The 128,272-nt window shown below is 38.3% G+C and overlaps 1 protein-coding gene across 4 annotated transcripts; it reads right to left on the reverse strand.

Annotated features, from left to right (window-relative positions):
- Positions 1 to 1,534: 1,534 nt before the first annotated feature.
- On the reverse strand, positions 1,535 to 86,940 carry LOC5571305 (forkhead box protein K1). 4 transcript variants are annotated; one of them, XM_021840839.1, is made up of 8 exons: positions 86,801 to 86,940; positions 74,441 to 74,988; positions 74,213 to 74,339; positions 21,496 to 22,485; positions 11,720 to 12,233; positions 11,019 to 11,233; positions 10,660 to 10,958; positions 1,535 to 3,059 (listed from the first exon to the last, which is right to left on the reverse strand). In XM_021840839.1, exons 4-8 carry the CDS (start codon positions 22,395 to 22,397, stop codon positions 2,908 to 2,910), a joined length of 2,082 nt encoding a protein of 693 aa, XP_021696531.1. In that variant the 5' UTR covers positions 22,398 to 22,485; positions 74,213 to 74,339; positions 74,441 to 74,988; positions 86,801 to 86,940; the 3' UTR covers positions 1,535 to 2,907. The 4 variants fall into 4 exon arrangements, with proteins under 4 accessions (XP_021696531.1, XP_021696546.1, XP_021696538.1 ...); XM_021840854.1 differs by lacking the exons at positions 74,213 to 74,339; positions 74,441 to 74,988; XM_021840846.1 differs by lacking the exons at positions 74,213 to 74,339; positions 74,441 to 74,988; positions 86,801 to 86,940 and adding an exon at positions 28,224 to 28,471.
- Positions 86,941 to 128,272: the final 41,332 nt, after the last annotated feature.

Below are 128,272 nucleotides of genomic sequence, written 5' to 3' on the forward strand. Positions count from 1 at the left end.
TGGAATTCCTGGAGGAATCCCTGATACAATCTCTAGAGAAATTGCAGGTGCAATCTCCAAAGAAACTACAGAAACTTTTGATACTATCCCTGGGGAAATTCTAGGTGGAATATCTGAAGGAACTTCTAATTAAATCCTTGAACGAACTCCTGATGTAATCCCAAGAAGAACTGGTGATGTAATCTCGGTGGTTCGAATCTCTGAAGAAACTTCTGATGTAATCTCTAGAGGAATCTCTATAGGAATTACTGATGAAATTTCTGAAGAAATTACTACAGTCGACTCTCCACATCTCGATGTTCTACATCTCGATATCTCTCCCTATGTCGATGATTTCATAAGTCCCGTCAGTCTGCATACATCTTCATTCTCCATATCTTGATATCTCGATGTGTTTCTGTTGATTTTTCGTTCTCAATTTTCTCTCCGTATGTCGATATGACCAATATCGAAGGTTACTAGACCAAAGTTTTGGGATTCAAAACAAATTAGGAGCGCAAAATGACGTCTGTTTGTGTATTACTTTCTTGGAAACGGAGTGTTTTTCAATCTAGTATTCATCAAAAATGTGTTCTTTGTCTCGATTCTCTCTATCTCGATGGTCCCTTCGATATCGAGATGTGGAGAGGCGACTGTAATATGGTTTTTAAAGGTATTCCTGATGGATTCCCTGGAGAAACTCCTTATGCAATCCTTGAAAGAAATCCTGATGCATTTCCTTGAGGAACTCCTGATATAATCTCTGAAGGAATTACAGGTGGAATCTCTGAAGAAACTTTTGATAAAATCCCTAGAGAAACTCTTGATGAAATCCCTGATGTAACTCCAGGTAGAATTCCTAGAGAAACTCCTTTGATATCCCTAAAAGAAATCCTGATGGAATTTTTCGAGGAACTCCTGATATAATCTCCGGAGGAATTCCTGATAGAATCTCTGGAAGAATTCCATGTGGAATCTCTGAAGGAACTATTGATGGAATCTCTGGAGGGACTCCTGATGAAATACCTATAGGAACTCTTTATGGAATCCCTGGAGGAATTCCTAAATATATACTTAAAGGAACACCTGAGGGAATCATTGGAGGAACTTCTGATGAATCCCCTAGAAATGTTCCTGATGGAATTCCTATAGCAAGTCCTGATGAAAACCCTGGAGGAATTCATGATAAGATTTCTGATAAAAACTCCTGATAGAATCCTTAGAGCAACTCCTTAAGGTGTCCCTAAAATACGTGAAAGTTTCCAGCGTTTTTTGCTGCAAAGTGCCAAAACAGAGAAGCGAACACAATGATACGTCCAAATGGATATCTATAATACGCCTAATCCAAGGGAAATCGTTCTTTCAGCATACAATCCATCCGTCAGTTTCTTTTCTTCATTTTTGTATTGTTAATAAATTTACATTTAAACAAATACAATTAAGTTACACAGCATTGTTGTCGTCTACCTTACAAACTTCCTCTCTTCCTTATCTTGCTTTCCGACGAACCCAACTTATATCCTCCACTCCATAATGGGCCTGAACTTTGTATATATCATACATCTTTCCATTACACAATAAATGTACCTACCGTCCGCCCGAGCAATCAGCGCAGAGGGTCCCGTTTTTCGCGTGCGAGCGCTTTGCATGCCAAACAGGGTCGCTGCCACATCCATAGGAAGCCAGGACAGCGCCAGACATCGTGTTATAGTTCGCTCGCTCGCGGACGATTTTGCGTTTTTGAGTAATAATAGTTGTGTAGTTTTAATCAATTTGATTGATTTCGTGTGTGGATTTTTCTCTTTTTTCTTTTCTTCCATCCTTACCAGCTACTTCTTCATTTGTTTTCTGCTACGTGATTTTTGCTATTTTTTTGTTTTCCTGCCTCGGCGTTGATCTTCTTTGCACTGCACTGGTGGATTCCAAATTCGGTTCCGCAATTCCAGCTTGGCATAGATTGGAACCATCCATGCGCGCAAGAATCGCAACTACGTCGCTGGCTCTCCACCGGTTTTTCGGTCTGTTTTTTTTTCCTACTCTTTCGGTATGTGTTTTGTTGGGGTGTTTTACGATTTTTTTTTCATATTTAATAAAAGAGACATTTTACTAAACACTAAATACTTGTTTATCTCATTTACTTGGTTTTGTTTGCATTTAAATTAGTTTACCTTTAAATTTGTATAGATTTTCTTGCTCACATTCATTAATAACTAGAATTTTAAATGTACTTCCTTATCGGATTTTCCATTTTTGCTTTTTTTCTCTCTTTATATTAACCATAGATTATATAAATTGTAATATTTTGGATTCACTTGTCTGCGCGCCACACGATTAGTGCGTGGTAAACCGGTAAGAAACCGGTTTGCCACCTTTCTTAGTAAAGAATGATTCTCCTCTATCTCTCGTGAAACAATGGATGAATGCAGTCAGGATTGGAGTTCCTGATCGCTTTTTTTCTTCGTTCTAGTGACTGAAAATGTGTGCAATAATGTTACTGTTCGTAAAAGATTTCCTCCAGTAGTAAAACATCACTCGAGGTGAATCTCGTTCTCTTCCGTGTGCTTACACTGATAAACGGGGGGAAAAAGTTTTGTGTTTCATTCAGATTTTTATCTTTAAGATGCAGGTGGTTTCACAAACCGACAACGAACGCAGATAAGACCATCAAGAACGTTAAAATTGTGGTTGTGTGTTTGTATGTGTATTGTGGATGTGTTAGTGTTGGTGACGTAGTGTTTTTCTGAGTAACAGTTAGTTGAAGTTGACGATTTCCTCCTCTATGTGCAATTGGTTTTGTTTCTCTTCAATTGTGTATGAATGCGTTTCCTCAGTTTTTTCAACGGTTGAGACGTTTCTCATACTCAGTGGATGAGTTTTAGCCATACCTTGGTGAGAATGAGAGGCTGCTGACGATGGCGTGCTGCTGCATTAGATCTTTTGGCGTTTGACTGCCGTTGGGGCGTCGTACTCATCGCTATCGTACTCGACCTGATCGTCTTCGTCGTACACTTCGACACTGTGCTCGGCACCTCCGCTGGCGTAAGCGTTATACTGATTCTGGTAGGATGAGTGCTGAGAACCTATAAAAAATAGGATAAGGATAAGATTATGATTAGTGGGACCGAATGCTCTTCTGGCGATTTTGAACCCAAGTCAGATTAATGCCTCAAGTATGGAATCGCTATTGTAACACTCCCAGCGAAGTTTAGAATCGCTACAACAGCAACTTTTGATCTCCGATCCATTCTTGGGGAAGTTACAATATTGAAAATCGCGTAATAGGGCAATTCGCGTAATAGGGCAATTCGCGTAATAGGGCTAAAAACGTCGCCTATTGTTGAACAGTCCGTGTGTATCTTATGGCGTATTCAACAAATAGCGAGCATTTTGACAGTTCAACAATTGCCGAGTTACCGTAAAATGGGGTGAAGTTGATCACTTTTGAGTGATTCTGTTCTAAAATCCCTAGAAGGATGCATGTATTATCATTCAAATATTTTTAAAACATACTGGTTGAATGTTTATCGAATTATACAAAAGAAATGCTTACGAAATGTTATCAAAATATCAAAAACATTTTTTAGAAATTAAAAAATGTAATCTTTGATTGCGGGGTGAAGTTGATCAATTACTACAAGTTTCCTAAAATAAAGATACATGCTATTTACTAAATTTGGGGTCACTGATCTCGAATAAGCCTCAAAAATCTTACAACTTGTTGATGAATCGGTCAATTTCTGAATTGAATGTTGAGAATTACAGAATACACCACATTAAACGCCTAAAGTTGCAATTTTCTTTGAAATTAGCAACTCGCTCTCAAAAAGAACATTATTTTCTCTGAAAATGAATTTTTATCCGCAAAGCAAATTTAAAACTGGGTTCGCAGCACGTATCTGAAATGTTTGAAACAGTTTATGTAAATGGTGTCTTTATATAGCCTTGGCAATAGTCGAATGTTTGGAGTAGAACCTTTCAACAATTCATCGAACATTTCCTTAAAAATCTATTTTTTTCATGGTATAACTATCTTGAACGCCAGAAAGAAGAAGAAGAAGAAGAAGAACTATCTTCAACGGCGCACCGAATATAGAAACGTCAAGAGCAGTTATCAGGTGATGCGGTATGACAGAGGTTGTGATAATTGAAAACGGATCATAGCTCTCTTGGCAGTTTACACATGTGGGTACGGGAATGACCAACTTCTCCTCACTGATCAACTACACCCCGAATTACGGTACCCTAAGTTCATTTGACATAGAAGAAAATTGAAACTAAAAATATCACATGCTTTGCCAAGTGTGCAAATAGTCTGTTGGATGAGCTTCTCAGTTGTGGTGGTTCAGAAATTGTAAAACTAAACTTCACGTTCCAAGAATGATCGCTTTATGGATGCCGTGTAGGTCATTCTTCAATTCGTGGTAGTCTAGGGACCTTAGGAGAGATCTCGGGACAGTTCCGTTCGCTGAGAGGACTAACGGAACTATACGGACGTCCTCTAGGTCCCACAACTGCTTCACCTCCACCAAGTCATGGAACTTTGCTATCTTGTTGGAGAATGTTGATTGATCATTGTGGTCCAGAAAGCTCTTCAAAATACAGTTGACACGAGACAAGAACTTTTCCTGCAGCTCCTTCTTGATCAACGTGAGGCGAGCTTCTAGCTGTTCTGCTAGGTCGCTGTTGGAGCTTAATGTCGACAAAAATGCTGCTCACTACGACATTTCTATGGTGTCTCTGCGACTACTCGTTTTGCCCAATTGGCGGATGAAAATCTCTGCTTTCTGTGCGACAATGCATTCTACTCTTGGGCTGGCCTCACATCAGAGACCTGTTGAACTTCTACTGGACGCTCATGTGCGTTTCATTGTTCTACGACAACTTGTTCTCCGCTGCTGCTGTTCGAGCTCTCCTGGTTGACCAGTTGGATGCCGAGGTTGGTCCAGCAATTCTGGTTGGAGGATGACTTCCAGTTCACTGGCGCTCGTACAACTCAATCCGGTGATATGTTACGTAGGGTAATTCGCCAATTGTTGAACGTTCAAAATGCTCGCTAATTGTTGAACACGCTATAAGGAATACACGGGCTGTTCAACAATAGGCGACGTTTTTAGCCGTTCAACATTAGGCGAATTGCCCTACTATTCAGAGTAGTCCCCCCGGTGTTGGATCTATCCTACTCCGACGAAGATTTCCCGAGCGGCGGAACATCTCCCGCTATCCTGCTACTCGTAGTCTACTCCTAAGCTGGCCAGGCAGATGCCGAGGTCGGTCCTGCGATTCCGGTAGTAGGATTCGTTTCGCCGAAGCACTTCAAACAGTAAACGACGCTCCAGAATTGGGTCCAGCAGAGCTGACACAGGGTGGCCACCAAAATCCAATTTTCAAATTCCCGCTTTTTTCCCGGTATATTTTTCAGTATTTTCCCGGTTTTTATTTGTGCTAGTAAGAAAATTTTTGTCAGTTTTTGCTCACTTCGGTAGCCTTTTTTTAAAGCTACTGAACCTATATTTTTCAACAATACGCTTCTTGCTTAGGTGTATCTTACTGTCAAGACAATTGCCCCAGATGCCAAAGTAAACCATACAGGGTCCCAAACAGTTAATGAGGTTGAAGATATTTCCACAATTTCTAATCCTTCGATTATTTCTTCATGAGAATGAAAGGTTCTCTAAACCAAATAAGTTTATGATGAAAAACAGGATAGATAAATAACTTTATTTGAGAGATTTATCGGCCGAGGCTAGCACATCTCTTGAAAATGAAACGAAGCCACGCAAGTAAAAGCATGTATCTGTACTTTATTTATTCTTAGTCGATTAGTTAGCTTATATCATATTACAAGCTCTTATAAATAAAGGATTGTTTTCAATAACATCTGGACTTTTTTCAATGCGATATTTTTGAGTGCTTGAATCTTCTGAAGTTTCTCAACTTCGATGTGAAATTTAAGTTAAATAAGTTATAGAGAAGTCCAAAAAATGTTATCCCTGACAGTAAAAGGAAAAATTAAAAGTAAATCGAAACATCGTTAACCATTGGTAAAATGAAACATTTTAAAGAATAGTCAAGTCAAATCATTAATATTTAATAAGACATATTAAATGTACTATTAGTGGTGCACCTAACGGAAAACAGCTGAAACTGTCTGATAAAATAATAAAATATGTGATTTTAACTAACCAGTCCTTCTATCATTTAAATGTATGAAATTACTATTTATTCAAAAATTCCCTGCAAAAACCCTTGCACCAATATTAGGAACACTGTTCCTTTAGTGGTGGTATGTTTTAAGCATGGTTCCTTCAACGGCGCAATCCATTGATTGCTTATGGGACCCTGCACTATGGGTACTGTTGCACCACTATAGGTGCAAAGAAGCAAAATTTTCGAAAAAAAATAATTGTTTTAAATAGCTTAGCAATAGACCATTTCCGTCAGATCTAACCCCCAGTTTTTGTATTTTTCTTCGAAAGACAATCATTTTTAATGAATATTAACGCTTTCAGATTTTGTTTATATGCACTCCTGATTTTCTTACAAATTTTTGAAAACATGGATACTCACCACATTTTGAAAAATAATTCGAGATGCGGCACAGTTTGTTCAACCCTATGGGTATCAGCGTGGTGGTTTTGCAACAGGTTTTCGATTTCACCCCTGCATTGGGATGCTTGTTTACATTTGGAAACGTCAAATCAGGTGCGCGCTCAAACTGACCGTGATCCCGGTCAGGGCGCCCAAAACAGGAGCGCCAACGAAACTAAAATTACTCAAACGTTTTTGAACCAGGTTGGAACTGGCGCAACCCATTCTGAATCACAGTTTCAACTCCAACCCGATTCAGGTCTTCCTTTAGTACAATACATTTTCCTCCACAGATTCAAAATTTAAAACCACCCACTAACAACAAATCTCTCATCCACCCAACAGTTACGGCCAAGATTATTATAATGACAGGTTTACCGATCTCAGCAGTCAGTGGGTGCGCGGTGTGGTTAGCTGCGGGGAAGGCGGAAGTGACAGTTGGCGAGTTGGCTAGCTGGCGGGTTTGTGTACTCAACCGTTTCTATGGGGTTGTTAGGGAATGTTTATTCCAACAAACATAAACACAGTGAAGTGAAAATTTTCTCCAGCATTTTGTCGCGAATCAAATTTTCGTCTTTAATGTAGTATTCCGGTGTTTTGTGTCGACGAAAAGCAGATTATTTGAAAAATTGGTTTACAATTGCATGTAATACATGCATGTGCAATGTGGAAATTTCGAATAGTGCAGCGGGTGAGAGCCACCCACCACCGATGGTCTACAGATGAAAGAGAGGATGCGCCGTCTGACGATGACGGTTGTATTCTTGTAACTTTATCTCGTAAGTTAAGTCATTCTACTATCAGTGCATTACACAGTGAAGTAAATTCAGATACTTTGCCGCGTATACCACACAGATGTGAGTGTAAAAGAAACATTCTATACCTACTTTGTCACGCCATGCATCTGATATCCAAACAACCAAAACAAACTCGCCAGCTGTCACTTGGCATTTCAAAATGGCGGAATGGGAAATCTGACACATTGGGGTACCTCCCTTCTAGATACCTTGGTTACGGCACTGCTAGTTCTATTAGAGGTTCTTTTTACTATTAATACCGACAAATGCCTAGATATATCTGTTGGCTGTTGATCCGGAAGATTTCCGCCTTGAGGCAGCAACAGCCGTGCAAGAAAATTTTGAGCGGCTGTTGCTGCCTCCAGGCAGGAATCTTCCGGCTTATCCAATCCTCGTCAGGCATCTGTCGGTCGACTACAATCCTTGCATTACAGAACCGTGTAGTGTTCGCCGGGTGCGGTCATAACCGGCCGAAGCGGTGAAGGTGGTTTCCGCGGTGATTACGGAGACTTCACGAACCGTGAAGGAAGGAGGGAGCGAAACCAGCGGAGCCCATTATGATGAATGAAAACATAAACAAAAATCATCTGGTCATGCTAGCTGATCTTAAATTCACTACAACGTGGTGGCAAAACCATAGGGGAAAAAGGGGTATGCATTTTTTCGAGGTGAAACAAATTGTAGGAGACCGAGGGGTGAACTAACGTGCCGCAAGTTTTTCATTGTTTTCTAATAGTTAAAGGCTCCAAAACATATCGGTTCCTTAGGAAAGTTTGTTCAGTAAATTGACAGAAAGCATATAAGTCAATAAAAAAAAATCACGGAAATGGTCTATTCAATTTCGTGGATATTGTTCGATTGGTTGATGTTTCGTTACAATACAATCAAAGCTGTTATTTTAAATAAACAATTTTTAATTATTTGTAAGTTTAGAGCTCAAAGATATTCGTTGAAAACAGATTTTCCCGGTGACCGCTTCAAATTCCCGGTTTTTCCCGCTTTTTTCCCGATGGATTCAAATTCCCGTCTTTTTCCCGCTTTTCCCGGTTCGATGGCCACCCTGTGACAGTAGCGTTGGCAAGAGCGTGTGACAACTATGCCGAGAAAATTGGAGCCAAGGAAAAAACGGCGCCATGCATAAGAGCCAAAAGACGTGTGCAGAGAGCCAAACGGAAGCCAGCATGGAAGAGCGTAAAATTACCTATCGGCTGGCCAGATCCGCGTTCAAATGGGAGATAGCGACGAGTAAATTGAACTGCTACAAGGAGTTGTACCGGGAAGCTGACGAAAATTTCGGGGCCCATCGAGTAGTGATGGCGAAGATCAAGGGCGCAGTACCAGCTGAAATGTGCCCCGGCAAACTGAAGTTAATAGTGGACGGTCTCTTTCCTACACATGATGCCGCTGACGTAGATGAAGAAAATGCCGGTATCCAAGTTTCTAACGCCGAGCCAATAACGATTGCGAAAGGATTGAAGCTCCCGGTCCAGATGGTATTTCTAACGTAGCGCAAAGGGCAGCAATCTTGACATTCTCAGATATGTTCAGCGGATGGAAGGTGCAGAAGCTGGTGATGCTGCCAACACCGGGAAAACCGCCAGGAGATCCTGATACTCATGGACCAATATGCTTGCTAGATACTCTTAGTAAACTGCTGGAAAAGCTCATGCTCGGCAGGTTGACGATCTACACGGAAGGCGAGAACGGTTGGTCGAAAAAGCAGTTCGGATTCCGTAAAAAGACTTCGACGGTTGATGCTATTCGGACGGTCATCGCGTGCGCGGAGAAAGCGGCCAAGCAGAAGAGGAGAGGCAATCTATACTGCGCAGTGGTAACGATAGATGTTAACCCTCTCTTTCCCATGGTAGCTCCAGAGCTCCACTAGTTTTCGACGAACTGGAGATAACCCGAATTAGATGAATACTTAGTAATAGTTACTAGAATATGTTTATATACTCATCAGATTAATCCAAAAGTAAACTAACTGTTTCAATATTAAAACTATTGATAAACAATCAATTTACTATTGAAAAACAACCAAACACTTTTTTACCGAATTCGAAAAATTAAGACTATTTGCAACATTGTTTGTTCAAGTACTTTTGATAAAAACGCTTTTTTCGTGAAGAAATAGTCGATCAAAGTCGTGGGAAAGAGAGGGTTAAGAACGCGTTTAACTGTGCCAGTTGGATCTACACAGAATGCGGGTCCCCGGATATCTGCGTTAAGATCTGCAAAGCTACTTTCAGAACCGGGTATTGGTTTACGACACAAATCAGGGACGGATTTCAACCAAAGTAACGGCGGGAGTTTCCCAGGGATCCATACTTGGTCCAACAACACTGTGGAATATGATGTACGATGGAGTGCTAACCTTGACCCTACCGAATGGAGTCGAGATCGTCGCATTCCGCCATCCGCCCATGGATAGTTGTGTTTTTATACCAAAAATTGTGCACAAAATCAGATCCTGGTGCAGCTCAATTTCTGGTATACCGGGTAGCATCACGTATATCATGAGCGGATACTACGATCGCGGCCATGTCTCCAATTCCATTACACTGTAGCTCTTCTTCTCCTGGTCAAATCGCATCGCTTTTGTATTCAGTGGGGTTCTCCCATAAATTGGACCAACATTGTGTAACATCGACAATTTTCGAGAGTTCCTCACCGAAGTCGATCTTGCCGTTTCGGATGCGGTTGTAGAACATCCTTATGAACTTTTGCAAGAAACTCTGGAAAAAAAACCTGGATGTTGGAGTAAGTCTTGGATGATTTCCCACATCATTATTGAAAAAAAAAACAATCAATCGAATGTCTAGATATCCTACAGACGCAAGTAAACATCGGACGGGATCCCAGAAGAATATTATGTAGCAATGATCAGAAAAATCAATGAACTTTTGAAAAATCCATGGAAATTTTTTTGGAGAAATGTTTGAAAGTAAGCCCTGAAGAAATTCTTGAAAACAATCTGAATAGATTTCTTGAATAATCCCTGGTGTAATTTGTGGAGTGATTCATGGGAGGAACCGAGGTTCAAGTCGTAGATAAATCCATTTGAACATTGCGGAGGAATCTCTTGAGAAATTCTTGAAGGGATCATTGGAGAAGACCTCCAGAAGAAATCTGTGGGAAAACCACTAGAAGAATTTTTGATGCTTTCTTTAGAATTGGTGGCATAGTCGCGTAATAGTAACTGAAGGTTTATTTGGAACCTCCAGAATGCACTGTGCAACCACAAGAAATAAAAAATGATTTAAGAGATCATTTTGGTTAAAGAAAAAAAACTTACCATCATGATTGGCCGAACTGTAGCTGACGTTGCCGCTGTTGTTCTGACCGGGCGAGCCGGGCGCCGACAGCATCAGCTCGTCGTTAACGGGCGAACCCTCCCGCGAGTTGTTGTCCATGTAGCTGGGCGAAACCGGCGCCGACCGGGGCATACCGAACGGCGTCCGGAAGCACTGAGATCCCCGCTGGCGTCGCTTGCGGTAGCTCTGGTCGATCAGCTTCAGCTCACTCGACGGGTCTATCCGCCAGAAGCTACCCTTGCCCGGTTCGTCCTGTGATCGTGGCACCTTGATGAAGTATCTACAAGGTTTAGAAAGGGATTAGGAACCTGTAGCTTGGAGGATGCCGCAACGAACTTACCGATTCAAGCTGAGATTGTGGCGGATCGAATTCTGCCAGCCCTTGTTGGCCCCTGTCCGGTAGTAGGGGTAGTTTTTCGATATGAACGAGTAGATGCCGGACAACGTGAGCTGCTTTTCCGGTGACGCCGAGATTGCTTGCACTATCAGCTGTGCGTAGCTGTACGGTGGCTTGTCACCTTCGGCCATGGATTGAGATGCGGGTGCTTGGAATTCCTGGATAGCAGGGGGAGAGAGAAGTTTTACACTGGTGGTTTTCATGATCTTCTTCCGGAATTTTATGAGAAGTTGATTCAGGTATTTAGAATTTATTTAGTACCTGATTTGAGTATCTTGTACCTTTTAATTCCGTCATAATTGCTTATCTATGACAGATGCGCGTATTTTGACTACCACTTGTAGCCTTATTCAGTAACAGTTACTCGTATTCACTGTGGATACGTGTAACTGACATTGAAGAAGGCTACAAGTGGTAGTAGAAATACGCGTATCTGTCAAAGATAAGTAATTAGGGCGGAATTATAAGGTACAAGGTACTCAAATCTACTTTTTGGAGCATTTTGGTTGAAAAAAGCAAACTTCAGAACCTTCCATAGGAAATAGTGATTTTTGAGAGGCTCGCATTAAAATAGTGACCAAGTCTCTAAAAAGAAACTACCATGGCATGTTAATGTTTAATTGGGTAAACCAGAAAATACTTACGACGTAATTGTTGTTGTTACTACTATGACTATTGTGACTATACTGTGGGAACTCGTGCGTGTTTTGCCGAGGGCTCGTAGGGCAGCTATTGGCCGCGCTGATGGTACCAGTGGGCGATGGGTACCCACTGCCGCTGATGTGCATGCTGTTGTCTCGTCCGCCTCCGCCGCCACCGCCACCACCACCCCCTCCGGCATAATGGCCACGGATCTCCACCGCTAGGTTGGGATTGCTCGAACCACTCTGTTCCGGGATGGAGATCTTGAGCGGTGAGTAAACGACATTCGACGAGGGGGATTTGTCGCCGGCGGCGGTCGTCGTGCCACCCACGCTGAGATTGCCTCCGACCGCGGCGATTGCTGCTGCCGCCGCTGCCGCACTGCCACCCGATCCGGTTCCCACCTTGATCGGAGTGTGCTGGTTCAGGTCGATCGAAATGCCCCCGTTGTTGGCTTGATCGATCAGATTCTCGAACTGAATCTTGATATTTGTACTTGGGAATCGAATGCTACAACTGAAATCGATAGAACACAATTTAGTAGGTGAATTTACTTTTCCAAATCTTTGATTATAGCAATTAACCCGTAGATACCCAAGACTATATTACTTTACCAATAGTTCTAATTTAGTAGATTTGAAGTATTTTTTACTGCAATATTCTTTGAAATCAAGGGGATTACTACCCATAAGCCCGTGGGACAGTTATACGTTTATGGAAGATAAGTTTTGTGTGTAATTCCTTCCCTATACAACCTTCACGCTTTCAATAACAGCTAAAAAATACATGTTTTTTCGAAACTATTCAAACTCATGTCTATTTCTTATGAGTTTAATTATCAGAAATGCTTTTTTTACTGATCACTGATCAACATGTGTTATATGAATCTCATGAGTTATGAATGTATATATTGTCGACGTCATCTCTTGTAGATACTGAAGACCTAAACTCCAGAGTATTTTCATTGACCTCGTGGCAGAAGAACTTGAAAATAAAAACTCTGAACCTATTGTCAAGAAAAAATACTAATATAGAACCAAGAAAACTAATAGGAAGCAGGAGACAAGAGCTTCCACAAAGAATCTAACCAGACGTTTCTCTAAAAATATTTTTAAAACTTTTTTTACCTCCTCTTATATTTTACCATGATTTTCCCTAAAAAGTTTTTGAAATTAATTCATGGAATTGCCCAAGGTTTTCATCAGATATCACTTTAAAGATTTCTGCATGACTTAGTGATTCTGTTACAGATTTCCTAAGGAATTGATCCAAGCATTTTGTTTTAGATATATTCTAAAATTCAACCAGGAAGTTCTCCAAAATTGATGCAGGTTGTTATCCAAGGTTTCCTTCAAAAGTTTAAAGATTTCTTCAGGAGCGCATTTAGCAATTCTATTACGAATTTCCTAAGGAATTGGAATTCACAATAATTTTGTTTTCGATACGTTCAGGAATTCAACCAGAAAGTACTCCTAAGATCCATTTAGATTTTTTTTCAAGAATGTCCAAAGTCCTCCAGGAAATTATTATCGATCTCCATAGGACTTCCACGAAGATTTTGATATGAAACATCTTTAACCCGTATGGGCCTGAGTGAAAGAAAAAAAAAAACGCTAAAAGTCTCACCGCGCAGCGAATACCTTACGGATTTCAATTGACTTGTTTGGGGGTACTCACGTATTTGCATATTCTGAATCTACGTTAAAGAGTGCTTCGTGAAGCCCAAGCAGGACGGTTCGATTTTTGCGTCGTCGGATAGATTTTGCTCACGGTTTCACGAGTGTTTCCGTCGCCAGAGAATTTTTTTCCTGTTTTGGAGCGTCTTGCTGGGTAGTGCTTCGTGAAGCCCAAGCAGGACGGTTCGATTTTGCATCGTCGGATAGGGTTTGCTCACGGTTTAGGAGCGTCTTGCTGGGTAGGTGTTTGGGAAGGCCCAAGCAAGACGGTTTGTTTTCGGGACGCCAAGAAGTTTTGCAGTCATTGTCAGTTTTGTGTTCAGTCTAGGATGGATTACCAACTGGTGAGTTCGTTTCATGCTTATGGTAACACATTTTTTTTCTTGAAAGCGTAATTTTTATGTAATATCAAAACAAACTTCGTATGGTTCGTCACTATAAGTGTCGGCATTATGCTTTTTTTTATACAATTTCAATATACATATATTTTTCTCTTTTTGACATTTTAATAATTTATTAAAAATTATCTTTTGAATTGTTCGACATTGTGAATGTTGACGTATTTTTTAAAACTTCTACCATATCGAGACAAAATGCACAGAAATACTCATATGCAATTTTCAAACAAAACATGTATGGTTCGTCACTACAAGTGTCGGTATTATTCCTGTTTCATATAATTTAATATATATACATGTAATTTTCAGTTTTCGAAATTAATAAAAACGTCCTTTGAATTGTTCGACATTATAGATGTTGACGTATTTTTTAAATCTTCTACCAAAAACTTCTCGAGACAAAAATACAAAACTAGCTTTAAATATTAGTCGTATATTTCCCCCTTGTCCATGGATCGCATCACCGACCAGAGGTAATTCCCAGATCTTTTCCTCCCTCACTAATAAACACCCTTCCCGTGGTGATTGTGGACATGCAGAGGTATTCTCGGTCTCTAGAAGCAACAATCATTACACCCTAACATTCCTTCTCCATCCCAACTGACTGTAAGGACTTGGCCGGCGCCGTTACTGATCAATAATATTAGATCCGCTAAAATTGCACTTCGAGAGTAAGCGGAAACTCCCATCCCTTATTCATTTGGATCGTAGTGCAATTCTTACCAGTTCCGATCAATCACGGAGTAGCAACCATTGCACATTGGTCCCAAAGTCATATCTAGGAAGACAAAAATGACTGTGCCTAAACCATCAAGTTTAGATATATGGTGTCTTTGGCAAAGTTTCTCCATATTTTTCAGACATTTTTTTCAGAGATGTGAAATTAGGGTGGCCCACATGGTTTACGAGATCAGCACATAAACTTTTTTGCTGACGCATTTAAGACTACACAATGTTCTACAATGTTTTAGAACAACCGATTTGGAGCAACTTTGCCGAAGAACCCAAATTTCTATCTCTTATGGTTCGCGAGTTATGATTTTTTTTTATTGAAAAAGTTAGGGTGGTTCTGAAAAATCAGTTTTTTCTTGATAACTTTTTATACGATAATTTCTCGCAAAAACTTTGTTCTGAGCACTTTTAGAACTTTTGATTGCGCAACTTTTTGCCGAAGGAACTACTGTTCTATCTCTTATGGTTACAGAGTTATCAGAAATTTTCTTCGACAAAATGGTTGTTTTCAAATGCCGATATCTCCGAAAGGCGCTAACGGATTTTCAAGCTTTTGTCGGCATTAGAATAATTTATTTTTCCTCTGTTTATGGTGAAAAACCTGTGAGGACGTTTTTTGTTTGAAACGATTGACAAAATTTTGAAAATAATATGGTTTTTGACCGAAAATTGTCCATAACTTGAAAAATATTCGAGATAGCTCTTTGATGCCTTCAGCAAAAATGTGCAAAATTGAAAGTTCTGAAAGTGCTTCATACAAAATATTCATAAAAAATCAACGCTTTAAGATATATTCACCATAAATCGAATTTTATATGGTGAAGAAAGCGAAAAATGAGATTTTTGCTAGAACAATTGAAATAACTGTATGTAAAGTCATTTAAAATTGAATTATCATGTATTGATATCGATCATAGTAAGCGGAATCTGAGGAGTTGAAAAAAGGAAAATTATTTGCTGAAGCAGTTTTCGAGTGTTGAAGATCCACCTCCTGGTTCGTTACCTTAGACAAGTATTTGGGATTTACATCTGGTTCAAATTCAAGATTCATGCATTCTTCAACACAACAGGCGAATGCTGCCCTGACTAATTCGTTTTGCCAGATAGAACAATTGCAGATACTTCTATATTTCTATGGGAGGATATCACGGGAAGTAAGGTTTTGGTAATTTGAAGGAATTCTTCAAAGTATAGAGTAAGGTGGGGCAAAAGTTCGACCTAAGTGGTATAATCAAAGTTTCCAGGAAAACAATAGCAGTTAAAACAAAACAAATACTGTACAATAAACCTTCAACATATTGGCTATAATTTTGCTGAATAAACTTGTGTCAAAATATTTACCCATTTTTAGTTATAACAGTTTCAAAATTGATTGTCTTATTCGAACTTTTGCCCCACCGGTGGGGCAAGAGTTCGAATCTAGTGTGGGGCAAAAGTTCGCTGGCTAAAACACAAAATATCGATCCTTTTATGACAGGCATACTTTACACCAGTCGTAAACTTAAGTTTGCCGAAAAATACACACTAAATTTTCTTCAAAGAATTGCCCAAAACCGGGTTAATTGTAATATACTCAAAAGTAGCAGTTTTTCGAAAAACTGAGTGGAAATGTAAAATTTTGGTGACAGTTTTCACACAATCAGACAAATTTATAAAAATTTGAAGATAATATGTGGGTTTTAGGCAATTTGCAAACTTTTCTGTGATTTTATACATGGGTCGAACTTTTGCCCCGCTGATTCGAACTTTTGCCCCACTATGGGCCAAAAATTGTTTTCAAGCATTTATGCAAAAACTAATACACCTCAAAGCAACCTTATGATAGGCCTAGAAACGCCCTTACATAAAATATTGAAAAAGATTTTATCTTCAATTGGTTCCATGCAACGAAAGTTTGACTAAAAATTACAATATTCACGTCAAAAAACAACAAATAGCCATATCTTTTCCAAATCTCAATCGATTTTTATGATATTTGGAGTAAATGTCTCTTACTTGAATAGCATTCGAACCACCATGAAATTTATAAGATTTGTTTTGCATTGAGCTCGAAATCTTAAAAAGAAACTCTTACCCCACTCGAACTTTTGCCCCACTTTACTCTACGTTTTGTTATCGTTTAGGGTTGATAATATAATAAACGGGACCGGTATTGAACGCATGATCTGCTTAGTAAGCCGAAGCGGTAGCAATTTATAACCAATCACGGCATAGGTTAGCGGGACAAACATTATGTCGCGAGAAATAACAAGACTTCGTTTATGGATTAATGTTCCTTGGATCACTGTTAACGTTCAACGCGCCGTCATCGTAATCATCGTCATCATTGAAACTTCAAAAGCAGTTTTTCTGTTCGAAAACAAAAATTATTCGATGAAAATGTGTTCACTGTGTTTCGATTGGAGAATAGAATACAGTGAACACATTTATTATACCTTTTCTTGATTTTGAACGAAAAAACTGCTTTTGAAAATTTTGAAATCAATGACGGATCCTGCCCCCTTAAAACTGCTTCAGCAACTAACTTTCCCTAACTCCTAAGATTTCGCTTACTGTGATCGATCTTATTTTATTACATACTAGTCCCGGCAAACTTCGTCTTGCCATCAAGTAGGCTGTTGAAAAACGCTATGGATCGTCCCATACAAAATGACAGTTCCGTTCACGCTCGTTGTTTTCGACTTTCCCGGTGAATATCCTGGGATTTTTATGCACACAAACACGTCGGAACACTTGACGAACAGAACGGAGAATAATCATTCAAATCGGTTGACCCGTTCGGAAGCCATTTCGTGACATACAAACACCACTCCATTTTTATTTATATAGATATTTTCAATTTTAAATGATTTTACATACAGTTATTCCGGTTGTTCCAGCAAATTTCTCTTTTTTCGCTTTCTTTATCATATAAAATTCGGTTTATGGTGAATATATCTTAAAGCGTTGATTTTTTATGAATATTTTGTATGAAGCACTTTCAGAACTTTAAATTTTGCATATTTTTGCTGAAGGCACCAAAGAGCTATCTCGAATATTTTTCAAGTTATGGACAATTTTCGGGTAAAAAACATATTATTTTCAAATTTTTGTCAATCGTTTTAAACAAAAAACGTCCTCACAGTTTTTTCACCATAAACAGAGCAAAAGGTTATCTTTCTAATGCTGACAAAAGATTGAAAATCCGTTTGCGTCTTTCGGAGATATCGGCATTTGAAAACAACAATTTTTTCGAAGAAAATTTCTGATAACTCTGTAACCATAAGAGATAGAACAGTAGTTTCTTTGGCAATCAAAAGTTCTAAAAGTGCTCGGAACAAAGTTTTTGCGAGAAATTATCGTATAAAAAGTTATCAAGAAAAAACTAACTTTTTCGATAAAAAAAATCATAACTCGCGAACCAAAGGAGATAGAAATTTGGGTTCTCCGGCAAAGTTGCTCCAAATCGGTTGTTCTAAAACATTGTAGAACATTGTGTAGTCCTAAATGCGTCAGAAAAAAAGTTAATGTGCTGATCTCGTAAACCATGTGGGCCACCCTAATTTCACATCTCTGAAAAAAATGTCTGAAAAATATGGAGAAACTTTGCCGAAGACACCAGATATCTAAAATTGACGGTTTAGGCGCAATCATTTTTGTCTTCCTAGATATGGCTTTGGGACCAATGTGCATTGACATGTACAGTCAGTCTATGCTATGCTATGCTTTACTATAACGAGTCCGAATGGTCCGATTTGGGAGTATCTCCAAATCCTTACTTTCTGCAAAGTTGCGGTCTTCATCAAAGTTGTTCAGCAGCCTTATGGCGTTCATTAGGTGCAATTTTTAATGCGTAATTTAGCCGCTATTTGACGCTAGCGTGCATTTAATTTGGTCATATTCTAGCAGGATTAACCAGTTAGAATGTTCGTATGTTTAGCAAAGTTGTTCAAAAGCTTGAGCAATTTGAGAAAGCACTGTTTAGATGGCAATTTTGCCGCTACGTGGCGCTAGTGTGCATGTAATTTGGCCATATTCTAACAGGCTCTAGCTCATGATTTCAGCTACTTAGAATGTTCGTATCTCCCAGGCTTTAAAAAATTCAATAATCTTTGACACACGAGCCATAATTTTATCTCTTGAATGCGCCCGCATTCACACAACACGCCAGACTCGTGGAAGGTAATGAAACACGATAAAAAACACACACACTATTCTCTGTTTGGTGCCGATCATTGTGTGACCACGTGTTACATTTGCTGAACTCTTCTGATCAAGGAACATAAGCGAATATGTTCCATTTTCTCTACAATGCTTGCGACCAAAGGGATGTTATATGAACCAATAGTTCATGATTAAGTTGTTTAGGGCCTTATTATCAAAAAACATGGAAGTTGTTACTAATTTTGAGCAAAACGTAAATCACCCGAATGGCTCGGTATCGTTGTCCTATATGAGAGTTACTGCTCTCTCGTCACGTACCATACGAGAGAATGAATACCAACTTTCATAGGGCTCTCAGAATGCGATGTACCACGAACTGTTATGATTCGAGAACAGTTACTCTCTCCGAATATGGTTCGGATCAAATTATAAATTCTAAACGTCGTTATTTGGCACAGTTGTGAAAACCATTGAATTTCATCAAATTCCAGGCAGGGATGTTGATAAACTGATCACGATCATACATTCTGTTGTCAGTTAGTGATAGGACGTATTTCTAATCTTCATTTTTCCGGCAAACTTATATCCAATAAAGCTCTTTTGGAATAGGGTCCTAAAGCCATGTCCCAATTTTAGTGCCAAACGCTTAAGTTTATGCCAAAAACACATGTTTACTCAATTTTCTAATGTTTTTCATTTGTTTAAGTGCAATAAAACATTTTTTTTATGTTTTTATAGATTTTGTCACACCTTTTGATTTATACTCTAATTTTGGGTGTATTTTGTTTTCCGTGTCCCTTCCGAAATGTCAGATAGGAACAACCCCAGTGTTAAAACTAAAACCCTTGTGGTATTTTTGTCGACTTAGCGAACGTCAAACATGATCTCAAGTGTCAAGGTTCATTTATGAATCCAATTTTTAAATTGAAGTTTTAATATTATATATCCGTTTTTTGAGCGGGGAAAATTGCTAAAGTAGTTGCAGTAACATGCTCTTCCGTGTTATTGAATTAAAGCAAGATTTCATTAAACATTTTAGGACCCTATTGCATCATTCGTAACTTCCGCGATATTAGAGTCCTTTTTCACAAAAACGTGCGCAACGCCTGCGATAGTCATTATTAGTTCAACCACTTAACGCAAGAATTCTTCCAGCGGTTCTGTCTCGGATGCCCTTCCAAGAAATCGACCAGGAGTTTTGTATACAAGTCTCTAAAGATTCGTCCATAAGAAAAAAGGAAAGCCTCAGTCCTCTGAGTATTCATCTACGGATTTTTAGGGATTTCCTCCAAAATTTTCGTACAGAACATCTTTAAGAATCTGATCAATACTATTATTTTTAAAAGAATTCCTAATAATTTTTGTTTGGTTTAATTTAGAATTCAACCAAAAAATCCTCAAGGGAACATTTTTATGGATTTTTTTATTGGTAACAAACTCATACAGTGCATCCTTTACGGTTCAATAGACTCTGAAGCTAAAGTTTTGCAATTCTTTAAGATTTCAATCATGAAAGATATCCAGGAATTATTCCTGGGTATTCATTGATATTCTTTCAGAACTTTCTCATAAAAGTCCTCTAGAAATTTATCCTTGATTGTGTCTACGAATTTCCAAGAAATATTCTCAGAAATTATTGGAAGAATGACTGAAAAAAACACTCGAATGTGTTTTACAAGGAAACCTATAAATATTCTGTGATGAAGCTCTTTGAAAATATCTGATTAACTCTGGCAGTAAATCCTTAAGGAACTTATGGGCTCCTGCGCAAGTCTCTGGGAAATACTTAAATCATCTGTGATGAAGCTCTTTAAAAATATCTGATGAACTCTGTCAGTAAACTGTTAAGGAACTTAAGGGCCTATGTACAAAATTTGGGGGATTCTCTAGAATCTAGAGATCAACGCTTTTCAACAGGGGGTCCGCGGACCCCCGACCATGTAAAAAGCACGCTAAAACGAACATCTCACAGCGAGCCGTTTTTTTGCCGTTACCAAAGTTGTGAATCAGCAATCGGTATCAAAGTATCAACGGATGTCTGCCGCATACTTCTTCTTCTTTTGGTGTTACGACCCAGCGGAGACAGAGACTGCTTCTCAGGTTGTGTTACACTATGTATATCGTGTGGCAGGTACGAATATACTCTGTACCCTGGGAGTCGAGAAAATTTTCTTTGCGAAAAGATTCTCGACCGATAGGATTCAAACCCACGACCCTCAGCTTGGTCTCATTGAATAGCTGTGCGTTTACCGCTATGGCTATATGGACCCCATGTGTAGAGGAGATAGAAATTACGGCAGAACGTGTAGATCGTTAATCCCATTACTTCAGAATAGTTTGGATGGCCTAGATTATCCAGAAGAGTGTACCAATAGCGGTCTAGTTTTCACTGAGGGTGTGTGAATCAATTTTTCAAACTTAATCCGCAATACTTGCTTTGTTTACTTGTCAGGTTTTAAAGACACAGAGTTACAAATATGTTGGAGGACTTAAGATAAATCTGTGAACAAAACTTGACGGTATTTTTGAGAATTGTTGTACTTTGCTTATCAATTACCAGAAGAAAGCATTTATGAAAACTAAATTTATAAGAAATAGATATGAGTTTGAACAGTTTCGAAAATAACGAAAAAAGCCACATGTATCTGTCTGTCAGAAAAAGGAGAAGGATACCGAGGGGGATACATCATGCACTTATTAGCACAAGTAATTTTTCTAGATTTTCAAGAAAATTGTTCCTACTCAAAAATTGTGAAAACCCACCAAGTCATAGCATTTTTTAGTAAAGCAATATCATCCCGAGTACTTAGAGACTAAAGTCATACTTACACCTTTGGCAACTTGTACGGCTCGGCGCATTTCCGGTGGAACACATTGTCGATGAAGACGCCGTTCTTGCTCAGGCAGAACAGATTGAACTCGTCGTTTATGTCGTGCTGGATGATGAAATGCTTCCGCGAGACGAAACTGTTCTTGCCCACGTGGAAGTCCACCTGCGACTTGGACGAGTTCCGGCCCACCTCGATGATGTCCTCGCTGATCAGCAGCATATTGTCCTTGCTGATGAGCCGGCCGATGAAGTTGTGGAAATTGGCCGTATTTGGTGAGCTGTTGTTTCCGGTTGCGGCCGTGACCGTGGGGCCTGCCGCCGGCGTCGTTCCCGCCGCTGTTGCACTACTCATTTTGGTTGCAGCAGCACCGTTGCTCAGTTTCGGGTTTGCCGTCGTAGCCATCGTTCCGGCTGCCGTGGATCCCGTTACGGATTGCTGCAGGGGCGGGGAGGGAGAAGAACCTGGGGATGACCGCTGCGAGGACAGTCGATTGTTACCATTCTTCGTTTGCTGCGGCTGGTAAACGGTGGAGATAATACTTTGCTCTTGTTGGTCGATCACTTCCGCATCGACTGCACCGGTTGCTGTTGGCTTAATAACTACTTTCACCTCAGTATCTGCCATCTCTGTGCTCGAAACATAATCCGCGGGGGTGGCCAAATTCTTCACAGCTGCTGGTGCTGTTGTACCATTGTTCTCACTGGTCGAAGCTGTCGTTCCTTTGGCCACAATGTACTGGACTTTGTTCTGAAAGACTTTGACCACTTTGTTGGCGCTGGTTGCTCCTACCACGGTTCCGCCACCGGTGGTGCTTCCGACTGTCGCTGACTGGTGTTCCTTGAGGGCGTCCTGCTTGACGAGGGGCTGCGGCATATGAAACTTCGTGGTGCCACTGGACATTACTCACTGGTGGTTCGATTGGTGGTTTGCTTTGGTTGTTTGCTTAATGGCTTCCAATGAAATTGTGAAGGATTCAAACTAACATATCCTGGAAAAGAGAAGAGAGAAAAAGTTGATATTTAGTGAATGATTGCACTGACGACTTAATAATATGGGATAAGTTTAAACCGCCTGTCTGTCTGTCTACAAGAATAGATCGTAGTTCTACGATTCGTAGAAATGATTATAATTCAAATAAAAAGAATTTTCATAATGAAGTACACAAAAAATATACCAGGGAACTGGTCAGGATAATTTTTTAAGAATTTTTTGTTGAAGAAGTGAGTTGTTAAGAATTGTGTTTCAAAAATCTAGGAACCCTATGAAGAGTTTTCTGTTTTTTTTTAAGCCCGATGCCAAACCCCTTTTTCAAACCGAAGCGCCAAGTTCCTTTTCACATCACTTTTTTTTTTTTTTTAAATAAGGACACCGACACTTTAATGCTTCCAGTGGACGATTTGCCCTTTGAAGGAAGCACCACACTAGACAACGGACTAGCATTCAACGCCCAGTGGAACAGTCGAAATACATTTCTGACGAAAAGTTTTCCGGACTGAAGTGGGAATCGAACCCACACCCCTTGACTTGATGCGGCTAAATGCTTGGTAACACTAACCGCACGGCCACGAAGCCCACTTGGAAAAGATTGATACGGAGCTGGACAAACTTAAATAACTGGGAATCATCACGCCATTGGACTTGTCCCAATGGACGGCTCCAATCGTCGTAGCGAAGAAGCCAATAGGAAAAGTACGAATCTGTGCTGACTACTCAACCGGACTGCATGCTGTTCTGGAGCCCAACCACTACCTGCTACCGGTTCCTGATGACATATTCACCAAACTCATTGGGTGCCGATATTTCAGCGTCATCGACATGAGTGATGCTTTCCTGCAGGTGGAAGTGGACGACGACTCAAAGCAGCTGCACACCATCAACACTCATTGAGGTCTATTCCGTTTCAACCGGCTCGAACCAGGTGTAAAGTCCGCTCCAGGAGCCTTCCAGCAGTTGATAAACAACATGGTTGCCGATCTCGAAGGAATGGACAAGTTTCTGGACGACATCTTCGTTTACAGCGAAACGGAAGAGGAGCACTACAAGATTCTCAACGCACGATTCCAACGCCTTCAAGCTTACGGATTCGTATTGAGAGAAGAAAAGTGCAACATGGTGCAGTCAGAGGTCAAGTCTGGCGCACATCGTAGATGAGAACGGTCTCCATCCAGATCCAAAGTGGAAGCCATTGTCAAGATGCCACCACCCAAAGATGTCACAACTCTACATTCATTCCTTGGTGCGGTCAATTTTTATGCGAAGTTTGTCCCGGAGATGCACTGAGACAGCCACTCGACACGCTGCTCAAGAAGGATGCCAAATTCGCTTGGAACAGCGTAGTGCCAGAAATCGTTCAAGCGTTTCAAAGAGGTACTCCAGTCCTACATTGGAGATCATCGTTGCTGCCGACGCCTCGCAGTCTGGATTCGGTACCTGCCTACTACACAGGTTCCGCGATCAAAGCCGTCACACACGCTTCCCGCTCACTCACCCTCGCGGAGGCAAATTATGAACAGATCGAGAAGAAAAGTCTTGCGCTGGTGTTTGCCATAACTAAATTTCATTGCATGCTGCTTAGGTGCCCTCCAGACGGATCATCAATCACTCCTGTGGATATTCGGACAGAAGAAGGGGATTTCGGTTCATACGGCCAACCGGCTTCAACGTTGGGTGCTGACACTTCTGTGCTACAACTTCGACATGGAGTACGTGTCCACCGCGCAGTTTGGATACACCGACGTCCACTGTCCCGCCTCATCGACAGTTACGTTGAACCAGAGGAGGATTTCAACATCGCCTTGATTCAGCTGGCAGATGACATCGAGATTCTATTCCAGGAAGCCCTCAGTTCGTTGCCAGTAACAATGAAGGCGGTGCGCGACGCTATCAGTGTCCAGTGTCCAATTCTCCAACAAGTCATCCAGTACAATCAGCGTGGATGGCCCTCCAAACTAGATGACATCGCTAACCCTAAAGTTCGCCCGTTCTTCGCCTATCGTGACGCACTATCGGTAGAAAAGGGCTGCGTCGTGCTATCCAACCGTTTGGTGTGCCCGGACAGATTTCGTCAGCGGATTCTCAAACAACTCCACCGAGAACATCCGGGAACGGCGTACGTAGCCACGTGTATTGGCTAAGGATCGACGATAACATTGCTGATTTCGTGAAGAAATGTGAAAGCTGTGCGATACATTCGAAGACACCGTCCAAGGTTTCTCTACAATCGTGGCCGCTCGCTCAATCTTCCTAAGAGCGTATTCACTTCGATTTCGCTGGTCCAATCAATGGTCTGGACTTCCTCATAGTGGTAGACGCCTTCAAAAAATTGTTCGATCCTCGACAACATCAGCAGTAACTGAGTTCATCGACGAGCTGTTTGCCTGCTTTAGTGTTCTCAACTTCATTGTTTTCGACAACGGAACGCAGTTAACATAGGAACAGTTTACGGCTTTGTGCAGGAAGAACGGAATTCAACATTTCCGAACATCGCCGTACCACTCGCAGTCCAATGGCCAGGCGGAGAGACTTGTGGACTCCTTCGAGAGGTCGTTGCGCAAAATTAACCAGGGGAAAGCATCCCAGAAGTACTCCAGACGTTCCTGCAGGTCTACCGAACCACTCCCAGTCGTGTTCTGTATGGCAGGACTCCATCACAGCTAATGCTTGGTCGCAACATGCAGACAGTGATCGATCTCCTGCATTAGGACCAATCCAGAGCAGAGAGGCCATCAACCAACGCCAAGACGAACAGTTCCGAAAAGGCGACATGGTCTACGCCAAGGTCTACCACAGCAACACCAAGTGGCAGTGGGCTTCAGGCGTAATCATCGAGGTCAACCACAACGTGTTACTGATCGATTGGCATGGACGGAAGAAGCTCCAACAAGCTCAAGCATCGTTCCAGTGAAGCAACAACCGGAGCAGCGCATTCAACACAACTGGGTATCCTTGTGGATATGTTTGGACTCGAATCTCCAAGACCAGCTGTACAGTACAGCGCGCCGCTCAACAATTGAAGCCGAACAAAAACCACTTCCTGTTCCCATCTAAACACGAAACAAAGTACAAGTGGTGCCAGAAGTTCCGAGAAGTCGAAGCAAGTCCCAACCAACTCGAAGATGTGCCCAATCGTGGCCGCATCCAGACTAATCAACCAGGCACGAAGAAGAAGACCAGCAGATCCCGTTCCAGAACCACCATCAACCCGGTCACAGAGAGTGCTACGGATGCCGTGCAACTTTGAGCCGTATATGGAAATAAGAAGGGAGGAATGTTATCTACTAGCAAAGCAGTCGATGGCTACCACAAGCTGTGACCCTAGAAACTAGTTAGCATTAACCAGCAACCAGATTATTCATAAGTAATCAACAACTGTGAAGAATATTCAGTTTGTACCCAACCATCTAGAATGAAGATCAATAAGGGTACAACAGACTTTGAGATAGATATGCGAAGAATAGATACAGAAGGCCATAGCCTTCTAGGTATGGATCGGTTGGTCTAGGCAATTAGACGAGATCTGCCAGAAGGCATTGTAATGATAACGGTAAGTGATAATCAACGAACAGTTGGCACCCGACTCCCAACCATTTTTACGCGAGTGCAAAGCAATGAGGAATGAGCATACATTAATCAACACAAGACTGGATATTGAGTAGCTAGATTAAAATTTGTACAGAGATATTGGGATTCATCTATATGCCGGTGCTACACTAAGAAGCCCAACTAATAACTGGATGAAGGATAAGGGATAAGGGTACGATAACTGCATTGGAAATGTGTCACAACAAGTTAAATGTCAATCGTAGAAGGTGTTTTCCCCGAACAGCCAAGCAGAATTATTTCATCATGGCAATTCTATCCAAGGTTAGCATCGGTTCCATGAATTCTGCGTTGAAGTAGCTAGATCCAACAACGAAGGCTTTGCCGAATCATCGGTAGATTCTTCAGGACGCCGGTAAAACAGAACAGTTTTGGCAGATCTCACATTGGGAAACTCTCCACCATAGTCTACGTCAACCAGTGCTGTTAAATGTCAAATTTTTGGAAAAATTAGAATGCTCATAGCACCCTCCTATGCGAAATATCACATCAGCACATAATACCAACCGATAGTAGTCCGGAAAACGTCACCGGAAAAATGCTTTTCCGATGACTTTTTCCACGGGGATCGATGATATTAGCAACATTCAAATCTCAAAGTCACGTGAAATTCATGACATTTAACAGCTCTGACGTCAACTATCAGACTCTGAACGAGTAGTCTTAGCTATAAGCTATAGTTATAAGCTAGTAGAAGATAGTAAGCGGAAGCTGGAACTGAGCTTTGACCTAGTTAGAGAGCACTTAGTTGAAAGCCAGCTTGGTCTAGCTCAATAACGCCAAGTTACTGACGTGATGGTGTACATGAACACTGAATCTAGCGACCAACCTTTCTCTAACTTCTTTATCGATGTATGTATTTTGGTATGGACCTGGTTAACAAGCCTGAATTTGAACCAATGATAGATTTGGCAGGACTCCTGCTCAATTTAAGTTCTGAGATAAAGAGTTGTTCCGATTTTGATGTTTTTTGTCTGGTTTTTCTGCAGGCTCGTTAAAGAAGTTTGCGGAAGGCTCGGCTGTATTGTTGTTAAGCTTGTTTATGCCGATCATACTAGTATTCCTGATCCGCTTTATTGTGTTTTGTGTAACACCAAACTAGAAAACAAACTTTGTAAATCTACGTAAAATCCCTTACAAATGTTTATGACAATTACACCCGGAAACAGCTTTATAAACATTGCTCTGCTATTCTCCAACACAATAATCAATACTTATAAAGGAAACGCCGAAGTCAAAACACAATCCTATCAAAACTATCTGACACAGTTTCTGCAGCAAACACACTATTTTGCGTTGCAATCCGGACTAATCCAGCTCATGGTTGCACTGATACGAGAACGCACCGCAGAAAACAAGAGGTGAACACTTATTACGCAATCACTACCTTGTTTACAACCCGAACCCAGCGTTTAGATGAAACCAAAACAAAGTCCCTTGTTGAGGGCCCCCTATCGCAGCCGTATCAACACTATTCGTTGCACATTACCCGACCTACCGGGCAGTGTTGTTTTCGTCGTCATCGTCAATTTGCGCCCTTCTTTACGCTCTTCGTTTTGCATTAATAATGTCTACTTTACACTGCACACATCTACGAGTACACGTATTCTTATAAGCAAACGAGCATACCGAATAGCTGCTTATTCACACACCAATACGACCTCCTACCCGCAGCACGAACGACCAGAAAGACAGAGATAAGATAGATTGTGACATCGTCAACAAAAACAACAACAATGATGTTTATCAGGTTTTCTTCGGCAGCAAAAAGCAGTAGGCTTCCACTTTCACAAACTCACGCGAAAAATAAATGCCCGCTTACTTTGTATTGGTAGGTACGAGCTCGATGCGTAGCTTGCTGGGATCGATGATTCTTTGCACAGTTTACGCTTCGTGTATGTTCTCGCTTCGCCAATGCAGAGGAACGGTTTTAATAAAATAAACATTGCCTATAGACGGAGATTTGCTCGCATTGTGGTGAAATTCATCCATGTCGAGCAAATGCGAAGATACTCACTTGTTAGCTATTAGATTGTCAACGAATTTAGTTTTTTCGCACTTTTCCACCAGATAGAGACTATTCTGGAACCAGTTTGCAATGTAACACTTATACGACACCGTACGTACCCCTTGGGATTCAAGTACACACTGTTCCGACACGTTGACGACTGATGGCTTGAAAAGTGTAATTAAAGTTGTGTAAACCTCTTTTTAATTACCGTCTCTCATCAGAAAGCAACAACGCTCCGGTGAGGTGATACAACAAACAATAAAAAAAAACGGAATAAGGTCTTCGGTTTAAGAGTTCTGTAATTACAGCGTTCTGCTACCGATGGCTACTTGCACTACTGACAGCAGTTGTAATAGTTATGTCGTCGTTTGTACCACAGCCCAACTAAAACCAGAGAGCTTTGGTCATAAAATGTTGAATGACACAAACGAGAGAAGAGCGAAACATTTCTCTTCTCTCTACATTATCGACTTTTCTCTCTCTCCCTTCGCATGATTATGCGTATTTGTAGCGGAGCACTTCGGGAGCCGAACGAGATTCTTGTTAAAAGTGTGGTTATGTTTACGTTTGGCTGTCGTCTTCCCTTCCTTTTTACCTTTTCCTTAATTCTCATTAAAATCCTCGTCGCAACCCTATTAGAAGAAAAATGTTGTTGTTTTCGCTGCCACTATACTGATGGATGCACCGACTCATCGCCGTTGCCCAAGAAATTGGGAAAACGTGTTTTCGTGTGTGAGTGTGTGCGGGCAGGCTGGAGCAATAATAACAAAACGACGAGTCCGATGTATGGTGGATGGAATCTTGCTCTCACACTCGCTCGCCAAGTGCAATTTATATTGAGTTGATTTTTCTTCAAAGCAAAAGTGATTGTTTACACTTAACTTGTTCTCGCAGCGTAAACATGCGGTCTCGGCTGGGGTGTTTTAGTGGTCCGGACTTGCAGTGGAGGTTTGTGAGAAATTTTAGACTTTCGTCAGTAAGAATATTAAATGTGTTAAAATTTAGCCTTTTTGAATTGTAATCAACACTCTATAAGGCGATATTAAATGGACCCATCGAGTTAAGGCTCAAGAATCCAAGAGAGTGCTTCGTAAAGCCCAAGCAGGACAGTTCAGTTTTGCGTCGTCCGATAAATTTGGCTCACGGTTTCGCGCATGTTTTCGTCGCCGGAGATTTTTTTTTTCCTGTTTTCAAGCGTCTTGCTGGGTAGTGCTTCGTGAAGCCCAAGCAGGACAGTTCGGTTTTGCGTCGTCCGATAGATTTGGCTCACGGTTTCGCGCGTGTTTTCGGCTCCTAAGATTTTTTTTCTGTTTTGGAGCGTCTTGCTGGGTAGGTATTTGGAAGGCACAAGCAAGACGGTTTGTTTTCGGGACGCCAAGAAGTTTTGCTGTCAGTATCAGTTTTGTGTTCAGTCGAGGATGGATTACCAACTGGTGAGTTCGTTTCATTCTTGTGATAACACATATTTTCTTGAAAGCGTAACTTTTAAGTAATTTTAAAACAAACTTTGTATGGTTCGTCACTATAAGTGTCGGCATTATGTTTTTTCTTATACAATTTCAATATACATATATTTGTCTCTTTTATACGTTATTAAAAATTATCTTTTGAATTGTTCGACATTGTGAATGTTGACGTATTTTTTAAAACTTGTACCATATCGAGACAAAATGCACAGTAATACTCATATGTAATTTTCAAACAAACTATGTATAGTTCGTCACTACAAGTGTCGGCATTATTCCTGTTTCATATAATTTAAAATATATACATGTAATTTTCAGTTTTCGTCATTAATAAAAACATCTTTTGAATAGAGTAGTGTTTGATCCTTCGACCTTGACACTTGCTCCTGCTGGGGCGGGTGATGAGGGCAGGATCAAACATGTCGCGCGTCGGTAGTGAAGCGGTGAAAAAGTGATCGGTTCGTAAGTAGTGTTTGATCCTTCGACCTTGACGCTTGCTCCTGCGGGGGCGGGCGATGGGGGCAGGATCAAACTTGTCGCGCGTCGTTCGCTCAGAGAAATGAAAAAGCGCCGCGGATCGCTAGTAGTGTTTGATCTATTGATCGCGTCGCTTGCTCTTGCGTGGGCGGGTGACGAACACTTGTTCGGCGTTTAATGCGATTATCGAATTATTTCGCGAATCCGGTTAGGCGTGATTATATCATGGCTCGCATCACCAAACATTGGTGACTCCCAGATCTTTACCTTATCCTACTAACCCAATATCCTCTCCATGACAACCGTGGAGATGCAGAGGTGATCTCGGTCTCTAGTAACAACGGTAGTCACACTAACATTCCTTCCCTTCCCCGATGATTGTAAGGACGTGGCCGGCGCCGTTATTGACTTTTAAATTTGAGCTCTCGATTTGTGCACATTGAAGAATGGTAAGCTAATCCCAAGCCCCATTCATTAATTCCCTGTGCAACTTCGATTGTTCTGGTCAATCACGGAGTAGCAACTACGAATTGTACGGTCATCTATGCTTATGCTTATGCTTATGTAATCAACACTCTATAAGGCGATATTAAATGGACCCATCGAGTTAAGGCTCAAGAATCCATCATTTAATGAACAGCAATCATCAAATGTTGAAAACCAGTTTTTTTGTTAAAATTTTAAGAGGAAAATAACCATTATCGTTTCCCCTTTTTTAAAATTTTTTCTTTTGCTCAAAATCGACGCAATGTTTATGATCTACTATTGCTTTGCTCTTGTTATCTGTAATACAATGATGCGGAAATCTTAAAAATTGAACAACAAATAACTGATGTTCAACTTTTGATGATTGCTGGGATTCTTGAGCCTTAAGATATCCTCATAAAAATCTATTATTGAATTACAGACAGCAAGAGCAATGCAATGATAATTCATAAACATTGCTTCGATTGCACCGGTATTGTTTTGAAGTTGCAAATACATCAGTTTGGAAATTCCTATAAAAACTCAATACATTTAGTTTGTTTGTCGTTGCTATGTTCAACTACAACGTATATTGATTTCCGAATTTCAACTCGACTAACAGAAACACCGGACGGAGCCGTGAGTAACAAAAATAAATGGAGAACAGTTCTTGTGCGAAATTTGGTGGGAAATATTGTCCAAACCCGAATACTGATGATGTTCCACATTAGTTTGTCGACCCGTCAGCTGTGGGAATCCGAATCTCTTGCTTTTCAACATGTTTAGTGATTGGGAAACAGTTCGACGTATCTAGTGATTGAAATTTCATTGTTTGGTTCTGCTTATAGGGCGTTTTACTATGAGCATATGCACGGTGTATGTGCTAGCATGAAAAATGTTTACAGTTGAGTCGCTTTGCAAACGTAGGGTGTATGTAGCCAAATTAAAAACACTGAGTAAAGCGCACATAGGACATAATTGAAATTTATTTAAACAAAAAATCAAAAAAATGGTTTCAGGAATACTTTTTCACACTCAATATGTAGATTATGCATTTGTCGAGTTCATACAAAGCAAATCTAGATATGTTTATTTTTGCATATACGTCGGATTGAAAAATTATGCTTGAACTGGATTGATTTTACGCAAAAAACGACAACGTCCGGACGTACGAGCCAACAAAACTTAGGAGATTTTTTTAGATTGTCTATCTTGCACTTGGATGTAAAATATAAATATATTACAAAAAGGTTAAATTTGGATAACTTGATGTAAGTTATGTATGAATTACAGTATGGCCAATAAAAATGCGAAAATAGTTTGAACGTAAATTCAGCATACACAAGCGTTATTTTCATTGTTTTAGTGAGTAAATCTAACTTTGATCACTGTAATATATTCTGACATAATTTCTTTATATTGGACAGTGTTAGTTATATTTGTATTACTAACCTAAACAATATACTAAAGCAAAAGTTTTGTTCTCTACATGTCAGAAAACGCGATTGCTCGTCGGATGCTCTGGTAATAAACTTTCCACCTTCAAGAATCACATTTAATTGTTGAAAATTTTAATTTAGTTGGAATCAGAGGATGGAGGAGGTCTTAGAGAACGCGTTTGTCATAGTCACAATAAAATATTTTGCAGGGTCATGGTTTTGGGAGCATTTGCGTCTTGTGGGTTTGATGTGAATTTATTTTTTGTCAATGTTCAATAAAAAATAAATGCAGACGTTTAAAAGAGTTAGTTGAGGAAGAAGTCTTTTCCTTTGGTTAGAAACAACTCAGAGCATTACTAGCTCATAGGTTTTGAGAAAAACAAAACCGCCTATTACACTTTTATGCAGGTTCACCCAAGGCTCTCTATAATGAGCTGTTTATTCTAAAATATGTCTCTAGTGCAAAAAGTCTCTATGTCTCTAGTGTAAAAAGTCTCTAGTGCAACCGCTGTGAATCTATTCAATCATTTGATATGGGCGAATTTTCAAAACAAGGCCTGTGAAGAATCTCACCCCATCGTTGATGTTTTAAAAGCTTTCATCGGAAAGATATGATGAGATTTAAAGGTAAGCTTTCGTTTTCTCTATAGTAAAGTGAAAGTAACAGATTAAAATCATATCCAAAGCGAAAAAAAAGAGTCCAAACAAATACGTAATGTATAATATTTTTGTCTCGTTTTCACTTTCCATATACAAACTACAGGGTGGCCACTAAAAATCCATTTTGTAATTCCCGCTTTTTCTCGGTTTTCCGTTTTAATTTTCCAAATTTTCCCGGTTTTTAATTGAGCGGCCCAAACGCAAAGGGGTGACATTTTGGTCGATTTTTCGTTGTATGTATTAAAAAACTACTGTTTTCAAGCGTTACAACGGTATTTTGAGGTGATTTTTCGGTTCAAAAGAAAAAATAATATAATTCGTACTGTTGTTCTACGCCTACTTGTCCCATGTTTCATTTAAACCATATGGACGGTGGTACAAATATGCGCAGAACGGCAGCGTAGAAGAATGAAAAATTACCGAAAAAAAAAATAAGAAGTCGATACTCTTAAACTAGGTTTTTGTCACTTACACCTTTTTGCTCCTAACCTCTTCAATTGGGTCCTAAAATGTTTAATGAATTCTTGTTTTTATTTAACAATACGAAAGAGCATGTTCTTGCAACTACTTTAGCATTTTTTCTAGCTCAAATAACGGTTATAACATTTTTAAACTTCAATTTTAAAAATGGTTCCAAATATGAACCTTGACACTTGTGATCATGTTTGACATTCACTTTTTCGACAAAAATGCCACAGGGCATATAGTTTTTGACACTGGGGTTGTTCCTATCTGACATTTCGGAAGGGACACGGAAAACAAAATATACCCAAAATTTGAGTTTAAACCAAGGAGTGTGACAAAATCTCAAAAATCATAAAAAAATGCTTTTTGGACTTAAACCAATGATGATCATTTAAAAATTGAGTAAACATGTGTTTCTGCCCTAAAATTAAGCGTTTGATACTAAAATTGGGACAGGGCTTTAGGACCCTATTATGCTAATAGGGCCGGTTTCTATTCTTGGCCCTTTCGATTCACTTCGACAGGGGTTTGTTTTAAAAGCTAGCAGGGTTATATTAGTCAACAATATGCTCCTTTTGTGTACTACGATTGAAATAATGTCGTTTCCTAATCTTTTGCAGATAAGGACGAAACAAAGCCACTCATGTTAAAGTACATATGTATCTCATCTTACTTTCTATCGAATAATCGACATAGAAATAAATAACTGAAGACACATTAGAAACTTTTATAAATAAAGGATTTTTTTTCGGATTTATTGATTTGTTTTTCAGTAACTGAAGAAAATTTTAAATCCAATATGTTCCAGAGCTTGATTCTTCTTCAAGAAGTTGAAACTCTAATTCAAAACTTTGAGCCAAATAAGTTAAAGTAACATTCAAGCCCTGATAATAAGAGAAAAAAATCATAAAATATTTACAAACATTGCGAATCAATGACAAAAGTATCTGAGAAGTATTCTCTTCAGTGTACAAAAATATTCTGAGTGTACAAAAATAGACTATTTCTAAATTAAATTAAATCATTGATCAATAAATAAAATTATGTTTGAAATATTTGTCCAAAATTAAAAATGCTTAATGGCAATATCAAGAGCCATAACAACTCACTACAACTTATTTTTGGTAGTTTATAGATTTAGAGCAGGCATGTCCAACCTTTTTGGCTCTTTTTCGACATAAATGGTTGGTGCATTGGCAAGAATCCGATATGAAAAAATTAGTCTCAAATGAAAGCTTGGTAGTATATTTGTCTAATCCATGCTACAAATTTTGAATTTATGTCAACTTCTTTCCTACCGATGCAATTAAGTACAAAAATGATGCTAATGGACTAATTTTTTCCTTTGCTTGCATCACTAGCGAAGAGTTTGATATAAATATAAAACTTTCAGCATGGATTAGACAGATATACTACCAAGCTTTCAATTGAGACTAATTCTGTTCATTTCGGTCTGTTCTTGCGAAAGCACCAACAATTAATGTCGAAAAAGAGCCAAAAAGGTTCGTTCAACATTGTTTTCCCGTTGACCATCTCAAATTCCCGGTTTTCCCGCCTTTTTCCCGATGGATTCAAATTCCTGTCTTTTTCCCGCTTTTCCCGTTTTTCCCGGTTCGGTGGCCACCCTGAAACTACTATAAAAATTCTTTTTAACTTATCTCGTTTATTTGTCAGGCTCGGATGCCGATCCATAAAACATGATATGAAGATTTTCCCATTTTTATGAGGCATACCGTAGTTGAAATTTTAAAACATTTTTAGCTTTTAGCGGAAAGAAAACATACTCGAACTTTCCTATGAAGCTTATAAAAAATTGTCATAGAGCCAAAACAGTATCTTTCCAGGAATTCATCAAAAATTTTGCCAAGAATCACGCCAAGAACCAAAATTCTAACCAAGAATACCTAAAAGACCTTGTCACATATTTATCTATCAAAAATTTCGCCATTAGTTCAATGAGGATCTCACAAGATGTTCGTTGAAAATGGCTGGAATAATTCATCGTAAATCTGTAGAAATTTAATACAAATCTCCTCCCGGATTTTATTAGGATGTTGTAACAGATCAAGGACTGATCAAGTGATAATCCAAACAATGCTTCAGCTTCACTGACAATCAATATCAGCATCTTCAGGAATTTGTCAAACATAAATTCATCACGAATCTGTACAGTACTTCAGAAGCAAACCACTTACATCTCCTATGAAATTTGCAAAAAATCTTTTCAGTTCAGTTTTTTACCAACTTCTAGGGCTTTACTTAAAATATCCAGAAAATTAGCCAAGGATCTTTTAAAGAATTCACAAAAAAACTTATTAGCAATCCACAATGTGCCATGAAATAATTTGTAGTAACACCTTCTAGAGTTTCCTTCATAGCTTTCGTTCAACTGTGGATAGCTAAGCCGATTCCGGAACCTGCAAAAGAACATCAATCTAAATATTGCAATCCCATGACTGCCATCCATATCATACAATCTTCAAATTTTCTCGCCGGGAGTATAAAAAGATGCAAATCGAATAATTATATGGAGTAGCTCTGCAAATGACGCCCCAGGAACTGGTTCCAGGGAGCCCGGAACCGGCCAGAATAGTTCCAAATGAAGTGAAAGAGTCGGAATATATCAATGGTTTGTGACCCAGTTACAAACACTGTAGTTTTGATAATCTACGCAAAATAATTGTAGAAATGTCTCAAATGTTCTTTGGACAGAACCCACGGAACCTCCGTATAAATCCGACCTTAGAACTTAGGTTCACAGTACAGGTCTTCTTCTTCTTCTTCTTCTTCTTGGCATTAACGTCCTCACTGGGACAAAGCCTGCTTCTCAGCTTAGTGTTCTTATGAGCACTTCGACAGTTATTAACTGAGAGCTTTCTTTGCCAAACTTGCCATTTTCACATTCGTATATCGTGTGGCAGATACGATTATACTCTATGCCCAGGGAAGTCAAGGAAATTTCCATTACGAAAAGATCCTGGACCGATCCTGGAATCGAACCCAGACACGTTCAGCATGGCTTTGCTTTGTAGCCGCGGACTCTAACCATTCGGCCAAGGAAGGCCCACAGTTCAGGTCATGAAACTTTAATAGTGTAGTGTCGTTGCGTCAAAATTTCATTGAAATCGACTAAAAATTGTTGAAATTAGAGCCGAAATTTCAAAAGAACTGGTGAGAAAAATAGATCAGGGACGCGAAGGTTAAGATAAAATCAAACTGAAAAATTGAAAAGGGCGTAACTTCAAATTTCGAATTATCTTCTAAACTCAAATAGGGTTTTGCTAGTATGGGTCTGTACTTTAGGGATGTTCAGGACAAAGTTTTGTTTACATACGATGACCTCGAAAATTATGCACTGTGGTATGATTTATGAGATATTTGTACATTAAACATGTTTTTCAAATCTAACACATGTTCAAATTGGTTGTTGAAGTAGTAGCTTGTGCTCAGAACTCTCACACTCAGGCAAATGGGCTATCGATTAACATAATAACCCCTTATGAAAATTCGCCACAAGGAATCGGGTTGAAATTCATAAATTTGCCTTATGAAACAGAAATTTGAAAACAAAAATAGTTTTTGCGGCAACCTGGACTCGAACCAAGGACCTCGCGATCAATAGGCTCGTGCGTACACCCTGCGCCTATCGACGCCTTGGTGTGGAGTTATGCTAAAACTATACATAAAGCGTTCGTATTACGATAATCGTTCCATCTTTCATAAGGCAAAATGTATGAATTTCGATAGTCCAGTTCGCTGCGTGCAGCATTATATTACTAAATTTAAAAATCATGGAGAGACCCGACAATCTAAACACATTTTAAATAATTTCTTATCAATGGCAATTTTTGTATGAGTTGCCGTATATTCATTACCATCTAACACCAAATCATGTATTTCAAATTAAAGCCTACAATTCAATAAAACGTCGTGTCGATCAATCAAGTTAATCTGGGCTATCGCAAACTCGAAACTCAGCTCAAAACAAACGATAGGACTTTTATCAACACAACATGAAAGAAGCGGAGCATCGATGCAGAAGTATGCACACACAAATTGCTCGCAGGAATCAAACTCGCAAAGCTCCTATAAATAGCAATCGTGCAAATAAAATATGCAAACATCTTCCAAGCATCGTCGTCGTCTTCGCGCATCGTCCCGTCGTGGACTACGAAATGACATGGATTCATGAATTGTAAAGTTTAGTAGAGGATGGTTTGTACGCGAGTTGGAATGTCGATTTGCATCTGTTTTTATTTCTGTATTGTTATTATTTTCCCTTCTCGCGAGGTTTGCGAAAGAAGTTATGTGTGCTGCTGCTGCTGACTGAAGCCGGTTCGGTTTGGGCCAGCTCAGCAATCGAATGAGAAAAAAAAACCTTTGCAATGTGAAGCACCGCGAAAAGTTGTTGCTTGTTGATATAGCTACCCATAGGTAATGGTAAAGCAAAACAACGAAAATATTTCACCACCACAGGCGAGCGAACTAGTACCAAGACTGCCACCAACCCTCCTATCGAGCGAGTGAGCTCGAACGCGAAACGAAAACATAAAAATTCAAGAAAACCGGCCGCCACCGGTATATACCGAGAGTGAACCCGAGTAGGGTAGATGTACCGGTTTTCGCCATAGTATAACCCCGGAAAATAACAGTTTTGCGACACGAACACACATAATTCGTTAAGTGTTTATTGAATTACTTCACAACATTTTTAGAATCCTCAATAAATATCTGCAAAGAAATTATTTTCGTTGAAATTTTCGCTGCATTTCACCTCATTTTGCCATGATGTTCCTAAATTCGCCACCTCCCTTAAGGCACTAATGTAGATTGAACTTAGTAAGCATTTTTTACACGAAATAGCCAAGGAAACTGAAGTAGTTGTGTGTGGTATTCATAAGGGTTTCAAAAAATGTGTCAATGAAATGTGAATTTCATTATAAAAGATGTGTTATCCATGTTAAACAAATAATGGTGCTTGCAAATTTCATTCGTTTTTTTTCATTGTTATTGGTTTGTCAGTTAAGCCCTAATTGCAAAACTCTCTCTAGAAATATTTTTGCTTAGATTGAGTGAATACTGTGTACTACTGTGAATACTGTGAATAATATAGTGAACCTACCCTATATGTACCTTCGTTGACAACAACAACAGCAACACTAAAAAATAAATCTAGAAAACTTATTCATACAGACTCAAGTCAAAAAAGTATACAAACTTACTTTATCGATCCTACGTGTTAAGCAGGCGGAATTCTACACGTACCGCTCTGTACCAACTCAACTTTTCACTTTTAGAACGTTTAATTTCCGGATTTACAAAACGACGAAAGTAACATTTTCAACTTTCACAACCTAACCACTACTTTCGCCGCCCCGCTGTATGGAGAGACAAAGTGACTTAACCACGAATCAAAACAAAACACTACTTGAGCCGATTTTACACTGGTAGAAAAACGTCGAAAGTAACTGAATGAAACGGCTTATCATTTTCTTATAATTATTTTTGTGGGAAATAATATAAACTACCTAGTTTTTGAACGTGAGCTGAGTGAATGCAAAATTTGAGCGAAGTACACGGCAAAAAAATGTTAAAAAAGTGATTCATTTTAAAACAGTTTTAGAAGATAGATTGTGATTTTTCCTAATTAATTTTCTCAAAACCGTATAAAAGTTACTTACGTCGATTTGAAAAAGTAATCGAGAAATATCAACACCACAAATTACAAATTGACGTTGTGTGGTGTGGTGCGGCGGCGATATGACCCTAGTCACGTTTTTCATACTCTATCGCTACTGGTTTGTATTGAAGCTAGCTAGCGAACGAATAGGTGAGAGGAATAAGGCCGTGCCATGTGACGTGCGGCTCAAAGCAAAACGAACTGTGTTTGCAATGAGCGACAATAATATAAATAAAGCACATTCTACTGCCAATCTACTGTTCTGATTGTCTTATTTTTCGATTGTGAAGTTTTTTAATGTTAAGGATTTTTTCTTACTTACCCATACCCATTTATTCATCTTTTTAAAACCCAAGCTATGTTCTCAAATATCAGAAATGGTCTATTTTAGGTTGTAGGTCTAGTCGTTTCTATTTGAAAACATCATCATATGCATAAACCACCAAAGTTGTCAGTAATGCTATAAAACGTTTCACAACAGAAGAAACACTACACTACTGTTTAAGTACGAGAACATTATAACAGCGTTTCAAAATAGTGGTTATCATGCCCAATAATATGGGTGGCCTAGTGTAGATGTGGTTGTAAACCCTTAGAGGAAAACAATATGTACTCTGTCTCGAAAAACACCCTGAGTTCAGGTGTAAATTTTTCAAATTGGGTAATTTCCATATGCATTTTGATGAGTCTGAAAAGCGTGTGCAAGTTTCTTTGAGGAAAACAAAAACAAACTGTGTATGACGAGGGTATGCTAGTCTTCGTGCGTTCAAATGTCACTAAGCTCTATAGTACAACGTTCATTGGAAAGGTTTAAAATAGAACACTACAACAAGATTTAGGCAGCATGCTCAATAGAGTACCGTGCATCCCCGCTTATTGGAACGGTACCGCGTGCAAATCATCGGGTTTCATTTTTAAATTGAACTACTGGTTACCCTACAAACAACAGAATAGCCTGTTCCTGGTTACCTCATTGGCTGTTTTGATTTGTCCGTTTACAATGTTTCGTTTCGTTTTGCTCAGTTTCATGCACCAACTGACATTTGAACCATGTTTAATTTGAATGATTTGCAGATTACAGCGATTCAAATTACAAAATATTCAGATAAAGAGCGGCCTGCCTGTCAGTCACGCTCTGAAATGCTTCGCATAACGTTCCACAGAAGAATAATCAGAACAACAGTTTTTTTTAGAATAATACAACATTCTACTAAAAGAACTAGAACAACATAAGTTCAACATGCTCCATACATTTAAGGTGCAATAGCTTTGATTCCACCAAATTCATTAATTTACTAAAACTTTGAAGGCACATATATTGCGAAAAAGTATGATACAACCATGTCATTTCTATTGTAGCACAAATAGAAGGAAGTTTGAAACAGGAATAATTTCGACGTACGAAATTATTTCTACAAATCGTGAGTAGAGGCAACAAAATTTCAAATTCAAAGAATTTCTTCAAAATCTTGGGTAAATGTAACAAGCCGGTCATTGTGACAGCCATGTTTGGATTCCGACATGTTTCACCTCAAAGAATACATTTCGGAGATTTTACAGTTCATATTATATGAATAAATTGACGGTTCTGAGTCTTAGCTCTCTTCATATCAAACATCATGAAATTGTTAATCAAGTACAAATTAAAAAATAAAATGGTTTCAGAGGTTTTGGTTAACATGGTGAAGTGGCCTTTTTAAATTTTTCATTAGGCGACACAATCTTGTTGTAAGGAGTACTAACCAACAAGTTATGTCTAATCACATGGGCTGGAGGGAATAAGGGCTCTCAAATCGACCATGGATGTTTTTGAAGAATGTCCATGCTACCTGGGATTCGACCGCATTCACGGACCATAAACTACACTGAAAACATTCTACAAGCTCGATCAATGTGTTTCACGCGTGAATTTTCATTAATTGAAAAACACATCAATCGATGGTGTAAAACCAGTCGCTATCGGCAATCCGAATTCACATGTAAAACACATTAGTTTACATATTTTCTAAAAGTTGGCTGTAGAATTTATTAGCGCTTTCTTGATTTTCTGGTACCAGGCACCCATTACGGGCGCACGGTTTCCCAAAAAAATAACATGTCAATAAACATGTCACGCGTGGATGGCAAATGTAAGTCCTTTTCATGTTAGGCAAACTAGTTCTACTAGTGATTGATATCGCAATTGTAAAACACGTTGAAATTGTATGAAAAATCCTTTGCTATCAAACCAAATACAAACCTTACCAGAATTACAAGTTTTACACGTTATTTGACCTTGCCATTTGCCACGACAGATCCACGTTGAAAAGAATATGGATCGAACATGTGGATTATTTTCAGTGTACTATATGGTCTTATCAATATATCTGAATGTTGCACTGACATTTCGTCAGGCGAGAGATCTTTGAATGATTGTACACGAATCAAATGGAATTTGAAGTTGCTTCAACAAGAAAAAATCAAAACAAATTACCATGAAGCTTTGGCTGACATAAGAATTGTCATCCTTAATAAATTGAAGCAAGCATCTCGCAGAAAAGCGTTGGCAGATGTGAAGAAGTGGTCCTTCAGAAATAAGATGAAACCTTATAATCAGAGCGTAATCGAACAGACGAAAAAAAAAAATGCAAAGGCAACATTTTCTCGTCTGTGTAAAAAGAAAGAATTCGGAGATCAGAAACAATTATTCGAAAATTTGAAAAATTACAAGGTTTTTTAAAAGAATCAGTAGAGTTCATCAGTGTATGATAAAGCATAGGAAAAACTCAGCAGCATTCGGAAATCGAACATTTCGATGCGTAAGTGGAGAGTTGGAGAAGAAGAAATCTTGCATTCACCAGAAAAAAATCGACCTGTCTAGTGAGGTACAATGTAGCATGCCTGACATCGAAGCTTTGGACACTATTATCAGAGAAAGTAAGAATAATAAAGCGCCTGAGCTAGATAATATACCGTGACATGCTCTATTGCCGTGAGGTTAAAAAAGTTCAAGTTCAATCGATCAGATAAAAGTAACGCATGATTATTTTCAAGTCTTTTATGTTTTATATAGTAGACCGTTTTATATACTTTGCATAACAAATATGATTTGAACCATTTTGAAAATTTCAACCATAGTTACAGTTGATGTTGTTAAACATACCAGTGTTCCAAATCCCGTGCATCTGACCCCGACTGCTGAGTCACATTTTGAAACATCTCTCAATTGAACGAACGAAGCGCATCAAAAATAAAACTATTGTATCGAAGAACGTATTGAGGTTTGCATGATTGATTCGGGAAATAAAATATATATTTCACTTCGCCATTTTAGAATTATAACTGAAACACGGTATTTGGAACACATAAGCAACCGTGCCCTAATACCGTGTATTGGCACCAGGCGATTACATTCTAACATTATTTTTGCTTGTTTGTGTGTGCAACTTTAGTTCAAGTTTGTCATGGCTTTCTAAATACTACTTAATCTGCTAACGTTTGTGACAATCAATTAGAAAAATAAATAATATAATATGCTAGAAATCCACATGATTCCCAAATACACGGTATTAGGCAACACACGGAATTAGAGCAGGTCACGGTACCTGCCGAGTTAACCCCTCTACCAAGAGAGCTTCATTTTTAACCGTAAGGAAAACAATCAAATCGTGATATTTTTTTTGTTTCTCTGTACTTTTGCACCTTTTTTTCACAAGTTCTCAAAAAACTCTTTTAGTTTTAGTATTTATGTCAACATTGCTCATTGGTCATCTAAATCCAAAGACATTCCGAAATTCCTTTGGGGACCGACACGTAACCATAACCCACGTATAAATCTCAGGCTACACAATTTTCTCATATATGATCACTTCTGTAAGAAAGTAATATTATTATTTTGATAGTATTTTACAAACTCTTAATTGAAAACTTTTTTCAAAATGCTAGAAGAACCACGTTATTTCTGTTGTCAATCATTTTTTCTATTTTTATGTTTTTCAACTTCTATTACAACTTGCAAGTACTTATTCACCTCCAAACAAAAATTAGACCAAGTTTTCCCGAATAAGAAGGATTTTTGAATAAATATCGAGTTATGGAGGGAAATATACCTCTAGCGTGACATCGACTAGTGGAGATATCGAGTTATGGAGGTTTAACTGTATTACCAAACATACTCGTAAATCCATGCGGAAATATGAGAAACAAGCTGAAGAACATGGATGTGGTAGCATATACCATCAAGTCACCAGTGTACATATACAGATTCCTACAGAATATTCAAACAATTCTCTCAAATTATTCTTTTGTCAGCAAAATAAAATAACATTGATGAAATGAAGTAGTTCTTGTCACAAAGAATTTTGAAAAAAAAACTTAGTTTATGTAGTCAGAATCATGTGAATTCAGTTTAATGATGGGATTTTTTAACACTCTTAGTAGAAACGCCAAAAAATCACATTTTTCATTTTAACGTTAGAGTATCAATTTTTTCTTAATTTAATCAAGTTTTTGCTGTAAATGCTTCTAGTACCATGTGTTTCATCGTATGAATCATGAGACTTAATAAAAATTTGAAATTTTTATCGTGCATTAGTGTTGAAAGCTTAAAATTATTTAGTAATATTGGATTTATTATTATGTCGTGATTTAACTACTTTATACAAAGTTTTCGAGCGAATATGGAATAGTATGGACAATATAGTCAAACCTCCTATAACCATTTGATTAAAAAAAATATATTTACCCATTTTTTCAATTGTGTACGGCTTTTACTGTAAGTTAAAATTTGAATACCATTAAAAATGAGATCGTACACTACTAACAACATAGTTGTTCCACCAACAACGTTTCTTCAAGATACGAAATTAAATCATGACGAAAACTATACGCACGGTAAAAGGTGCACGAGCGTGCACGGTGTACATGACTTTTGTAAACATAATTTTTGAGTATTTCTTTATTGTGCATCTATAATTTTAGATTTTTCCCTGAATTATGGTATAATTGCATGCTCTGTAGTGGTATTCTAATTCGCTTTAATTTATTTAAAAAAAAAAATGATATGATTTTTTAAGTGCAGATTTTTTTCAAATGCACGATGACAGTACTTCATTGTAGAGAGTAGCGTTATTGACTGCATTATTTCAAAAATTAATTAAATGTTAATTATTTGTTCTGCAGCCTTGAATGATTAAATGGACTATGAGCATCGTTAATCAATTGAATGCGTTTGTTTAGAAATGCATGCAGACTACAGAGATCCATAAGCATCAAATAACAAAAACTAGAGTCCGATATTTGTTCTTTTAGAGCCCCTGAAGCTACTGTCAAAGTTTGAACGGAATCCGTCAATTCGAAGGGGAGTTAAACGAGCTTGAAATACCGTGAATCTCTTAAAAAAATTATAGATTCCAATGTTACCGAAACCTGTAAAAAATACCGTACTTCGTTAGTCTACGTTACTTAACTGTTCAGCTCTTGAAATTCACCGGAATCTATGAAATAATTTAATTGTAAAAATTCATTCCTTAGTGACCCGAAAATTCCCTTATTGATAGAGAAGAGCAGAGGTTGAACTCTAAGAATTGAGAGTATCTCTTACTAATCGCTCTCTGTAACAATCATTATCCGCTGCATATCATGGGAGTCTGTTTATTCACGTGTTAAACCAAATTTCAGTTAAATTCAACCAAAATTACAGATCGAATTTTGCACAAACAATGTTTTATTTTGCTTCAACTTCATACTCAAGTTGAAATAGATTCAAATCCTGGGTTGTTTCTAAGGCAAATCCACATTTAAATTCAACCAAAATTTGTTTAAAGCAATACAGTTTTTCATTTTATCTGACAGTTATAGATACAACCAACTGTTATTTCAATGTGAATTCATTAGTTTGAAATTACCAAATATTAGCTTGAATCAAACAAAACAGACACACTAAGAAAAAACTAATATATCGTAAAATATTTTTGTAAAATACCAATGTGACTAAAAATGTTTGTGATTCAAACAATATTCAGTCCAATGTGACGGAAAATTACGTCATTTGCAACTTAAATTTACGTCATTTTACTTGCCTTAATATGACGGGCAAGCAACATATATGACATAAATTTTAATATTTCTTTCTTCTTTCTGGTTTTACGTACCAGCTGACAGAGCCTGCTTCTCAGCTTTGTGTTCGTATGAGCACTGTCACAGTTATTAATTGAGGCCTTTCTTCGCAAATTGACCATTTTTGCATTCGTATAGTTAAGCCCTGGGAAGTCGAGAAAATTTCCTCTACAGAAAAATCCTCGACCGGCGAGATTCGAACCCACGACTCTCAGCTTAGTCTTGCCGAATAGCTGCGCGTTTACCGCTACGGCAATGCGGACCCCAAACTATTTCTAAGTCGATTTTTGATTCCCGAAACTTGTTTTGTTTCCCAAATTTATCTTTTAACTGGGTTATATTCTTTTGAAATATGACGAAGCTGTTTCGAAAGGATCGATACAGAAAATTTTTTTGTTTTACACTCTTAGTCCTAAGAGCGAAATGATTCATAAAGTTAGCCCCACATTTACATACACCATTATTTAGAGCGATTCTGGTGATAATCCCAACGTATGATTCCACATTCAACCAAACTCAACCAACGAAAATTTACGGGGTGGCACCCCATCCGGCGTTTAAATCTGCTGAGTCCGCCGATTGATCTCAGCGACCTCGGACAACTCAAACTGTGTTCGTCGTATTGCCAAACCTCATGTGATGGGGGGGGGGGCTAGCTAGCGCGCAAAGTTCATTAACTACCTTGCAAAAAACTCAACTTCGTCGTTTTGTACCCCGCTCGTAATAAAACTTGACTAGGTTCGCTCCGAATCCTATTCGCTTCGGACACATTCGTCAACAGAAACCGGAGGCCCGGTTCAATCGTCACTCTGGCAATTCGAAAAAATATATACGTATCACACTTCCTAACCAAAAAAATGCCACCGATATGCAGAAGCATAAATAAATACTTGGCTCTAGCTGGGAAAGGTGCCATTCATAAATTACGTTTGTCAATCTTTTAAAGTTCTCTTTTTCACATTGACACTTGTTAATTCGAATTGTCAAATATTTCATACGAATATGCACACATAAAATGTTTCACCGATTTTAGCAAACCAAATTGACGAGAATTCAACTGCTAAGAAATCGGTTATTTTAGTACCGATTCTCGGTACTCATTTTACCGAGAAGTCGAATTAGATACGCATTTAACGAGATTTCAGTGAAAGCTTTACCGACATTCGGCAAATAATAACCGAGATATCATCTGCTGGATTCTCGTCAATCCGTTTACCGAGATCGATTTTCATATTTAAGTTTCCTCTTTTTCCCTCTAAATTGGTACGTGGTTTACACACGACCCCCTACCATAGTCCGCTGTTTGGCAACAGGAATTTCGATTTAATTTTAGAACTTTTCGCTTGGCTTCCTTGATTTTGCGCGACGACAACAATAATACCCCATCGTTCGCTGGCTAGAAGAGCGATGAGCGCCCAAGGACGTCTCGTTTTTTTTTATTTTGCCATTCATCCCATTGTGTGCTGGCTCTTTTACTCGTAGATATGATTTTGATGAGGCTATGGAATTGAATTGATTTCGGTTGCTTCTGACATTCGTCATTTTATATGGCTCTGACTCTGTTGAGTATTGTTTTTTATGTGGAACAGCTACAGTTGTGCCCTGAGGCGGTATTAATAGACGAAATGGGCTATTAGGGTAGAGCATGAATCCAATCAATACAATAATCTACCAAATTTTTCGGAGTACGAATCAGTTTAGAGAAATGAGTTGTGCCAGATAATCTCTAAGTATGGGTTTCCGGTAAAACTAATTAGGCTGATACGTACAACACTAGATAGGGACGGAAAAAGACGGAAGAATAGGATTCGACATCATTCTGCCTGAAGCAAGTACATGATTGTAGGTGGAAATAGAGGCAATCGTAGCTGTTGCATAAGTCCACTTCACTAAATAAATATCAAAAATCAAATATAATTTTATTGTATCGTAATTTGGGTCACATTTGTTCGAATGGCTTGTACTCTGAGTCATTCAAGATCCCTCGTAGCCTAGAATAATATGAATTCTTTAAATAGTTTATCCAATTATTATTTTTAATTTTCACAGGATTTACAAATTCCAAGCATTGACAGTTATCAATTCGGGAACGATGACGTTCAGTTCAAATTGACTAATTTGCATTTATGGTTTAGTAAATATTCATAAACACATTTGGAACGCGACTCATCGCGTAAATGTATCCAATAACCAGCAAGTATCTCCGAATTAGTGACTACTACCACAAGCTCAGCACCACTACCGCCAACACGAAGCCGGTTGCTCGATTGGTGTACTTTTAGATTGTAGATACTCTCTGCTTTTCTGTTTGTCGACGATGCACTACGGGGCATTAGGTAAATCTAACTGGTTAAAATAATGTAATTTTTTGTCGCAATAACGTATGTGCTGTGAGTCATAAATCACGTTTTAACCTTCCTAATGCATAAAAAGTAACACAACCTTCCTAATGCATAGAGTAACCCCTCTACCGGCAGCTTCATTATTTTTACCACAAGAAACATTAAAACTGCGATAACTTTTTCGTTTTTTGGTGTTTTTGCACCATTCTTTCACAACCCATAAAAAACTCTTCTATATTCAGAATCTGTTTCGATATTGATCAATAGTCATCTGGATCCGAAGATATTCCAAAATTTCTTGGGGGACCTATAATGTTTTTCTATAACCCTCGTAAATATCTCAGGCTACAATTTTTTTCAAGTTCGGTCATTCGAAACAATATTTCAATGAGAGTCGGTTGTGAAAAAATGAAACAAATTTGGTGCAACAGTTTCGGAGTCATAAATATTTTCGTGGCTAGTACTAACTTGGTCATATGAAGATCCTGATAACCAAAATACATAATTTTGTAATTTGCAGATTTCTTGAAGACAACTCAATCGATTTGTATGTTTTTTTTTTCAGAGAAGCTCCTTATAACCTGACATTGTACAGTTTTTTGATAGAACAGAACAGAAGACTAGAAACAAAATGGCGGTAAAATAATTTTTACATGGCGAATGTCGAATCTTCAAAATCAGATGACTAATGATCAATATCGACGCAGATTCTGAAAAAAGAAAAGTTTTTTGAGAACTTGTGCATAAACATAGAGAAACAATAATGTTATATCGATTTGATTATTTTTTTTTGTGAAAAATTGAAGCTGCTGGTAGAGGGGTTACGGGTCAAAACATGACCTATGACTGTGAAACGCGCTCAAAAATCCATTTTTGAACCGATTTTCGTTCTTTTAGCTTTATATGAAAGGTATGGATTTCTGGAATGGAACCACAACACACCACAACCCTTGACATTTTTAGTGAGTCTGGCCTTTCTGGGCACAATGACACCTGGAACCAGTTTCAGAAGGAACTGGCACATATCATATTCAAAAGTACATTCACATGTATAGTACGAGGGTTCAAATTTCATGGTTTTTCATTCCAATTTACAAGAACATCAAGAGGACCAACAATTAGATTTGGCCAGATTTGTGGAGTATTCCGGAACCGGTCCCGGTAGGGTATAATGTGAACATTTTCAGACCATCATATAGTTTCATCATGACGAAATACACGATTTTTCACCCAGATCTAAAAAGACACCACGCCAAAGGTCAAACATAAAATTTTACTTCTAGTTTCTGACCTTACGTCATAACAGGGATATAGCCTGCTTCTCTGCTCGCTGACGAATTATAACTTTTGACAGAAGGGACGATTCAAATATGACGTCCATCGTTTCTTGAGATTTCTAGACCCCCACTCCCCCCTCTGTCACGCTTTTTCCAATACTTCATACACGTACTGTCACACTTTCGTAGACCCCCTCCCCCTTCCCCTAATGATGGACGTCGTTTTTGGATGATCCCGAATCCGATTTGATTTGGGACCAGTTCAAATGAGCTTCCTCCAAAAATAACTGTCGAAATATCTCCACTGACACTTCCACAGATTTCTCCAGAAATTCTCTACTATAATCCCTAAATCGATTACTTCAGGGATTCCACAAAGGCTTTTGCCAGAGATTTCTTCAGGACGAACTTTTGTTTGCCATGGGACATTTTCGACTGGTTCTAATAGGGCTTCCTTCAGCAATTCCTTCAAGGATTCCAGCTAGGAAATATCTACAGATATTTCTTTAGAAATGTCGTCAGGAGTTCCTGTAGGAATGTCTCCAGTGGCTTCTTCAAAAATTACTCCAGTAAAACATTTACTGAGATTCTTCTAGGATTTTTCCAAGGATTCCTCCAGGATCTGTTTTTGAAAGTCTTATAGGAATACTCCGGAGACTTCGCTCTCTTTTGAAGAGATATCTTCAAATATTTCTCCAGATATTCTCTTAGAAAATCTTTCAGAGACTTCCATAAATATCTCTACAAGGATTCTTGCAGAGATATCTTCAAGGCTTTCTCCAGAAGCTACACTAGGGCAATCTCTTCAGGATTTGTCCAGAATCCAAAAGGATTTCGTCCTGGAATTATTTAGGATACTGCCGGGATTTCTCTAGGCATTCTACCAGGAATTCCTCCAGGGATTCTGTCAGGAATTGCAGCAAATATTTCTCAAAGAATTCTTGAAAAAATCCTCCAGGAATTGTCCCAGACTTACCACTAGAAAAATCGCTCATGACTTACAGGGGATAGGCAAAATTTTGCCTAAATTCAAATGCTTATACATTTATGAAAAATTAATGAAATTCGATGCACCCGAAAGCAGTGGACGGTAAATTTGGTCTAGTTTCAGTAACTTGCTTGGCCATGAATATTGGCCACCGACCACCGGAGATATTCCGGATTTTCCGAGGTCATGTCCAAATGGCATTTTTTCTGTCGCTTTTATTTTTGTGCGGGGTGAAGTTGTATAGATGTTTACAATTTTCCGAAAAACTAGAACTAATGGGAAGTTGAATGCCGGCGGACGCTCGTTGAAAATCTTCAGAAATATGACCATTTCTGTAAAACTGGTTCCGGAAAATATGGTCAGTCATGTTTGTATTACCAATCATGTAAATATTATCCAAGTAGCATCAATCTTCAAGATGATGGTTCCAGCAGCATATTCAGAACCATTAGATGCACTGACCACTCTATAGTAGGTTCCAGGTGCCCTAGGGGAAGTGGCCAATTAGGAACATGTCTGGAGTCATATCAATATGGGCATCAAACTTCAATATTTTCAAAGGTGATGCTTTTGGAAGCATTTTCAGCACCACCGGCTGCCATGGCCACTCTATAGTTGGTTCTAAATGCCCCGAGAAACGTGGTCAATTCAAAACATGTCCGGAATTACATCAGTATAATCAAGTATCAAGATTTTAGAAGGTGATGCTATCCCCTGTACTCCAAGGATTTGTGTAGTATGTATCAACGGCATCGTCAAAGTCACTTGAAGTATCAGTGAACTGAGAGTATTCATGTAATTTGGTCGCAACCAGTTCAATACAGAGTTCCCAGTTTGTTGGCGGTGGATTCCTAAAACGCAAAGTTTGGGATGTTCACGTATATGGCAACCCCAATCCCACCTATTGGATTTGACAGTAGACAAGATCAATTGAATATCTGCATCACAATACATTTGAGTATCCAACGGTTGCTTAGAATATGTTGGAATCGAAAAGATGGCGGCTTTGCATACTGGTGGGGATGTTACCTTTAAGTGTTCAAAGAAGATAAAGCTATGACGGTTTAGGGACAAAACGTCGAATGCCAAAATGTCGAAACCCAAAACGTCGAAAAGACAAAATGTCGAAAGCAAATAATTTTCAACAGCGCTTTGAAGATTTATTTGTTTACATCCTGTTTGATGCAATGTACTATGTATAACGTGCTATGTATAATCATTCCTCCAAGATTTTTTTTTATTTCTTGTCAGTTTTCTCTTTCAACGTTTTGTTTTTTCGACTTTTTGACATTCGACATTTTGGAATTGGACGTTTTGTCACCCAACTAGCTATGGCCAGGATTTCTCATCCGACACATGGCCATTCGACAACAGTTTCGGTTGATGAGTTTTGAATAGTTGGGAAAGTTTGAAGGGAAGATCATGGTATTCAGATTCGTCGTTTAGAATTGATTCCATTTATTTTTCTAAACGCCTGGATCTCCGGAACTGTTTATATTATACTTAAATTTGTTCATTTTCGTTCTATAAAGTTCATGTAAATTGTAAACAAGCTGTACGCAATGAACAGAAACCACTCGAATTTGTGGTAAACTGTCGTTATATTATTCATGGTTCATATTTAGTAAATTAAATTCCCTGACTTTCTCTGACCTTCCAGTCGTTTTTAGGGAAAATTCCAGACCACTGAATCAATTAATTTGAACCGAAATAAGTACGATTTTTGAAGATACATATTCAACCATTTGCATGAATCAATGCTATATGCCGTATTAATAAACTGAGCAAAAACTGTTACTTTACTCATGTTGTCATACAAACTTTCTTGAACGTTTTTCAAGCTAGAATTTTAGATATTGCTAAAGAACTATCTCAGAGAACTGATTCAAGAAAATCAAACGGGGATTTCACTAGAAATTTCTTTTGAAATTCTTAAACGTATTTCTATTTATTTTTATTTCAGATCTTTCTCCGATAACTTCTTCAGGAACTTTTCTAACATTTCCTCCAAAAGCTTCGTTTCTCCTATTATTTTATTATTATTATTTTTATATATCACAAGGATTTCATTAACTTTTGTAAGAACTTTTACATTGTTCCTCCATAAACAAATAAAAAAAAATCCTTTAAGAATTCCTCTAATCTAAGGCATTACATCCAGAGCTTTCTCTAAAAATTGTTAAAAATGGAGGGGGTTAAAAGCAAAAGTGAGTAAGTGACAAAAACCATGTGTTGGGAAAATTTACTCAAGTTTTCCAAATTTGCAAATTTTCATTCCATATAAATTGTAAGTGAGCCTAAAACATGCCAATCTTCTGCGAATTATGTTATTTTTTCCGCTTTTTTTTATTTTTCCGCTGATCACCTATACTTCTACCGATTCTTAGATTGATGTCTTGTAAGAACGGGTCTACCACAAAAGGCCAAATCACAAAAGGCCGAATCACAGAAGGTCGAATCACAAAAGGCCGAAAGCACAAAAGGCCGAAACATACAAAAGGCCGAATCACATAACGCCGAATCACAGAAGACCGAATCACAAAAGGCCGAATCACAGAAGGCTGAATCACAGAAGGCCGAATCACAAAAAGTCGAATCACGGAAGGCCGAAATTTTAAAACAAATTTTAGTGAGAGCCACAAACATTCAGCACATTTTTCTACAATATTATGAGCTTTTTTACAGTAGGGTAAGGCGGGACAAGATGCACAAGTAACATTACTAGCTGAATAACAGTTTGTCCAGCTAAAATATGGTTAGTGTTTTTTTGGGTTTGTCAGCTTGTCTATCCTTAGCTCACACACCCAAAAAAAAAATTGAAGCTGTTGTATTTTGTACAACATAAGTGTAGAAAACTCGCGAAAACTGGAAGGTTATACAGTGCCTGTTCGATTTTGGCAACATGCCAAAAAAATTCATGTTGCCTAAATTGAACCGTTCCAAAATTTAACGGTTGTTTCTATTGTATCTTTTAACACCGTAATAATGACCACGAATTAAATTTACCTATTTTGAATATGTTAAGCCTTAAGAAGGTCCACAGAAATATTGAGATTGACAAGATTTGTGACTGATTCATTTTTTCGTGTACATGGATTTCCGTGTCGCCAAATTGAAGCCGAATCAGAATCGAACGGGCATTGTACGATGAAAAGTATTCTTAGTAAACTTAGTATTCTCATGATCACTCAAACACTTGTTGACCCTATCTCAGCAATCATTCTCCTGCTTGTTTAGTAAAAGACTATGTTGGCATTATACCGGGCAAACGCTTGCTGTCCGAACTCGCTGTCGCTCGTCGGACCTAAAAATGGAAAAACATCCTCTGTTTGCATTATACCGGGTAAAGGCCTGGATTTGCTGTTTGCATGACACCGAATAGATGCTTTACACACTAGAGTGGTTCAAAAAATCGTTTTTGCTCCACACCGCTCATTCGATTCTAGATCAAATTCTAAGTGTCCTCTCAACATTTGAGCTCATTCGGATGTAAACTGAGACTGCACAAGCCGTTTATAGTTTATATGGGAATAACTATGGGAAAACCAAGCAATTCAGTCAATCGGTCATAGTGTTTGTCCATGTGCTCTTGGAGATTAGAACTACGTTGATACTGTGAGATACATTCATCAGCTAGAACTTTGCCGAAGACCCTTTGTTAAATTGGACGCCCCAGTAGTTAGTTATTAATTTTTGAATGAGTTGGAAAACTTTGGCTATAATTATTGGACTGTTCTGCAGGCATCACTGGATATATGCAGTAAAACATAGTAGCCATGATTTGTGCGTGCTATTTTTCGCGCCAGGTGCAGCAATGTTGCCTGTTAAGAAGTTAAATGAGCATTGCTGAAGAATTTGTGACTGGATATAAATCAATAACTAATTACTGAGGCATCCGATTTGAAAACGGTCTTCGGCAAAGTTGTTGCTGATGTATGTATCTCACAGTATCAACGTAGCTCTAATCTCCAAGAGCACATAGGCAAACACTATGAGCGATTGAATGAATTGCTTGCTTTTCCCATAGTAATTCCCATATAAACTTTGAAGGGTTTGTGCAGTCTCAGTTTTCGTCCGAATGAGCTCAAATTTGGGGAAGACACACAGAATTTGATCTAGAATCGAATGAGCGGTGTGGAGCAAAAACGATTTTTTGAACCACTCTAATACACACCCTTCGGATATCATAGACTTCGGCGGCCTTCTGCCGGCTCAGTTCCTTTATCCACAATGCGGCCTCGCCGCATGTAAATTTTGCACTGTTTACTGACATGACTGCATTTAACAAAACATGGACTTTTTCATATCCAAGCTTTATTCTTTAGGTTTGTAACTTTAACTCGGCCTTCTGTGATTCGGCCTTCTGTGATTCGACCTTCTGTGATTCGGCCTTCTGTGATTCGGCCTTCTGTGATTCGGCCTTCTGTGCATTCGGCCTTTTGTGGTAGGCTAGAATGTATTCGGCCTTTTGTGATTCGGCCTTCTGTGATTCGGCTTTTGTGATTCAGCCTTTTGTGATAATCCCGTAAGAACAGCCCTTGGTCTCGTAATGATGACACTCAGAGGGCCTCAAACTCGGTTATTTGACGATTTATATGATTTTTTCCTGTTATTGTGAATCATTACAGTTGAATGTCATTTTACTCATATATAATTTATTCTTTTTACCATATCTTACAGGAATAATGTCCTTATAATTATTCCCGCCCTTGTAAACGAAGAAATCATCCAGATTGAACATTGCTGTTTTTTTTATGATTGATATGAGCCACAAATCAAACTAGTAACTAACACCGCCAACAAGCTATTTGCAATCTCAGCACGAAAAAGACCGGAATCGAAAACCCCTGATTGTTATCTAAATCGTTATTTAAAGGCTGCTTGGGCACGTCAGGAGTTAATCATCAATATTAACCTCCTTTTCCCGAGCAGCCTAGATAGCCGCGTAGTATCGGTAGCGGTTGTTTCAACTGGCTAAGAATTAACACTACGGACTGCCTGTTCCGGTGGTAAAAGTCCACCTCACAGGTGACCCCTAATTTATGGTGTGATGCGTACCGAGCCTAAGAATGAATGGTTAGGGGGGTCTAAATAAAACCTAACCGCTAACGGAGCCTGTGGGGTACCAGGGCGCCCTCCACAGTATTAAGTCCTTCCTGTGCTACCCGGAGCAATGGTGCAGGTGACCTTGTGTTTCTCCGAGATAATCGGCTGCCCTTCTTCAGTCTCTATCCTGAGGCTTAATAAGGGTGGGATTATGAATATGTTGACATTTAATTTAAATTATCACCTATATGGATTCGCATTATGCGTTTTACACAGTGTATTCTGTGCTCTTTCGCCTTTGGCGACTTTAAATAGATACCGATCTGGTTTTTTCGTTGCTGGTCTTTTTCGTGCTGAGATTGCAAAAAGCTTAATCCTGCCTAGTTTGGGTAGTGGCTACGGTTAGGTTAGCTCAGATCAATCTTCAGCATAAAAGAACAGCAACGATCAATCTTTGCAGACTCATGCAAAATGGTGCAGCCCAAGTGGCGCTAGTTCAAGAACCCTACTTTCGTAGAGGGAACTTCTATCTAGGTAACCTTGTGGACCCAGTTTTTGCTACTTTTAGCAAGCTTGAAATGGCAAACTCGCGCTCCATGGCCCGCGCATGCGTGCTCGTTAATAAAGCAATCGTTGCTACACTCATTTCTGAGTTAACTACCAGAGATGTATGTGCTGTCACAATCGATGTTTCTGTTGGTGACCTCAACAGGAAGTACGTCTATTGTTCGGTATATTTACCACATGATGAACCATCCCCAACGGATGACTTCAAACGAGTTGTCGTACACTGCGTAACCCATTGTGGTATGGAGCTACATGCTCTCATTTCGCTTATGCGATCTTCCCTCTTCAAGGGACCCCACACCTATTTCCTCCCATCTTTCCCTTCCCTTTCCTCTCCCATCGGGTAGATGATGAAATAGGCTCAAATATGGCGATGGCACAAATCTCCCAACTGGTGGGGAACGTGCCTTTGGAGCCTGCCTTCTGATACCTGATACAACACATATATTTTTTTTTAATTTCAATGTAGTGTAAACAGAAGTAAAAGTAAATGTAAATTTATAGTGTATTCGATTGAAAAAATAAGCAATTTCTCGTTAACATTTCAGTTTGTTTTGATGCTCCAAATATGTGCATAAAAATTTTTGCTGTTGTAGAATCTCTAAAGGCAAAAAGCATAGATTACACTGTGTAATTGGTATTTTTCCCTAACTTGAAGTGAAATTTCCTGACTTTCCAGAAAAATTGAGCTCCTTGGTGCTATTTTAATCAATTTAAATTCGCAAGCGACTTAAAAAAAATGACTTCTGACCACCCAGATTCGCCAAATACCTCCTCAGTGCGACGACGATGACGACGACGTGTGGAATCGCTGCCCGAGCCAGCGTGGTGTGTATATTTTGGTTTATTATATCGGTTGTGTTTTCTTTTACCGCACCGATGGGCGAAGTGGAGGCAGCATGGCGACGGCTGCCGGGCGAATTGAGTGTGTGCTTATAAACATGAAACCTGCTTTCGACAGTGTTTTCGAGCTCACTGTTGCTAGGTGCCCTCCTGCTCCAACACCACCCCCTTTGGCCAATGGTCTGCGTCATGTTCGCTTCTTTCGTCGGGCTGCGACGACCACAACACAACACAACCAGCCGTTCGTTCGTCCGTCAACAGTAAACAGAGCGACCGGCTATATCGGCGATGTGCGCAAACAGCAGCCAGCAATGTGGTGATTCGCAGATTTGAAGGAAAATCGCACGTTTACAGCATTTTAGCCCCCGACCGGCGACGGTAAGGGAGAACAATAAGAAAAGTACATTCAACAGCGCTCATTATATTGCTATGTTGAATGTGTTCATAAAATCTTATATTCTTGAAGGGTCGACATATGCATCTTAGAAATACTATTTAGGAGGAGCTTTCTGGCAACACTGATCGCCTCGCTACAAGTTTCATGATTTTCAGATTGAAGCACAGTTCTAGCATAACATGTAAATAGGAGCACTCAAAAATGAGATACTCATACACTTCCGAACAAAAGTTTGAAGCTACCCCTAAGAAATATTTTTTTTTAACTTTCTATGGCTCATTCAAAAGGCATGGTCAATTTTCTCAGCACTGATTCGTCCAAAATTTTACCTCAATGCAGCATCAATATCGTAATCTTATACACTTTAGAATTTATATTTTGTTTTTTTTTTTTCTTTTTTTTTTTTGCTGCAAGATGTCAAATTACAAAATACTTTGACAGATAACTTTCTACGATTAGTTTACAAATGAAATATTATAAGTTCTTTTAAATAAAGATAATTCAATGTTTAAATTATTGGTCAAAGCATTTATTCAAAGCAACCTTCTTCCTAAATTATATAAACTATTGACAGAGGCGGTAAATATAAAAAAACACCTCCAAAAAGTTAGTAAAGTAAAAAATGTTTAGTGGAAGTATTTTTGATAATTTAAAAGTTTATTAAAATCTGGCATTACTACAAAAAAAAAACTCTAGAACACTATCGTTCCTTCACCACAGGCTTGTCAAATCGAGTGCTATTGAAAAACATTTGAAAACTTTGTAAAATTCTTCACAAATTCCAAAGCTACTTTTAATGCTTTGGGGAAAGGAGGAGCCAACCATGCTTTTTGCAATTGAGAAACATTTTGAAAAAAGTTTAGATAATTAATAGGGTTCTAAATATTGATTACGTGAAGGAGTTTTGATTTACAAATTGTTAGATAAACGTGTCTTCTGAATATACGACTGACTGGCAACACTGGTCACTGATTGTTTCGTACGAATAAGAATCCTTGTACTTGTATGTACTTCGACTAAACAATACAACTTTGAGCAATTTTAGTCATCCCGTTTCATTCGCCTGTTATCCGGCAAAGCCATTTCTGACGACCGGCTCCATTGCCTCCAATATACCGGTCGGTTACTGCTATATCTTGTTGATTGCTGGTTGGCCGGCCACACATGTGCGTCCGACATTGATTCATCCGAGAGCGATTCTGTATACACACTTACATAATTGAGTGTGCATTTTTATTCGCAAAAACCTGCCACTCAACGTGCGCAAAAATGGGCTGCTTATACCCATGAAATTCGCACATCTCTGTACCAAGTAGCAATAACCAAGCACCACTACCACCAACTAGCACAATTTTGCACTACATTGCACATACTATACTGGCTCAGTGCGAGGTGTGTTTGTTGTTATTATTATTAATCAGGTCGACCGAACCCGGCCCACATCGGGGCAGTTTAGTTAGGGCAGGGTTTTCCAACCGGTGATCTGCGGACCCCTAAGACCGTAAAGACATCTCAGGGGATGCGCGAAGCCATTGCAAATGCAATTTTCAAAGAAACAAAACAAGCTTCATTTTATTTTTTATGTATTCTAATTCCAGGGCTGGTAGCGAAAGACTGTGTTAAAAAAATAAACTTTACAAACCTCATGCCTGAACAAAGACTAAACATGAATTAAGTCAACAAAAATCACAATACCAAAATCCAGCAGTTAGAAGTGTACATGATTTTTTTTTTTCATATAATCCGACGAAACATTACTGTAATGATGTTTCTAACAGTTTTTAGGAATTCCTCGAGACATAACTACAAAACAAAATATTGCTTATATTGATGAATGCATTTTTTCATGATTTTCTCCTGGAGTTAAGGAATTAATTTAGGTATATGCACTATGTTTCTTTAGGTATTACTCTGAAGATTTTTTCAAGAGTTCATATAGTGATTTTTAGGGCTTCTTATGAAATTCCTTCAAGAATTTTTTCCAAGTTACGTACAAGTCGAATCGAACTCGAGTCTAGTACACGACACTGAAGACGGCCTTGCAGTTGGGGTTGAAATATGCATTTCTATCAAATGATACTCTAGTTGTAATTGAATGGAAACTAAATTCGGTTTTCAATTATCTATAATCCATTGATAATTTTATCGAATTTTCTAGAAATTCCTACAAAGTATTCTAGCAACATCCTATTGAAAAATCCATTTATATATTTTTTCCAAAAAAAATTTTGCAAAATACAGAGACAGTTGAAAAGATTTCTAAGAATTCCTAAAAAACTTTGCACAAGATTTATTGAAGATTTTAGCCAGAAATTTCTGTTGGAATATCTTCAGTAATTTCCCCAGAGATCCATTTAAAAAAAATCCAAGTATTTGTCCAAGATTTATTTCAGGAATGTCTCTATCAAGCAAGATGTGATGGATTTTTCTTCAAAAATCACTGGAGCAATTTCTGAAAAAAAATCAGGATAACATTCCTGAAGGAAATCCTGAATAACAATCTAAAAAAACGTATGCAGTGCTTCCTGATGAACTCTTGCAAGGATATCTGAAAAAAATCTATACAAATTTATAAGATTGTAATTGTAAAAATAGAGACTAAAATTTCTGGAAAATACGCTGCAGGATTTTCTGAAGATTTTTTTTTTTTCAAAACGTCGAAAATCCCTAAAAAATGTGTAGGAGTGATCGAAGCAATTACTGGAATAAATGTTGTATTTTTTGTTGGCGTAAACCTTATTCCTTAAGACCATTTTACGAATTCCAGGGCTGTTACAAAAACTTCAAAATCGTTTCCGCGAAAATCGCGAATTTTAGAATTTGATCCGCGCTTGGAAGCACCAATACGCGCAAAAAAAATGCAATTGTCATTGGAATCTTCAATCGTGATGAAAACGAACATGTATATGTAAAAAACTTAATGTCATAATACACAATCAATTTCTCATCAAAAAATTTTAACATTGTTGTAAAAACTTAATAGTCACAACAAATTTCTGTGTTTTATTAAAATTGATGCACTTTTCTTAGTACCGTAATCCAGGGGCGAAATAACCACTATTTTACTATTTTTTTCTGTTATATTATCCTGGGGAATTGAGATATTGCCAACTTAATTTCGGCAAAACTAGTACTTTGTTGAACTCTATCAGTGTATGTAACTGATTTTTTATGAAATAATATTAAATGTATCATTAAACTAGCTTGAGAATTGAAAACTAAAAAAAAAATGGGACGAAATTTATCACCATATAATAAAACAATTGAGGAATAAGACATATTTTTATCTACTAAATTTGGATGGGTTATTCAAACAAAGGCGTAAAAACTCTTGTGTACTTGACCATTTTATTGCAAAGTTAAACCTTGGAAACCAGCATGATACGCATAAATGTAGGAAATTCCCCTTCCCCTGCCTTTTTCCGAAAATAAACGGTTTTAGGGTTCATTCGCATATTTCATAACGCTGAAAAAAAAAACATTTTTGATATCTACCCACCCCCTCGAAACGCGATTCGCATGACAATTTTCCAAAGTGTGTATGAGCTGTATGGGTCATTATGATTGAAAAACTATTTAAGCAGTACGATTTTAAAACGAGTTCAATAGTTCATATTTAAGATTGCAAAACGACTCATACACTCAAACTGTGCATATAAAAAACCGACGGATTGTTTAGTACTAACTATTCCAACACCTAAAAAACTGTTAATGTTTCTGTGCAAAACTATTCTTATAAAAATAAAATTGTTCAAAATCAGCAGTAGAATTCTATAAACTAGAAAACAACCTTGGAAGGTATTGCTTTTTGGTACCGACCTGATCAATTTGATCCCGGCAATATTTCATTAGCCCGACAGCAATAATACAATACTGCCCTTCTAAGCCTACTCGTCCCATGTTCTATGAAAACCTCATGGACCGTGGGACAAATATGCGTAGAACGGCATAATAAACAATACATTGGATTATTTATTTAACACTCTTTCGACGTTCAATACAAGATGCCCAGCTTTCTAGGTTCAGATCTGAGCAATTAATTTCGATGAAGCCTCTACAAGACCTTATCGATATATTGAAGCAAATTGGGAGGCCACTGGGCAGCAATGAACAATTGTTCGACGTACAATGCGTTTATTGAGTAATATCGAGAATCTGATTAGTCGTGAATATGATGACTCTCAGATCCTTACCTTATCCCACTAACCCAGTATCCTTTCCATGACAACTGTAGAGATGCAGATGTATACTCGGTCTCTAGTAACAATGGTTGTCTTACTAACATTCTTTTCCTTCGCCGTAAGCTCTCGGTTTGTGAACATTAAGAATGGTAGCATTCAAAATTGTTTAACTGACATTATTTTATTTTTCGATATGGTTCCTAGATACACAATGAATCCTAGATATCTTTAGAAAGTGCCTTCAGATCGCAGATTATTTAATGCTTTTTGTTAAGTGTCGAATTACAGATGAAATATTCTACTGAAATACTTCAAATTATTGGAGGAAAACAAATAAATAACTGCAAAAATCCATAACTAAACAGCAACAGGGTACCTAGTTCCTATACTATACTATACTATAAGGGCACTTTACAGCACTCAATGAGAAAACGAGAGTTCACATTTATCAATGCAAATTTTCTCATGATAAACTGCACAATTGGTCGAATCGAAACAATTTACTGGCGATTTTTGTGACATGATTTGGAATATCCACGATTTTCACGACAGAATTTCATTCATTCGCGGTTTTCGCGCCAGACACACTAAATACGCTACAAACTGTTGTAACAGGCCTGGAATTCTAATGAAATCTCAACAGCTGATCAGTACGGTAAATTAAGCAAGTATTCACTTTTTTACAGTTTCCGGAATTTGTAAACTTTTCCCGGGATTACTATATTTTATTCACAAAACTGTTCAGCTTATGTGATCACGATAAATTCACTATAATCCGTAAAAGGTGCTACTCAAGATATGTTTGGAAGGACTGCAGGAGTAATTCCTGTATGAAATGTTGGGGAAACTCTTAGTTAAATGCTTAGAGTAACTTAATGAGGAATCCCTGAGCTAATTGATTATAGATGACTTCTTAATGGAATCTCTATAAAAATGGCTTGTTGCGTTTCCTGGAAAAATATTTAGACAAATTTAGAAATTCTGGAAAAAAACCTTTGTGGATTTTCTTGGAAAAAATCATGTAGTACTCGGTGAAACAATAACTAGGATTTTTTTAGAGTAAATAGTAGCGATTACTAAAGGTAGTAGTGTTGAAGTGAAAAGTAATATCATGTAGAAAATTTTGGAGAAGTTCATCTAGAAAATAGCTGATGGAATTTCTGGACGGATCTTGGAGAATTGGTAAAGAAATCCACAGATATATTGCTGGAAAGATCCGTGTAGGAGTAAGTATTCTAGAACAAATTTTTGAGGAAATCGCTAGAAGAATTATTGAAGCATTTCTTTGAGAAATCCCTGTAGAACCTGTAGAATATTCGCGTAAAAATTTTCAAAGGTACTTTTGGAGGCGCTTTAATTTTGCACCAAGATTCATTCATAAGGGGAAAAAGGAAAATGCTATTTTAATCTACTTTGATATTGGTGAAAAAAGAGACGTTTGAGCCTCAAATAAATGTCACTATGGGCACTACTTATTCAATTTGTTCAACGTGTATTTTAAAGAACAAAACATTCAGGAGATCTGAAAGAATACTATTTTGATAATCACATACAAATTTAGTATTGAAAATGGTGGTCTTAAAAACCGAAATGATCTCCAGTAAACTTTTAGTACAAGTTAGATACAAGTTTGAACTTGAAAATCCAAAAACTTTTTTCAATTGTCGACGAGCTTACAATACATAGATAAATTCGCGCTATATTTTTGACCTAAATCTTGCCAAAGTATGCCATAGATGTTTCCTATCAGAGACTTGACCAGTGTTTTTATGCAAGTCTTCAAAAGGCTTCTTTTTAAAGGAAGGTACTTAAAATCTATATTTTAACCAAAATAATTGCTAAAGACACTTTTTACTCATTCTACTTGCAGGGAGAAACTCTAAGCCTAAGGGTTCCAGTGAACTCTTTATAGATTCTTACGCGATTATTCTATGGGTTCTTTATGTTTTTCTGAGATTCCTTGAAGAAAAGCTTCCGGAATTGTTCCAGTGATTTCTTCAAAGCTTCCTTCTGAAATACTATCAGGGATCGCTCCAAAAAGTTCTCTAGAGGTTCCTCCACCAATTTTTCCAGAAATTAGTGCAGTATTTTCTCAAGAAATGCTTAGAGAAATATCTCCAGGAAATCCTTGAGCACTTCAACGCGACTACCTCCAGCAATTCCATTAGAATTACTCTAAAAATTTTCACAGATTATCCCAGCATTTCCTGCAGATATGTAACTTACTACTAATTTCTCCAGTTGTTACTCTATGAGATCTTTCAACACACACAAGAGTAATTTCAAGCAAATTCACCTAGATTTATTCTATTTTTAATAAATTCGTTTTGGGATTTGTCCAGGACACTCTGAATTAAGTCTTGCGCTGATTTTCCCCCTTATTCTTCTAAACATTGTCATATTGATTCTATCCAATCATCCACGGTTTCTCCGGAAATTGCTTCAAAAATTCCTCCAGGAATTATTCCAGATAATCTAGTAAGAACTCTTCCTCAGTTCCTCAGTAAATACAATCTGGGAGCACCCTTGAATTTCTGATTTTTTTTTATTTCTCAAGCTTGCAATCAAGGGATAAATCTTGCAATTCTTGCAAGCTTTCCTAGAGTAATTTCTCAACAAAAATATGGTTCGAAATGATTGAATGATTCTATTTTGATTTTGGCATTATCTGTAGCAGCTATTTGTAATAGGGGGCTTTCCTTAGCCTAGTAGTAACGTCCACGGGTAGAAGGCAAAGCTATGCTCTGGGTTCGATTCCCGGTTGGTCCAGGACCTTTTTTTAATGGAAATTTCCATGACATCCCAGGGCATAGAGTGTCGTCATACTTGCCACACGATATACGAATGCCAAAATGGTAACTTTGCCAAAAATAAAAGTTCTCAGTTAATAAACTGAGAAGCAGGTTCTGTTCCAATGAGGACGTAATATCAAAAATAAGCAGAGAAAAATGTTTATGATAGTGACTCTCGATAAATTTCTTGGAAAATTTTGACAAGCCTCTCAGAGTTTTTATTGACGATTTCTTCTCACATAGTGAGATCTAAAAAAATCGTTGTTCCTTGAGCAGATTCGAGAATTCTAATTTAATATTCAAATCAATACATTCAGATAATTACTGAAGACTACTATTTCAAAGGATTGTAGCAAATTTCTTGTATCTGATGGGTTTCATACGTTGTATTCGCATGAGTCTACCGATGATATTTGTTGGTCTATTCTAGATCTGTTCTGGATGCCAATTAATTGATGGGTTCTTTCCGAGATCTTCGTTGGATATCTAGGAAGGACTTTTGCGGATATCTAGAGCAATGTTTCAGCAATTCCAGAAAATTCAACTTGTTTTTACTTGAATTTCCATATAAAATTCACCCGTTTCATTGCTAATGATTCAGACTAATTTTTCGTTTCTATGAACTTTAGTACATATTAAAAAATCTAATTTTCAGGGGCCCGCAAGAAGTTCGTAGAAACTTGAAGGATCCGCACGCAGCTTCAGAAAGCTTGGGAACCTCTGAACCAGAGGTACTACTGGTCAAGGTGGGACCTCTATTTAGTGTTGCGTTCTTCGTCGGAGAGTTTGATCGACGGTTCGACGCAGCGGCGGCGGTGGTTATTTTGGTTTCGTTCGTTCGGTAGGTTCTCTCGTTCACTTCCCACGAGGCCGTCATCACCGGTGACCGCACCTGTCGCGTCGCGTGATGCAATATCTCTCCTGCGTTGCTGAAACACATTTCTCTCTCTCCGGCGCGGCTCTACGCGGTTTTCGTATTGTTTTTGTTCTCCCTTGAGTCGTCTGGCTGATGTGCTTTACTTTAATTACTACCAGAAGCTAAGTGAAAATTAAAGAGATGTGTTGTTGGTTTGCTTTATAATAACTACACTTCAGTTTTGGATTTATGCTCGCTTTCATGAAATATATCCACCTTTCTTTAGATTTTACAGATATTCTGGGAATCAAACTTTCCAGAAATATTGAATGAAAGAAAAATCATCGAGCGGTCCTCCTTACATGCGACCCTTGATTTATGGTGAGAAACAAATAACTGTAGGTTTCCGAACCTAAAAAATGACTAGATAGTCTAATAAATACCTCATCATAAACAAAGTCGGTAGAAATTGTAAATATTTTTATATTATAATCATTTCCTATATGATTTAATATCATGCGATGTACACAGTGTACTCTGTGCATGTTCAGAATTGGCGTGTTTCAATCGATACCGATCTCGACAAAAACAATAACGTACTTATTATAATCCCAGAGTTGTCTGTCTGTCAGTAACGTTCCAACATGTATCATGTGAAATGTTTTACGGCAGTAAAAACATTACACAATCTGGTTCAGCGTTTATTAATGATTGGTCTTTAGTATAATATTTAGCACGTCTGTTGGTACGGGTCTATCCCGTTAGGCTATAAATGGTTGGAAAATTACTCTAAGTATCTCTGGAGGAAATCCTGCGACAATCCCTGTGGAATCTACTGTAATAATCTGACCTTTTAAATCTGACTGCTGATGGGTTTCCTGGAGCAATTTCTGGGAAAATTTGTTTGAGCATTCTATGAAAAACCAATAGACAAATATCTGGGAGAGTTGTCAAAGAATTCTTCGGTGAAACTTTTTGAGAAATCTGCGGAGGAGTTTTTTAATGTAAACCTTAAAAAATCTTTGAAAGAATCAATGGAAAGTATTCGCAAAGCTCTTCCTCAAGCCTCGATGATTCAGGAACTTGTGGAGAAATTCCTGAATAACCTTTGGAGAAGTTGCATAGGAATCTAGGATTTATTCCTGAATTCCTTGCAAGGATTCTTCCAAGAATCCTTGCACATTATTAATAACGTGTTTGTATTTGATAATAAAAGTATTGTTCGGAATCTCCAGTTAAGGGAAACTTTCGAGTCCTTTGCTGGATGTTAGTGCTCGTTATCTAAGCGTATACTCTGATAGATCACAACAGAATAGGACATTATGGCTTCCGATGACACACTTCCCAGTTTTTAATGCATCCAAATATCAATTTGCGAGAGAGATACCCACCTACTTAAACATCTCACATACATACAATGGAGGTGCTTCACGGCCAAGACGAAACCGGTGTTTAAATTACCAATTAGTAGTGTTTTTCGAGATCGGATTCATGTGCATTGCGCGTTGATTCTCGTTAGTCGCACCCGCAATCAAGATTGTGTTAATCAACGGCAACGTGATGCAACAACGGCCATCTCCCGGCGGCGGTTGCCGACTATAACACAAGTGTATAATCCACCTTAACCCAAGTTCCATATGTCGTCTCCGCACACACACGCATATCTATCTACGACAACATTCTCCTCATCGCAAAACCTGAATCTGGATGGCGGACGAGAATCAACATCACAAAAAATAACTAAACGACGACATGGTAGATACCACCGAGTCCTCTGCCACCATGTGGTGCATGAAGCATACTGGTCTCTCTGGTACTGGGACTGGGTTAAAGGTATCCAGGAGAATATGATATGAATGGGGTGGCAGATGGGTGGGTAGGTGTCTTATTTGTTTATCACAGTGGTCACAGAACTGCGGCTCGCGGGCCACATAGCCCTCGAGAAAGTTTTGTGCGGCCCACGAACCGGTCATCAAGTAATTATCCAGACTTCCGATCAAATATTCGTCGTCTGCAGAGTTGTATCTGGGGAGATTTTACTTGAGATAATGTTGTAAACTTTTCCATAGAATATTACAACGAAGAATCAGAGGGTTGGTTGAACACAAAAGGTTGACCTTTTCCACAGTAAACTCCCTATAAACATCAAATGGCGTCTGAGCAGCCAAACTTCTTCCAAATCATATCAAACTTTTGGGGGCATGATATTTACCATACTTTAAGACGAACTTAAAAAGACCTCATATCCAAAATGTAAATAAATCGGTTTTGTGCTGATTTTAGCGTATAAGAGCCTAATCTTACTGAAACATACTATGGCCATTCAAAAATATGCACGGAAGTTGAAAAAATATTGTTTTTTTAAAAGACCCCATTTCATTTTCCGCTAAGAATGATATTCATCGTAAATGCGACCTTTTCATAAAAAGACTTCATTTCTATATTTAACAGACACCGATTTGAGGCCTATTAGATAAACATCAGAATTGCGATGTTGATTAAGAAAATCGTTTCAAATCTACTAAGTAGATGCAAGTTATGCTACGGAGCTATTACTCTTTTTATTATTTTACACAGCGATTGTCTCAACGGCAAACATTAACAAACTTTGAAAAATAAAAAAAAAAATCGAGGATTTTTCCAGGTATGTCTCCAGAATGAATTATTGAATGTGGAAGGTATTTCTAAAACAAATTTCATAAACATATCTGATTAATGCAAGTATAGAAAGCTTTTCAATTACTGAGGAAGTTTTGGAGGATTGACCTTTGAGAAATTGTCTTACGTAATTAGTGAACTGTCCCTAATTTATCATATCTAACTCCGAAACTGTTGATTCTAGAGAAAAATGTTCTATGAGGAAGTAAACGGATGTTTACGACAATGGTTCATGATGGAGAAATTTTTAATAAAATTTTTTTTCTAAGAACAACTGGTCGGTGTACAGATAGACTGGACTAGATGATATTTTGGCGTTCTGAAGATATGTTAAAGACTCTATAAATTTTGATTTTTCCGATGTTATACCGTGCACCCCCGCTAATTTGAACGGTACCTCATGCAAACCATCGGGGTTCATTTTTAATTTGAACATCTAGTCACCCTAGAAACGCGTTTTTGGTTACCTCTTGCACTGTTTTGTTTTGATTCTGCGTTCCGTTCCACAGCGCTCCATCTCACTTCACTCCGTTCCACGAGCTAAATGACGTTTGAACCATTTTTAATCTGAACGATGTGCAAATTAGCGGGGTACAGATTAAAAAGTGTGCAGATTAAATGTGGTCAAACCAACGGCGGTACCCGGTATTAATACAGATGCATAATCAAATAGATCAGTTGCATTATGACAGCAAATAATGCAAACATTTAGATTTTTCGAACGACTGCTATACGGTTTTCTGAAACCATAAAAAAGCACTTTGTTCAGTCTGTCTGAATACCGCCGACCAACTTTCGGGCGATTTTCAAAATATTCAAATAAATCAAAATAAATACGTTCTGATGAAACAGTAAGAATCTTGAAATGATTCTAAACCATAATGATTATATGAATATTTTTTCTAGAAGAAGCCATTTTCGAATTATATCAAGTTTAATTAAAAAAATATCATTTACATATTAAAATAGGCCATTTTCATTAGTTATTTGCGTTTCTCCATCAATAATAATACGTTTTCGAGATTAAAGACCATATTTCTTTCCACTTACTTAGTTTTCCTTGATGGAGAATCGCGAATAACTAATGAAAATGGCCTATTTTAATAATTAAATTATATTTTTGCAATAAACTCGATACTCGATATAATTCGAAAATGACTACTACTAGAGAAATTATCTATATAATCATTATGGTTCAGAATAATTTCAACATGCTTATTGTATTATCAGAACGAATTTATTCTGACAAAAAATAAAAATTTTAAAATTCAGCCAAAAGTTGTTCTTACTAGGAAAAACTTTTTTATTTAAAATTTCTCCATCATCAAACTTTGTTTCTATTCAAGATTCTATGGTGAACATTTAAAAAATATTAAAAATGGATTTTTTGTGTAATTTAAAATTTAAGTTTTATTTTTGATTTGTTTCTGAAAATAAACAAGATATTTTAACAGTGCATATTTTTTTCTATAGTCCAAACGGTTCACTACAACTTCTTCATAGAACATTTTTCACTAAAATCAACAGTTTCGGAGTTAGAATTGTTCATATAAGTTGCACGCAAAACAAAAATAGGCCATTTTCAAAAGTTATATTTGAGTCAAAATGATATTTTTTTCTATGGAAAATACTTATTCTACCATACCAAAAACATGTGAAAAATTTAATCCAAATCTAAAACTATTGAGCTCGATTTTCATTTTTTTTTCGACTCATTCTGGATGGAATTCGTCTATATTTCTCGAAGACTAGCCTAAAATTGAGGATAATATTCTAAAATTTGAGGAGCAGTCCCTGAAAGTATTCCTCGTGAAATCTCTAGAGAACTCACTATAAGAAACGCTTCTTCCCTCAAATAATATAAGAATAAATTCTTGAAGAATAATCGCGTAGGGTGGAAGCACCGATTTTGGCCTGCCTAAGAGAAAATGTGGGTATATGGGAAGCTTTCAATCCATATTAAGGGTGTGAACCGTTTTACCAATTCGTTTAACTTTTAGTTTAAATTTGACAGTTCGATAATTATTTCCCCTCCGGTTAAAAGAACCCTGCTCTGAAGCATCATTCGGTTAAACTTGACAATTAAAAAGTTATTTTGTGCTCCCGGAAATTTGAAAATAACTAACCATTTGTCAACTTTGTTCTGAAATACTTTTCGTCTGTCAAAATTGAAAAGGGTCGACCGCGAAGTTAAATTTAACCATTTGAGGGGAAAATAACTATCGAAATGTCAGATTTTAACCAAAATTGAAACAAGTCGGTGAAACGGCTGACAGCCTATGTATGAAAAATATCGGAACTGAGCTGAAACCATTTTTGAAAATCGGGTTGCTTAATATTCTTCTTCAGTGTCTTAACTTGAGTCGAGAACTTGACACTGCAGAAGTCTGTAAGTCGCAGACAAAATAGGCATATCCGTCAAGAAAAGCAACATATTAGAGTTTAAAGGTATTTGCTCGCCTTACTAGTGACTAAAGAATTTAATTTTTTGTTTTTTTTTTTTTTTTGCAAAAGTGAAGTGAAGTGTTAAAGTTCAATTAGTCGTTTTTTGTTCTCTCAGTCTTTGAGGAGACGGAACAATTACTTTTAGAAAACTTTCAGAATAAGCCATATGAGTCTTCCCCAAGGCTCATGTCTTAGTCCCTTACTTTATAATTACTGTTCGAGATATTTATAACAGTTTGGAAGCATTATGCACACTTGAACAACTTGCAGATGATGCTCTCTGTAAATAGCCCTCGAGCAAAAATCTTGCAAAGATCATAGCAAAATTATCTTGATAATCTATCTACTTGGGCTAGTAATTTAGGGATCGTGGAAAGTATGAATGAATTTGAATTCTGTAGATTTCAAGCAAATGGTAAATTCTAAGCTCTTAGTAAAAATTTTAATTTTTCAACCGTGAAAGTATTAAGGGGAAACAGTTTGGCCAATTTCTAAGATTATACCAAAACTTCAAAGGCACTAACCTCGCGAAAGAAGCATTCAACAATAGTGAACTTTTTATTTTGGCTTTGTGCACTAGCATTTTCTTTTAAAATGATCAGGAACGTTTGCCTACTATTTCTCCTGTTTTTTTTTTAGTACCTTCGAAACGACCATAGGAGAGGTTAAAAAGGCTATCAGCGAGCTGAAGAACTGTAAGGCTGCTGGGAAGGACGAGATCCCGGTCGAGCTTCTCAAGCACGGAAGCGAGCAGCTTTACCAGTCGATCCACCGAGTACTTCTGAAGGTATGGGAGGACGAAGAATTGCCCACCGGCTGGTTGGATGGCCTCATCCGCCCTATCTACAAGAAAGGGCACAGACTGGAGTGTGCCAATTACAGAGGAATTACCCTGCTGAATTCGGCGTACAAAATTCTGTCGCGCATCCTGTTTAACAGACTGAGACCGCTCGAAGAGTCCTTCGTCGGCGAATACCAAGCTGGTTTTCGTGAGGGCCGTTCGACAACGGACCAGATGTTTAGCTTGCGAATGATCCTAGACAAATTCCGGGAGTATAACTTGCAGACTCACCATCTGTTTATTGATTTCAAGGCGGCGTACGACTCAGTGAAAAGAAATGAGCTTTGGCAGATAATGTCTGAAAATGGTTTTCCGGCGAAACTAATTAGGCTGATACGTGCTACGCTGGATGGTTCGAAATCAAGTGTTCGGATCGCAGACGAGGTGTCAACCTCGTTCGTGACGTTAGACGGATTGAAGCAGGGAGACGCACTTTCGAATTTACTGTTCAACATTGCACTTGAGGGTGCTATTAGGAGATCTGGCGTGCAAAGAAATGGCATTATTATCACAAGGTCGCACATGCTCCTTGGCTTTGCGGACGATATAGACCTGATCGGAATCGATCGCAGGTCAGTGGAAGAGGCCTTCGTGCCTCTGAAGAGGGAGACAGCGAGGATAGGCCTGACCATCAATTCTACCAAGACGAAGTACATGGTTGCAGGTAGAGATAGAGTCAGGCATGGTGGTGTAAGTGCTGAGGTAGTGTTTGATGGGGATGTGTTTTGAAATTGTTGAAGAATTTGTTTACCTTGGAACACTTGTGACATGTGACAACGACGTTTCCCGCGAAGTGAAAAGACGTGTTGCGGCTGCGAATAGGGCCTTTTACGGACTACGTAACCAGCTTAGGTCCCGCAGCTTGCAAACCGAAACTAAATTCGCCCTGTATAAAACATTGATTCTTCCGGTGGCTCTCTACGGGCACGAAGCGTGGACGTTGAAAGAGTCAGACCGGAAAGCTCTCGGTGTTTTCGAGCGTAAAGTGCTGCGAACAATACTCGGTGGGAAACTCGAAAATGGTGTGTGGCGCAGACGCATGAATCACGAGTTGTATCAAGTGTACAAAGATGCGAATATTATCAATTGTGTAAAATACGGCAGACTTCAGTGGGCTGGTCACTTAGTGCGAATGTCGGAAGAAAGAATTGCGAAAATAATATTCAGCAGGGAACCAGGTAGAGGCCGGCGGCTTCGGGGAAGACCACGAATACGCTGGCTGTACGCAGTGGAAGAGGACCTGGCGACCCTAAACGTTCGGGGCAACTGGAGAAGTTTCGCCCAAGACCGACGAAGATGGAGCTCTACAATACGCCCGGCAATGGCGTGATGCTACGCTGTAGCCATCAAGGTATCAAGGTAAGGTACCTTCGAAACGTGAATGCATTGCGACAGCATTGCTGTTCTGTCAAACACCCAAGACTACGGTGGCGCTATCTATGCTTTTATTAATGATCCATTGCCGAGTATCTTCGTGTTTTAAGGCTGTCACTTGCTGTATATTAACCCGAGAAGAGTTTTAAAGTTTTTGATCTAACTTTGATGTTTTTTATTGATTTGAAATTTTAGGTATGCATTTTGTGATATATAAATAATAAATGCAAACATTTTAGTGATATAATCCACCAAGCATGCAAAATAGAACTTCAACTTTTATTTAAGATATTATTTGGATTAAATTGTACGATTAAATTTAGATTAAATGGACTTTTTCAACATGATTGCAGTCTCCATACAAAATTCTTTGTTTCTCTTATATTTAAAAGTACAATACTTTTCTAAATCACCTTCCTTAGCCGAGTGCTTCGCGTCCGCGGCTACAAAGCAAAGTCATGCTGAATGGTACATGCCACACGATATACTAATACGAAAATGGCAACTTTGGTACAGAAAGCTCTCAGTTAAAAACTGTGGAAGCTTGAAGCTTAGTTGAGAAGCAGGCTCTGTCCCAGTGAGGACGTTAATGCCAACAAGAAGAAGAAGAAATAATCAAAAAATAACTTTTGAGCGCCGAAATTATTACGAACTTTGTTGATAAGTATTGTTTAACACATTAAGTATGAATTCTGTGGCGAAGTAAGCAAATAAATGTATGATGATTGGCAAGCTGGCAAACTTGCATGCAAGTTGGTTGAAATTGCAAAATTATGCATTTTCAACAGCCAATATCTAGCAAACTTAACGTGCTATGATATTTTGGAAAACGGTGAATCTATCTATATTAAGTACACAGCGGTATATTGGTGCTTGAGACCGAAAAGTGTTCCGCAGTAGGTATAATCTGTCCAGACTTTTCTCTAAGCATATTTCACAGATTTTTTCATTAATTTCTCGCCGCGTTACGACAATAATTAGTGCTTTTATTAGTAATTTTTTTTTTTCATGATTTTCTGTAGAGCGTATCAGAAATTGATTCAGGTATTTGTCCAATCTTTCTTCAGATATTACTCCGCAGATTTGTTCAGGAGTTCATTTAGTGATTCTTTTATTGGCTTCCTAAGGAATTCTAAGAAATAGCCTCAAAGATTGCACCAGAAAGTCCTCAACATATTTTCTTATATTTTTTCAAGGAAGTCCTAAATCTGTCAGAAATTTTCAAGTGATTTCTCCAGAGATGCCTCCAGGGATTTTTAAGCATTTCTTCCAAAATTATCGTTGAGGAATTCTTTGAGATTTCAATCATAAATTATTCTAGGAATACATTCAGGAATTACTTCAGAGATTTCTCAGAAGATTCCATCAGAAATTTATAAAATATTTTTCTGAAGACAATCTTCAAGTAACATAATGGAAGGTCTGTGAATTTTGAAGTAACCCTTGAAAAACTCCTGCAATAATCTCTAAAATAAATAACAGCTGAGTTCTTTTGGAGGTCCGGGAGGATATCCTTGTTAAATTGTTAAGATAATCATTGGGAAAAATATCCCATCGGATTTAAATTTCTGAAGGAATTCACCAAAGAACTTCCTCGAAGAATCTGAGGAAATTTGAACTTTTGAAGGTTGTATGGGGAAATTTGTAGAGAAATCTCTGGAAGAACTTCATGATGTTCAATTTTTCTAAAAATTCCTGGACCAGTTCTTAACAGATTTCCTGAACTTATCCCTGGGGGATTTTTAGGAGCATTTTCTGGGGGATATTGTGAATGAGTTGAAGGAATCCTGAAGTGCCAACTGGAAAGTCTTTTTTTTTCTTGTACGGTTCTTTGGATGATCTCCAAGAGTAACAACTGAAGGAATTCCAAATAGAATTAGTAGAAAAATATCTGAAGGAAATTCTAATTCTTATAGTGATTAAGATAGAGATAAATCGAAGCCAAACTTCAAATTTTCAAGAGCAAAAATCTGGAAAACCAAACATACGTTTGAGCTGAAAACCTAATCAATTGGTCAACACCAGCTAGTGACCAATCGATTAAGTTTTCAGCTTAAACGGATATTTGGTTCTCCAGATTTGTGCTCTTGGAAATTTGAGGTTTGGCTTCGATTCATCTTCACCTTGATGTGGAAATTAATGGAAGTTGCTTTGAAGTGCTCATGAATTTCAAGGAGCAAAATCTGTATTCTGTCCTCGAAGCATTACCTGCTGAAAGAGACTCCTTAAGGAATTTCTGAAGGGATCCCTGGAGGATCATGCAGACATATCTAGAGAAATCATTAAAAGATAGTTATGATAGTGTATTGAGGTGACCCTCAAGATCAATTAGGCTGAGAACCACTGGTTTATCACAATATACGCGCAGAACAAAATGGATCCCACCACACTAGTTTAGAGCTCAGTCAGTGCCAGTGCTTGTACGACTATAGCTTCTCTAACGGGTGCCTCCCGGTGTAAGTTTGATTCGGTGGCCCAGAATGTGTTTGTTGTTTCGTTAGACTGGCAAACATCATTTCACAGATCGTTATGGTATCATTTCAATTAACTTTAATTTTACGGATCCCTTTCATCGTAGGGAACGCTGCTAACAGCGCCATAACAGTTTGTATAGACTAGTTCTATCAGACAGAGATTCTCTTCATGGAACGACACGTGATTGGGGACTATCATAAATCAGTTCATCAAACTCCCACCATATGAGAAAATTGTACAGAACATAAGATTTCAAAACAAGAATGACGACTTACCAGTAACGATGTCCCAGGGTTCGCAAAACTGTCCCGATTTTCCAACTTGAAAGAAACCGGACGGCACACACTCTCTCTGCACACAACGAATCCGACGACGAAAGACAGTTAACTTCCAACTCTGGCACTGACGGGGTAAAGTAGTAGGAAAACAACAATTTCCAGATAAACACTCGGTTAGGTATGAATAAATACAGCCCGCTCTCTCACTGAGGTTTGCTCACTTACACAAAGACGCACTGAAATACGGTGCCAGTGACTGAGGTTTGCACTCGGGAACGTGTTTTACTCTGTAAGAGCAACGACTCAGTCTGCACAATATGTATATTGAACACACGACAAAAATCGCGCGCGCCGTTCTCCGCGTCCGTCCACCGATGCGATGGATGGGAAGGCCAAAAGATCGATACTCCAATTTCTGAGCCTCCTGGCGTGCAGTTTTTTTTGTTGGGCTCTTGCTTTTATAACCTTTTGTGTCTCTTTCTGGTTTCACCTGGTTTCTGTGACACTGTGCACGAATCTACTTGCTTGCTCGATATGTCTTCCAAGTTGTTCACTACTAACTGAGGTTGTATGAACCGAAAATGACTGTCACGAGGAATAGTTTTTGTAGGTTTCGTCTCTTCTAACTTAACTTTTGCACACGTTGTTAGGGTAGACCCACTAAGTTTGTGTTAGTTTATCGTTTATTCGAAAATTACACTTAGTTTTTAAAAGTTTAGTTCTACTATCGTAGTTTTTTTTCCGATGGACACTGTTCTGTTACAGATGACAAACTGAAAAATAGGGAATTGAAAAATATTGATAGCATCTCGGTTAAAAATTTACAATTAGTTTAATTATTGAACTTTTCCAAACACTATAACATTGATTGTATATAATAGAGTCAATAATTTATTTGCTGTTGAATTTTTCAACAAGGTTGGATAATTAATTGTTTTCATTGAAAATACACAATTATTTCAATTGTATAAATAAATTATATTATGTTTCCACTATTTCCCAGAACTTTAAAATTGTTTTATGAGAGTACAATCAAAGTTAATTTTAGTTTGCTATTACATTTTAGAAATATGCAAGGTTTATAATCTTGGACGGTCTTTTGAATCCCAAGAAGTAATTTCAACAAAAGTTATTGTTGTAATGAGTTTACAACCAACAACAAAAAATGCTGAAAATAATAGAATAACTATTCAAATAATTGCATTGAAGTTTGGGTTCACTCCCTAAAAAACATGCAAAAGTGTTCAGTTCATATCTCTGTGATTACACGTCCAATTGAAACTATTCAAGTCGCATTCGAAAGGCAAAGAGTTATTCTTACTTCGTTTGTATTTCTCCAAAAACATTTTTTGAACTTTGTATACTAAATTTGTACTTCAAGTTGTAACATTTTTCAAAAAACACACTGAAAAAACATAGCTAATTCCCTCAGCATTGGATCGACCAAAATTTTAAAACAAGATGTCATTAGAATCGTAATCTTATATTCTTTGAAGAGCACTCATGAAATTTTTGCGGAAAAATCTGAAAAGTATCAATGAAACAGTCAGTCAAGTCATCGTGCAAAAGTTTGGGTTCACCTGAACTTACTTAAATCTGTGAAATCTCAAACCAATCATGCACGCGCCATCATTTGCGCTCAAAAAAGCTTTAAAATATTAAAATCGGTTAAAAAATAGCAGCGATATTGACAAAAATGATGTGCGTGCGGCTCAGGTGAACCCAAACTTTTGCACGATTTGCATCATACTGAGGGGTGAACCCAAACTTTTGCACGATGACTTGACTGACTGTTTCATTGATTTTAAATACTTTCCAGATTTTTCCGCCAACGTTTCTTCCGTCTCTTCAAAGAATATAAGATTACGATTCTAATGACACTTTGATTTAAAATTTTGGTCGACCCAATGCTGGGGAAATTAGATATGATTTTATGGGGTGTTTTTTGAAAAATGTAACCACTTTAATTAAAAATTGAGTATACAAAATTTAAAAAAATGTTTTTGGAAAAACACATACGTAGTAAGAATAACTCTTTGTCTTTCGAATGCGGCTTAAAGAGTTTAAATTAGACGTGTAATCACAGAGATATGGACAGAACACTTTTGTATGTTTTTAAGGGGTAAACCCAAACTTTTGCACAGGAGTGTATGATTGCAACGAATAAGGCCATAATTTTAAGAGTCACATTCCACAATGGTTCCATTTGTTCTACGAAGCGATCATAAATCATTTTTTATGATATCTGATAACAAATATCATTAGAAATAATAAATCAATTATGCTTGACTGTTAAAACACCGTCGAGGGTTTTGTCGTTATTGATATTACTTTAAACGTTCTGATTTAGTATTTCTCCGCATATTAGGAAGGCGCTGTTATTTAAATGATTATTTGAGACATCATGCTATAATTTGTCTCTCAGTGTCCAGCGCACATTTTCTTCGAAGAGAAAACATTTTCTTCCATAACTCATCAGCAAGAAAATAGTCTTTTCTTTGAAGAAAATACGCGCCGGAATTCACCTACAGGATTATCTAAATTATTTATGTTTTATTGAAAAGGACCATGGAATCTATACATTGAAAGCAAAGTTTCAGAACTATTAATTTCCAATTCCCCTGCTCAGAGTTGCTTCTCATGCTCATATAAGCCTACATTTGATAGGTATATGTAAAAATAAACATGTATACCCTTTTTGAAGTGCTAAAGATGCGCATACCAAATAAATACTTGTAATACTTTTTGATTGATAATGCAAATTTCACATCAGCTCCCTACCAAATCAAAATAACGGAAATGTCACTTAACTTTATGTAAAAATATTAACAGCTAAGAAATAGTAAATGATTTATTCGTGAATATTTCATTGCTTCTTTATTATTCTCTTAGTTTTATTTTTCTAGCTCTGGTTCTGTACATACTGGAATGTTATTGAAGATTTTGTTTCGATGCCAATAATAAATACAAGAAAATTTTCATCTCGTTCCTTCCTCCCACACTTTGGGAAGTCATGTCTTTAATATTAGAAGAGTTGTGCCATAACAAATTTATAAAAATTTCATTGTCTCATCGCTCTCACTGATTTTTTTTTATTAAATTAATTTACAACGTTGCAAGAGTGTTCTTATTGAATTGAAGTAGTTACAGTGAAAATCTCATTTTTTTATATTCATTCAAGTGAGTTACAGACATATTTATATGCGATAATTTCAAGGAAAATTTGCCTCATTGCCTCTTTAAGTAAAAACTAACAACTTTGAAAGCAGAAGCAAATATTTGCAGATAGAACATTCACTAATTCATTTTCCTACTTAAACATGGTCATTTAGTGGCTGAAGTTTGATTAAATGTGATTAAAAAACCATACCTAAAATAAAGTGATGGAGTTATGAAGTGAGTATATTCCTATCCTCATTATTCACTTCACACCGACAGGGTCTAAAATAACGCTATTCGAAAACATTTGAATAAATTTTAACCTTAAGATGAAGATAAATCGAAGCCAAACTTCAATTTTTTTAAATCACAAATCTGGTGTTCACCCGTTTGAGCTGAAAACCTAATCGATTGGTCACCACCAGCTAATGACCAGTCGATTAGGTTTTCAGCTTAAACGAATGTTTGGTTCTCCAGATTCGTGCTCTTGAATATTTTAGGTATGGCTTCGATTCTTTTGCACTTTAACTATGTCGGCGGCCCACCCTATTAAATCAGGTGATATTCGTTTGATCCCTTTTGATCTTCCAACAACAACATTCGACCGATTTTTCAACCAATTTAGTCGGATATTGAACTGTCAAATCAAGCATAATTCTTCAGTTCGACGTATCTGCAAAAATAAGCAAACCGAGATTTGTTTTGCATGGGCTTGACAAACGCATAATCTGCATATTGAGCCTACAAAAGTATTCCTAAAACCATTTTTCAATTTTTTGAAATAAATTTCAATTCTGTCCCATGTGCACTTTACTCAGTGTTTTTAATTTATACACCCTACGTTTGTAAAGCGACTCAACAGTCAACTTTTTCATGCTAGCACATACACCGTACATACAGTATTGGACAGAACATTTGCAACTTTTTCGATTTTCCATACAAAATGACAAACTTTGGTAAGCTAGATCTCAGTTATTTATTGACCGATTTGAATGAAACTTTCACAGAACATCAGATATAACTTTAATTTTAACATATATTTTTGAATAATTTTTCCAATCACGAGTTTATAAGTAATAACGGTTTGAGTAAAGTGTAATTTTTGACAAAAAATTCAAAACTTTTTATCTCAAAATCTGATAGCCCTACACAAAAACTGTTTTCAGCGAACTTATTCATCTCGTCAAAATCTACAACTTTGCTGAAGATATCATGAAGCTATTCCTTCAATATGTTTAGTCATGTCAATTATAAAAAATCGTCAAAAAATTCACTTTAGTCAAACCGTTACTGCTTTTCAACTTGTGATTGGAAAAATCACTCAAAAATATATGTTAAAATTCAAGTTATGTCTGATATTCTGTGAAAATTTCATTCAAATCGGTCTATAAATAACCGAGATATAGTTTATCAAAGTTGGTCATTTTGTATGGAAAATCGAAACAGTTGTAAATGTTTTGTCCAATACTGTATGCTCATAGTAAAGCGACCTATATGCAGAATCAAAACATAAATTTGAATCAGCAGATAAGTCATACCGTTTCCGAATCACTAAAAATGTTGGAAATCGAGAAATTCGGATTTTTACAGTTGCAGCTAGCTGACGCGTCGGCAAACTGATGTGGAACATCATCGGTTCGGTTCTAGACAATATTTCTTACCAAATTTCTCACAAGAACTGTTCTCCATCTACCATCTAAAATAGGATTTAAAATGCTTTACAATATATTGCATCGCATTTTACTCGAATCCATCTAAATGATAGATACGCCTATTTGAAAAATTATGCTTGAAATGTTTAATGGGGATCTTCATCATTTGCAGATGCAAATTTGCAGTGAAATAATGGGGGTTCCGAATGAACAATCACCCAAAGCCAAAAAATTCCCTCGGGGCATATACACTGAAGTCAATAAAGTTCCTTACTACCAGTCCTACAATGTGTACGTGACATTTAAAAGTGATATTACAAACCATACCACTTGTTTACCAGCATTTCGTTCAGTGTACCTCCGCCACTTGAGCAAAATCGAACAAACGAACCGATAGGTGTTTGTGTTTACGTTTAGTACGTATGTTTCACTCTGAATCACAGTCTCTGATTTTGGCTCGGGGTAAGAGGGGCTCAGTAACCGATCAAAGCAAACCGAATGTCGCACTCGCTCACTCAGCAGGAAGCGGCCAGAGCATTATTATTATTTTTGTGCTAACAATACCTTCCCCCCTTTTGTAATGGGGGGCATCATCCTTCTCTCTCACTCTCCGTCTTTCACACCCTAACAAACGGAAACGGGATACGACAAGCGAGCATGTAAAAGTACCAAATACAGGGCTGGTACCGGTAAGTGGTGTATTCTAGTAACCGGGGTTGAGAAAATAGTGATCTACGATTCTCAAATAGGGACCAAATGTGAATTGAACATCAAAGTGTAGTCAGTTTGATTTTATTTACGAAACGAAGAACTTTAGTCTAAAGATCTAAACAGCGTACTGAGCAGCACCGGCATGCAACCAATTAAATATTCAACTCGTACGGTTGTCAGGTTCTCTATATCTGTAAACTTGAAAATTCGAAATTTGGCTTCGTTTTATAATCACCTTTAGTTAAATAAAACTGTGTTACGACAAAAAAAGTCTATTATTAGCATTAGTACTAACAAACTATGCTATGGTTACTACACTCCCGTGCAAAAGTTTGGGTTCACTCCCTCAAAAACATACAAAAGTGTTCTTCTTTAAATTTTGTATACTAAATTTTTAATTGAAATTGTTACATTTTTCAAAAAATACCCTGAAAAATCATATCTAATTTCCTCAGCATTGGGTCGACCAAAATTTTAAACTTTCTCGGGGATACGACTGTGATGATTATGTTGTAGGTTATGGCCTTCAGTCTATTAAGCTCAAAAACGGATTTTAAGTTTTCATCCGACGTTTCGGACACATTTATTGTGCCTTTTTCAAGGAGTCTGTGAACAATGAACATTTTATGTTGTGTTTATGTTTAATTATGTTGAGTTCACTTACTAATTGTGTTCCGTTTTCTCGTTAACTTGCCCACAGCATAGGCAGCATAAGTCAACATACAGAATCTACAAGCAAGAGTCAGATAAAAATTAACGAACAGGCGTAGAATCCGAAAAACGTATGGGGTATAGGGTCAAGATTTGCGTTACCATACACGAATATGAACGAACTTCCGATCTACCACTTGATAGCGGACGTGGAGAACATCATCCAAACAAACAGCATAACCGAAGTCCAGAAACGCAACAGGTTGCCAACCAAATCCAAAATTTTCTCCACGTGGAAAGAGGAAAGGGCATGCATGATCCGACAACCAACTTCTACCGGAGTACCATCAAAGCAACGAGAACGTTTTTGAAGGAACACCCGGATCTAGTGGTTATAGAAGCGGATAAAGGAAACCTAACGGTGGTGATGAAACGGGAGGAATACGAGTGCAAAATGCAACGCATGATCGACGATGACGACACGTACCGGAAGCTCAACCGGGACCCAACAACAACGTATCAAAGACGCCAAACACTTGGCGGATTTTGAAGCTCATCGATCGTGCTACCGAAATGAGGTTAAAACCTACAAAGCGACAACACCGCGAATATATGGTGCCCGAAAGCACACAAGGAGGGCCTACCATTGAGACCAGTGGTACCGTGTAAGACGTCACCGGCATACACACTGTCGCAATACGGGGGTAAGATAATCCAAAAATCCATCACAGGGCAGTACAACGCGACGGATTCGTTCACGTTTTGTGAATACATAAACAACGTCGAACTACCGCCGGACTACGTTCTTATTTCCCTGGATGTAGTTTCGCTGTTCACTTGTATTCCCAAGGACTTGGTTCTCCGTGACATCATCAACAACTGGCACTCTATTAAGCAACACACCAACATCAACCTGGACCTGTTTCTGGAGATGACCGAATTCTGCATTGACTGCAGCTATTTCCGGTTCAAAGGACAGTTCTACCAGCAAGTGTTTGGTACAGCGATGGGGAACCCCTTCTCTCCCATAATCGCGGATCTAGCAATGGAAACGTTACTAGACAACGTTGTCGCGAGAGTCAGTTTTCCGATGCCTGTGCTGAAGAAGTATGTAGACAACTTGATCTTGGCGGTGCCCAAGGACAAAATTGAAGAGGTGAGAAGAATGTTCAATGAATACCACGACAGAATCCAGTTTACTGTTGAAGAGGAAAACGACCGGAAAATTCCGTTCCTAGACTTGCTTTTGGTTCGACAAACCGACCAAACAGTTAAGACTGAATGGTACATGAAGCCAATCGCCTCATGAAGGTTTCTGAACTACCATTCCGCACACAGTTTCAAACTGAAAATAAACGTGGCGACCAACTTCATTCATCGAGTCAAAACCTTCTCCACCAACATTGACCCGAACACAGCACGTGGCATCATTCGCTCCCAACTAAAATTGAACGATTATCCCCCACAATCATCAACCGCCTCATCGATCGATCGAGAGAACGACGGGTCAACACCACCACAAACGATGATGTCACGACCCCAGAAACAACCGTTTATCGATCAATGGTACATATCGGACAATTATCGGGAAAAATTCAAAAATTCCTGAAAAAGGATTATCCGAATGTTACCATTAGTTCGAAAAATGCTAAAGCGGAAGGAAACATTTTACCGCCGGTAAAAGATGTGGAGGATAAAATCAACAAGTCAAACGTCATCTACAGCATACCATGCGCAGACTGCCCAGCGTGTTACGTAGGTATGACGACAAACAAGCTGCAAACGAGGATCGCCAGTCACCGCTCCTGTTCCAACAAGCTACAACGCATGTGGGAAAAAGGCAAGACGACGGAGGACCTGGAGGTAGCACAACTTCGAGAACGAACTGCGTTGCTAGATCACTCCGCTGCCAGCCATCATACTTTTGCGTTCGATCGAACCCAAACTTTTGCACGATGACTTGACTGACTGTTTCATTGATTTTGAATACTTTTCAGATTTTTCCGCAAAAAAATCATGAGTGCTCTTCAAAGTATATAAGATTGCGATTCTAATGACACCTTGTTTTAAAATTTTGGTCCATCCAATGCTGAGGAAATTCTCTATGTTTTTCAGTGTGCTTTTTGAAAAATATCACAACTTCAAGTACAAATTTAGTATACAAAGAATGTTTTAAGAAAAATACATACGAAGTAAGAATAACTCTTTGCCTTTCGAATGCGGCTTAGAGACTTTCAATTGGACGTGTAATCACAAAGATATGGACTGAACACTTTTGCATGTTTTTTAGGGGGTGAACTTTTGCACGGGAGTGTATATATTCTCAAAATTTCACGATATTGGGGTAATTTGCCCATTATTGCGATGTAAGAATTTAATCCCTACTATCAATCGAAAACTCTATTTTCTATAGTTATCATTGATGAGGAGGAAAGCTTATAATATTCCCAAGCTAATCCAAATAAATGCTTTCAAAATTAAACTATTTCAATCGTACGAAGCAGTTTCAAATGATGCATCAAACTGCAATACTGTTTTTTTGAGTACATAACCAACATAATTACATGTAGAAGGTATTTCATTTCATGGATGTAGTAACATGGTAAACGTTGAATTCTGAAGTAAAATTCGATATTGTTTAGAAAAATCATACCGCAATAGTGATTTCTTCTATGCGATTGCGTTCTTGCTTTCTTCGCTCGTGATCGCCCGAATACGAACACTGTAGAGGGCATCGCATCATTTTATTTTGACATGCACTCACGCATATATCGGTCAATTTTCTTAATTCTGTCGTACATTAGTTTGAAAATAGCAATGAACGGAAAAAACAAGGCTGTGAGTAAACTTTGATCATCCAGCATTTACATTTGTTTTGTTCTGGTTCTCCGATGTAAGAATCTGTGAGCAATCCGGTCGGTGTTGGTTCGTGAGCGTGTGAACATAGATCCCGCTTAACATTGATTCGTTGCGTAAACAGCATGATGCTTTCCATCACTGGCTCCCAATGGCATAATCGAAAGTTGAGTTAAATGAGTTAAACTTACTTCGAAGGTATTTTGACAACATTATTTTTTGAATGTTCTTTACTAAATTTTTACTTAAAGTTGTGACATTTTCCGAAAAACATAATAAAAAATCACAATCAAAATTTCTACCAATTAAGCTATCGCAAAGACCCTATTTTGAGTGGTTATGCCCCAGAACTGACTATTATAGAAAAAGTTTTTTTATTTTTTTTTAATTTTTTTTTTTTTGTATGGTATTCAGTTGGAGCTGCCTGACAGCTTAACTTGTCAAGGCTGAACCCTCGGTCTGGCTTTTGCCAAGTTTCCCCTCTACCAGGACCAATACTCAGACGGACTAGGCAATGGCGCCCACATGAACACTGTTTTTTATTAGTATTGTGACGTGGTAGTTTTTGAAAAGTACCCATATTCCCTTGCTTCTGAGAAAAGGAAGCATTGTGAAAATCAGCAGCTCCATCAGAATTTGTTTGAAATAGTAGTGTAGTAGTGTCATTACTAATACTGTTTAGTCGAAATGGTTTTGAATAATTTGTCATTCAAGTGCTATTCTGATCACTCCTGTCTTTTACGTTAGATTAGAATCTTAAATGTCAATTGTCGTCAAGTTTTAACAAAATTAGGCTGTTTAGTAGTAGTTCTAGTTAATTTAATTTGTTGTTGTTAAAAGTATTTATTGGTCATTAGTTCATATATCCTTGAAGAAAAAAGTCGCTTTCCTTGTCTGTTCAACAATTTTTCGAAACTAGCAAGTGTACCCTAATGATCGATCTCAGCGTCTTACTTTCCACTGTCATTTTATAGTGAATATTGAAAAGTAAAGTTACCTTAGGCTTCTATTACAGTCTCCTACATGATTCACTTTTCGGTGGCAAATGCAATGCTTCACAACGCCTACTTTCTACTTGTAAATTTTGCGAAAATGAAGCTGGAATTAGATTATTTATACCGCTGTTACAAAAGAGGTATTTCTTATTATGGCAATGTAAAAACCATATTAAAATAAGATTGTCGCCACTTATTTCTACTCAGTGAATCTACTAGTCATTTTCCTAAGAGTTCCTATGTATTCCCTACGTCGTATATGATAACGATGTATCTAGCTAGCTAATAGTAACAGTGGCTACGGATCATTCTGGTTAGCAAAAGGCAAACTGAACGTCACCAATAGTATTAATGTCCACTTCGAATAGATTAATTATTTGAAATGGGCATCAATTCTATCAATGACGCAGAATGTCCGTTGGATCACATCCGAGATATTATTGCGTCTATGCCATATGAATTATGACGCGGCTTTAAGCAAGTGCCAAAATGTGATACCACCACTACAGGTTACGCCTTTGGTTTCCATCATATGGGCTAATGGATTATGCCCTCCCATCGCGGCAAGGTCGCATAACCAAGGGGAGGGACTATTATAGAAAAGTTGATTATAAATTAAAACGACTTCTTCTCGTTTAATTTATGAATGTCGTTCTAAAAGCCATTGATAACCAGGTGCGTAGCTTGTAGGTTCTGAGCAAACTAGTGGATTTACATGTTATTTAACAATGGAGCATTAAAATAACCAAAACGGCCGCTATGGAAATTATAGATAGCACCACCGTAGTATTGTGTGTTTGACGGAACTGCAATGCTGTCACAATGTTAAATCAACATATTCGTCATCAAACGTCAACATCCCACCGCAAAATCGCTAGTGTTTGGAGGGGATTTTAACGATTTTAACCTCCAAATTGCCAAATAACCTCCAAATCATCACCTCCAAGTTAGTTCTAATATCCTCCGTTATATGAAAATTTAATATGGTGGCGCGTCGATCGTCGCAAGTTTATCGTTAAACAATCAATCTCCCGATGGAGATAGTTCTTATTTTGGTAATTGGTATTTTGTTTTAAAAACAAAACTGCATACTCGATTACCAACACTGAGCCAGAAATTGCGTACGAATTTCATAGATAACGCTTGTGAATTGATTTCTTGACTGCTTTTCTCTCTCATAAGATTCTTATGAAACACAAAACGTCCGATATTCAAAAGAAATTATTGTCGTTATCATTAGCGATCTTATGAATATCTTTATTTTCCTAAATTCAAAAAAATCTTGTGTACCTCATACGTTCCGATTCCTCAGAGAGTGGCTTTAAGGGCGAGATCAAAAGAAATGGGAGAATTGAGTTGTTTAGTGATGGAAACCAGGGCCGTACAATTTCATTTCATTGAAAGCATTTTCAGTCCGCAGCTGACTGACTCAAGCTTACCTTTCAGTTGAAACACTACTGCTTCGTTTCAAACCGACAAACCTTTCCTTTCATCACAGCATGCGTAGTCTCTCCTTTCTTTCTTGCTGCTTGTGCATCGCGCGTCATGAATCGGAGTGTCACCGCAGCGAGCTGGCCTTTCAATCGGTAGTCTCTGTTTTTAGGAGCGGATTAATTTAATGACCCGTGTAGTTTCTCTGTCTTATTTCATTACCTAACAAAGTGCACACATCATTATTGCAAAAAATAGTTAAAATTCAATTTTAAACATTTTGATAGATTTCAATGAAATTATATGAAACGAAATTCTTACTCTTTCATTTCACCTTTCTTGTTCGTTGCTTTCAATCGGGCAACGAAACGAATGAGTGTGAAACGAAGGACGAAGCGACGCAGTTGTTCGTCACCATCGAGACGACACAGCCAAGCCTTCGTGTTTCACATAATGCTTTCGAAAATGCACAGCCCTGATGGAAACATAGTTTTTGAAACTTGCTCGAAAGAGCTAATTTTCCCAAGTATGACACAATTTTATTGCGCTTCAATATCTTAATGTTGGGATTGTGAATTGTTTGAAAAACATTAAATCTATTGATGATTTCGCATTTTGGAAGAAAACATCACCTTTAACCAAAACTAGCGATTTTGCGGTGGGATGATGATGTTTGATCACGAATCGACACAATAATGTTTTGATTCACACACGAACAGATTATTTCAAAGAAAAATTTGTCGAGAGGTGATTCAAAATTTATTTCTATATTGACTTCATACGTATTTTAAAAAACCGATGAAATTGTCTTACGTAATTAATGGACAGCCCCAAACTTGCGTCACTAAAAAACGATTCGCTACCAGCCCTGCACTAGCGCAAAGAAAAATAAAACACAAAACACAGACGGGAACGAGATTCCGCTTGCACAAACACATCTAACGGATGGAACCGCGCAAGAGTCACAAGTCGAGCAACAACTCCGGGACGGGAGGAACATGAGAAAAATCAATGTAAATTTTATTTTTCAAGGGGTGCGTTGTTTTCACACGGGGAAACAAACAGGGCCCCGATTCTGGAGCCGGCCCTACTCAAATCGAACGAAAAACACTCAAAAACGATGCACTTACCACTGCCGAGGAAATTTAGCACGGTTCGGGAACTTTTCCAACTGTATTTGCACCTTATTTTTTAGTTTTTCAGCACGAAAATCAAACACGAGTTTGAAGCACTTCTGCGCGGTGTACAATCGCTCGAGTCGCAGTGTTTTTTTCCTTTTGTTGATTTTACGGATCGGGCGAAAAGCACGCCCCTGATGCATGCAGATCGATGCGAGCTTTGAAGCGGCGCGTCTAAATGATTGGAGCTTTCTTGTATAAATTGAGGTGCCCATTCCCGCCGCATGGAGGCGCAAGTGAGCTCTTTTGGGATTCACGTTAGACGAAACAGATTTTAAAGTAATCGTTATCGGTGAGATGAAATGAAGCCAAACCTTAATTTTTCTAGAGTCTCGTTCGAACTGATGGTTATCAATCGATCAAGTTTTAGGCTTGATTGGTTGTCTTGTTCATCAGATTTGTGCATTAATGTGGCAAACTCGCAAAGGGCGGAAAAATTTCAATTAAATTTTTAATTTTTTAATTCAATTAAAACAAACGACATTTTAGTTTGCTTTAGCTTCACACGTTAATATGAAAAAAAAAAAAAACTGAAATTGTGGGTTGTTTTCAAGGCAAACCCACATTTAAGGCCGCACGGGACGTCATCATAATCACCCTATCCATTTCAAGGAGCAAATCCCAAGAACCACTCCATATATCAATGCGAAAATGTATCACTATGGTTCTATATATGTAGTGCACAACCCGATAAATTTTCAGCTTCATCGGTTCACTAAAACTCGAGATTTGCTTCCACAAAGTTTTGATGATTATTGTTAGAGTGAGACGAAAGATAGGGAAAATAACACGGTCTCCCGTGTCCCCTTAAATTCAGCCAAAATTTGTTTAAAACATTGCAAGTTTACTTTGTTTCATTTGATAGTTCTAGAAACATCCAATACACACTTAAATTATTTTACGGATTCCTGTGAAATCTCAACAGCTGAACAGTTCGGTGAAATAAATTAACGGAGTACGGTAAATTTTTGCAGTATTCGGTAAAAAATCACCGTAATCCGTTAAATTCCGACGAAATACGGTGTTTTATTTCACCGAACTGTTCAGCCGTTGAGATTACGGTGAAATTCACCGTAGTGTGTTTAGTGTGTATATTGGATTATTTTAATGTAAATTCATTAGGCCATCAAACAATAGCTTGAATCGAACAAGATACAGGATTGAATTTGCCTTCCATCCTATTGACTGTTTAACGATAAACTTGCGACGATCGACACGCCACCATATTTCATATAACGGAGGAATGGAGGTGATGTTCTGGAGGTTATTTGGCAATTTGTAGGTTAAAATCCCCTCCAAACGCTAGCGATTTTGCGGTGGGATGTTGACGTTTGATCACGAATATAGTAGGAAATATGGTCCTATTATTAACATTTATGAATATTATTGTGTATTTCTTTCACCACTGGACTGCGATGTGCGGCCTCATAAGTGCGAAAGTGTGAATAAAAGTGCGGGATTGCATCGAATCACTTTGGTGTCTTCAGAGCACTTATTCTCTGATTTACAAAAAATAAGTCCCCCAATGGCACTTACCCGGTTTGATGCCAGTGCGCACTTTCATTGACGTTTCCTCTGCGATTGCTGAGTTTTTTCTTATTCCACTCAGTGTTTATATCAATCTTGCGCAAGCCGTTCAAGCTCTCACATGACTATATCATCAAAAAACTATTGCGTTTGCATCATACCGAAGCATAAACGGCCTTTTGAATGAAACTACATGCCAGCAAACGTAGCAGACATTAGACATAACTGCTAGTCTTGTGTTTAAATTGATCAGCATCTTTGGAATAACTGCTCCGCCTTTTGAATGAAACTACATGCCAGCAAACGTAGACATTATACATAACTAGTCTTGTGTTTAGATTGATCAGTATCTTTGGAATAACTGCTCCGCTCACTAAGGATATTAATAATAGTTTATTTTGAATACAATACTTTTCACTTTTTCAGCCATAAAAACGATGGGCTGCATTTGACGTTTCGTGACAGCGGAATCTGGGCTGCATGACGTTGATATTTTTCCTCTTCGCGAGTCTCTCTCAGATCTTGATGCATGGAAAATTCCTGCAAGGAATCGATCAAGGAAGCGCTTTTTTCTGATCGCAGTACGCAGTTGAAAAGAGATGTCAGTTCAAACGGGAGTCGCTGTAGAAAATTTCTGTAAGGAATCGGCGAGAAATTTCTTTAGCGATTCCTGTTCAGCAGCAAATCAGGCTTCAAGCCAGCCTTAAAACTAGTTCTGGACTTAGGTTGGCGGCTTTTCAATTTTACTCCCAGTAGACAGCCGCCCTCCACCCTTGGGGTGGTGGATTGGTCACGATGCGGGTGGTGGATTTGAATCGACCGTTTACAAGTTGGTCGATGAACAATGATGAGAGTGTGACGTCTACACGCAGCGAACTGGACTATCGAAATTCATACATTTTGCCTTATGAAAGATGGAACGATTATCGCAATACGAACGCTTTATGTATAGTTTTAGCATAACTCCACACCAAGGCGTCGATAGGCGCAGGGTGTACGCACGAGCCTATCGATCGCGAGGTCCTTGGTTCGAGTCCAGGTTGCCGCAAAAACTATTTTTGTTTTCAAATTTCTGTTTCATAAGGCAAATTTATGAATTTCAACCCGATTCCTTGTGGCGAATTTTCATAAGGGGTTACTATGTTAATCGATAGTCCATTTGCCTGAGTGTATTTGTCTGTGATTGTGAATTTCACCTTTTTAGTTGTGTTTGTAAATAACACGCAAGACAAAAAAGGTTTTAGTTTGAAAGCTTTTTTTCTTAAAAGTGCTCATTTCGCAATGATAATAAACACAATTAAATACCTATCTTGAGACAAAAATACCTTCAAAATGTTGTGGTGGAATTACAAGTGAAACTGGCAACACGGAGAGAGATTGAAATAGTGAGTGGAATGTAAATAGGGTTGTCGCAAAATCTCAATTAATCGATTAGTTGGTAATCGATTACAGTCCAAGAACACCGATTATCGATAACGATTAATCGACTAGTATTTTTCGATTAATCGAATTAATCGACATTTTTTCTGTAAATATGAGTTAATACTGCTATAAGGTAAACCGGAGTAGGCTTAAACGGGTGGGGCAAAATGAAATGCTAAGTTTTAAACATGATGACAATAAGTGTTAGCAGGTTTTTATTTCCTTAAAGTTGGTTTCATTTGTTAGCACAATGTTTCTGTAGTTAAATTTTAAATTATTACGAAATTTTACATTTCATGTAACCCCACCCGTTTCAACTTGCCCGAAATTTAATTGAAAAACAGTTTTTAAAATAGCTCTTAATAGATAAATTCTTGTGAATTCGGATGGATAATGCAAGATAAAATTCGTTTAAAATTTAAGTGAACTTATCCAATTTTCGCAGCATGAAGCTGAGGTTCATGGCTTAGTAAATTGTTTCTTCAAGTTATTTTTTTTTTTTAAATCAAGATGAATTTAAGTATGTTATTAGTATACAATTTCGTTGAACCAATGGCCTACACTCATAATTCTGAAGCTTATCCTTTCCTTTCCCATTTCTCATGATTTTCATTATGGAAATGAAAAAAAAAACATAGAACTGGCCCATTTATGGAGAACATGCATGAACGAGCTTTGTAGAAAGTTTCTGTTTTGCTTCCCTTACTCCTGGAGAATAATTAGATCGAACTTCCATTGAAATTTATGGTAAATTGTAGGGAGTAACTTAAAGAATTTGTAAAACAATTCGTATTTATCAGAACCACTAAAAATGTTTACGGAATTGTTACAAAATTCTAAGGATATTTTGAAATGAGTTTCTGCACGATTTTCGAATGAACTTTTATTTCATATATCAATAAATTTTAGTATCTAATATCTTAATACCGATACTCAGTTTTCTCAGGTAAGCTCTGTGTAGAAGATGAGCCGTAGAATAAATATAGTGCCTTGTTATAAATTACTTCAATGCATTACATATACATATGTTGTAGAAAATCTATTATACCAAAACACTTTTATAGCTCATAGCGGCGAACCTTGATTGTAGAAAATCTATTATACCAAAACACTTTTATAGCTCATAGCGGCGAACCTCTTGTGAGAACGAGAGACTAGAGAGCGAGAGAGCCGGGATGCTCGAGCAGGGTTGCCACATATACAGATTTATCTGTATTTTACAGATTTTCGCGAATATTTTATGACCAAGAATCTGTATATACAGATTACAGATATTTTGCAAAAATACAGATATACTGATTCTGTATACAGAATTTTGCCAAAACTATACAGATTCATACAGATTTTTGAGCAAATATGAAAATAAATAATTTTGAAAACCTTAAAATTCAAGCTGAGTTGTGACCTGTTGTTACTATTCTTCATTTAAGTTACAAATGATTAGTATTTTCTTTTACTTCTTGTTAAATCTTATGATTTTATTAATTTTTAGGTATACAGATTTAAGATACAGATATTTTTCTCCAGGATACAGAAATACAGATATTCCAAGGAAAAAATACAGATTTTAATGTGGCAACCCTGTGCTCGAGTCGAGCTCTCGTTAAATGAGTGGAAGTCAGTCTTAAAATCGATTCGCGTGAAGGCGGTTGTATCGCTCTGAGTCGTCACGGAGGAACGAAAATGATAAGGCGGAACTATAATCCGGCTCATCGAACGGAGCAATCCGTTGATCCCGGCCTAGAAGAGGTCGGAATTCACGACACTCTGTTTAGGTTACTTCAGAGTTTTCTACCTTCTGAATATTTTTTTCACAATTCTGCAAGGAGGAGAACGATAAAGATAAATAGAATTTTTACTATTAATCTATGCGTTTGCTTTTTTCTACATTATAACCTAGCTATCCCGGCATACTTCACGTTTATGGGCGTTTATTCTACAAATTATAACACATAATTTCCTAACGTTATCAATACAGTTTATGGAATTTCCCCTCGCATGCGTCTGAGTTCTGGACAAATGCATCAGTGAAAAAAAATACAAATCCGTTGACCCGCTCTCATGTCAATTCTGATATACTGCCCATAACTGCATATTTGTCACTTTCGACATTTTTGACAATTTCGAGTTAATACCGTGGAGAGTCATCAAACGATAAACACTTACGATTAACTTACTGAAATCTGTGAGATTGTTCTAGAATATTCGAAAAAAAATACCAATTTGTTTGCCAGTTGTAATCGCATAACGGCATAACAATCACATTGAGATTATACATGAGCCTCGTAATGTTGTAGCCATGAAATTTCTATCAGAATTATTTTCTGACTATTCTCCCAATATGCAATATTGTCTATACAAAATGTCAATCTCCATTAAGCACTTTTGAGTACATGGTAATTTTTGAAAATTTTACTTTCTTCCCATACTACCATAAAATCCACACTTGATGTTCCATTTATTTAATGCCTACTTTTGTCGAATGTTACAAATATGCAGTTATGGGCAGTTAGGACTGGAACTTTTAAGTTCTTTCCTAAAAAAAGACACCAAACTGGAACCAGAAAAAAAAACAATTTGAAACCAAAGAGAAACTTAGCAGGAAATAGAGAATATAAGATCGATATATAATAATAATAAGAAGAAGAATAAGAAAAAGAGATCGATTAATCATAAAATCTGACCAGAAATTTCTATAACGTATTGTTTTTAGATTTTTTTTTCTAGCGAATTTCATCTGAATATAAATGAAATTTCCCAGTCTTTTTTCTAAGTATGTCACCAGAGAAACGTCAAGGATGTTTTTCAGAAATTTTTTAGTATATAAAAAACTGAATTTAGTACCATGCCATTTAATTCCACTAGCGTTTGTACCCTTTGACCGATACGCATATTTCGACCTCAACTGTAAGGCCGTCTTCAGTGCCATGTACTAGACTCGACTTGGAAATTGTTGGATTATTTTTTGAAAAAAAACTGGGGGTAAATTCTAAAGAGAATTTTAATGACGAAAGCTAGACGCGCGGAAAATAGTCACATTGAATGGTACGAGGCGACCTTAACATGGCATATGTAAACACAGTTTTTGAGAATTTTGAGAATAACAAATTTTAATTCTTCCCTGTGTGCGACGCTTCGTATTGGTATACTAGTTCGCTTTAAATTATTTGGAAAAAATATACAAACTTTTGATGTGCAGATTTTTTTTTTAATTAACAGGAAATCGTAGCTAGACGGTAGTTTAAAAATAAATTTCTTGATACTTTTGACCCGTGAAAATGTTCAGGCAAAACTTCTGGAGAAATCTTCAAGGAAAATCCCTGAGGAAATGTTGGATAAATTTCTAGAATTCAATCCTTTAAGAATTCATTTCAAAATTTAATAAAAAAAATAGTCAGAATTCTTGGAGTAAGACATGAATATTTCCCCTTTTCCTCAGGAAACCTGGATATTTTTTGTTGGTCCTTTGTTAAGGTTATGTTCTTCTTCTTCTTTCTGGCGTTACGTCCCAACTGGGACAAAGCCTGCTTCTCAGATTAGTGTTCTTATGAGCACTTCCACAGTTATTAACTGAGAGCTTTCTTTGCCGATTGACCATTTTTGCATGTGTATATCGTGTGGCAGGTACGAAAATACTCGATTCGAACCCACGACCCTCAGCATGGTCATGCTGAATAGCTGCGCGTTTATTGCTACGGCTATCTGGGCCCCGCATGTATAAAACAGAAAAATCACATCATGCATTGAGAGCGAAAATGACCATTGGCTTTGAAACAATTGCAGCAGAAATTCTACCAGAGACTCTTTTAGGAATTCTACCAAGGATGCTACCGACAGGATTTGTTTTAGGGATTTCTCCCGTCATTTCACCATCATTCATGCTTCCAAAGATTCCTCCATGCAATTGTCCCAGATATTTCCCTCAGGCTCCTCTAGGATATTTTACGGTAATTTCTCCCAGAATTTTTCTCAAGATTCCTCACGGAATTCCCTTGAAAAAATTCTCACAAAGACTCTTTCAGGGAGTTCTCTAGAAAATTTCATGAGATTCCTCCAGCAAAACTACCAAGGAGTCCACATGAAACCCCTCCAGAGATGCCTTCATGAATACTTCAAGAAATTTTTTCAAGTTGATTTTTTCAGTTGTTTCCTTCGTAATTTTTTTCAAAAAATCTGCCAAAGATTCCTCAAGGCATTTTGTGTCAGAGGTTTCTTAACCCCTATACGAGCAGCTTCAATATTTTGCCATGAAGAAATATGGAAATTGCTATAACTTGTTTGTTTCTTAATATATTTGCACCACCACAAGTTCTCAAAAATCTCTTCTATTTTAATAATCCGTATTTGTTTTGATCATTGGTCATCTGGATCCGGAGATATTCCAAAATTCTTTGGAGGACCGACGCGTAGCCAATGACCCACGTTAATATCTCAAGTTACAGATTTTTCTCATGTTCGGTTATTGACTTTTTAAAACTATACTTTGACGAGAGTCTGTTGAGAAAAAATGAAACAAAACGGTGCAACCGTTTTTTGAGTAATAAGCTTTTATGCTTTTGGTACAACTGCGGCCGTAACAAGATCTTGGAAAACTTAAAAAACATCATATTGTAGTTTTGGACTTCTCGAAGGGAACTCAACCGATTTGAATTATTTTTTCAGTGAAGCTCTTCATTACCTGACACTGTATAGCCCACATTTTGTTTTTTATAAATCGACTAAAAACAAAAAAGTGGCCTAAGAAATTTTATATGAAAAGTGTCGGTCCCCCAAGGAATACCGGATTATATTCAAAACTAGATTAGCAATGGTCAATACCGACACAAAATCCAAAAATAGAAAAGTTTGTTGAGAATATGTAAAAAAAGGTGCAAAAATGTCGAGAACTAAAAAAGTTATCGCAATTTGAATATTGTGTTTTTTTTTGGTGTGTTACCGTCGAGTAACATCTTTTTCTACTACATAAAATGAACGTGAAAACGTAGGGAATATGTTTGTGAAGTTTGGCTTTAGAAACGGCTAATTTGAATCAGCGGTGGGTGGCTTTCGTTTGCGTTTCGGTAGTTGGGCAACATCAGTAAAATGTGCCACCGAGCAGGTAGCGCGATCGGGAGGAAGGAGCAAACGTGCGTCTGCCGTGGGTGGCTGAGCGCCCGGTGATGAGATCTAACTGGAGCACGAAGGGTAGTTGATTTTTGGCCGAGACAGTGAATGGTTGTTCGGAACATCCAAGAAAATTATCTTTACGACCGCGTGGTAATCCGTCCATCTCGGGAAGTTAAAGCCCAACCACTAAAAAGGCTCGAGGAACCACGTCAAGTGACCAAGGGCCGAGTGACCGTCGTGATCTCTGCGTTGCATCCAAGTGCTGCCTTGCGCTGCGCTGCGCTGCGTCCAAGCGGGGCCATATCAAGAATTCCTCTTTGCTGTATCTCCGGTGTACACCGACGTCCAGCGGCCTTAACGATGACGATTCCCTCTAAATCCTGTCATCGTGATAATAGTCGACAAGTTGGCAAGTCGACAAGCAACCAACACGAAGCGCACGTGGAACGCTGCCCTCTCCGTGCGCTCGCCCGCACGACAACCACCCTCGTCCTTCTTGCCGGATTGCTCGTCGTTGCAGTGAGGACCACAATCTCAAGACCCTTAGGATCATTGTGACCCACCAACACCAGAAGATCACCATCGTTCCCCACGTGCACGTCTCGCCTGCTCCTCGTTGCCCACCATCGCAGTCTGTCCCACACAACTCACCGCCCACCTATAAGGCACCGCAATTACACTTATACTTCCGTAATCTTTTGAGTTATAGGGTTTTCACGTTCCGAAAGCTCCCCACGCCAAACGCCAAGACCCGGAACCAAAAGAGGTTTTGCACACCCACCCAGCGGACGGCCGTGGCTTAGACCAGCTGTCTTGGTTTTGCGCCGGTTCCCTGCTGGAACCGTGATGTTCCGGGGCCGATGAATTTAGAGTCTTATAGGTGATAAGATGAAGCTGCCGGTAGAGGAATTAAGAATTAAACTTGGAATTATTCGAGTCGTTTCTGTTTTGCTGCTACAATTTTTCTTCTTCGGATGACTATGAATTTAATTTGGGGTTCCTCTAAAAATTCCTGCACGTATTTAAATAATTCATCCAAGGATTCCTTTAAAAATGGCTCTAGTACAACTTTTAGGGATTGCTTATGGGTCTCCTTCTGAAATTTCTTGAGAGATGGCTGCAATTATTTTGTTTGAAATTTCTCTAAGGATTCCTTCAAGAATTTTGTTAGAAATTTGTTCAGGGATTTCTCCAACCATTGCTTCAAAAACATCACTTGGCTCCTCCGAAACATTTTCCTGTGGTTCTATCAAGAGTTCCTCCAGGAATTTCTTCAGAGTTTCAAAAAAATCTCTTTGGGGTTCTTGAAGAATTCCTCCAACAAAAATCCTAGGATTTTTCTTTATAAATTAAGAGAGGAATCACTCTCTACGACTTATTCTAGGAATTGTTCCAGATTTTTTTCAAGGGATTCTACCTCTTTTTACAGTTATTTCTCCTAAAATCGGCCAGAATTTATGTTTTGTATTTCAGGAATCCCTTATTTGTTCTTACAAGATTTCCATGAAATCTACCGATAATTTCTCAACAAATTCATCCTGAAATTCCTTCCAGAGTTTCTTTAGTAAAAACAACAAGTATTATTCCTGATATTCTTTGAAGAATACCTGTAAAAACTCATCCATTACATTGATACATCTGAAAATTCCTCCTGGAATTGACATTTTTTTTTTCTTTTGGAATTTCTCCAGTTATTTCTCCTAGGTTTACATCAAAAATTGCCTCCAGATTGTTTCCTGGAATTCTTTCAGGAAATACTCCAAAAAATCCGAGGAAAAGTTTTTATTAAATGCCCTGGTTGAATTCGCTAAAGAAATCTCATAGTAACGTCTGGAGGAATTTCTGAAGGAATTCTCACTGGAATCCTAATAGGATTTTTTGGGGGAATCCCTTGAACAATTCCTAGAAAAATCAGGAGGAATCTGTGGACGACTCTTGGTGAAATTCTTGGATCATTTTCTGTAAGGATTCTCAAGGCAAATACTGCAGGTGCACATAGAGGACGTTGTGTACGGTTTCATGAGGGTTTTCTGGTAGTGTATTGCATAGGAACCCTAGATGGAAGTGATAGAGAAATATTTTGGAATGTTGTTGGGAAACGCTAGAGATTATTTCGACAGTTTTTTTTATTTATTTATTTTTTAATGCCTGGAGGAATAGCCTTGTAAATAATGCCTAAAGGAGTCTTGAAATGAATTTCGAGACAATCTCTACCAACTTCCTGAATAATTTCCAAGAATTCTTTGAAGAAATGCCTGAACGAATCACGAAATAATTTGGGAAGGAATTCATGAAAGAATTTATGAAGCAATTCCTGAAAAACAATGAAGGAATCTCATATTTGAGCTTCATGTTGAATTCCTAGAGACCTCTACATGGATTACACAGCTATAAATATTCCTAGAGATCTCTTTGGAAAAATCTTCGCAATGTGATTCCTGGAGCAATTCTTGAATACATCTGTAGAAAAATCTGTACAAGTTTATTAATCTATGAATTCCTGGATAAATTAACGGGAGAATCACTCTGGGAATTTTTCATACGATATTTCTGGAGCAATTTCTGTAGCCCTATCTGTACCGATTCCATGTTCCATTCTAGTTATTGATCGCAGGTTTTACGTTTTTTTTACTTTTGTTCAAAAATAATATAAATTTCGTTCTATCTTCGTGTTTTGTCATAAAATGAAGAATTCGGATATAACCTATTTAATATTTGCTATGGTATGACGTCTTTCTGAGTGTGGATAAAAATCATAGATTTTGAGCTGACGAATGATGGTACAACATGATGTTCAGAAAATGTTCACACAAAGATCTACCAGAAACGAAATCACATGGCCAAAATCAATCGTCCATGACTTGATGCTCTTGTGAATCAGAATAAAAAAGTGGGCCATACACGCTTATGAAATTCTGACCATATGTGTATACCACTTCCTTGTGTACAGCATGATCAAATTTACAAAAACTGTTCAGAACTCTATTCTAGGGTCTCATACCTTTTCATTAGAGTGTAAAAGAAAATTAAATTTGGTTCTAAAGTTATTTTTTGAGAGCGTTTAAAAGCATTGTAGCGCCGCTCGCCGAGGTCACTGAACGATTTTTGCAGCATGGATATGATCGCTTTCCAAAGTTAGTTTTCTGAAGTAATGAAATATTAGAACTATCTCTTTTTTTAGTACCAATGTCTAAAAATTACCTTGATGTACAATGAAAGCAAAAAAAATGAGATTTTTTGATAAATTCATTGTAAACATTCGTTTAAAAATGTGGGAAAATCTCAAGATACTTTGGGAAGATCAAGAAAACGCTGAATGTGGAGGTAGGAATCTTTCCAAAAGTGAATAAAAGAAATTGTGCAGAATATTTTACTCTTCACCCTGTAAAGTGTAAAGCATGGAAACGGTAGTAAAAATTTGTGGCGTATGCAATGACATAATGACCCATGGCCATTTAATTGATAGGCACTATATTGCTGTGAATCGCAAGTGAGTCCCATTCAAACGAATACTAAAAAAAAGTTCAGGAGATTGACACATGTTTGGATATCAATGAAATTTTCACATTTTGCCTATCATTCTGATACCTTTTGAGAAAAATATTAGGATGATCAAAACACCGTTAATTTTTGTATAACACGTTACAAAACTATGCAGTGGGACTGTTATGAGGTCACATTTCATTATAGGACAATTCGACTTGGTATTTATTTTACAAATTTTACCTAACAAATTATGCAGTCTCGTTAGTGTAGCTGAAAGGTCATAGGAATATATGTTCAAAACATGTATAAACTAAAATTGGACAAAAAAAGCAGCAGAGACTGCCTCGCGATTCATGGCAGTATAGTAGTATAGGACTGTGTTTATCGAAAACAATTCTCGCACCGATGATCTTGGAAAACTGGTTTGCTGGTTTGCTACTGACAAGAAAAGGAATCGCCTATCTCTATGCGAGGAGAATTTCTTCCCAGAAATAACCAGGAAATTACATTTCTCTGATCGCAGTACGCAGTTGAGAAGAAATGTCATTTCAAATGGGACTCTCTGTAGGAAATTTCTTGACCCATTCAGTAAAGAAATTTCTTTACTTTTCCTGAGTGAAACAGCATACTAAGCTTTACACAACTCAGTGTTTTACAAGAAAACATCACCGTAGTTTGAATTGGACATTTTATTTTGAAAAAATCGTCAAATAATCGAAGTCAATTAATCGATTATCTCGATTATTAAGTGAGCCAGTTATCGATGAAAAATTAATCGATTAGTGAGTCGATTGATCGATCAATCGAAATAATCGATCAATTTGCGACAACCTTAAATGTAAAGAGGAAGTGTTGGGAGGCTGTATCTTGGGAAGATCGAGATAAACACCAAAGTGTATGTATAATATTAAGTTGTGAAATAGTGAAATAATAATAATAAATTACAGCATTGAAGCTGCTACCACTAGATGCTGCTTTCGATATTTGGTTCATTACGCCAACGCTGACGGCTCCCAACAATATTCAATGATTTTGATGAAATGCATCGCAGCGAGTGCATAGAGACCACAATACCAAGGCTCAGAGAGATTGAGGAGTAAAGTAAGTTGTGGCAAAAGCATTGCGAGGAGGAAGAGAAGCGTATCGAGCAGAAATACGCCAGTGGGATAGCTGAAATCGAAAGGGTATACAAGGAAGCCTGGCAAAATTTCAGGCGATGGTCCGTGCGCTTGCACACTTTGCACGCATTCTTGCTGGACATCATTGTTGCCGGCTCATTTATGACTGCCTCTGTTGCGCTGTGGTTGTAAACAGCACCTCGCTCCTGAAACCTCCCTTTCTCGAAACCGGAGCTACCTGAATTCCTTTCCGGTTTGAACTCGATGGACACGTTAGCTTCGCAGGCTTCGGCAACTATACCTGACAAAAAAATTGGTGAATGTACGAAGCGTAACCGTCCTTTTTCTCTTCTTATATCCTACCCATTCGCGTTTATCGCTGGACGGCAGCTTATCTACGAGGTCCTGCAACAACAACGGATTCACTAGATGTTGCCCGTGTCGAGGAGGACTCGAAGCGAATAAGTCTGAAGATATCGGGACTGGGAGGAGCGCATCAGTTGCTGATGAATGAGGTGTGCACTGTTGGAGAGTTGGCGTTGCCTGAGCACTCGCTAGATGCTCACGAGATAGCAGAGCGATACGACCACCTTCGGGACATACCGGTTACATCGTACAGTAAAGGCCGCCCAAGGATTCTTATCGGATTGAATAATCTTCATATGATGGCGCCAATCGATGCCAGGTTAGGCGGATTAAGAGAACCGATAGCGGTCAAATCACCGTTGGGTGGGCAATATACGGCTCGAGTAATATAGTTGAATCGTCCAATGCTCATGTTGTCGGTTAGTTTGGGCGAGATAGCCGGACTTTCGTTAATGAAACATATGCGAAGTAGTAGTGTTCTGGCAAAAGGTAGTCGCGATGTAAGAGGAAAAAGTGACTGTTAGGTTCATTCATTTATTTCATAACGCCGAAAATGGCCACTTTTGACACCCACCCACCCCCTCGTAACACTTTTTGTATGAATATTTACAAATTTTGTATGAGCCGTAACATTCTAAGGACACCCACCCACCCCCTTTGACGTTATGAAATTTGGAATGAGCCCAAATGGATTACCTGCTTTGCTCTTGTCCACTGTTGATCAGCAAAAGTTTTCTCGTTTTATTTTGTATGGGGAAAGGCATCTAACTTCAAATCATCAAATATCTTGTGAATGGAAGCTTTAACCGAAAAAATATTTGGTAGGCGTGATTGTCATCATCATTACGCATAACCGGTACTAAATGTTCTTTGAGAAATAATTCGTTAGATGCATTACGTCATACACATATTTTTCACGTTACCGTTTAGCGATTTTTCGTGCATAGACACTACACGGTGGTTTGCGAATACCCTTTTATGGGTAAAAATTTACTCTTTTTTTAAAAGCACAGAGATCTGTCATAAAACGGGTAAATTTGGAAATACAAAACGGGTATATAAATACCCATTATAATAAAGCTACTGCCGATTAAAAATGGGTGTTTTGAAACCCATTTAAGGGTGAAAAACTAGTTGGAAATAATTTTACAGCCTGCAGCTGTTAGCCGTTTCAGAATCCAAATATATAAATGTTTAATTAGTTTTAATGTTTGTATATTTCGTGTAAACAATTTTAAGGGAACGGTAAGTAAAGCACAATATATAAATTGTTTAAGTTAATTTAAAATGATCACTAAGAAATAATTTCAGTTGTTTCCGTCGATCCTGTAGGCTGCAGCAGATGTTATTTGACCTGTTCTGCACATATGGAAATGGAGGACTGATTAGTGTAAAAACAAAATTTATATGTAATAGATTTATTTGAAATGTAAAATACTGAACTTTCAATAAAAACCTTTTGTTTTTCGGCAACTTTATTGCGAAGAGCGTTGTTTTTGTTTTGATGTAATATTCATTGATTTTCGCCATTTACGAAATGGGTAAATTTTTACCCTTTTTATGCCGCGAGGGCGACTAACAAAACGGGTAAAAATTTACCCATCCATTGACAGAAACCACTTTTACCCTTTAAAGAGTAAACCGTGTTTACTCATTAAATGTGGAGAGGCACTTCTAGCGGAAATGGGTGAATTTTTACCCATTAAAGGGTATTCGCATACTACCGTGTAGCGCATGTGCGTTACGGTGTGGCGAGTAGCGTATCAGGGCATGCATGTAATCCATTCCGGAGTAACCGGTGAACAACTGTCGGAGTTACGGGCTGGGGTGTGTTGACGACGCCGAGCTCTACCCCAAGCTCAGCCATGAGAGTGAGAAGTGAGAAGAGTCACCAAGGACAAGCGATACGCGTGACCGGTCAACTGCAGTGGAAGTTCGTTGATGATGATGTATTGTCAAACGAAAAGTACAAAACATAAACAAAAACAGTTGGAGTTTGAGCAATTTTCATAACAAATTAATTAGTTTTCTGTGTGAATATATCACGTAGTGAGATCCGTAATTATCCGAAACGATTTATTCGTAAGTAATTATAATTTATGTATAACAGGAAGGACTTGTAATCAAAATCAGTACCGCATCGTTGCAAGAGGGAAAGAGAGTGAACTATTTTTCGTAAGTTTGAAATCAATTAGGGTGAACTGTGTAATTAAAATAAAATATTTTCAGTTTGAGCTGAGCGTAGAACGACTGCTACAAAAAAGAAGTTTTTATCTCGACCGATTCCGAACAGCATGGACATTTTTTAATTTACCTTAAATTTAGAAAATATTTTTTTTTTTAGTATTGGTCACAAATGAAACAATTTTTATATGGAATTCTCGATAATTTAAAGTAAACTTATTAGATCGCATTCACTCGCTTATTGAGCTTCATTGAGTTCTAAGATGATTGGGACTTTTACTTGTTTGGTTTTGTTTGAAAATGACAAGCTAAAAAAATAATTTAAGGCAAGAAAAAAAGTTTTACTAGAACTTTTTTTTCATAAAGTGTCTATTTTGCTATGTATGAACTACACAGCGTAACAAAAATGACATTGTTACGTGTCTCAAGGATTATATTATGTGTATTTAGTAGATTTGGGGTCGCTGCATCTAATGCCGTTATCAACAATTATCTGCACGTCACAATTTTTAGCTACAGGTCGCCAACATTGTATAAAACAGTGGTTTAATCGATGTTTTCATGAAATTTAGAGCATGATTTATCAAACTTTTTTGTTATCTAATCCACTAAGCATGCAACTTTAATTTCAGATATAATTTGGTTGAAATTGCACGATAAAATTTAGATTGAATTGATTTTTTCAACATGCTTGCATTCTACATACAAGTCTTTGTTTCTCGTATATGGTAAAATACAATACTTTTCTACAAAAAATATTTTTTGAGCATCGATATTATTATGAACTTCGTTGATAAGTATTGCCATACACATAAAGTTTGAATTCTGTGACAAATTATGCAAATAAATTGCCTTACAAGTTGGCAAACTTGCATGCAAGTTGGCTGATATAGTCAAATTTTGCATTTTCAACAGCCAATATCTCAAAAACTAGACGTGCTATGATATTTTTGAAAAAGGAAATGGATTTAGCAACCCTTAATCAAGTAAGTAGGGGTATTTTGATGCTTGACACAAAAATGTGTTCGGTAGTGCTATTGGTAGTAAACATACCCTAGTAACAACTGTAACTGAAAAACAGTTTATTCAGCTAAAGTTTGCTTGAGAAAGTTTTGCTCACCTCTTTTTCAGCAAAATTGTTTGTTGGGTAATTACCTATCTTGAAATAAAGTTCTTTTAAAATTAAAAATTTTTAAAAACGACTTTAAATTTTGAAAATCTTTTTTTCTTTAATGTAGGTTACAATCGAGATTTTTTTAGCATTTTTATTCAAAACTAGTTGAACTGCCTGAAAACTGCCTTGAAAACTAGTTGTACTGCCTAGTAGTCTATGCTAAAATCCCCATATAAAACGTCCAATTTGCATAACTCTTTTATTCAACTTTTCCGGTGGATTTCCCCAAAATTATTCTTCACAAACACGTCGCAGGCCTTGAACTATGCAACAGTGAAGGAATTATTTAAATACGTTGACCCGTTCTCATGTCATTTTGTGACATACAAACACCATTACATTTTTATTTATAAACTAGTGGTCCCGGCAAACTTCGTCTTGCCATCAAGTAGGCTGTTGAAAAACGCAATCGTTCATCCCAGAGTGGATCTAGATAAGAGTGGCGTCAATGTCAAAATTGGAACAGCGGCGAACTGTCATTTCAATACAAATCCGCGTTCCAATCGAGCAGGAGACCTGTCAAAACTGGAACATAAAGTCACTCTTTGTTACAGGCACTCTAGTTCATCCCTTACATAATGACAGTTCCGTTAACTCTCGTTTTTCCCACTTTCCCGGTGAATATCCTAGGATTTTTATTTTCTCAAACACGTCGGAACCCGTGACAAACAAAACAGAGAAAGAATCGATCAGATCCGCTGACCTGTTCGTTAGTCATTTCGTGACATACAAACACCATTCCATTTTTATTTATATAATAGATATTTAAGACAATGATCTACAACTCGTGCATACAACACTTTTCTGTAGAAGTTGCTGTTTTTCGATTACATTATTTAAGGTGAAGGTGAATTGAAGCCAAATCTCAAATTTTCAAGAGCACGAATCAAGAGAACCAAATATCCGTTTAAGCTGAAAACTTAATCGATTGTTCACTCGCTGGTGGTGACCAATCGATTAAGTTTTCAGCTCAAACGGGTATTCGGTTCTCCAGATTTGTGCTCTTGAAAATTTGAGGTTTGGCTTCGATTCATCTTCACCTTAAAAAAACACGGTTAAAAAATTGTCCCTTTTCAAATGGATTGAGAAAAACGTACACCAGGCATACGCAATATTGAAATATTCGCATTATTTACTGCGATAATTGAACCAGAGACAAATAGAGACCTCCATGTCCCTTGCAATTGCCCAAAATTTTATGGCGCATAAGGTAATCTAGAATGCCGTGAAAAGTGTACTGCGATCTGTCAAACTTGGGTACCTTTTGCATTACCGAGGGACCAAATGCAGTACTAGAAGTGGTACCCAATCTGAGCCCGAGTGGGACGGACCTGATTGAACTTATATATTCGATTATACATCTGAATCAAGATAATATAGCAAAAATCAGAAATGATGAAGTCCCTAACGTATCTTTAGAACGCCAAAATATCATCCGGTCTGGATACCGACCAAATGATAGTCCAGATACTACTATGTACGTTGGTTGCAACAAATTAAAATTCATTGTTTTATCGTGGAAATGTAATTTGATTTTACCATTTTTAGTTTGGAACAATCTAAAAATTTGTTGTTTGTTTTGACGGTTGTGAAAACCAAGGGTAGAGGACGGCTGTCAAATGGGAGTAGAATTGAAAAGCCGGCAACCTAAGTCTAGAACCAGTTTTGAGGCTTAAGTAAAAATCATTATTCGCCAAATTACAGGTAATCAATGAGCTTAAACGATATTGTTTGCAAGCAGTTATTTGCTACGTGCTACTGCAGAGCACTGTTGGCAATTTGATCAGCAAGTTCTGCTTAATTCCCAAAAACGATGCTTTCGATAAAATTGATTACGCTTTAACCATTGTTTGGTCGTTATTTTATATGATTGTTTACATTTTAGAACCAGGACACCTTGGGGTAGCAATAAAGAGCCGGCAGTACCTCCCTTGGCGAAACAACAAATATATTAGGATGTTTTAAATTAAGAAAAGTGGTTTGAAAGAACAAAATTACAATTTGGTGCAAACAAATGTATTGTTTGTTATTAAGAAGAGTTTTGGTTGAAATCTTTGCTTGGTTTAAAATGATGAAAATAATAAGATAAAAAAAAAACATGAGAAGCTTGTATTTCCAAACATAAAATAATAACAAATAAAATATACAAACATAATAGCAAAAGTTTTACGAGTCTCAAGCAGCTCTTCATGAGGTCCGAATGAGCGCAATCCATTGACCAGTAGCGCTCTAATCTAGGAATTTACATTATTATGGGTTGGGGGGGGGGGGGGGGATTGTTAGGTTTTCAGGAAAACATTATCTGCACAAAACGTACATGTCTGCTGTTTTGTTGCAAAGTATGAATTCAAAATTTACCTCTAAATTTTTTAAATCAACAAATTTTGGTACTTTCAAACTAGCTTAATTTTTCTCCGTGAACCATTCCATTTGTTTGGAGATCGAACACGTGGTTGAGGATAAAATGCGGTTTAACCGCATCGAAAGCACCGCGAGAGAGTCTCGAAACTTTCTCTCTCTGGTCAATATTCTCCCACAGCAAATCATGCTCCCAGCATCATCTCGCAGCATAAAGGTATTTCCTTTCCGGAGAAGCGTAATTATCTACAGCAACGTGTGGAAAAAGGGAATGGGATAGCCAAAGTATGACTCATCGCCGGTAAAACGGCCTGAACCGTTAACCATTACCATTTGCATGGTTCGGTATCAGTCGCTCTGGACGCGCACCTGATGCAAGCCTACCTGCAATTATTATCTTTCGTCGATAGCCCGCTGTTTTATGCTTCCCATGCCTTATCCTCTGTTTCACGCGATAAGGGTATCACGTGCTTTTGGCCATCTTTCGCATCTTGATTCTGGATGGAACTTTCTTTACTGATATTGATCGCCAGGGTGGTTGGAACAGTAATAGTGGTATCCAGGGATTGAATCCTGAGAAAATTGAGAGAATCTCTCACGTATCGGTCTCTGTAACTATCATAACATGCTGCACATTATGAGAGACTGTTTATCGTATACTGCTACAAGTTTGATCAGATTGGGGGGATAGTAGTGCATGATAAAACCCCTCTAAACATGCTCCAAGCCTGGGGGACACTGTTGTTGTTGGAAGTTCGTGGATTGTTTATCGTGCCAGTAAAGAAAAACACCTATCCCCAACGGTAAACAAGCGAGAAAAATGGATTTTATCATCGCTCTCTCGTTGGGGCTCTCGCTCGCTGCTTCCATTTATCAGACTTGTTACACCTTGCGATACAATGACGATCGTGGACCGCAACAGATGGGATGTTTTTCTTTGCTTGCTTTGATCGTGCTTCATTCTCAAATGAGAGCGAATTCTGCAACGCCTGGTGGTATCGCAATATTAACCATTTCCATTGAACATTGTCTGCTTGTGTAATTTTGTATTTTGTATCCTTATCTTTGAGCGATGTTTCACATTAAAGTCACCAATGACAAAAAAATGACTTATTGCTAATCAAGTTCTGCAAGTCATTTTTAAGCAAATTAACTTGCTGCAAATAGGCAGCTATGAAAGTATATTTACCAAGCTTTGTTTCAACCGAAACACCCAAAGTTGAACTTTGGTTTCAAATGACGAAAAAAGTTGATGTTTTACGCCTATGAATGATAATTGCAATTCCCCAACATGCCCATCAAGTCGATTATAATTCCCAGTGCGAGAGACCCTGACCGTTTCAGAACAACAACCGGCCATTCGTCATCAATATATCTCTCTCCTGCAACGCTTAATGAAACAATCACGCTGATAAATAATTTGAAAGAGAGGAAATCACCGGGTCCCGACATGATATCAGCCAAATTCATCAAAATTCATTATGCCATATTTGCCCCTCTGCTGACGGATGTTTTCAACGAGATGATAAGTACCGGTAATTTTCCTGAGTGCTTGAAAGTGGCGAAAGTGATACCAATCTTCAAGTCTGGAGACCCTAGAGAACTGAACAATTATCGACCTATCTCCTGCTTATCAGTTTTGGACAAAATACTGGAGAAGATGCTTGCTTGTAGGATTATGAACTATGCATCTCATTTTGGTCTGATCTTTTCGCATCAGTATGGCTTCAGAAAAGGGTCTGGCACTCTAAGCGCGACTTGTGATCTTGTCGAGGGAATATATGAATCTCTGGATGCTAAAAGAATGGTCGGTGCAGTCTTTATTGACCTCAAAAAGGCTTTTGACACCATAAATCACGAGCTGCTCTTGGAAAAACTGGAATTATTTGGAATCAGAGGAACAACTTTAACTCTTCTGGAAAGCTATCTCACCAATCGGCAGCAGTTCGTATCAATCGGAAATACTATCAGTGAGATTCGTACCATTAGCTCAGGGGTTCCCCAAGGCAGTAATCTCGGCCCATTATTGTTCTTATTGTTCATCAACGATATCTGCAAGCTGAATCTTAAAGGGGAAATCTGCTTATTTGCTGATGACACTTCACTTTTCTACAAAGATGTTCAATACCGTAATATTCAACAACAAATGGACCATGATCTCAATCTGTTGTATGATTACTTCTGCGCTAATAAGCTGTCTCTGAACCTGAAGAAAACGAAATGCATGTTCATTCACTCACCAAGGCGTAGATTTCCTCCTCGCTTACCTCTCACAGTACATGGCGTCAATGTTGAGGAAGTGCATGAATATGTTTTCTTGGGACTTACAATCGACTCCACAATGAGCTGGTCTGGACACATCAGAAACCTCAAAAAGAAACTCAGTTCTATATGCGGAGCCCTACGGAGAGTATCCAACTTCATTCCTGGTAAATGGTTGATGCAGCTGTATTATACGTTGGTTCACTCAAGACTGAGTTACTTAGTAGCACTTTGGGGATCCGCTAGCAAATCGATTCTCCGTGAGCTTCAAGTGGTACAAAATCGATGCCTTAAGATTGCTTTAAACAAACCTTTCCGGTTTTCTACCGCCATGCTGTATTCCAATCGAAGCGATAATATTTTACCGATTAAAGCACTGTACGATCTGCAAACGCTCACTCATGTCCACAGAATATCCCATGACCCTTCACTGCATCACAACATCGCCATAAGAAGGATTCAACGTAGTCGTGGATCAAGACAAGCAGGAAACTTTTCTCTTGTCAGGCCAAATACTGAAATGGGCCGTAAGAAGCTAACTTTTTATGGATTCAAGCTGCATAATGACCTTCGTCCCGAATGCAAATCAGTTAACAACATCAGTATCTTCAAAAAGATGTTAACAATGGAGATGAAACAAAATGTTTCAAAATACTTGTTTTAATATCCCAAACCACATTTCACTTATACATTACGTATATTCTTTTGATCCGCTTCCATCCACAGCCACCGCCCTCCACCCACCAGCCACCGCCCGCCATCAACCACCCGCCGCCAACCTCCCACCATCACTCAACGCCTTCGAAACGAAATGTTAAGCAGTAGTATTGATGTAAAGTGTCTGAATATTATTGTTGTAGATAGTTTATGAAGCACACTTCCTTAAAAGAGCTTGAGCTCACTGGAAGGTGCACACTTGTAATAATGAATGAAAAGATGAGGGGGTTTTTACGCCTTTTGGAGAGAAAACTTGAAAGAAGTTTACTCCAAAGGGCTTTTCCCTACTCCGAAAAAAAGATTAATAAATAAATAAATAAAATAAATATTACAATAAACAAAAAAGTTTGGATCTCTTTTAAGTTTTGATCCAGGTTTCATAAAAGTTTCAGTAATAACTGTTATGTGTATATTACTAGCTGTTAGGAAATTAAACAGCTCGCGTTCTTTGCCATTCAAAGAACGAGCATTCCAATTTAAAATATTTAAAAAAATATTGGGATTCATTAGAGAAACATAATCCTATAACAATTTTATTAGTAAATTTTACATTAACTTGGACTGCTTCAGCCATTGTGGCGGTTTTGAACATTACATCAATCATTTGATAAAGTCATAAAAATGTTAGGAACTTTCCATTTTCTTTTTGATTCGTTACTACAAGCACTGTAATTGGTACAGGTACCCTACATACTCCATAATTGTAGCTTCCGCCAAATCAAAAGAGCAATCTTTTTCATTCAACGTTAAATTGAACTAAGCTACGGTGGTAGTGTCTCGAAAATCGGAACGATGACTCATCAACATCATGGATATTTGATTGTGCATATAGATTAGGCCTACACGATCTGTTTGAACCGCGGGTCAACTTTCAGAAATGATAGCTTTCTTCGGTGAAATTGTTACGCACATTTTAAAGTACGCGTATTTGGTGTTAAGCGTGTTTGGTGTTAAGAGTTACCTAGGTGTCTATGCAGTCTGATGCTCTTCAGCTTGTTACTCAAAATGCTGTCGAAAAATGACTGCGAATTAAACATGTTCGCAATAGTGGACAAACAAATGTGATTTTTGTGCTGAAAATCATCTCTAAAATGAAAAATGAAGAGATCCCATTACGGGGTGAAATTGATCACTTTACAAAACGATTATTGTTAGTTTTTAAAACAACTCTACTTACTTAATTTGGGCTTCCTGTATCCAAATATATCTGCTGAATTCTTAACATCTCACATTTAATCATGGAAATAATAAACAATAAATATCAAAAACGCCTAAATGTAGGCGATTCCCTAAGGAATCTCCTGATATCTAACAAAAACTCAATGATTTCAACACAATAAGCAAATTACTCAAAGTTTATTAGAAATATATTTTGCCTTCTAAACAGTTTTCGTAATTTTACTTATGGAATCGAATCACAGTTCAATTTCATGTGTAAAACAGTTATAACGGCTATTAAAGTTGAAAAATAAAATAGTTGTTAGAATCTAGCTGCTCGACAAATTCGTTAGCATGGGACACGATTACAGTCGATTCTCCACATCTCGATGTTCTAAATCTCGATATCTCTCCCTATGTCGATGATATCATAAGTCCCTTCAGTCTGCATACATTTTCACTCTCCATATCTCGATATCTCCATATCTCGATGTGTTTCTGTTGATTTATGTTCTCAATTTTCTCTCCGTATATCGATACGACCATTGATCAATATCGAAGGTTACTAGACCAAAGTTTTGGGATTCAAAACAAATTAGAAGCGCAAAATGACGTCTGTTTGTGTATTTCTTTCTTGACAACGGAGTATTTTTCAATCTAGTATTCATAAAAAAAAATTGTTCTTTGTCTCGATCTCTCCCTATCTCATGGTTCCTCCGATATCGAGATGTGGAGAGGCGACTGTATATGACAAAAATAAAATTAGAAAAATGTAACGCATGAAAAAAAAAATCAACGGATTTATACTGCCCATAAAAGCATATCAGTCCCATGTTTGCTGGATTTGGGCACTTCTATGATTCACTTTGGCATGGGGCCTGCGACAATTTTCGGCCGAATTGTTCGAAACTTTGCAATAAGAAGCGCTTCAGTACAACGCATATTGTGGCCAAAAATTAGATCGGTAGCTTTAGAAAAACCCCACTGCCGAAGTGAATCAAAAGTACCAAGAATAGGATCTGGCTCCCTACCTTTATTTTGCCTGGTGCGTCACGCATTCTGGCGCCCCCCTGAAGGCTGGCGCCCTTGCCGGATGGCAATCTGGCCAACCGCACGCCACGGCACTGGTCAGCAACCCAACACGTCGATTGGCAGTATCGGTTCTGTGGCTAATTCAATTCAACAAGTATAAATGGCACTACCGCAACCATACACTGAGAACAGCGTTGCGGTTGAAAATACTATATCAGAGGGTTAAATTAAAAACACAACGCCACTTGATTTGTGCAGACTAAATTCGCATTTATTTAGAATATTTTGTGCATTCAATGTTACCATGGCACCATTTGTATAGTAAAAATTACTATATCAAGGTTAAAAACTTGCACCAGACTAGAATCGAACCGAGGATCTGGCGATTGTCAAGCGCGAACGCTAGCCGCTCGGCTATCGACGCGGTTGGATTAAGAGGGAACAAAACGCAAATAAAAAGCGTTCATGATAGCTCAATCGTGGTTGGAATAGTAAATTTAAAAAACACGTTCATGGTTCTCATTACTGCAACGCTTGTTTCAGTGTAGGAACACCCGCAACTAATGGATCACTTACCCTACTCTACATCAGAGTGTATTCGTATGAACGTCGCGACAACAAACAGAGCGCCGCATGTTACGCGAAAGGAATGCACCTCATTTCCGGAATTTTGAATTTGACGCTCTGGGCACTCGGGTGAATGTATGAAGAAGAAAGGGATTTGCAGAAGACACATGAACAAGCTTTGATTGCTGATCTAAATTTGAAGTTTCAGTTGCCATTTGCTCGATCGTTAGGTTACTCTTTTCGGAGGGATCGTCATTGAATTTACGTCACACTCTTCGTGAGGAGTAAAGTGTCCCAAAATTTCACTTTGTTAGAAACTTTGGAGCTTAATTTCCAAATGGTAACTAAGGGTATTACGATCGAACTTGTCTATGAGGGGAACTCTGAGAAATGACGTGTTGCCCAGTCAAGATTTTTGATAATAATGTCCGATTTTCGTATTCTAGATTATAGTTCAGCAAAATTTCGTAAAACCCATAGTTTTTATATATATTTTTTCAGATTCATTGGGGTCCAAGCTATCTTGGAAAAATCATTCAACTGCTAGTTTTGCACGAATATCCTGCACACTCATTTATTAAATGTTTGAAATCCTGATTTTTTTTCAAAACAATTCTGTTTTATATCTTTAAAAGTGGATATCAATCTTGACGCTCTCTTTTTTTTATAGAAATGTAGAAAATTTTGTAAGAAAAAACTTTGCCGAAGACATCATGCGCCTAATTTGACACTAATTTTTCCTTAGCCGAGTGATTAGAGTCCACGGCTACAAAGCAAAGCCATACTGAAGGTGTCTGGGTTTGATTCCTAGTCAGTCCAGGATATTTTCGTAATGGCAATTTCCTTGACTTCCCTGGGCATATAGTATCATCGTATCTGCCACACGATATACGAATGCGAAATTGGCAATTATGGGAAAGAAAGCTCTCAGTTAATAACTGTGGAAATTCTCATTGAATACTAAGTTGAGAAACAGGCTCTATTTCAATAAGGAAATAATGCCAAGAAGAATAAAAAGAAGAAGAAGAACATTTTCTGTTATTTTAACTCAAAGATGAGCAGAGAAATGGTAAGAAAGACAAAGTGTTTTCAAAAGCAAACTGAGTTTCTTTTGTAATCGGAATGTAGCTAAGTGTTTCATTTTTTATAGTGTCAATATTAAGTTTAACTAGTCAACCTCAAAAATCAAAGACCACCTAAATATTGCATATCACTGCGGGCAGTCTATTAATCGCACCTGTTGCTACCGCTCAAACCGCATCAATCGAGTTATCTGTCGTTATTTTCCATTCGAGTACCGGATCGACTCGCACGTTCGATACCCATCCATCCAACCAACGCAACCTGCTCTTGTCAGCGCTTTTTTTTTTTTTTGATTTCCATTCAGACGATGAAGTCATCGCCTATTTCCGAGAAATCGTTGTTGTGGTTGATAAAAACAATGACTGGCGAAAATCCGCGCGCATTTTCTCCACCATCGCCACCGTTGGACGGATTATTTGCACGTCGTTCCGCCGTGGTACAGTGGATCTGCATTATCATGATATTGAACAAAGTGAAGTGAAGCTAGTTTAGTAACTTAATTAATGTCTAGCAAAAGGTATGAGATTAGTACATAAACTCAAATCTTTTTTGTTTGTCTGAGATACTTGCAGCGGGAATAATGAAGGATATACTGTTGTTGGATACTGTACGGTGTACATACACCTTCCTATACACGTGCGTTTAAGCACGATTCACCATTCAATGCGACTGCTCGATGCCGTTGCTTTTCTTGTATGCATAGTTTTTCTGAAAGGTTTTGTAATCACTACGAAAATTGACTAATCGATTTTTGTCTACACCTTGCTCGTTCGATTTTAGGTCAGATTTTGAGTAGGGGGACCCGGGGCAAAAGTACCACCTCAAATTTCACGTAGTTCAAATCAATTTTTTTATGTTTAACGCAGGATAAGAATACATTGAGTACTAATTGAGGGTTGTGTAAATATTACAGTTAAAAATGTTTGGTACAACATATTAGAAAAATGTATTTAACTCACCAACGCGAAAAAATGCGAAATATTATAAGAATGTAAGTCTGGAAAACAAGGTTTGACTCCCAATAAATACAAAACATATTGATTTTTCCGCACAGTATTAATAATTTACAATTGTTTAATATAGCCGTGAGGAAATTTTTTCAAAAAAGTTCTTTTGACATTAAGTTTTACATATATAAAAACAGTATGTCTTATGGGGCAGGAGGGACACCGCAACTTTCTCATATAAAATCAAATGAACTTTTACTTTTCTTGTCTAATATTGCATTAAATCAATGTGTCCTACTAAATTAAATCAAAACAAACCATCTTGGACATTCAAAATGGTTTCTGACAATTTTTACTATTGTTGTTACAGTCAAATAAGATAAGAACTAAATTAATTTCGTAAAATTACTGTTTAACTATAAGTCAACTTTTATCCCTAAGTTTTTATCTTTACTTACTCTAGAATGTATCGTTTAGGCGGGGAAAATAATAATATACAAAATTTGTGGCATTTTGCTCTGGTGGTCTTCTTGCCCCATACAAGTGGCACTCTTGCCCCGAGTGCTTCGTGAAGCCCAAGCAGCGATTTCACGCGTGTTTTCGTCGCTGGAGATTTATTTTTTTCCTGTTTTGGAGCGTCTTGTTGGGTAGTGCTTCGTGAAGCCCAAGCAGGACAGTTCGGTTTTGCGTTGTCCGATAGATTTTGCTCACGGTTTCGTGCGTGTTTTCGTCGAAAAAATTTCTGTCCATTTTAATATACAGTTAGGGTAGAAGTACCAATTATGGCTATAGTACCAATTATGGCAATAGTGGGAACAGAAAGAGATTTTTCTTATTGTTTCACTAGACTATAATGGCTTATATTCAAAGGAATGATTAAACTATTTGTTTTTGATGGTAACTAAACCTTGAAAAGAACATTCGTGCAATAAGCTTCGAAAAATGAACATTTCTCGCGTAACTTTTCAAAACGTCCTAAGTAACAAATGTAAACAAATCGAGATTATCATTGCAAATCATTTGCGTTACACCTCTTAGCAGCACACTAGAACACTCGTTCTGATATATTAACAATAAATCAATCTATTGAAAGCTTAACAAAATGACCAATGTTTAAAATCGCATCACTTTTAATCAATTGTTACATTGGACCTTTCATCAGAGAACCAACCATATGCCCTATGTAACATTTATGAATAAACACGATTCTAATGTTACATTGGACGTTCCTGAATAAAGCTTTGGAATAGAGTTTAAACGGTAGAATGCTTTGTAGAAGCGTGTCTGAGACACTACTTAGAAGTATAGAATGTCACAATTACTGCTTCTCAATCATTTCAGTCGATATTTTCAGAATCGCACTGCATCGCAAAATTGAAAACGCTCAAGTGACAAAAAGAGAATGAAGTACACAAAACTGTATTTTGGTCTTTTTGACAAATCTCGCTTAACATTACTGAAGGACCTATCTAACATTGAGAGGCTCTCTTTGTTTACTTTCTCTTTCAATAATAACTGTGTCACATTAACCTCTTCTGTTGCGTTTTTTGTATGAAACGCTAGTCAAGGAAATTGACTTTCGATCTATAGTGAAAAACTTATCAAAATCTTTAGTATTCCACTGTTTTAATCGAAAGAGAACGAGAGAGAAGAGAATCTCTCATTTGTACATTGGTCCTTTAGTAATGTTCCGCGAGAAATCATGTTTTACCGTTTCGCTGGATTGGATCAGCTGCAACTTCTCTTTTCATATTATTAACGTATTGCGTGCATATTGAGCACAAGATTGAGCATCATGATGTCATTGTATCAATCAGATTCAGATCTATGGTCTTTCAAGCATATACATATGCTTCCCGGCAGCAACACGAGCAACGTGCATGCGCGACTTGCCCACACATATTTGCAGAGCGATCAATCACCGAAGAGAGGAGAAGCTGTATGTATTTGTTAGGCGCTGGCTCCTTTCTCAAGTTCCTACAACAAAATGGACGGCGTCGTCATCGTCATCATTCCCCACCGCAATTTTTTGTTTCCACCGACGGCTGGTGCTGATTGCAACACAGCCGTCACCACCACCACGTCATGCAGTGGGAAACTCACACATGATCATGTGGGCGAAACCTTCATAAAAACGGGGGGAAGATTTAGGGAGAATCAGTGAGAGAGCAAAATGTCCTACATACAGCTCAACGTTTCCCCTCCTTCTGTTGTTACATAGGACCCATAGGACACATAGACGGAGGGGAAAAAGTGACGTCGTGGGATCGAATGAATCAAAACAAAGCACAGCTGGTGTCTCCGATTGGCACACCGCAACAAAATGAGCACTTGTACTTGAATGATTGCGCACGTGGATACAAAATAGAGAAATGAGGTACGTAAAACTGCATATTGGTTGTTTTGTCAAAATAATGTTTTACGTGTTTTACTGGATGGGATCGACATTTTCTCAGCTTCCACTCCTCTCTTCACATAGTTTACGTATTGAGTGCAAACTAGGGGAATGAAATTGTACAAAATGATGTCATTATATCCATCCGATCCTGATCCAGAGATGAACAAGCATGTGATTCCCGGTAACAACACGAGTAATGCTTACGCGCGGCTTGCACGCGCATTTGCATACCGATTGATCACCGAAGAGAGGAGAAGCGGACCTTTGATCAGAGAACCTACCACATGTCCTATGTAACGTTTAAGAATAAACACGATTCTAATGTTACATAGGACATTCGTGAATATAGCTTAGGAATATAGTTGAATCGTGGGAATGATTAGGAGAAGCGTGTATGAGACACTGCTTGGAAGTATAGAATGCCACAATGACTGTTTCTCAATAATTTTAGTAAATATTTTCAGAGTCGCACTGCCTCGCAATATTGAATACGCTCAAATAACAAAAAGAGAATGAAGTACACAAAACTGTATTTTGGTCTTTTTGCCAAATCATGTTTTACGCTTTCGCTGGATTGGATCAGCATTCTCTAAGCTGCCACTTCTCTTTTTATATATCATCGTATTGAATGCATATAGGAGAATGATATTGAGCATCATGATCTTATTGAATCAATCCGATTCAGATCCTTGGTCGATCAAGCATATACATATGCTTCCCGGCAGCAACACAAGGAACGTGCATGCGCGACTTGCGCACACATATTTGCAGAGCAATTAATTACCGAAGAGAGGAGAAGTGTATGTATTTGTTTGGAGTTGGTTTCCTAAAACACTATTGACGGCGTCGTCATCGTCATCATTCCTCACCGCTTTGTATGCGCCGACGGCTGGTGCCAAATGCAACACAGTCGTCGCCACCCGTCGTGCAGAGGTAAACTCACACACGAACAAGTGTGGGCAAAACCAGCATTGAAACAGGGGGGGGGGTAGATTGAGAGAGAAACAGCGAGAAACCAAAAAGTCCTACATACAGCTCAACGTTTCCCCTCCTTCTGTTGTTAGATAGGACACACGGACGGAGGGGAAAAAGTGGCGTCGTTGCATTGAATGCATGTTCAACGCAATTGGATACAAAATGAAATGAAACATGCTAGCTGTGTGTTCAAATCAAAATGTCCTATGTTACGATAACTGAAAAAAATGACCGAAGTGAATGTCCAATGTAACAATTGTTGATACAGAACGACCTATGTGATTTATCCTATGTACATATTTTTGGTCAAAACGTCTTATCTGATGTTTTTATAGATTTTAGTGTAATTTCCAGATAAATTTTCATAATTTAATTTCTTACGTTGAACTCTATTACACTGTTTCCCTCTGCAAGCAACACAGTGGCGAAAAATTGTTTCAGTTTGATACAGTTTCAAAATATATTTTCACTACCTTCAAGCTCGATTTACTCGAAATGTGTGAATTGTTAGATAGGTCGTTTTGAAAAGTTACGCGAGATTTGAAAATTTTGCCTCACATATATGTTACCTTCTTAGCAGTTGGCTAAGGGACCTCCGTTACGAAATGTATGTTTTCATCCGGATAAACTGTTTCAACCGATGAATGTATGTTGCCTAGTGAGAACAAATGAATAAATTTAGCTGGTATGCAATCAATTCTACTGTTTTAAGTTGGAAATCGTGTTATTTCCACTATGTTGATAACTGGTACAAAGAGTGTACGAGAGCCCAATTATGGCAATACTCTGGAGGCGGTTTGTTTACATTTTTTGATCAGTGAAATAAAAGAAGTAAAGCTATTTTACGGGTGACTTCCACGACGGGACGGTTCTTCATGTTTTGTACTCAATTACTAATATTCTTCAATCACACGTTCGAAAACGTTCGCGAGCGGAAGATGCTAATTTCATGGTAGAGAGGGGTTTTCAGCGACACTCAATTTTTGAATTTTCGCTCTTTTTTCGTTAAAAATTGGCACTGGAAAGGTAATGTGAGATCATTAATGCTGTTTTGTATCATAATTTGCATTTACACTACATTTTGACTACTTTTTCGAAAATTATTTTTCTCCCATGAACCCATTGCAAAAAAATGATTTAACATCTATTCAACCCAAAATTTTTAGAAAATTTTATGAGCGATATCTTCATTACATATTAGCGTTGCATTATCATTCGCTCTTTATGGCGTTTGAGTTCATTTCGTGCAAATATTCGATAGTCCATAATTGGTACACTTTTATGTCGAATGCTAGGAACGCTATTGCCATAATTGGTACAAAGACAACGCTTTTTAAAATCCATTTTTGGAAGCTTAAAGTAAATATAGTACAAAAAATGTTTAAATCAAGAGATTCGCAAGGCTTTAAACTAGTAATTGACACCAACAAGTCATGCTTGCGTTTTAGAAACGCGGTTACAACTTGATTTTTATCACTACTGTTGACATATTGCATCCATAATTGGTACACCTACCCTATATAAGAATACAATTTTACATTCAGAAATGGAATAGTGAAAAGTGAAAAATGAAAAAGTGATTTGATTGATTTGTGTCCTCAGTACTGATGGTTTTTGGCTGCCCCAAGTTTACCGAACCATCCGGAAGTGACAGGCAGCTCATGAATTTAGAGAATCAATCCGGTGAGTTTGTTCCAGTATGATACTTTTTCTTTTGTGAGCCATCCGGATCGTTTTTGTCCGCGTCGTGGAACTTCTGGTCGTTTCTTGAAAGGAAAATGTTATTTTCGGAGTTTGATAATTATGCTCAGATTGCGCATTCTGTCCGGGCGGGTGTAACGCAACTAACAATCGGTAGTGGATGCCTTTTAACCGTTCGATGACCCTGGAGGGATCGATTCTGCTTTTCGTAGAATTTTGAGCAGAAAAACCGACTGTGTTATCCTAGGGTGTTTAGTTCCTTTCGTTTTTCGATTATCTAAAAATACAGCACCACCGGTTTTTTTTCAACGGGCGGTTTTTTGTTTTTTTTTTACGCGTAACGTTATTTTATACAATCCGATGATCCTGGAGGGATCGGTTTTGCTTTTTACTGGCTATTGAGCAAAAATATTACTGCACAATCGACAAGCATTTCGCGAAATACAATTTATACTATAAATAAATTATTGTTCTCTCTTTTGATTGCCGGCATTCAAAAGATTAAATTGAAAACACTTAAACAACAAATGTTTATGGTCTATCGCCAGCTATCTAGGCGAATCCTGAAAATATACCTTCCCCAACTTCCAACTCCGTAGCACTTATGAGGGTGTCGCTGAGTCGGTGGCCTCTCATTAAGTAAGGCCTCAAGCACAATGTGAACGGCAACGCGGTACAACGGCAAAACGGCATGCCCATCTTGATCGATACTTTACTTTTCAATCCAGTGTTGACTAAATCCTTTTCAACATTGACTTGACAAGTAGAGTGTAGCTCAAGATGGGCTAGCCGTTTTGCCACTGTACCGCGCTGCCGCTCACATTGTGCTTGGGGCTTAAGTACTACATCAACATTTCCTTTCCCTATCCCAAGTTACGGTAAAGATGGGCGTAGCAGGGAATAGTGATATTCATGCTTTTAGTATTCTTGTTTATGATTTGAACAAGGTGTACTCCCCTGCCTTGTTCCTGAAAGAAGTCAGGATGAGATTACTAAAAAGAAACATGAATGTTGCTAGTATCCAATCTACGAAATATACCGTAACTACGCTAACGCTAACGCTAACGCATACAAGTGGCACTCTTGCCCCGTGCCTCGTCGAAAAACCTCACAAGAAGGGACATTTTCCAAAATCTAAAATCAACATGTGTTTCTTATATTTTTGAAATCTATCGATAACATCATTCAGAATAAGAGGTGAGCTTGCCCCTACATTGGAATAATCTTCAAAAATTGTGCTAATCAACCATGATTTGAACCTATATAACTTAAGGTGTCGGCGCGGTAAATGGCTGGGCATGGCGTATCTTTGTTACCTCGCGTACCTGCAGGAATAAAATAGACCCTTTTGTGCGGTCCTTAGCCTCTTGCCCAGCAACTCCTATCCCTACCTCCTCGTGGTACTGGCCGGGGTACGAGTAACCTTGGGGAAGATCGGGTAACCAACCCCCGGTGGGAACTTTGGTCGTAAGCTGACAGGGAAGGGGGGTTTGCTTTTGCTTCTGCTTCTGCAAACCTTGAGCGTCTGTACTCCATGTTAGGAGCGGCTCACTACAGCGTCTGTTCCCCATGTCAGGGGCGGCTGATCATCGTCCGAGTGCCAGAGAAGGACTCTAAGCTAAACTGCGCACTATGGCCCTCCGAACATTTAGGGGGAATGGTCCTCCGGAAATCTAGGGGGTTGGTGTCAGGCCCTGCAAGCCAACCGTTAAAAACATCAGCACAGGAACGTCAACGAGAGAATACGGACCGGAATAATCGGCAAAGACCACAGCGACGAAAATGGACTAGCGATTGGAAACTCGGTACGTGGAACTGCAAATCTCTCAACTTCATTGGAAGCACTCGCATACTCTCCGATGTACTGAAGACCCGCGGTTTCGACATCGTAGCGCTGCAGGAGGTGTGCTGGACAGGAGCATTGGTGCGAACGTTTAGAGGTAATCATACCATCTACCAGAGCTGCGGCAACACACGCTAGCTGGGAACAGCTTTCATAGTGATGGGTGATATGCAAAGGCGCGTGATCGGATGGTGGCCGATCAATGAACGAATGTGCAAGATAAGAATCAAAGGCCGATTCTTTAACTTCAGCATAATCAACGTGCATAGCCCACACTCCGGAAGCACTGATGATGACAAGGACGCATTTTACGCGCAGCTCGAACGCGAGTACGACCGCTGCCCAAGCCACGACGTCAAGATCATCATAGGAGATTTGAACGCTCAGGTTGGCCAGGAGGAGGAGTTCAGACCGACGATTGGAAAGTTCAGCGCCCACCGGCTGTCGAACGAGAACGGCCTACGACTGATAGATTTTGCCGCCTCCAAGAACATGGCCATTCGTAGCACCTATTTCCAGCACAGCCTCCCGTATCGGTACACCTGGAGACCACCTCAGCAGACAGAATCGCAAATCGACCACGTTTTGATCGATGGACGGCACTTCTCCGACATAACCGACGTCAGAACCTATCGTGGCGCTAACATTGACTTCGATCACTACCTGGTGATGGTGAAACTGCGCCCAAAACTATCCGTCATCAATGATGTATGGTACCGACGCCCGCCCCGGTACAATCTCGAGCGGCTGAAACAACCGGATGTCGCCAATGCATACGCACAGCATCTTGAGGCAGCGTTGCCGGATGAGGGCGAGCTCGATAGGGCCCCTCTTGAGGACTGCTGGAGGACAGTCAAAGCAGCCATTAACGACGCTGCCGAAAGTGTTGTCGGATATGTGGAACGGAGCTCAAGAAACGATTGGTTCGACGAGGAGTGCCTGGAGGTTATAGAGGAGAAGAATGCAGCGCGGGCTGCAATGCTGCAGCATGGAACGCGGCAAAACGTGGAACGATACAGACTGAAGCGGAAACATAAAACCCGCCTATTCCGGGACAAAAAGCGCCGCCTGGAAGAGGCGGAATGCCAAGAGATGGAGTTGCTGTACCGTTCTCAAGAAACGCGGAAGTTCTATGAGAAGCTCAACACATCCCGCAAAGGCTTCGTGCCGCGAGCTGAGATGTGCCGGAATAAAGATGGGAGCACCTTGACGGACGGACGCGAGGTGATCGAAAGGTGGAAGCAGCACTACGATGAACACCTGAATGGCGCAGAGAACACAGGCACAGAAGGTCAGGGCAGCGAAGGCGATGGCTACGTCAGCACAGCGGACAGCGGAAACCAACCAGCTCCCACGATGGGGGAAGTTAAGGATGCCATTCAACAGCTCAAGAACGACAAAGCCGCTGGCAAGGATGGTATCGGAGCTGAACTCATCAAGATGGGCCCGGACAGGTTGGCCGCTTGTCTGCATCGGCTGATTGTCAGAATCTGGGAAACGGAACAGCTACCGGAGGAGTGGAAGCAAGGCGTTATATGCCCTATCTACAAAAAGGGCGACAAACTGGAGTGTGAAAATTATCGTGCAATCACCATCCTAAACGCCGCCTACAAAGTGCTATCCCAGATTCTCTTCCGTCGTCTATCACCTATAGCAAACGAGTTCGTGGGAAGTTATCAAGCAGATTTCATCGACGGCCGCTCGACAACGGACCAGATCTTTTCCGTGCGGCAAATCCTCCAGAAATGCCGTGAGTACCAGGTCCTTACGCACCATTTGTTCATCGATTTCAAGGCGGCATACGATAGTATCGACCGCGTAGAGCTATGGAAAATCATGGACGAGAACAGCTTTCCCGGGAAGCTCACAAGATTGATCAGAGCAACGATGGACGGTGTGCAAAACTGCGTGAAGATCTCGGGCGAACACTCCAGTTCGTTCGAGTCTCGACGGGGACTACGACAGGGCGACGGACTTTCGTGCCTGTTGTTCAATATTGCGCTTGAAGGTGTTATGCGGAGAGACGGATTTAACAGCCGAGGCACGAATTTCACGAGATCCGGACAATTTGTTTGCTTTGCGGACGACATGGATATTATTGGGAGAAAATTTGAAACGGTGGCAGATTTGTTCACCCGCCTGAAACGCGAAGCAACAAGAGTCGGGCTAATGGTGAATGCGTCGAAAACAAAGTACATGCTAGTTGGCGGAACTGAGCGCGACAGGGCCCGCCTAGGAAGCAGTGTTACGATAGACGGGAATACCTTCGAGGTGGTGGACGAGTTCGTCTATCTCGGATCCTTGTTGACGGCTGACAACAATGTTAGTCGGGAAATACGAAGGCGCATCATCAGCGGAAGTCGTGCCTACTATGGGCTCCAGAAGAAACTGCGGTCAAGAAAGATTCACCCCCGCACCAAATGCACGATGTACAAAACGCTCATAAGACCGGTAGTCCTCTATGGGCATGAGGCGTGGACTATGCTCGAGGAGGACTTGCAAGCTCTTGGGGTTTTCGAACACCGAGTGCTAAGGACGATCTTCGGCGGCGTGCAGGAGAACGGCGTGTGGCAGCGAAGGATGAACCACGAGCTCGCTCAACTCTACGGCGAACCCAGTATCGTGAAGGTAGCTAAAGCTGGAAGGATACGCTGGGCAGGGCATGTTGCAAGAATGCCGGACAACAACCCTGTAAAGATGGTGTTCGCTACGCATCCGGTCGGAACAAGAAGACGTGGGGCGCAGCGAGCTAGGTGGATTGACCAGGTGCACCAGGACCTGGAGAGCATGGGTCACAGTCGAGGATGGAGAGAAGCGGCCATGAACCGAGTGAATTGGCGTAATATTGTTGGCGAGGCTTTATCAAGATAATTGATGTAAAGCCAAATAAGTAAGTAAGTAAGTAACTTAAGGTGTCCTTCTTGCCCCCAGACCCCCTAAATCCATAAATTTGAGCTCATTTGCATGAAAATGACTGTACAATACGATAACCAGTGAATCAATCGTCTCCCGACACGCAGCATCAAATACATTGTCAACTCCTATTCTTGTTGCAACAATATTACTTCGCTACATGAGTTTATCATCACTTGAACAGAATATGACAAAGATCGATCACCACGTGCGCAGCGATTTTCTGGGCTTCGAATTGCAATTTTCGAGAACTTTCTCCGTGTTGGTAAACATTGACATATTATCAAACAGCATCCATAAAACAAATTTGGTTTTGTGTTTAAAATACCGGGTACCCCCGTTGGTTTGACTACATTTAATCTGAACACTTTTTAATTTGTACCCCGCTAATTTGCACATCGTTCAGATTAAAAATAATTCAAACGTCATTTCGCTCATGGAACGGAGAAAAGTGAAATGGAACGCTGTGGAACGGAACACAGAATCAAAACAAAACAGTGAAAGAAGTAACCAGAAACACGGTTCTAGGGTGACTAGATGTTCAAATTAAAAATGAACCCCGATGGTTTGCATGAGGTACCGTTCAAATTAGCGGGGGTGCACGGTAACTGATTAATCGCGAGTTGAAAAGGTTGCAGCAATGTTACACTCTGTGATTGTCATGACAATTTTGCTTTTAATTGTGTCCTTATCCGCAACGGTTGCGACAAACGGTCGTGAGCGAGCTTGCTATGTTTTTCGTCTATTTTGATGATAATTTGATGCACTGACGATAACACATAATCTTCGAGCTGTTTAGAGGAATATCTATAAGTAAATGAAAATCGAATTTAGTACCATACCATTCAATTCCACTAGAGAGGAATTAAATGCTTTGAACCTTATTCAAATTCAATTATTATTATTCAACCTTTGGGCTGTCACGCTGTTGTACTTTGTGCAACAGTTGTGATTTATATGCTATCATTTTGCAACAAAGATGTCTATCGACAGCAAAACAAAATGTATTCCTCGAGAATCTTCTTAAGAACAATATTCGACAGTTTTTATTTACAATGCGATAAAGTCAAGTCAAGTCAAGTTTTTATTTATAATGCGATAAAGTCAACAAATGTACATAGAAGTCGCATAATAATGAATGCACCACATTCGTTTGAGTAGTCCACAGTTTGAAATCGGTATATTTAAAATTCAGATAATTAAGAAACTTAGGGTCTTCAGTAAAGTTGTTCTGGAGGTGAAGCGCTACCCGAGGAGGAAAAAATAACTCGCAATAACTTATGCATACCATATTTTGGTATCATACCATAATTAGGTATTGATCAGTTGTCAATACTTCATTTTGGTATTATAATGGTATTTGAAAAAAATGTTCAAAACAATAGGGCGATATTCAAAACTGAAAAGGCAATAGATGGCTCTTTTTCAATGGTAGTAAAAACGAAATCCTGAAGCAAAGAAAGCACCACGGAAGATGAACTAAACACAAAAAGTTATGTTTTCACTTTACACTTGATTTCTAATCACTACTTTTTTGGTTCAGTTTCCTAATTGCGAGCAATGTACGATTTTCATTATTTTCCATACGTTTTGACAGCTCTCCGACTACCATTCTTCCATGCGCTTGTGTTGAAAGTTTGAGAAATTTGAGAATCCAGCGTAGCGCGATCAGTGAGAGGAATACAAACATCAGTGTCGCCGCTCGACGGCCGGTAAGAGAAACTGAATGTTCGAAAGGTTGTTGTCTGCAATTTTTGCCGCTGGCGCCAACTGTTAGTGGTTATGAACGAAATAAACAGTCGTTACCCTATTTAAAATACTTCATTTTGGTATTCGATAGCTATTGAAGACTGCTGGAGGTATTGAACTACTATTGAAAAATTTCACTTTTATATGAAAATCCATTATGTATTATTTAGGTATTACAATACCTGGTCTAGTTATCGGCTTGGTATTTGTAGAACATGCAGAGAAGGTATTATTTGAGGTATTTTACCTCTTATGCAGGGCTCATTCATACCTCATTCAGGTTGTAAGTATTGGAAATTATCTGGTATGGAATACCGTAATTTCGGGTGAAATTGATCATTTTTCACGGTTTTTCTAGTCTGTTTTATATAATGTTAACAATGCCAAACAACTAAATGCAGGAAAACAAGTACGAAGGTGAGCCTCATCGACTCATGTACCGAAATTTTTTAACAAATGTCATTTTAGTGTTAAAAATATCTCTAAAATAAAAAATCAGGGGATCTCATTTCGGGGTGAAATTGATCACTTGTCAATGTCATTATTGTTAGTTTTCAAAACAACCCTACATGATAAATTTGAGCTCCCTGAATCCGAATATGCTTGTCAAAATCTTAACAATGCAATATTTATATAAATAACGAATAGTTAAAACTCAAGAATTACGCGGAAAACGCCTAAATGTATGCAATTTCCTAAGGAAATCAATGATATCTGACAGAAATTCAATTATTTCAACCATTTGAGCTAATGGGTACGAGATGGTGATCCTCACAAACTTTCAGGTTTATGCTATGTTCACATCCTTGCTTAGAAATAGAAGTTTATTGGTGTTTGTCAATACTGCTACGTGCATGATTTTGAAATTTTACATTATTTCCATAGTAATACACATTCTTCAACGCAAAAAACTTCACAACATACAATTCGACAATAGTTACGACAAACAACTTTCATTTACTGCAGCTTACATTAATATTTGTGCTCCATTACGCATAAATAAAATCGTGTGATACGATGATCAATTTCACCCTTCTGATCAATTACACCCGATTTTACGGTACCTTAGTTTGGTATTCAGTAGTTATTTTCTTCTGCTCGGGTATCTAATGGTACCTCCTACTCGGGCCTGAGATGGCCTGATATCGACTCATGGAACCATACTAAAAACAAAGTTTTTGGTTACTATGATGGTCCCCTCAAACAGTCCTCCATTTCTGTTCCATTACTCGATATTTCCGTGAGTTGATGGTCCCTACAGATTAAATTATTTTCATCGTTCATACTACAACATAGCGATATTACTTTTTTGTTTGCTGTATGTGAAAGGCTTTCGGCTTAGTAAATTACATAATTACTTTGTTTAGCGAAACACAGTGGCCCAGATTCAAAAAATCATGGCAAACATTGGGCAATATTTGACCAGCTTTGATCATGAAGAGTGTTGTGGAACATTTAGGGCTGCAGAACTAGTTTTGGACATATTTATCATATTTTGGTTTTTATAGAACGAAATTGAACAACATTGCGGTTTTCCATACATTTTAAGGCTCTCAACTTTTTCACAAAACGAATGTTTAGGCAAATTTGGGGAAGATCATTCTTCTTTAATCGATTCCTTAGACTTAAAAGAGCATTTGGGCAAGCTATTTCCGCGGGGAGTGACGCGTTTGTATGATATGCAGAAGTTGTCATTATAATATTTTACGTACTTACAATAATAGTTGGTGATTTAATGAGATTATCGACAGACGAAAACAAATTTGCATTCGGGAATATCAAATCTAGATGAAAATGAGTTACCGGTCAGAAAAACGTATGCGGAAAACTAAAATTATGCATGTTTTGATGAAAAATTTGAGTTTTTAAGCAAAAATCGAAGTTTTTGGACATGTACACCTATTTAGGGTAAGAAAACAAAGAAAAAAAATTGGAAGGTGGGTATGTGTTCCTAACTATTTGATATTGTAGACGAATCTTTGACTATGTTTTGCAACTAAAAAAAAGTTTGGAAATTAGGTTTTCTGCCAGGTTTTTAGAAAACTGGACCTCTGTGCGATACCAATTTTTTTGAATATGAGATAAAAAAATAACTACGGTCAACTTGATACTAAGGGAATCATCGAGTTAAGCAGATATATTAAAGTACACAAATTCAATAGAACTGCGGTTCAAGGCACCATCAAGGTTGCCTTAAAATCCAACTTTTCCTATGGTTCTATGACACGGTAACGAGATGACGGTTCAATGGCTGCCGCTTCTGCTTCATATGACGAAGGTCATGGGTTCAATCCCTGGCCCGTCCCTTCCCTCGTTCTTTGTACTTGCATTTATCATTTGCTTCTGTCTTCCACTCTTAATCAATCACACCTAAACTATTCGTTCACAGCAATCGCTAGAACCGCAACGGATTAGAAACCGTTTCCCTATGCTTCCATTCTTCCATCATCATAGCACGCCTTTCCTTTACGCCTGATATACAGACAGTCTGCTAAGCAGACTCTGCTTACCAATAGCCAGCCTTCTTCTTCTTATTGGCATTACGTCCTCACTGGTGCAGAGCCTGCTTCTCAGCGTAGTATTCTTATGAGCACTTCCATAGTTATTAACTGAGAGTTTTCTTTGTCAAGTTGTCATTTTCGCATTCGTATATCGTGTGGTAGGTACGATGATACTCTATGCCGAGGGAAGTCAAGGAAATTGCCATTACAAAAAGATCCTGGACCGACCGGGAATCGAACCCAAACACCTTCAGCATGGCTTTGCTATGTAGTCGCGAACTTTAACCACTCAGCTGAGGAAGGCCCCAACATAAAAGCCAGCCTCTCTGCCATAAAATTGCCTTACCCCTAATCCTTACACTCCCGCATGAACTGGCGTAGGTGCATTCGGACTCCACGGTCAACAGTAGGTCAGTCATAAATACAACATTAATTCCTACCCCTTCCGCTTATTGGTCTTATTGTTCTGGTGTCGCAGGCACCATTGTTGCCTAAACATATAAGAACACCTGCATTTACACACTAAGGGCACAGACAAACAGACGTAACACTTAGGGTAACCAATATATTTTGGACCTCTATATATTTTGGACCCCCTGGGCCATTTTCCTGCAAATTTCCCAGTTTAAATCGAAAGACCAACTCAATTCGCATGTCATTTGGAAAGATAGAACTATTCCGTACTTGCATCAACCGTTTGTTTAAAGAAAATGTGTTTATTTTATCTGAAATTGATTTAATTTAATCGGTTCATCCATGCAACCGTTACAACACGTTACACACAGAAATTGAAGCCGTCAGAAATTTTCCAGATGTAAACAAAAACTTTTTTCAAAT

This window comes from Aedes aegypti, chromosome 1, assembly GCF_002204515.2.
Source record: "Aedes aegypti strain LVP_AGWG chromosome 1, AaegL5.0 Primary Assembly, whole genome shotgun sequence".
Classification (NCBI taxonomy): domain Eukaryota; kingdom Metazoa; phylum Arthropoda; class Insecta; order Diptera; family Culicidae; genus Aedes; species Aedes aegypti.

Bases quoted from the DNA above. Each gene is read 5' to 3' on its own strand.
- LOC5571305 (XM_021840854.1), bottom strand. From the start codon at position 22,397: ATGTCCAGTGGCACCACGAAGTTTCATATGCCGCAGCCCCTCGTCAAG. The intron at 11,234-11,719 runs GTAAGTATTTTC...CCTGCTATCCAG, and splicing joins GTAACAACAACAATTACGTC to GAATTCCAAGCACCCGCATC. The intron at 10,959-11,018 runs GTAAGTTCGTTG...TAAACCTTGTAG, and splicing joins CACAATCTCAGCTTGAATCG to ATACTTCATCAAGGTGCCAC.